General features: G+C 51.2%; 5 protein-coding genes across 15 annotated transcripts; 2 read left to right on the top strand and 3 right to left on the bottom strand.

Annotated features, from left to right (window-relative positions):
- The first annotated feature begins 2407 nt into the window (after nucleotides 1-2407).
- Nucleotides 2408-29976, top strand: NFAT5 (nuclear factor of activated T cells 5). 6 transcript variants are annotated; one of them, XM_032221178.1, is made up of 14 exons: nucleotides 2408-2565; nucleotides 5984-6031; nucleotides 10892-11028; nucleotides 15549-15741; nucleotides 16688-16878; nucleotides 18802-18974; nucleotides 19419-19553; nucleotides 19688-19740; nucleotides 20699-20831; nucleotides 21126-21206; nucleotides 21732-21877; nucleotides 22480-24895; nucleotides 25176-25416; nucleotides 26859-29976. In XM_032221178.1, the coding sequence occupies exons 2-13, from the start codon at nucleotides 6002-6004 to the stop codon at nucleotides 25406-25408; spliced, it is 3921 nt and encodes a 1306-aa protein (XP_032077069.1). In that variant the 5' UTR covers nucleotides 2408-2565; nucleotides 5984-6001; the 3' UTR covers nucleotides 25409-25416; nucleotides 26859-29976. The 6 variants fall into 6 exon arrangements, with proteins under 6 accessions (XP_032077069.1, XP_032077060.1, XP_032077096.1 ...); XM_032221169.1 differs by having other exon boundaries at nucleotides 2409-2565; nucleotides 25173-25416; XM_032221205.1 differs by lacking the exon at nucleotides 5984-6031 and adding an exon at nucleotides 10384-10446 and having other exon boundaries at nucleotides 2409-2565; nucleotides 25173-25416.
- A 4298-nt stretch (nucleotides 29977-34274) lies between these two features.
- NQO1 (NAD(P)H quinone dehydrogenase 1) lies at nucleotides 34275-37118 on the bottom strand. 2 transcript variants are annotated; one of them, XM_032210139.1, is made up of 6 exons: nucleotides 36739-37118; nucleotides 36381-36548; nucleotides 36171-36301; nucleotides 35826-35939; nucleotides 35441-35542; nucleotides 34275-34979 (listed from the first exon to the last, which is right to left on the bottom strand). In XM_032210139.1, the coding sequence occupies exons 1-6, from the start codon at nucleotides 36743-36745 to the stop codon at nucleotides 34644-34646; spliced, it is 858 nt and encodes a 285-aa protein (XP_032066030.1). In that variant the 5' UTR covers nucleotides 36746-37118; the 3' UTR covers nucleotides 34275-34643. The 2 variants fall into 2 exon arrangements, with proteins under 2 accessions (XP_032066030.1, XP_032066038.1); XM_032210147.1 differs by having other exon boundaries at nucleotides 34606-34979; nucleotides 36381-36545; nucleotides 36739-37115.
- Nucleotides 37119-38087: 969 nt separating this feature from the next.
- Nucleotides 38088-40823, bottom strand: NOB1 (NIN1 (RPN12) binding protein 1 homolog). The gene is made up of 9 exons (XM_032210127.1): nucleotides 40628-40823; nucleotides 40391-40523; nucleotides 40171-40304; nucleotides 39975-40046; nucleotides 39553-39690; nucleotides 39253-39441; nucleotides 39061-39158; nucleotides 38832-38976; nucleotides 38088-38566 (listed from the first exon to the last, which is right to left on the bottom strand). Exons 1-9 carry the CDS (start codon nucleotides 40802-40804, stop codon nucleotides 38297-38299), a joined length of 1356 nt encoding a protein of 451 aa, XP_032066018.1. The 5' UTR covers nucleotides 40805-40823; the 3' UTR covers nucleotides 38088-38296.
- A 38-nt stretch (nucleotides 40824-40861) lies between these two features.
- On the top strand, nucleotides 40862-57327 carry WWP2 (WW domain containing E3 ubiquitin protein ligase 2). 5 transcript variants are annotated; one of them, XM_032210108.1, is made up of 24 exons: nucleotides 40862-40946; nucleotides 41312-41374; nucleotides 42471-42618; nucleotides 42932-43053; nucleotides 45714-45854; nucleotides 46219-46315; nucleotides 47360-47484; nucleotides 47679-47850; nucleotides 48905-48994; nucleotides 49211-49385; nucleotides 50497-50551; nucleotides 51720-51801; nucleotides 51975-52103; nucleotides 52239-52317; nucleotides 52406-52477; nucleotides 52564-52652; nucleotides 53030-53189; nucleotides 54253-54386; nucleotides 54676-54816; nucleotides 54977-55097; nucleotides 55699-55803; nucleotides 55893-55989; nucleotides 56108-56180; nucleotides 56270-57327. In XM_032210108.1, the coding sequence occupies exons 2-24, from the start codon at nucleotides 41326-41328 to the stop codon at nucleotides 56367-56369; spliced, it is 2556 nt and encodes an 851-aa protein (XP_032065999.1). In that variant the 5' UTR covers nucleotides 40862-40946; nucleotides 41312-41325; the 3' UTR covers nucleotides 56370-57327. The 5 variants fall into 5 exon arrangements, with proteins under 5 accessions (XP_032065999.1, XP_032066008.1, XP_032065970.1 ...); XM_032210079.1 differs by lacking the exon at nucleotides 40862-40946 and having other exon boundaries at nucleotides 40953-41374; XM_032210088.1 differs by lacking the exon at nucleotides 40862-40946 and having other exon boundaries at nucleotides 40953-41374; nucleotides 49241-49385.
- A 2254-nt stretch (nucleotides 57328-59581) lies between these two features.
- Nucleotides 59582-61499, bottom strand: PSMD7 (proteasome 26S subunit, non-ATPase 7). Its single transcript, XM_032225177.1, has 7 exons — nucleotides 61337-61499; nucleotides 61136-61227; nucleotides 60968-61060; nucleotides 60767-60864; nucleotides 60612-60692; nucleotides 60277-60368; nucleotides 59582-60070 (listed from the first exon to the last, which is right to left on the bottom strand). The coding sequence occupies exons 1-7, from the start codon at nucleotides 61408-61410 to the stop codon at nucleotides 59638-59640; spliced, it is 963 nt and encodes a 320-aa protein (XP_032081068.1). The 5' UTR covers nucleotides 61411-61499; the 3' UTR covers nucleotides 59582-59637.
- Between the last annotated feature and the right edge of the window lie 76375 nt (nucleotides 61500-137874).

The following is a 137874-nucleotide window of genomic DNA, read 5'->3' on the forward strand; positions in this document are numbered from 1 at the left end:
GGTAATAATAGAACTTCTGTGGTTTTGTTTTGAAACTTTGGTATTCTTATAATAAGGCCCGGCCTTTTTGAAGTTCTCTGTACAGAATATCACAAGTTGCCCTGTTTTAATTCCACTACCTGGAAGTAAATGAGCTTAATTCATCAAGGAACAGTAGAAAAAGATGCTAGGTTACATGTAGAATGTCCCCCCCTCCCATATTCCTGGCTGCTGCAATCCTTTCGAAGGTTAATGTACAACCAGTATCTTTTCCTGCAATTTTGCCAAACATGGCGAGATCTTCACTTGAAGCACCATAATAGAAAAAAGAATATTGATTTGCTAAATGGCAGCAACAGTTGACCGAATAAATATTATCTAATAATTGCTTCTGAGCTCAATTAAGTCAGCAAGTTGTGGGAAGGAATAGTTACTGTCTAGCAGAAGCTTATAAATATTGGCTTGGCTCACTAATGGCATTCTTTGTGATTGTCGCCTATCCTCTTTTCGCTTGTATCCTCAATCATGCAGTGTGGACTTTGGAAAAGGCAGGGTCATCTTTCATTTATGCGGGGCTTTAAGAAGATAATGTTTAAAGGCAGCCCTCCTGCCGTTTGTTTCTTGCTTGGAAATCAAAATGGAAACAGAACATAAAAACATTGAATTGAATACACTCATCCCGAGGAGCTGGTGAACGCATTTGTGAATCCTTGTGCTCAACCTGTGGTTTATGATCCATCTAGTGATCAGAGTAGAATAAAGATTTACCACAAATATCTCTGTATATTCCTTAAAAGAATGTACTATAATGGTATAAACTGGACCTAGGACAAAACGCTGAAGCGTGAAACATTTTTTATGTGGGATTTGTAACATTCATATTTAGTTCAAACTTTTTCTGAGAGTTATGATACTAATCTGATCCATCAAGTGGAAAAATGAATTTTATGAGAAATGTTGCATTCTTCCCTTCAGTTTTATTTTCCAAATGGTATAACGTTTTAATTTGGGTAGCCAAGCTACCCAAAGTGAAAAATAGGTTGAACATTTCTACACCTGGTGTGGTTGTGTCATGGAACTGTGATACTGAAGGAAACAAGGAAAACGTTTCCACCAGGAAAAAATATTTTGGGTGCTGTGGTGGTGATTGTTTCATTTCTCTCTCTAAAGAGTAATCTTTCATCTTGTGCAGAGTAGGTGAGGTGGGGAGGATCCCCCCTGCAGCCATTGCTGTTCAGCGGCTGAGCTTAATTATCTGTCCTTGGTCAGCATGCAGGGCACCAGTCCACATTTTGCTTCCATACACTGAAGTCTTGTACAAGGGTTTATTTAATAATATTGCACGGAGAAAGTAAGTAAAGCTAAACTGAATGCTCCTTGTTCCTGTTGATTTGAACCACAAACTAACTCGAGGCTTTGCTTCTGAGTCAGACGCAAAGAACTACTGGCATTTCTACCGTACTTGGAAGGGGACCTAGAAAGTACTCCATGCATGTGGAAATTGCACATGGAGACTGTAGGAACACAATAACAACAGTGATAGTTGTTATATTAAATTATTGGTAAATTTTTTACAATTGAGAATAGGACAGATTGATGCAATAAACCAAAATAGGCCTGTATGATCATGCTAATGATCTAATTCAATAAAGCTCATTAAAATAGGCAGAACATTATACTGTATACATAAATGTTAAAAAATGTCCTAAATAATTGCTTGCTTAGATAGCATTAGCAATAATACTTAGACTTATATACCCCTTCACAGTGCTTTACATCCTCTCTAAACAGTTTACAGAGTCAGCATATTGCCCTCAACAATCTGGGTCCTCATTTTACCCAACTTGGAAGGATGGAAGGCTGAGTCAATCTTAAGCCTGGTGAGATTCAAACTGCCAAACTGCTGGCAGCCGGGGATCAGCAGAAGTAGCCTGCAGTACTGCACTCTAACCACTGCGCCACCGCAGTGCATGTGGCATGGGATCAAAATAATCACATTTCCAGACTCAGATTTTTTTGTGTGTGTGCAACAGGAAACTAGTTGTAGATTAATACACATATTGAGGGAACACTTCATGAGAATCGGATTGTAGAAAACAGAATATGATAGAAAGTAGAACATGATTCTGTTCCACCAACTTTTATTTTTCTGGCACAAAGCATAATTAGCTCTCTGATATTGAGGAGTAAATCTATAAATATATGAAATATTGGATCAAAGGTATTTGGTAATGCTTTTAATTGTCAGACAGCAATTTTTGCTTTTATTTATGATGCAAAAATATGTATCTTTGTTCTTCTATAGGCTTAAAATATGCATGTTTCTTAACAGTTCTAGTTTTACAAATGGGAGACTAGTGACCACTGCCTTTATTTCCCTTATTTATGTTTTGTTATTAACTAGCATTTAATTACAAACATTTGATTTGGATCATAAATGCCTCTATTTCTCGTTGGCAGAATCAGTCTATGATCTCCTCCCTAAGGAGCTCCAGCTGCCACCTTCCAGAGAACTCTCAGTAGCATCCATGAGTCAAACCAGTGGGGGCGAAGTGGGTTCGCCCCCTCCGGGCGTAGTTGCTGCTGGTAAGTACTTCCTTTGGCTTAGATTAAGATTTTAATACGTATGAATATTATTGAACACATGAGCAGTGCTGGAAAAGTTTTCATATATGTGTGTGTGTGTATGTATATATATATATGTATATATCTATATGTGTATGTATGTATATGTATATACACATACATACATTCATACATACATACATACATACATACATACATACATACATATATAGGAGCAACACTGGTTATGTTATTGCCCACTTCATCGTCTTCTCCAATGGTCCTTGCATGCCTTTTTAAAATGTGGTAATTACTAAATTATAAATGTGATGGAGTTTTAAATGTACCTCCAACACATTATTTTTGTTAGAGAAGAATTAAAGGGAATCAAAGTACTAGCTTTAATTAAATCATATTTCTTATAATTTGAACCGAGGTGGCGCAGTGGTTAGAGTGCAGTACTGCAGGCCACTTCAGCTGACTGCTAACTGCAGTTCAGCTGTTCAAATCTCACCGGCTCAAGGTTGACTCAGCCTTCCATCCTTCCGAGGTGGGTGAAATGAGGGCCCGGATTGTTGTTGGGGGCGATATGCTGACTCTGTAAACCGCTTAGAGAGGGCTGAAAGCCCTATGAAGCGGTATATAAGTCAAACTGCTATTGCTATTGCTATGAACATTTAGTTACTTAGGAGTTATATAAAGTGACATCAGCTAAATAGAATTTAAAATTACCATAAATTAAAATAAACTGAGAAATAATTTGAAAGAGTCTCCTACTTAATGTAGGCTTTAAAATCTTTTCTCCTATTTTTTGTTTTTATTTTATATTAGAGACTTCTGGAGGGAGTTGCCTGGTGTAAGCTGTCTTGGACAGTTTTTATCTTGGAATCATATATTTGGAATAGACTTTTTCATAGTTATATTCCAGATTCTCTCCACAAAGCTGTTGCCAGAATTTTGCAACCTTCTGCTTGATTTTTGAAAGTATAACTTGAGTGAAGGGTAAATACTTTGCAGCACTGCTCACTGTTAATGTATTTGATTTTTTTTTCCTCATGCAATCTGTGGATTTAAGAGTAGATTAGGAAGACTAGTCATTAAATTCAAAGATTTCAGTAAAAAAAGTTCTGAAGCATATTTTCATTTGACATGTAAAGCTAATTAGTTAAAGAGAAAAACAGCTGCAAGAACTTTGGAAATGCTAGCATTTTAAACCCACAGATCTTTAATGTTTTTCATGTTTGAGCTTATTTTGAAGCATTTGAAAAAATGGCTTAGGAGAACTAGTTGTCTGTTACTTGTCAGCTTTGTTTGTCTGAGTCAGTCCAATTGCTTTTAAAAACAATGTGTGAGTTCTTTCTAAAGAAATCGAGTATGCAGTAGTAGATTCTTCTTTGTTACTCCACACATTGAGCAACAAATTGTTTCCAACTACATGTAATGTAGTTGTAGAGTAGAACATAGTTGTGTATGTAACAGAAGATTTTTCAGTACTACTTTCCAGATATTTGGCAGATTTATTATAATATTGGTTAAATTACTTGACCAAGTGGAAGCTTTTATTTAATGCCTTTATTATACTCCCTAAAATATGGGCTTTAGTAGTAATAATCTTGGTCTGCTTTTAAAAAAAGATAATATATTTATATAGCAGAGCTAAACATAGGAAGTAGAAAATTAACTTACTATAGGCTGGCTTAAAAATTGCAACTTTGCCATGCAAAGAAGAATGAGCACAGATGATAAAGGATGAAAACTGGAGAACAAGAGAAATCTCCTATGAGGTATACTAATATATATATTTTTAAAAGTGGGGAGAGTTACAGCCATTTAAAAACAAAGAATAAACTGTACATTGTGTGTGATAGAGCAGGACCAAAAAGGCATATTTTTAAATGTTCAACTAACATTTGAATACTGTCAACTGTGCACTAATGACGTCTTAATGACAGTCATCTTCACATTTCATTTTGGTTACATTCAGAATCGTCCATCCTGAATCAGTTTTACTGGTGTCATTGACCCATTAAACAATGAGGACTGATGAGAACTATTTTCCATATTTAAGACTTAGCTTCTTTTGTTTTCTGCTTCCATAGCCATAAAGTGAGCCAATATCTGGTTGCAAGTCTGGTAGCCCCAGGTCTCTTTCATTGCTTTAATCAGGGATTCTGGAACACATCACAAGTTACATAAAATCTGCATCAGTAAACTTCCGATTTCTTGAGGAACACGATTGGCTGAGCTCAAGCAAGAGGTTCTGCAAGAACAGACTGCTAGTTTGCTACTATTGATTGGCTTTTAATTTGCAAATCCATCTAAACCAGTTTAAAGCCAAGACATGGAAATTAATCTGTCAAGAGCACATTTAATTGTTTTAGCATGAGAGGAATGCTTCATGTTCATCATTCCAGATGTAAAGGGCTCTTTTATCAATGATCAACTATCAGTTTGACAGCTGTTTTTACATGTTAAGCTCTGAAGAGATGCCTATGTCTCAAAGCCATAAAGGAGCATACATTGATACACTGTCTCGCCTTAAGGGCTGCTCTGGCCGGTAGAACATCATGTAGATCATGCTTGCTTCAGTCCCAGGGATTTTATCACTTAAATTTCTAAACGAGCCTCACCAGGAACCAGTAGGTAGTGATTCTTCTTAGCATAGGCCAGCGTGGCACGTCTGTGACGAGACGTATGCGGCATAATTGTAATTTTTAAAAAACCTCTCCCCAAAGTTGCTGGGGCTGTGCATTTATTTAATAATAAATATTGAATTGAAGTATATTCTTCAAATTGATGCCAAGTAATATCCCAAATGAGTCCTGCAAAGCTTTGCACTCTAATGGTGTTTCAAAAATTGGGAAAGCTTTGAAAGAGGAGAAAGCAGCGGCCTCCAAGTGGTTTAATTTGTCTTGGAAATAAGAGCTCATGATGGACAAAGAGATGCAGGACCTGATATTCTCCCCAGTGCCTGCCAAGTAAAATAAGTTGCCCAGGGCTCAGGACACGCAGGGGTCTTACCGGAGAGGTTTAGAGAAGGGGTTTCTCTCCGTCAGGCGTGATTTCCTGAGCTGATATTTGGATGGAGACGTCAGCTATCAGGCTGCGCTGGAATGAGTAGCGGTTGTTTTACCAACGCCTCCCATGTATGCTAAGGAAAAAGCTGCCCTTACAACCATCAGAAAAGGGATGGGGGGGGAGTACATGTTTCCATCCCTGAGGTATAAGTCAGTAAACTAAGGATAGCACCTGGGTGGGAGGGGGGGAGACTGGGGGAGGGAGGGGCCAGGGCTGCACTCTCGTCAAGGGACGCTGCTGCTGTTGGCATCCCATCAGCTGGGCCTAATGGCGGCAGCCTACCGGGGCTCCGGCTCCACGAGGGCTGAGGAGGGCTAGTCCTGCTGCTTGGCTGCCTCTAATTATCATTTCTGATTGTCAGACTTCCTAGTCTGAACTGATGAACATGAACATCCGGTTAAAGTTGCAGGTAAGAAAGAAGAACTTGTGCATCTGTCAGTACAAGCATTCAGTTATTCTCCGTGTGTCAAAGCAGAAGGAATCCTGGTCTGATTTCTTAAGCGCCGTTGTGGCATGTAAAACGTAATGGGGAGTTTTAAAACGGTTTGGGTAAAGTGGCCCAATCGATTCCGGATCTGCATTGAATGTTTAAGTAAAGGAGGGGGTTGGTTTTGATGTTGCCGGGATGCTAGTTGTTTTCTCTATTAATACCCTTGACTTGCATTCTAGCTTCGCCATTCAGAGACAGGCGTCGTGTGGTGGGTTGTGTGCTATCAATAGTGAAGACAGATAGTGCCAGAGACCCTTAACCCATCCAATCTCACCCAGGGTGTAGGTCGGTCTCCTTTCAGACTTCTTCACCAGCCTCTCTCCCTTCCTCCCTTCCATTTCCTTTTATAAAGAGTGACTTAAGTTGACCTCTGATAAAGCTTCTGACATTGTCTCAATCAATGAAGCTGGAGAAGATTAGGAAGCCAAAGTTGGCACGAAGGTATTGAAGCAGATTTGCAGCCACTTTGCCTGAGACTTTGACAGTACAAGGTCTGGTGTCCCCCTGTCTTTCTTCTTCACTGACTCTGGGAAGTCCCCTCGCCCAGTAATTGGGAGGAATGGTAGCCACCCAAAAGAAAGAAACCGAGATCCCTAGAGGTTGCTTGTCTGGGGCATTGCCTTTGGAATGGACCTGCCCTGACCCCTGTTTTAGGGGATGCATTTCCTCTTTGGTCTCCTGAACAGTGAAGATACGTGGCAAATGCCTGCCATGCTTCCTCCATTGGCTGCTTGTGCACATATTGTTTTGCATGGAAATGCTCAGAAGGACACCCAGGGCGCCAGGCCCTGCCATCCCTACGTGCTGGGGAAAAGCAGCTGCAGTATCTTCTTATGGCTAGGCTTATGCTTAGCACATTTTAAAATCTGGTGCCTTTGAAGGCCTCCCTCTCAGAGTGCCCTGAATTCTCCCAGAGAATGAAATGCTCATGCAGTAAACAAATGCTTTAAGCTTTGCCTAAAGATAGCAATTTTCCCTGTGCCTCCAAAGGGCCTATGAAAGGCAGATGGTTTTTTTAAAAATAAATGTAAGCCTTCCAAGAGGGAAGAAGACTATTACAGTTTATCTAGCAACCTGACCAGCTTCTCTGCTCCTGATTCCTGAGCTCTAAGATCTCAATCTCATTGCTATAAAAATGCACTGGGAGTCTAGATTATACACCTGGTCTCTGGAAAGCAGTGAAGGCATCTGTGAACAAGGCTCAGTAATGTTTGGAAGCCACTCTGGTTCCATAGTTGTAATACGGAACAGGTGCTTTTTGTATTCGACTCTGCTGTTTTGTTTTGCTGTCTGCTTGCCTAGAGCCAGAGTAATAACCTGAACAATGCTACTAAAATTGCTACCGTGCCCTTTTAAATTACACCGTTTGTTTCAGTTGCAGACGGATAGTATGAGAGCACCAAGATCTTTGGAGGATTTAATGATAAATAATTAACCATTTTATTGCCACAGTACTCATAAAAATATTTGGCACATGATTATAATCGTAAAAAAGGATTTGGTGGCACTTAGCTATGTTGGTATGTAATCCCGCATTTCACAGAATGCATAACACTAACCCACCCAGCTTCAGTTTTATTAATAATGCAGTTTTGATCCTAGAAATTAACTTATGCCCTAGAAATAATATTAAACATTGGACTGCCCTGTATGCACCTGTATTTTAACAGTGGGAGATGGAGGTTTCCGATAACTCTTTTCCCAGATCCAGCCAATTTTTGGACATAATTCTTCACGAATATCAGGTTTGAAGAGACATTTTGACTCTCCTGCTTTGGGATTAATTTGTTTTTGAAGCTGCTTTAGCATCAACTGATCAGTCAAGGTTGTGCTCTGGCATAGTAAAGATGAATTCACGTAACGCCCAATAGTTCTGCCATATGAAAAGTGAGCACTCATTCTCTGCTGAGGTGTATTCAGTCCCTTAAAATGAAGTCTCCTCGCAAACTTCAAATACAGCAGGAGGATATCACTCTCTTTTCTGCTTAATCCCCGTACAGGTAGTCCTCGATTTACAACCACAGTTGGGACTGGAACATATCTGTTGTTAAGCAGCATAGTCATTAGGTGACTAATCATCCTGATTTTGCAACCTTTTTGCATTGTGAATCATGTCATTAAGTGAATCTGGCTGCCCCAATGGAATTTGCTTGTTGGAAGTCCCCTTGAAAGATTTTTAAGTGGCGATATTCTGGTCCCGGTGAATACCTGCCAATTGCCAAGCAGCCAAAATTTTGATCATGCGACCGCAGAGATGTTTCAGTAGTCATAAATCACTTCTTCTGAGCTTTTCTAACTTCAAGTGGTCGTTAAACAAATGGTTATAAATTGAGGAATACTTGCATATTATAATTACTGTGCTTAATTGAAGTAACTAAACTTGCTCATTTTTTTAAGCTTTGAAAGCCTTTAATTTATATCTTGACATAGTTTATTATAAAATCAAGCAAGCAGTTTGTTTTATTTGCCCTAACCTGGGACACAAGGCTAACAAAATTTTACAAAAACAAAGCTGGATCTCTTGATTTCCTTTGTGTATAAGCAAAGTCATTTTTTTTCCCGTTTCAAATATCATGTAAAATAATATTTTGGAGAAGTTACTATTTATTTGTAATATGCTTCTCACTTTGTGTTAATATTGTTTAATAAACTTTAATAATCATTGTGTTTCTTGGAAAGATTTTTATTTTCATGTGAATTCCCTCTGTAGGGAATTAATCTGGCATAATGGTACTAATATGGATTTGGGTGTTTGTGCTAATTCCCCCTTTTAAGGAAGGAAACGGGTTGTCCTTTTCCAAAGGTGACAGTCTGTATCTCACTTAACCCGCAAATAAAAATGGATGCTAGGCTAACAGACTGGTCAAAACACCCCAGTCAGCATTTTGAACAGTTTACATCAGAGATGAGTTAATCGCCCTTCTTGCTCTTCTCTTACGTAGAAATTACAAGATTGTTCACATTTTGCATGGGTTTTCCAACTTGTAGAAAGTATTGTTTATGCCAATGCAAGTTTACGGCATTCTTTCTGCATGTATTTCATAATTCACACAGATTACCTAATCAAAGTAAGCTGAATAGCTGAGTGAGTGAACACTTAAAATATACATTTGCTCCGTTTAATAAAGATCACTTTAGAAATGTCAACTTATTCTAACTCAAAAGTGGCTGCAAATCAGCAATTATAGTCACTGAAACAGTTTTTAATTTTTCTAAGGAAAGCACTGCATTAATGCATGATATAAAAGATTTTTTTTATAATTAAAATGCAGTTTTGAATGACTGAATTTTCCAATTTCAACCACTGCATTTGTTGAGGCACAAGCTGGAAAATGGAACTGGTATCAATCCGCGCTCTAGATTTTTTAGCAATTATCTGGCAATGGAATGAGGGATCCGGAGGTTCCCTCACAGATAAGGTTCCTCTGAATTAAAGCTAAAGTAGAAGATTGATATGATTTAATCTGTATTTCTTCCATTTTTGATGATGTATTAGTATTTTCACTCAAAGTGACCCCAAAGTTAGATAGCCAAGATAATCATTTATTTATTTTTGGAATAATTGTTTTTAAAAGATTGTAATACTTTTAAATAATCAGACTAAAAGCTGAGTATACACACTGCACTAATTGCATTTGAGGCCAGTAGCTCATAAAAAGTATTCTTTGCTTTAAGAAAAATATTGCTCATTTGTTTTCCTTCTAGAGAGGGCCCTGCTCTCAATTCAACGCTTCTGCAATTTAACTGATTTGTAAGACAAGTTCACGTCCCAAGTTAAGCTTTGTTTTAGTTCTGGATTTCAGAGCATTTCTGGGCATCTCCAGAGGTGTTTTAGAGCCCATTGAACACTTGAGCAGTTATCTTGTTATCCAAGAAGATTTTGGGGCCTGTGGAGTTCCTGCATAATCCTTTCATTTGCAGGAACCTGTCTTGCCCCTTCCCTTGACAGGGGCTGCTCAGGCTGAGTTCCTCATTCTTTCTTCCAGCTTGAAGAATGTGGAGCTGCTTTTGGCTGAGGAAGGGATCTCTGCCTGACCCCCCCACCCCCCTCCAAGGGCATTGATTCTTTCAGGACCAGGGCAGTCCTCCAGGTTAAAACCTTAGCCGATGCTTTTTTTTTTCTTTTTTGGAAAATTCCTAAAAGACAGTTGGTACCAGTTCCATTTGTTGCTCTTCAGTTATTTTACATTTCATTTCTCATTTGATAATTGATATCTGGAATAATCAGCAGCTCTCTTCTTCTCATTTATTTTCTCATATTTTTATTCCAGGATTTTGCCTCTGAAGCAGGGAGTGTCTGCATTAAAAATGACCTGCAGTTCTCTGCTTCATAGGTTAGAAACTTATTTAATACTTCGTGGCTAAGCACAGTCCCAGGTTTTTTGAACATTTCAGGTGCTGAGCAATTGGCAATAATGTGGCCTAAAGTGCACATTCCTGGGGGTTTCTATCATTTTCGATAAAGTGGCTTAAATTCGTAGTCCGGATGAGGCAATGAAAGCACCTTTGTTTGCTTGCAACCATTTTGTGACTTACAGATTTTCTGAAAAGTCTGATTGCACTAAAATAAGAAATACGATTTGGATATCTTCCGAACACATCTATGTTGCTTAAGCCTTATATTACTTGAAACTCTTAAATTTCAAAACCAGCCAAATTCCAAAACGTTAATTTGGGGAAAGAATCGGTTCACCAAATCACGCTGCTTCACAGGGACTGCTCTAGCCAGCAGAGTTGGGATCAGGGACCCTGTATTGACTTGTGGATTATACACCACAGATGCTTCTTCAGCTCCCTCTTCCTCCGTGGGCGGTGCTTGCAGCTCCTTTACCACCTCTTCCGGCCCCACCATTTACTCTACCTCAGTCACTGACAGCAAAGCTATGCAAGTGGAGGGCTGCTCCTCAGCCATGGGGGTAAGTAACCGTGGGGTAAGTGACAAGCGTTAACCAATCACAAGCCAGCAGCAGCAGCAGCAGCAGCCCACAGTCCACCCCGAAGAGGCACACAGTCCTGTACATCTCGCCACCACCAGAGGATTTGCTGGACAACAGCCAGATGTCCTGCCAGGATGAGGGGTGCGGATTGGAGTCTGAGCAAAGCTGCAGTATGTGGATGGAGGACTCCCCCTCTAACTTCAGTAACATGAGTACCAGTTCCTACAATGATAACACTGAGGTGCCACGTAAATCTCGTAAGCGAAATCCAAAGCAGAGGCCAGGGATCAAATCCAGAGATGGTGAAGAATCGACCATGGATATCTTTGATGCTGACAGTGCCAAAGCGCCTCATTATGTCCTTTCTCAACTCGGCACGGAGAGCAAAAGCAACTTGAAAGCAGGAAATGGGTTGGTATCTGCCTTTATGTTCTCTCAACATATGTTAAAGCAGACAAACAAACTAAAAACATAACTTTGATTTTTCCCTAGAGTTCATACTTTCACTGAGAGAGATGGGAGAGCTGATATTAAATAGTTTCTTAAGTTTAGCAGTCATTGAACAGGAACGGTTGTCAGCTTTTCCTTGTGGAACGTGATTAGCGTGTGGGAAGTTTTTCGGTAAGAAGCAGGTTTGAAACAGTGCTTAAAATTGGAATCGGCTCCTACCTACTTTCCTCAACAGAGATGATTGTGGGGACTTAAGTCCACACTTCACCTGCTTCTGTTTCACCCTCTGCATCAGTTAAAGGCAGCTGGTTTTGACCTTTCATATTCTTTCTAAAGTGTTAAGATGAACAAAATTTGTGTTTGTGTCATCTCAGTTCTGTAACTGATCTTTCAGAAATAAATCTCTCTCCTGTTTTGCTTTGTGCTTCTCAGTTGTCTGTACGTGTATGCGGAAAAGTTACCTGTAGCCTGCTTGGGTGGTGGTTTCTCATCCCTTTGTTTAATTGCATCTTGATTTAGGAACTCTGGTTTGCATCCCACTTCATGAGTGGAAAGTGCACGTGTGTATTATTGTTCTCCCCAATGGCAGTTCCTCTCTTCCTTTGGAATCCAGAGGATCACAAGATCCTCATTGTTGGCCGTGGGCAGTACGAGGTGCATTTGCCTGAGAAATCGGCGACCCTCCACCCTGCTGCAGCCTATTTGCATTGCCTAGAGAAACCTAGTGACACTTGTAAGGAATTCTAATTTTCCCGGGAACAGGAACACCTTGGGGCGGCCATTTTGTTTGATGCCTCATGTTGGCCAACAAACGTGGGAAGCTCAGATTATAATTTATGTGTGATCCAGGCATCCGGCCTGCTCAGTTCTTTGCAAGCCAGTGTTACACGCTTAGGTCCAATATGGCTTCTTTCTCTGAATTTTAACAAGGCGGACAAGCATAGATTTGCATTTAAGAAGAGGCAAGCCACTGGCTGGTATGGTCAGGGCTTGTTCCCTGGTGTGGGGGGTGGCAATAGGAGCAGTCGGGCCGTGGTGTGGTAGATTGTTCCTCAACAAGTCAGAATTTTTACCACTCTGACTTACTGCATGCGAATGTGGACATAAAGTCATGCAGTGAAATCTTTCGAGTTTCTTGCCTCCTTCTTTGAATCTCTTGATTCTTACAGAAAGTCTATTTCATGTTATCCTTGAATCAGAAAATATTGAATTACAGGGAAAAAAGATTTGCCCTCTAAAGGAAAAGTCATCCTGCTTTGCCTTCTCTTAGAGGAGGAAGGTCATAAGGGACTCCAGAGTGAGGCTTGCAGCTAAACAACTTTCCAGGCTGTGACTGGAGAGGCCTCATACAATGTGGCCCATAGTCTGGTATGACTGTTCTCCTCCTCACCACAATTTATAAAAGCCCTACAAAGACAACGTTTAAAATGAAAACTGCTGGTTCTGCAGATATCTACATTGTCAAAGTCGTCTTCAGAACTATATAAAAGAGGACTATTAGAAGAGATGGTTCTTCAAGAAATTAAGTTCATAATCTGAAAATGAACACTGTAGTCCTATGAATGTTGACGTAGAAATCAGCCCATGAATTAATGCTGTTGACTATTTTTGTAGAATAAATACAAGGACTCAGTGTTGTTTAATTTTTTTCCAGAACTGAATGCACTTAAGCTGCTAAGTAACTACTAGAATATATAGTACTGGGCTTAATTAAAACAAAATGCCCTCCTATCATAGATATTCAGAGGCTGCTTTATACGGGGTCAAGTTGTGCATCACTTCTGTATTTGAAAGGGGAAATGTGGTTGGGCATGCACTAATTGCTTCAAATGTGCCTTTCCCCAAGACTGCATCCAATCACGGGTGTCACTTGGATTCCAAGTATTGCACAGCCCTAGCATTTTCCAAGAGCCCCTTGAGGAGGGGAATTAGGAATCGATGTTTTTTTTCAAGGATTATCTAGTGAGTTTTGTGGTCAAGTACTAGAATGAATCCTGGTATCAAGAATCGGTAGTGCAGATGGAATCTTGTGGTAAATGAAACCTAATTGGGATGTGTGTGATCCTTGTTGATTGCAGAGATAGGGATAACTATTCATAATCATGATCAATTTATCAAGTAAATCATCTCAGAAGGCAAAAATTGTGCAACCCATATATTGTATAAAGCAGATGCCCTATTTTGGCTGCTGGGGCTCTGAAGTTGAGCTCCAAAATAATGCTCCCTTTCATGCATTTGGGCTTCTATTGTATGTCAGAGTTCCTACTTCAGATGACAGGTCCCTGAACCCTGGCTGGTAGGCATCGAGGGGTTGCGGCAGCTTTTGAATAATGCATAGTTATTGTGTTCTAAAGAAGGATAGCGGGAATTTATTTGTTACCCACTTCTGAAGCAATAAAAGCCAATGGAAAATGTGGTGCCCATATCCTCTAGGTGCTCTTATATATTTGCAGATATTCTCATAAATGGGAACGTTTGTTGTTTTCAAGATGCAATTATTTTCTAAACTTCTTTTAGAAATTAGAATTCTGTGCAATTGCTATTATGTAGCCTGCAGTAAACATTGAATATATTTGTTGAGCATTCTTAATGGAGACAATGTGAGTTTTATTCATAAGTGCCCAAACAAAATGACGGCAGAATTTCAAGTTTAACAATATTGCATGCAGTACTTGAAGCCTGGAAGTTGACTTGCAAAATATAATTTACTTCATATTACACATTGTTCATGAAAGACCTAACTAGGAGTGCTTAACACATTGCACACAGTTTTGTGACGTATCTCACCCAGTACTGTTCTCTCTGGAACAGAAATAGATTCACCAACTTATGTATTTTGGATGCCTGATAGACCAAAGGTCTCAGGAAGAAAAGAAAAACAAAATGAGGTGTGCTAGGATCCTACTCCAATTTAATGAAACCTGCACAGAAAGCTAGCTTAGTTTTTCAGGGCTGTAGGATGCTTAGAGGAAAAAAAGGCAGGGGACCAAAAGATATAAAAACAAAGTCAAGCTGAAGACTTATTTTCCTCTGGGGTTTATTCAAACAGGTTTTACTTATGTGTGTACCTTTAGCTAGATCATTTGCATGTATTGCTTCCCAGAGGCTCTAAAGCAAATAGACCACTTGGCTTCCTTGCCGTATTGCCTCTGCAAAGGAACAAGTGAAGGATCAGGAGCAAAGCAGGCCTGATAGATCAGATAGAAATGCAGCATTTCCCTTTGAATGCACGGTGTTACCAATGGGAACTAATTGCTATTTTGCTTCATTTACTTCTGAAAAGTCTTCTTTGTGGTGCCAGTAGAAAAATATGCATGTGGTCCGTCTTTAAACAGTTCAGGAGAAACTGCATCAAATATATCAGCCTGGTGGCATGAATTCTTTCCATTAATATATTTGTTATCAAGGAAAGAAAGAAATAATTGCAACCCAGCTTACTTTAATGCACAATTTCAGTTCTCTCATTTTAAAATGCATAGAATGGGTCGACCTGATATATTAAAAGAAAATTAGCAGCCATTTTTTACAGGATGTAGTCTAAATGTCTACAGCCTAGATAGCTGTGTCACAGTTAGTGCACATATTTTAATGTGCTGAAATTAAATATAGTTTAATCTAACAGTATTGATTGAAAATGTATTTGAGCATATACTTGCCGGAAGTATATAGCAATAGGGCCTAGGAGGCCTTTGGTCTCAAAATGGTCAGGATTTATTTTAACCAGGTGACATTTGTGAAGATGTGCTAGGTTAACTGTTCCAGGAACTGGCATTTCATGCAAGCTGGTGAACTAAGGCAGGTTGTTTAAACTGTTTATAGTTAAAATATAACTATAAATTTTGTCCTCTAATTACTAGTTAAAAATATAGGTTTTTTAGGTTTCTGGCTATGTTCTTTTAATGAAATGACACAGTTTTTGTGAAAGGGAAGTAGAGAAATGGTGCAGCTTTGCATATATGTCTCTCTGTCTCCTGGTTTCCCCAGCCGCTTCCTTTGCTTGGAAGGAAAGCCTTTGCTAACCTGCTTATTAATCTTCTCTAATATCTCAGAACCTCAGAAGTCCCCAAGGTGGCTGGAGGGAAGAAGAGCCCTCTGTTGTGTGGTCAGTACCTGAGCAAAAGTGAAGGCAAAGAGCTGAAGATCCTGGTACAGCCGGAGACTCAACACAGAGCTCGCTACCTCACTGAGGGCAGCCGAGGCTCAGTGAAAGACAGAACCCAGCAAGGATTCCCCACCGTCAAGGTAGGCCAGAAGGGCCGAGAGCTCTCCTTCCCCCCCCCCCCCCCGGCTCTCTTCTGAGAGTGGGTTAGTCAGGTTTCTCAGGACGGACGTTGTCACTAGGACAGCGTTCCAGTCCTCAGGCGTGTGGTTACGTTGTTGTTCCCGGCAAAGGACTGGATGTTTTTTGGTTTAAGACAGGGAAGCCTTTCTAGCTGGATGGAAGGAGTGTAAATATAGAGCAGGGGCTACTCTTGGCTCTCTGTGTTAAATAAATGCACAGAGCACCATCTGTGCAGCCTCTCCTGAATGAAAGAGGGTTGCTGTCACTGGTTTTTCACTTCCGTCTCCTAGAGAATATTGCAAATATGGTTGAAAACAATATGTTGAAAAAATTACCCTTGTTCTGTGTGTATTAATTGGTTCCAAATATTCATTAACTTTGCACAAACAACAGAGCAGAAAGTGCAGTGGACCTCTGGGGTAATTGACCGAAAAGTAGACATTTAAACAAGTTAGGTTTTTTTTTTCCTCTGAAAAATGAAAATGTGCTTCATTTAATTGCACACTAATATTTAGATCCCCTGGATATATATGCACAGTTTCTAAAGAATAGCATTAAATTCTTCAGTGGTTTCTTGCTTCATCATAAGCATTTTTCTGCAAGAAAGTGTAATATATAAAAAGTTGACCCTGTCCAAAACGGACTTTTGAAAATGCTCCTTTTCAGAAAGAACATCTATATATAAGCTCAAAATATGAATACAATAAAATCAACTTGAGAGTTTGATAGAATATAGCCAAAAATATCAAAATATTTAAAATCCAAAGAATCCATCTGTTTTGCTCTACAGGAGCAAGGACTATTGATAGCAGTCAGTGTTTGGCGTTCAAAAAACGTTTGTGCTTGCGTTGTTGGCATATTAATAGTGCTTCATGTGGTCCATTAACTCTTGATTTGTGATTCCAGCTGGAAGGTCACAACGATCCTGTGACGTTACAGATATTTGTGGGCAATGACTCTGGCCGGGTGAAGCCCCACGGATTCTATCAGGCCTGCAGGGTGACAGGGCGGAACACCACGCCCTGCAAAGAGGTGGACGTCGAGGGCACGACTGTCATCGAAGTAGGCCTGGAGCCCAGCAACAGCATGACGCTGGCGTGAGTCCCTTTTCATTGCCCCGCTCCTGCCTTTGTCAGTCCGGATAGACTTCCATCCTGCCTCGCTCGTCTCTGAGAACAGCGTCGGGGTTAAGAATGTCTTCAGAAGAGTAAATCTGGCATTGGCATTCTCACTTATTTATTAATAAGGTTTATAACCCCCTCCCCCCCTCCCAACATAAACTGTAACACTCTGGGTGGTGTTAGGCCCATTTCTGGCTAAAACTACATTTATTTGAGGTAAAGAAGTATGGAGGTTCTTTGGGAGGATCTCTCCTCTCAAGCTGCGATGTGAACCAGAAGGAAAGCTGGTGGACTCTCGTCATCAACCTGTAGCAGCTTCCTTGGTGTTCCGGTTATGACTCACAGCTTTCCACTTCTTTATCAGCAAGAGTGAACAATTCCACATTCCCATGCATAGCCGCTGTCACCTAGATTACCGCAAGTCTCTCTTTGGAAGTTGGTCCCGTTTGACATCTTCTACTGCGTCACATGCTTTGTTTTCCCTGGGATGATGGATTTGGGTGAAGGGGCTTTAAGCTGAGCCCTAAATTCTCTTTCATTTGGGAAACGTAAAATTTGTTTGAGGAAAACCTGTTTTCCAATGCTGCAGTGTATTTATTTTTTATTTATAAATTGTTCATTCTCACAAGAGGGAGAAGCAAAGTAATTTCATAATGGTGATTGGTTGGTCCATTGATGAGCAATCAGCCACTTGACGTAATTCCCCCCAGTAAAGTCAGATCTGAACCCTGAAGTGAATCAATAGTGCCATTTCTGTTTCTTTGTTTTGGAATATTGTTTATTTCTATGTTTAAATATATCTGCAGAGAGAGGATTAATCTTAGTGTTTCTTGAAAAGGTGGGAGGGAGTCTGTTGGATTCCGGATGGAAACAGAATACAGAATAACAGAGTTGTAAGAGATCTTGGAGGTCTTCTAGTTCAACCCCCTGCTTAGGCAGGAAACACTATACCATTTCAGACCAATCGTTGTCCAATATCTTCTTAAAAATGTCCGGAGTTGGAGCATTCACAGCTTTTAGAGGAAAGTTGTTCCATTGATTAATTCTTCTAACTGTCAGTGATGGACTAACATGTTTCTTTATTGTGGGGACGGACCCCTCCAAGGCGAAGACTGACAGCCAGGTACAAGGCCTGAGATATTATGTATAATTGCATATTGTGTGGCAAGTTAAAGCTCCCAGGATCTTTTGTTTTTAACAAAGAAATCAAATTGTACACAACATTTTAGAAGCCTGGGAGCTGGGTGGCGTATAAATTACACAAATTATTTTTATTGCAATGTTTTTTGGGTATTTAAAAACTGTCATTGTTAGGTGATTCCAATACTTCTACAAAAACTGCCCCCTTTTGAATAAACTGCTTTGGTTGTTTAGCAGTCCTTTATGTCCATTGCATGCAATGATGTATTTTAATCTCTTAAACCACGGATCCTAACTCCTGGTCCATGGATCGGTATCAGGCTGCGGCATGCTAGCAACTGGGCTGCAGAAACAAGTGAAGCCCCATCCGTGAGATGCAGGCAGCACGCAGAACCACTTCCCCTCCGGTCTGCGAAAATACCTTTATCCGAGGAATCTGCTGCCCAAAAGGTTGGGAGTTGCTGTCCTAAAGCATCTGCTCTATTGTCACCTTTTGTTGGTGGGAAAAGGAATCATCCAACAATATCCAGTGAAGGCCCATGTAACAGAGTATTATCCTCTTTTCCAAAGTGAAGTTGAATGCTTGATCCTCTGGGCAGCTCAGCTTTCTTACCACCACAGCTACAGGGCATTGAAATGTGATGATTTGGCGGTTGCTTCTGTTGTCACTGCAGATCTGCTGCATCTCTTGAAAAGCTTGCCACTTCCCATGTATTGGCAGGATTAAAAATAACGCAAACATTAATCCTATGTTGCTAGGGTGGACTGTGTTGGGATTCTGAAGTTGAGGAATGCAGATGTCGAAGCCCGAATAGGCATTGCTGGTTCTAAGAAAAAAAGCACTCGAGCCAGACTGGTTTTCCGTGTCAACATCCCGCGGAAAGATGGTTCTGTTCTAACGCTACAGACTCCGTCCTCGCCTATCCTGTGCAGTAAGTGGCAAAGTCGAACTGTGAGGCAGGGCCCCTAATGACCAAAAGCCCCCTTACTTGTTGAGCTATCCTGCTCAACAGAGGGTTAAACTTTACAAAAACAAAACCATAAGCTATTTTTAGTATTTACTGAAACAGAACTTAAGAGAATCTGCATAAAATGATCTATTTTAGTGACATGAAGAATAAAACATGGACAAACAGAATTTGGATATTATATTAGGACCTCAGCTCTTAAGTGTGTTCCATTCCGAAAATGGCAACGGCTGGCCATGAGTTCCCAGGGGAAGGAACTGTGCCGTCTCTTCCCCTGTAAAAGGAGGAGTCTTACTTTTGCTTAAGCTTTTCATAGCATTTGTCCTTTCCACCTAGAGGCTCTTAGAGGCCTTGGGGTTGTGGCTGATTGTGGGGGGGGGGGGGGGGGGTCTTTTCTTCTTGGCGCAGCTCAACCTGCAGGCGTGCCGGAGATCCTCAAGAAAAGCCTGCACAGCTGTTCAGTGAAAGGAGGAGAGGAGGTCTTTTTGATCGGGAAGAATTTCCTGAAGGGAACCAAAGTGATCTTCCAAGAGAACATCTCTGGTGGGTGTCAAGGTCTCTGTGCCGAGGTTGGGCAAAGAAAGCTGGAGGGGGAGGGACGGGGGCGGCCAGCGTGGCCTCGTCCGCCGCTGACCGCTGCCTTTGCATAACCCCTTTCCTGCCTTGCTTTCAAACAGATGAAAGCTCCTGGAAAGCCGAGGCAGAAATTGACATGGAGCTGTTTCACCAGGTACTTGCTGTCTCAGGGATGTAACCATCCATGTCATCTTGAGAATAATAATTTAGGCGTTACTATTAAAAGAATCCCATTTTATGGTACGTTTTGAAAGTGAGGTTCAGATAGGCATGCAGATGCATTTTATTCCCGTACTTAATGGGAAGGATAAATTTTCTGAAATCTCTGGAAGTTTTATGGCTGAATGTAAATTAAGAGAGCACACATCTGAGTTCAAATCTTTAAAGCAAACAGAATTAGAGGAAAAAGTGGGATCAGACCAGGGTGCTTTTTTCGTTTTGTTGAGTTGCTTATAGGTTAGTTATTTTCTGCTGCAGCCTTTTGCGTATTTTCTCTCTCTCTCCCAGTCTTTCCCTAAAGTGCAAAATTGCCATGCGTTTCATTTCTTTAAATTCTCTTGTGCGGAAGCCATTCCAACTTTTTTTAATTTGGCCATTTGGGAGCCCTAATTCCAGCTGTGATAAGATGTCAGTCTCAAAATGGTAATTTCCTGTAAGGTGGTCAGTTTTGTTACCTTTAAACAAACCTTGCAGTAAATCTGTGTTCAAATGAAGAATCTAAGATCCAAATGTAAAATTATTTTATAGCCTTTGTTTTCTGCCTCAGGAAGGCAGCGATTTCTCTAGCAATAGCCCTTAGACTTATATGCGCATCACAGTGCTTTCCAGCCCTCTTAAGCAGTTTGCAGTTTACAGCATATTGCTCCCAACAATCTGGGTCCTCGTTTACTCGCCTGGGAAGGATGGAAGGCTGTCAACCTTGTGCCGGTCAGAATCAAACTCCTGCCGGTGGGCAGGGGCAGCCTGCAGTACTGCATTCTCACCACTGAGCCACCGCAGCTCTTCAAAGCTACTCTAGGGAGTAACACAGCTGTAAAGCTATATGTCTGATAAACATCTAGATTCTCTTATGTCAAATATCACAGACCTGCCACTTCTTTTTTCCCTTTCAGAATCATCTAATTGTGAAGGTGCCACCTTACCATGACCAGCAAATAACTACACCCGTTTCTGTTGGGATTTTTGTCACGACCAATGCTGGGAGATCACATGACATACAACAATTTGCATACACTCCAGATACATGTATGTAAAAGGCACTGAATTTGCAAGGTGTGGGGTCTTGGTCAAAGTTTGCACTGCCTGGCCAGGGAACGAGAAACATTGGCTTGAGGAAATCCTGGGCAGTGCTTGTAGTTTGAGAAAGGGACCGTGTGCAATTACCAGAGATTTGCGGGAGCTGTGCTGAATGTTTCCTTCGTTGGCTTTTGGTTCTTGAAATGTGTACACTTATTGCTTATTGTTGATCTGAAAAAGTGGGACGCTTGACGTATAATTTCCTTGCTTACATCTTTCCTGAATGATCTGTTTCTTCATCAGCAGCTGAGACTCTGAATGTGAATGTGAAGCAGGAAATATCCAGCTCAACCCAGCCCTGCTCTTTTGATGATGTAGCCAAAGGTAATTCTCAACCGCAGCCTTTCTTATTACCTTAGGCGAAGACTTCGTAAAACTGCTGAGTTCATCCCATTGAGTGACTTATTTGGGAACTTTAGGGCTACAGATATTTTCTGTTAATGTGTGTCCTTTCTCCTTCGGTCTGTTTCTCGGCCGACTTCCAAAAATGCACTACAAAATCTTGTAGCCCTTTTAACATGCTTAACTCTGAGAATGATTTTTTACTGGGGTGAGATATAAACGTAATAAACAAGCAAGCCAGAGATTACTTGGCCTAACAAGCAGACTAAGGTCTTTGTGCTGGTAAGGTGAACCATGAGAGGTGTGTCAGTCCTCAGGGTGACCTGGGTGTTTGCGTGTGTAGCATCCATTTGGGGTGACATTGGCCTTCAGGGGTGCCTTTTACTGCAGAGACAGGCTAGTGCCGGGAAAGATCATCAATCAGCCCTTTTCTGTCTTAGATGCTGCAATGTTGAGTTTCATCCTCCTGGGGCTGACCTAGTGAATTCTGTTCTTTGTCTCCTGCAGTAAACTCCAGTGGTTGCAAGTTGGACCAAGTAAACCTTCTCCCCAGTGCCTTGGTAACTCCTCTCAGGCCAAACAGTATCGTTAAGAATGAAGAGGCTGCTCCAATGGAACTTTTGGCTGAGAAAATGTCTCTTCCTGCCTTTAATGTAAGCAGCGATTGAAAAATGATTCTGGGCATATATGTCTTTTCTAAAAAAAGAAGAAAACTATAAAAGCTATAAATTCAGGACATTTGATGGCATCAAATGTAGTTTGATATCTAATGTGATAGCTTTGGTAGGACTACAAATATTTCTTTCCCTTTTTCCAATTGTTAGAAGGAGTTTAACTAAAATGAAAATACTTTTTTCCCTTGCTTGTAAATAAGCAAGGGAAAGAGGTGATAAAACGATAATATATTACTCTTTTAAAATTGAAGTGGCATCAAAGAAACTCACGTATTAACAGTTTTGCCCACCAGAAGAACTGTCCCCATTCTAGCAAAATGGGGAAAAAGGCTTTATGTCTTCTGACTGTAGTTTTAACACATTATTATATAGCGATAGAACAATGTAGCTTTCTTCTTCATGGTGATGTTCATAAAAATGCAAATTAATGGTGTAAGGAATGGATATCTAAAAATTGGGGGGAGGGGTTTCAGTTGAAAGTATATAATGTGGAATTCAGGATAGTTTATTTCTCTCCCTGAATGACGGTTAGGCAGTGAACATTCTAAATCTTACTGCTGTGTGTGCATGTTTCTCTTCAGACAACCAGCGCCATCGGGCAGTCTCAAACAACTTTGGAAACCACCATATCCAGCCTCTTGGGGAGTGGCCCATTCTCCTCTTCTGCTTCTCATTTAGCTCCAGAGAGCGAAAAACAGCCCCCGCAACCACAGTACCCTCCTGACCCCAGGCCTGCCCTTCAGGCTCCGGACCTGGTGCAGTCCGGCAGCTTTGCAGCCGCCTCTGCTCCGAGCCAGCTGCAGAACAGTGACAGCCTCCTGCAGCAGGCCTCCCAGTTCCCCTTGAGGGAAGCTTCCTCCAGAGAGGCTTTGCAGTCGGACAGCACAGCCATGGCTTTGTCCCAGCTGACGGAGGCTCCCCAACAGCCGCCTCCCCTTCAGGAGTCCAGCCAGGCACTGCAGCAGCAGCAGCAGCAGCAGATCTCCTCCAGCATGTTCTCCTCGGCCGGCGGGGTGAGCCAGCTCCAGAGCACAATCCAGCAGCTGCAGGCGGGGAGCTTTCAGTCCAGCCCCGGGGACGGCGGAGGTGGCAGCAGCAGAAACATTGACCTGGTTCAGCAAGTGCTGGAAGCTCAGCAGCAGCTGTCCTCCGTCCTCTTCTCAGGCTCCGAGGGCGAGGATGTGCAAGAGCAGCTCAACGCAGAGATCTTCCAGCAGGTCAGCCAGATCCAAAATGGAGTCAACCAGGGCATGTTTCCTTCCGCGGACACCGTCCACTCGAGGGCAGAAGACCTCCTCCCCAGCCGAAGCGAGATCATGCGCCCACAGCCGGAGGCTTCGTTGGCTGGGCAGCAGCAGGCGCAGCAGCAGGCGCAAGCGATGGAGACGTCTGCTGCGATGGTGATTGACATGCAGCAAGGCCTTTGCCAGGCCCCCAGCCGCATGCCGTCCGACCTGTTCGCCTCCTCTTCCTCCTCCTCCTCCTCCTCTTCCTCCTCGGGAAATGGGAGCATCCAGCAGTCCCCAGTTTACACGCCAACTTCCCATTTGATAGGCGGGCTGTCAGCAAGCGAAGACATGCAAATGCAGTGTGAGCTGTTCTCCCCCAACAGCGTCCCCAACAGCGACGCGGCCACCCCAGGGCAGGAGCAGGTGCCCGCCGGCGGCCCTGCCCTCTTCCCTGCTTCAGGCTGCTCTGCGGAAGGCAAAGAAGCCTCCGGACAAGCCAAGCAGATGCAGAGCACCGTCTTTCAGGCCATGGTCCAAATGCAGCACAGTGGGGAAGGCCAGGCCCAGGTGGCCCTTTTCCCTTCCTCGGAGGAGATGCTGGCTGCCGTTCAAGGCCCCGGAGCCCAGCAGCAGCAGAGCGGGGGGCTCTTCCAGCAGAGTGGGGAGCAGATGCTCTCTCTCCAGGCGGGCAGCTTCTTGTCCCCGGCTGCCCACTCCCAGCCTCAGCTGTTCCACTCTCAGAGCCCCATCGGGGACGCCCAGAGCATCTCTCAGGAGGCCCCCGGTTCTCTTTTCCACAGCCAGAACGCTGCCTCCTCTTCTGAACAGCTGCAGCAGCCCATGTTCCACTCCCAGGGGAGCCTCGGGGTGGTTCCGGACCAGCAGGGAGGCAGCCTGTTTCTCTCCCAGAATGCGCAGGAGGAGCAGATGCCGTTCTTCGCCACACAAAGCTCTCTCTCTCCCTTGCCAGGCCCGGCCAGGGCTGAGCAGCAGCCCTCCTTCCAGCAGCCCCACCTCCAAGGGCCTCTGCTCGCCCAGGAGCAGCACCAGCCGACACATCAGGGCCTCTTCCAGGCCCAAGTAACTCTGGCCCCCCTCCCTCCCTCTGGGGTGCCTCCCAACCAGCAGGGGGGCATTTTCCAAGCCCAGCATTCACTTGTGGCTCTTCAAAACAGTGCCTCCGCCCAGGAGCAGCAGAAGCAGCAGCAGCAAAGCCTGCGGTTCAGCAGCCAGAACCCCATGAGCTCCGTGGCCTCCCAGAAGCCAACGCTGCTCTTCAGCTCCAGCCCCAGCACGATGGCCAGTCAGGAGCAGCAGCAGCAGAGCCAGCCTCTCTTCCACCCGCAGAGGGCCCAAGAGCAGCAGCAGCAGCAGCAGCCCATGCAGTTCCAGAGCCAGGGTTCAGGCTCCACCCAAGCTGAGCCACCACAACCGCCGCCAGGTTTATTCCATGGCTCCCCCCAGATGCAGCTGGGATCCCCCAGTGCTCAGGAGCAGCCAGTCACCCTCTTCCTATCATCGGCTTCCATGTCTGCCTTGCAGAGCAACATGGGCCAACAGGAGTTGCAGCAACCCCCTCTGTATCCCTCCCAGAGCAGCCTGCCAAACATGCAGGACTCTTCGTCGCCCCCCCAGCAGCAGCAGCAGCAGCAGCAGGCAGCCTCTTTGTTTCACAATGCATCTGCGGGAAGCTCCCTCAGCCAGCTGCAGAACTCCTCCGCTTCATCCCCCCAGACCTCCGGGATGTTCCTCTTTGGCATCCAAGACAGTAAGTTTAAAGACCACTAGGTTCCCCTTGCTAGTCTGCCTCTAATGTTGGCCTTTTACATACTTAAGCTATGAAAACACAAACACAGAATTAATTCCCATCCCAAAATGCTTTTACGGGCATTGTAAGTGCTTGAGTTGAAATTGGCTTTCAGAGCCACGATTCTGCTTAGTTCTCCCTGCTCAGCAAGTTTCCACTTGGCCCTGAGCGATGCTTGCAAGACCATGTTGGTTGTCAACCTGGATCTGGATGTGTTGTTGGAACCTTGTTTCTTCAGCAGGTTGTGGCCAGCTGTTAACGTCTGGACCGGGTTCCGTGTCGGAGCAGATGATGACCCTCAGCCAAGCACAGAACGAGGTACAGCCGTCTGTCACGGCTCTCCTGTCCCAGCAAATGTCAGAGAGTCCTCAGATTTCTTCTGCAATGACCACCAATCAGAATATGAAGAAGATTGATGACCTGCTTGTATCCCTCCAAAATCAGGGGAACAATGCCATGGCCGGCTCCTTCTAACAAGCGAGGTAAGCCGGGAGCTTTTCTTGAGCTGACGTTGGAGAGCAGGTAGCATTCTCTGTGCTGCTGTGGTTTGCCTGGAAAGGAGATGGGATTAGTCCTCCTCTTGTGAGCTGATAGAGTGCAGGCCTAATTCTTGAACCGGGCCCTTGTTTTTAGGAGGGAAAGGCGGCTCTGTGTCCAAAGGTTACCACTGAAGTGATTTTGCTTAGAAAACCCTGTGGATGGAGTAATACATCTTCTTAATCATTACTTCTAGACACCTGTTCCTTTAAAACTTGCGGCAGAGTTGAAATTCTGAATGCAGTTATCAAAAAGGCACTCTAGCACTGCCATGTTAACTTCAGCACTTATTTATTGGATTGATTGAATGTTACGGGGCCCCCCGTCCAGAGTGAAAGGGATCCCGATGAACTGCGTCCTCTTCTGTCATCGATTCTGTTTCCTCCGTCCTTTACAGCCCTTCCTTCCTGGAGGGGCACGAGGCTGCCTCTTCCAAAGCCACAGCATAATCTCCTCCTCCAGGGAAGCAATGACTGCTGCTTGAATTTAGGCTCATCCCAGTGGGGTTGGCCCGCCCCACCTGTGGCTGCAGAGGAGGCCTGGTTGGGCCCATCGGCCAGAGCGTTCTGGCTCTTGGAGTCCAGGAGAAGAGCCTTCTCTGCCATAGTGCTTGCCCTTTGGAACATCTTGCCCCCCAAAGCGAGGTTGGCACCAACCCACCTGACTTTTCGACAAGAGCCTAAAGATCTGGCTCTGCCAGCTGGCTTGGGGTTCCAAAGGAGGGGGCTTCAGTGTTGAGGTGGTTAATAGATGAGCAAGAGCTCCCACCCCCTTCTTGTCCCTCCCCATCTTAGAGCACGGTTGATTATCCAGATGGTTTATAGTATTGTATTTATATCATTAGGTTTTGTATAGTTTTATCTGTTCGTATCGTGAGCTGCTCAGAGTGGCCTTGTGGTCAGATGGGCGGCTAATCAATTTTACCAATAAAGCAATGAACCCAGCCTGCTTGGTAGCCTGAAGAGCCAGGAGGATCACGGCTCTAAGCTACAGGTAGCAGATCTCACCGCTTTGCTCTACAAGCTCCAAAGAATCCCAGATTGAATCCCTGACTACAGTCTCACTCATCACAGGGTGGCAGGCTGTGCCCAGCTGGCACCAGAGACAGAGCTGATAGAAGCAACTATTGTGAGGCTACTGGTGTTCTCTCCTGTTTACCTTCTCATGGACTTTCCAGGCAGGAGCCTAGAGAAGAATGGAGGGCTGCCATCACAGGGCTCCAACATGAGCCCATAAGAGCGCTGGGTTGTTCCATCCGATGACAGCCTTTCACTGAGTCCCTTTTCATGGAGAAAACCCTGTTACTGAAGGCTGCTGAACACGAGGGAGGGAGGGCGAGTCTTTGTATTATGTATAAACGTCATTTTGTTTTCCTTTTTTCATTCAGAAATCCTGCACTGGACAGGCTGCATCTCTGGCCATTCTGGAGTTTAGCAAAGTAGCATTCACTCTTCTCTGTTGAAAGATGGCCGAAAGCAACATCTTCATCCTTGCTTTGGAAGAATCCCACTCTGGAAGTTCTGCTGAAGTGGGGGGCAAAGCTGGGTTTTGTCTTATCCAGGCATGGGTTGGACTGTTATCCCCATCCCCAGTTCTCAGAGGGATGTGGAGCATGGCTGTCACATGTCAGCACAAGGCAAGAACAATGGGCTCCCTCTCCCTCCCTCTCCCGTTCCTTTTCTGGTTTCCACGATCCTTTGGGCACATTTCCTGTGTCCTCAATCTTTTGACGGTTCCCCATGATTGGTGGCCACGTATGGAAATGGCTTCCATTGAAAACTGTGGCTGGAGAGGCATGGCACAAGTCTTCTGCGTATGCTAAGAATCCCACCCAGGATCACGTCTTGATGCTGCACCTGTTCGGGTGGTGACTGTGCATGTCTGGATTGGGCTCTGAAGCAGCAGCGGCTCCCGTCAGAGAGAGAGGGGGAGGAGCCCCTGGGGTGGGGGCACAAGGAGGGCCCTGCAGGGCAGGCACCCTCGGATCGGGGCTGTAGCTTGCTGAGAGCCGGGCGCAAGGGACCTCAGTGCTCGGCTGTTCCCCCTTGGCAGTTGCTGGTCTAAGGAACTCGTTTCGGAGTCTGCTTTGTCTCCCTGGAGTTTCCACCCTCCTATTTAAATATTCTGTCATATACAGAATTAACTTTCCGGCGGACTAGAAAAGCAGAAAACAAATATTTGTGGTGAATACATGGCAGGATTTAAGGAAGAAAGAGTAGAGTTTAGGTTGTTTTCGACACAGTTGCCGGGAGATGGAGGCTCCATGCTGGGAACATGGAGCTCCATTTTGAGCTCCAGGGCAGGGGAGCAGCCTCGCTCCTGTCAGAGGCCTTTGCGAAAAGGCCAGTGCGCAGGCTCTCCTGGGCTCCACCGCCTGCAGCCGCCTCCAGGCCTCTTGCGCGGGGCGTCTGCCACTCCAGAGTGGCCCTGGGCGGCTCCCGCTGACCTCTCGGCTGTTTGTCTTCTGGGCTGAGAAGAAGGCCGCTTGTCTCCCTCGTGCGCCTGTTCTTTCTCATGCTGTGCCAGTCCGTCTCTTCTGTTAGTGGTCCGTGTGTTCAGTCCCAAGAGGTTTGGGTATCGTTTTCAGTAGTACAGGCTCTTTTGCCAATATGAAGGGAACTTTTCAGAAAGAGGCCTCCTCGAGGTCATTTAATTTTGAATACAGTTTTCAGTCGTTCAAGTTTTGGATGGTTTATATCTAATGTGTGTTTCATTTTTTGGAAAGCTCTATTTTGTATTTAGTAAATGATAAACTATTTTGCTATTTGTACTAGATGAGTACATTGGCACACACACACACACACACACACATATATATATATAATATAATATATATATTATACACACATACATTCACACACATATATTCTTCTTGCCACAGATTTTTTGTGGCAAATGTGTGAGTTTATAGTCTCTTCTCCCACCACATGGCATCTGGTTATGGGGGAAAGGGGACAGGTTTGTTTAATCTTCATGGAGTATTTCTGTAACTTTTGTGTCAGGTGTTCCTTCTTTGTCTGGCCATTCCATCAGTGCTGGCTGGCCATGAAGGCAGCTTCACCCCCAAGGGATGGCCCTCCTGCTGTGGGGGGCTCAGCAGGGGAGTCCCTTGGGGTGACTTCTTAAAAGCTGGGATTTGATTCCACTTTTATTCTCTGTTAATGTCTAACATTTTTGCTGGCTTTTTAATTTATAACACTAATGCTCTCTGCTTTCCCTCTTTTGTAAATCCTATAGATTCCTTGAACCTAACTCTGATGCTGAGAAAGAGAGATGCACACATGCGGAGGGAATTATGGGGAGGTGGAAAGGAGAGTGCAAAAGTCCCCAAGCCAGTTTACTTGTTTTGTGTGTGTGTGGGGAGGAAACGTATCACAGTCTGAGGTCAGCTCCTTGTTAAGAGGTCTCCCGTCCTCTCTGAAGCGGGGGGGGGGGGATGAGGAGGGGCCGTCTGGTGAGCCGCTTGGGGCCAATGCTGAGATACCTGGGACCAATCCTTCATTGAACTGAGGTTCTGCCCAGATCCCCAGGGAGCTGCTGATCCTCCTTGCCACTTCTTGTGACATCAGCATCTGCTGCTCGTTCAAAATGGTGAAACTGATAATTTTGTTGGTTGGTTTTTACTTTTCCTTGGTCCAGTTTAGGTCAATATTTAAATGTGCAACATTTTGAATATGTGATTTGGTTACCAAATGTATCTTTTTGGATCAAAGGGGCTGCTCAGTAGCTGGCAGAGGCTGGTCCTACATCTTTGCTCCTGCTTTCTGTGGGCAAAGGGGGCGGAGTAAGGAGAGCTTCCCTTGGCAACCCCTCCTGCACCTGGCTGCTTCAGCAACCCTGCAAAGGCTGCATTCCCCACCTGGCTGTTTTCAGGGCACAAGGAATGTGAGAGACCCTGAAGAAGGCCATCGTAGGAGAAGGACCCATCTCTTCCTGTGGGAGAGGGTCCCTGCCTTTTATGCTAAAGCAGAGATTATGGGATTCGTTTGTAGAATCAAGTCAAGGTCCATGGATACAAGCCCCAGGAAGAAGATTACAGTTTAAAAGAAAGTCTTTTCAAATACAGCGTCAGGGTTCTGGCGGCCCAGTGTAAAAGATGGCTTCCAGGTCTGACACATCCCCTTTATTAAAGTTTATATTAAGAATTTTCCCATACAGGTAGTCCTTGATTTACATCCTTTCTTTTAGTGACCAAAGTTACAACAACACTGAAAAAAGTGATTTACAACGGATCCTCACACTTACCGTGGTCACGTGATCAAAATCCCAGCACTGGCAACTGGCGTGTGGAGCTGCTGGTTCCAGTATCCCGGGGTGGAGGGACGGCCGTTCGAGATCTGACAAGCAGCGTCAGTGCGGGAAGACAGGTTCAGTTAACAACTGTGTGATTGGCTCCACAACCACGGCAGAAACGTTGGTAAAATTGGGTGTGATTCACTTAACAGTTGCCATTCTTGGCAATGAAAATTCTAGCCTCAGTTGTGGTCGTAAATTGAGGACTACCTGTAGAATAAAGAAAAAGGAAAGTGCAAGAAATGAAAAAAAGAAAAGAATTTAATGAATTTTCTTTTCAACAGATAGTTGCTTTAATAATCCCTCCTTAGATATATCGTAAAATGTATATTGCCAATTACCTCCCACAGACCGATTAGATCCCACAGACTAGGCCTCCTCCGGATTCCATCAGCTGGTCAATGTCGGCTGGCGACCCCCCGGGGGAGGGCCTTCTCTGTGGCTGCTCTGCCCCTCTGGAACGATCTCCCCATTGAGATCCAGACCCTTACTACCCTTCCGGCCTTCCGCAAAGCGACTAAGACCTGGCTGTTCCGGCAGGCCTGGGGGCTGTTGAATTATCCAGCCCCACTTCAGGTTTGTGAATGTTGTGTAATTTTAAACTGTTGTTTTATTTTATTTTTTTATATCCCCCCTCCCTTTTATTGTAAGCCGCCCTGAGTCTTTTTGAGAGTGGGCGGCATACAAAATAAATAAATAGATAAATAAATGAATAATCCCTCAGTCCCTTATTTAGTCCACGCGTGGCTTAATCCTCAAACCCATAAACCATAGTTTCATTTCTTCTTTCAGCAAAAAGTCCATGAGGTTTCCAGTCATTCAAAAAAAGGTTTTTTTTAATGATTAAATACTGTAGGTCAGTTTTACCATTTCTGCAAATCCTGACATATTCACAATCCATTCCTCCACTGTGGGGATTTCATTAACCTTCCATTGCAAAGTTGTGCTTATGATAATCTTGCTGCAATTACCATCTATGAGATCCGTCTGCCGTGAGTTTTTTTCTGATTCATTTTCCATACGACTGAATAAAGAGCATTCTAGTTTCTTTGAAGTAGTAATGTTTTAAGATTCTTTGCATCATTGTGTGAATTTGTATGCAAAGTTTTATTGGCTTTCTCACAAGTCCATCATGCATGATAAAATATCCTCTCATGTTTTTAACATTTCTAACACTACTTTGAAATACTTTTATATTTTTTGATAACTTTCCTGGTGTCATATATCAATAATCATTTTATTTTTAAAAAATTTAAATTTTTTTTTTATCCCCATTAGCTGTACAGATCCAAACCATTGGAAGTTTTATCCCTCTGAGATCAGTTGTTAGCCATTTCTTCATATACCATATTTTTCAGAGTATAAGATGCACCGGAGTATAAGAGGCAGCAAGGTTCTGAAGAGGCAAATTAAAAAAAAAAGTTTTTGCACTCTGCAAACCTCCCAAAAATGGGCCCGGATTTTTTTTCAAGAAAAGGGCATGAATAGCCTTTAGGAGGCTTATGAAGTGCTCCTGGGGGCTGGGGGCAAAATTAAGCAAATTTCTCCCCAGCTCCCAGGAGCACTCTGCAAACCTGAAGGCTATGCATGGCCATTTTGATGAAAAGGGGGGGGGGGGTTCAGGAGGCAAAAAATGCTGCATTCAGTGTATAAGACGCACCCAGATTTTCAGCCTCTTTTGAAGGAAAAAGGTGTGTCTTATACTCCGAAAAATATGGTATGCTGCTGGTCTTCTGTAGAATACTTCTTTGCTAAAAGTCAATAAAGGTATCTTCGGGCACAACCAGTGTTCATATTTATTTCATATTCTTCTCAATGCATTATTTTTCACATAATTAAAATTCACATTAATATTATGCTACGATAAAAGCCGACAGCAAAACAAACCTCAGATTATGACCCTCCATTTCAACGTTCTTTTTTTTTCTCAGAAAGACCCATCATTTCATCGAAATTAAACGAGTGCAAAGTATAAAGTCAAGCAATCCTAATGGTCCCTGTCTTTTGCATCTTGCAGAATTTTGAATTTAACCCTTGATTTCTTGCCATGCCACACAAATCTTGATAAAATTATTTGCTGCTGTTTAAAAAAAGCATTTTTCAAAACCAGGATCGTTTGAAATAAAAACATTATTCTAGTTAATGTATTTGTTGTTCTCACAGAAATTCTTGCAACTTCTCCTTTCTTAGTGAAATTTTCCTTAATTTCATTTCATAACTTGATTATGTTATTACCTTGAAATAACACAATTGGTATTAGACATAGTAATATCTAACTAGAAAGCCATTTGCTGTAGTGATTAAGATTTCTGGCTAGAAATTGGAGATTGTGAGTTCTAGTTCCAGGTTAAAAAGCCAGCTAGATGACTTTGGGCTAATCACTCTCATTCAGACCTCGGGAGAAGGCAGAGACAAACCACAAATGAAATATTGCTAAGAAAACTGCAGGAATTTGTCTAAGCACTTGCCAGGAGTCAAGGCTGACTCAAAGACACACACACACACACACACACACACACACACACAGACCTTTTTTTCTCAGTCTGAAAAAGTCACTCGCAGGTGGGTCCCCAATCATTGTAGGCAGCTTCTGATTTAGTCATAGTAAGCAGGCAGTTTCCCAAAGCCCCACGTTCTTTTTCAGCTGGATTTCTGCATGTCCTGAAGCAATAAGCAAAGCTCTGGTCCTCCCTTCCCCTCTGCCATATATGCAGCAGACTGTTTAGGCTGTTGTATTTGGGCTGTCGGCTTGTGGGGGTCAGGCTCCCTCCATGGGAATGGAGTCTCCTTGGAGGCAAAAGCTTTGGGAATGCTGAAGAGGCTCTCCCTCCGTCTCTCTGTCCCAGCTTCTCCAGTGTGTGGGCCACCTTGCAAGGGGAGCTGCGTGGCTCATGGGAAACAGGGAGGGCCCAGGCTTTGCCTTCTCCCGGAGTCCCCCTGCTTTCCTTCCCCTTGTTTCCTGCGTTCCTGCTTGGCTTTGGGTAGAGATCAAGCAGCCATTGAGCAGCCCCTTCCGGATCCTGCAATGTGAATGTAGCCTAATTTGGCCCATTGTGCGTTTGTGTCTCCCTGGCTTGTGTCGGTGGGTTTCTCAGAGCACTGATAACCAATTTTCAATTTGTTCTATTGAAGGGGCTGGGGGGGGGGACTTCATTTGCATTTGTTTTTTTAGCTCTTCTGTGATAACCTGTTGGATATTAAAGAGATATTTTGCTTCAATTGGGACATTTGTATACTTGCAACTATATTTCTGTACACAGCTGCAGTCCAGAATAAAACTTTGAAAGTTTTCATTTCACAGTGTGTAACTCTTGTGCTGTTCTTTCCAACGTCTCCTGTTTAACAGCATTCATTCCCCGAGTTTTGCAAAGGGCCTTCCAAAGAACAGAGGCTGCAGGAAGAGGCTCAGCGCATGGACATCTCACCCATTCCAGAGCCTCGTTTTTCGGTTGCACTCAGTTTCTCCAGCTGACTGCCACTTGGGGCTGCATACTTGATGTTCCTCAACAAATTTCGAGTTGGTCTGGAAGTTCTTATCCCGGGAAGAGCATTGGGGGAAGTGCAGATTTCTGTCTTGGCAAAGTGGGGTGGGGGAGGGAGAGCTTTATGCGGGAGTGAAGTCTAGGCTTCGTGATCTTCTGAACTTGGCCTGCATTTGCCTTTCAACTTGGCAGCTGCCAGCAGAGCTGGAACTTTTTGCTCTGTTCTATGGGGAGCAGACTGAGAAATGGTCGTGATGACCCATAATAGGAATGGGAATGCCCCAAGATGCACTTTGGGCACAGAGGTTTTAGTTGTGATCACAGTGGCCACACAAAGTGTAATCTCACCACTGCATTCGTGTCCTCTTATTAATTCTGCACTCTGATACCTGAGTCAGTCGACCTGATGTGTCTCCCACAACTAAAGGGGCTTTTCTGTGCTTCTTGAGCTGTGTGTGTCTCTTCGGCAAGGCTGACGGCCATTTCTAAAGCAACCTACGACTACAGACGTGAATGAAAGAGAATCCGGTTGCCTCGATTTGCCTCAATGTAAGCTGCTTATTTGGAAAACGGCACTACAGGTAGTCCTCGAGTTACAACCACAATTGAGCCCATCATTTACATTGCTAAGTGAAACATTCGTTAAATGGGTTTGCTCCATTTCACGACTCTTCTTGCCACAGTTATTAAGTGAATCATTGCATTTGTTAAATTAGCAACATGGTTATCAAGTGGATCTGGATTCCCCATTGACTTTGCTTATCGGAGCGGTGAGAAAGGTGATCACATGATCCCGGGATACTGTGACCGTCATAAATACGAACCAATGGCCAAGTATCTGAGTTTTGATCACGTGACCACGGGGACGCTGCAACGGTCCTGTGAAAAACGGTCATGTTGCTTTTTTCAGTGCCGTTGTAACTTTGAACAGTCACTAAATGGACTGTCGTAACTCAAGGACTACCTGTAGCTATTGTGGAGTGCCTAACCGTGTTTCAGTCTGGCAAATTAACCACAGAAGATTGGCGTAAGGTCCACATTCAGGGCTTTTATTTCACAAAGAACACTTACAGAGGGAGGAGGAGGAGGGGCAATGATCACTTCGGACCCAACTTCTGACAGATTAAAAGCAGGCACCGACAGCCCCCTAAATACGTGAAAAGGCCCCCGGGGTTTAGGCACACAAGTGCTGAAGCAAGGCTAGCAGACCCCTCTGACCCCGTGGCCAGCAGCCCTTCAAGGCAATGGAAGCCCCCAATTACACCACCAAGAGAAAGAGCCTGAAAGACCCCCCCCCCCATTGTCTTAACTAGGCCCTGTTGCGGAGGGGCCCCTTTCCCTGCACCGGCTGATTTCTAGGGGAGGGGGAGAAGTGGGCTCATGGCCACACTGCAACCCTACACAGCTTCCCAACGGGACAGTCGCTTCTCCTGGGCCTTGACTTGGCTGTCTGGTGGGAATGGCTTCCCCAGGTGCTGGCCCACAGTCAGCCCGTAGGGCTCCTTTCCCTGCTCTTCCCTGACATCTTCCTTCAGCACAAAGCCCTGAGCCGGATTCAGCTCAAAAAGGCAGTTTGGGGCAAAGCGGAGGGGTGTCTCTTCCCAGATGGTTGCCAGTCTCTTCTTCCAGTCCTCCAGGATTTGGGAACGGACGTCCTCCGGAGTGCGCTGGCCGATGCTGAAAGCAATCTGGGGAGCCAAGACTTGGAAGCCGCAGAAATGAAGGGTGCCACTCTGCATGGGTGAGAACAGGAGGGGCCATAAAGCTCGCCGGGAGCCAGGCAAATGCACCGTCTTGGCATTTGGCCTTGGAGGAAGCATCTGTACCTGAACGCCTTGCCAGGTCCACAGGACCAAGGCCAGCACAAGGCCCTTCTGCTGTTCTATTACTTCGGAGTAGTTTATTTACAAACAAATCTTGCCAGAGATTAAATCAACAGAATTACCAGATAATACCTTGTGAAATGCTGGAGCCTGCCCTGCGTGCATGTCCATTTTGGCCCTCTTCCTGCATATCAGAATTTCTCTTTGCCCTTGGGAGCCCTCCCTCCTGGGACTTCGGACTGCGCACAAACCTTAGAAACGCAGGAGACTCTCCAGAGGTGAGTCTCCAACAGGGCTCTAGGCAGCATCCCCATCCTCAGTGCAGGAAGTGAGCTGTTGCCAAGATTGGGCCTCTGGTCTTCTTCCCTCACCTGTATCGGCCAGAGCATGATGTTAATGTCTCCATTGATGCCCGCTGGGGTGTACATGGAGCCCATCCCGGCAGTGGTGAAGGACAGCAGGGCCTTCTTCTTCTGCAGGCAAGCAAAGCACAGTCAGGCCAAGGAGAGGGGCCAGCAGGGGCCTGTCACCACCACTGCTGCCTCTGTGTGTGTGTGGGGGGGGGGCTTTTGCCATGCTCCCCCCAGCAACAGAGGGCAAGGGGGGGGGCTCAGGGCCAGCATGAGGGGCCCTTTGCGATGGCCAGAAAGCAACGGGGGGGGGGGGGGCAGCAAGATGCCAGTTGGGTTTGTGTGGCCTGCTGACCCCCATTTCGGTCTAGGGTGGGGAGTGGAGCTGCTCCCCGCAGCCGCCTACCTGGAAAGGCCCCTGGTCGTACATAGCGCCGTAGGAGTAGGCAAAGCCCTGGATGAGGATGCGGTCGAACCAGCCTTTCAGGATAGCCGGGAGGCCGAACCAATGCAGAGGGAACTGGAAGGCAAGCACAGCCGGGCTCACCACCAGGGCGCCGCCGAGATCCGCTGAGGGCCCCGGGCGGCATCCGGCCTGGCCTGGCTCCGACCTCTCCCACCCCGAAAGAAGGCGGCTCGACCAAGCGCTCCGCCCGGGGGCATCGGCTAGAACGGCGCCGGAGCGCCAGCCGGGAGACGCGCCAGCCGCGCGGGGCAGAGACCGGACTTTGGGCGGACGGCCGGCGCCCACCTGGAAGATGACGAGGTCAGCGGCCTCCAGCTTCTCCACCTCGCCCAGGATGTCGCTGCTAAGGCGGCCTTCCTCCCAGGCCAGCCCGGCCTCCTTCGCGTAGTTGAGGTTGCGCGGGTCGTCGGGGTCGCCTGCGGGGCGAGCGGAGGTTAGGAGGCGGCGGAGAGAGCGGGGCCGGGCGGGGGGGGGGCGGCCGGGCGGGGCGCTTACCGGCGAAGTCCGCGCGCGACAGGACCGGCTGGAAGTGCTGCGCGTAGAGGTCGGAGACGGCCACGCTCCAGCCGCCGCTCTCCAGCGCCTCGACGGCCGCCCGCTGCAAGGCGTGGTTGAAGGAGCCCGGTTCCTGGTGGGCCAGCACGATCAGCGCCCGCCTCGCTGCCGGGAGAGGAGGAGGAGGAGGAGGAGGAGGAGGAGGAAGGCGCCGCCTGGCTCGGCTCCCCCCGAGAGAGGAGCGGCGCCCCGGGCAGAGCAGCAGCCCGCCGGCCCAGACCCTCCCGACCAGACCCGAGCCGGCGCTACCTGCGCGGCGGAGCTCCGGAGGGGCGGCGGCCGGGCGAGGGAGACTTACCGGCCATGGGTGGGGATCGGCGGCACCGCGGCGGCAGGACGAGCGAGCGGACGAGCCGCTGCCGGCGACGGAGAGAAGCAGCGCGTCGGGGTCCAACGGGCGACAGTGGTCCAGCAGGCCCCGCCTCGGCCTCGACCGCCGGCCTTTGGGGGCGGCGCTGCCCACCGCGCCTCGGGGACTGGACGGCCCCTTCCTCAGCTCCGGCCCTCCGCTCTCAGGCTGGACCGGCACCTGGAACGCCGCTGCCAATCGGTCTCAATCGCCGGCTCCCAGCTGCGACCCCACCGTCCGTCTCTCCTTCGACCAGGGGCACCTGCTGCGGGCGCATTAAAAGGAGGATGGCAGGCCCCGTGGCAACCTTGCTGGTATCCACAACAGGAGGAGCCCCAGAGGAGCCTTGTCCACCACAAACAGGTGGCTTCCTGCCAGCTAAAGGCTGGCCCTGCTCTGGCTGCCCCACCCACCTGCCCCCACAGCCTTCCACCCACTGAAACATCCCTGCTGCCTGGTTTCCATACAGGTTATTCCATACAGGTGTCCGTATATTCCTCACTGTAGACCCAGAGCAGGAGGCAGGAGACCCTGCTAGGCTTGCCTGGTGATGGGGTGGGGTCCTTGGAAAGGAGCCAAAGCAGTGCGGAGCCCCCCAGGAGAATGGAGTGGCCCCCCACAAAGCCCTACCAGTTTTGCTGCCAATGCTGGTGGGCTCTGTGGCCTGGGCTCATATTATGAGACCCCAGTCAGAAGAAAAGCAACGTGCAGAGTTTTGGTTTTGGGGCTGAAGGGGTTGCGGAGTTCAAAGGCCAGCATGCCAGCTCAGGCAACTGGGCATTAGCGCGTTCCAAAAAGCACACTGGCTCTTCCAGGTTCTGTGCATTTAACCACCTGCAGCTGCTGAAATACAGCAAGCTTGCGAAAGATTCTCTTTCACAGGAAACCCTGCTGGAAGAAGAAATTTTAATTCCTTTCTTCAGTTTGCAATGATCCCTCAAGGGAGAAAATCAAACAGTGTAGGACAAACAAATGTGTCCTCCCAGAAGAATTGTTTCATCATATGCCTGCTTAGAGCCAGAACCCCAAAGGGAGGCTGCTGGCATCAGGTGTTAGGAAAGCCAAGATGCCCATTTGACAGATGAAGCGCACTTTAGTCTTGAACAGCTACGCTGAAGCATCTTGGAAGAAAAGTAGCACAAAACCGGCCCATCTCCAGCCTTCCAAATCCATTCTGGGTTCCTGATGAACAAAAGGAAGGAAAAAGTAGGACCCCTCGGCTGCTTGGACTGTCCAACCACAGGGGGAACTAGAGAAGGGTCTCTATAGGGAAAAGGTTTATATCAGCTACACCAAGCATCACTTGAAAGAAGCCAAATTTATTTTCTCAACATCTAAGAAACAGCCATAATTGAAGGAAAGCCAAGGTTTATTCCAAATGCTGCTGCTCTGCTTCTCGAGAGTCCAAGACAACTTTTTCAAAAAGACACTTTTCCTGCAGCCCTTCCTGGATTGCCTCACAATGGCCCTTTCGCCCACAGCCGAAGAGCTGAATCTGCCCTCTCCCTCACTTGTTTTTCATAAACTTCTTGCGACTCATGTTCGGGTTCAGGCGCCTCCTGCCCGCACCCAGTGCTGTATCCCGGATCTGCAGATTGGCTGCCCGGCTGTGAATGTCGTGTTCAGCAAAGGGAGAAACTCCAGCCACATAATCCGGGTCAAAGGCATTGGTCTTCTGCCTGGCCTTGCGGGAGAGCCGCTGCTGGGGGAAGCGCTGGTCCTCTGTCAGGTGGGGGTTACTGGCATGCTTGCCTCCTTGTGGAGCTGGCAGGGAGTGCTGTGGAGACAAGCCCGGCAGACCGTTACCCTCATGGAGGCAATGACCTTCCCTGGGCTGCAGAGGCCCTGGGCACCCTTGACCGGCCCAACCGGTTCTCTGGCGTGCGGCTGGCGAGCAGGGAACGGCTGCCTAAGGTAGCTCGGCTGCTCCCCCCCCCCCAGCACTTGGGGGGGGCAGTAGAGGAGAGGCAGATTAGAGCATCGGCAGCCCCTGCTACAGGGGAAAGGGCAGGGGAAGCAGACCACCAGTACGGAGCACTCACCCGGAGACCCCGTGGGTTCAGGACTTTGGGGTTCTGGGAAAAATGCAAGTGGAAGCTGCCATCGTCTTTCACCGTCACGGCCACTTTCTTCAGTGTCTTGTTCCCACAGTGGGGGCAGAAAAGCCGGGTCATTTTTGACGTCGTCCTAGAGAGCAGCACATCAGCCCCGTGGATGCCCCATGGCTTCCCAGCCAGGAGTCAGCCAGTTGTGCGCTTGCAAACCACCTACCTGAAGCAACCGTGGCAACGCAGGATGTAGCTGCGGGCATGCTGGATCAGCAGGCCGTTGAACGCCAGCACATGTAGCCCCATCTGCATCAGAACGTTCTGGGGGAGGGAGGGAAAAGGCAAGTCAGGGGGGGCATCGGAGCACGGCGAGGCCCAACGGGGTGAACGGGGCTGCCTGGTCTCGTCCGCTTGCCTGCATAGCAAAGTCGGTGGTGATGCAGCCGACCTGCACCTCGGCAGGCTCGCTCCCCCAGCAAGTGCTCTTCTGGATCTGCTCAATGTTCCTTGGCGTGATCCAGCCGTCCTCCGTGCCACTCTCCTCCTCCTCACTACTCTCCTGGCCTTCAAGGTCCCCCGTCTCCAACAGAAGAGGGTCTGCTTTCTGCGAAGGACGGACCAATTGGGCAGGGTCTCTGTCAAGCCCCCTGAGTCAAGGAATCCCCCGGTGTCCAGTCACGCAGCCACGAGGGAAGGGAGGCAGGGGATCTCTTACCAACAGGCCCTCCAAGTCCTCCTCTATGTTAGGCAGAGGGCTCCTCCAGAACAGAAAAGAAGAAAACTCGGTCTCTGTAGGATCTGCTGGATCTGTTTCTGCTTCCAAAGGGATCCTCTCATTCCCTGGGCATTTTGTCTGGGGGTTGAAAGTGAGAAACACAATGAATCTCAGTCGATGCTGGGCCTGTGCAGCAGCCTCCCTGGGACGCCTGTCAGTCAAGGCAGCTGCTGTCCCAGGAACTGGCCAAAGCAGCAGCCCTATCTCTGCATCCTCCAGCCGCCTGTCTTTGGGAAGGCTTAGGGGGAAGAAGGAGGCTCCCAGCCAGTTGGGGCCAGCGCTGCTCCTTCCCACAGCCATCAGCAGAAGGGAAGCTGCTTCCGGGCCCTTCTGCCCCCAATTGTGCTGCTTCCCACAACTACCTTGAGGGGGACATGGAAGCCAGGAACGTCCACCGGGGCTTCGGGGTGACGGCTTGTTAAGCTGAGCTGCACCTGCAGAGTCCGGGGCAGGGAGAGAGGGCACCGGGGACAGGCCTTGAGCGGAGCTGGCTCAGCCTCCCCTTCCCCACCGAGCCCCCTCCTCCCACCAGCACCTCACACTCGGCGCCTGAGGTACCTGGGGCCCCGGCTCCGTCCGCAGGGGGCGGCCGCCGCCATGCTCGGCCTCCAGCTGCAGCGTCAGGGCCAGGACCTGGATGTCGGCGGCGGAGAGGCTGCGGAAGTCCCCCGTCTGCTTGGAGAACTCGCTCACTGCGGACACAAGACGGGGACGCGCTTTCCAGGGGGCCGGCGGGGGGGGGGAGGGTTGGGCGCAGGCGGGGGGGGGTGTCACTCACCTAGCCGCACATGCTCGGGGAAGGGATCCCGGAGGAGCAGCTCGAAGGGCAGCCCCGCCAGCCGCCGCCGCGCCGCCCGGTCCCGGATCTCCGCCAGCACCTCCCGGGTGGTGTAGACGCGCCTGCCAATCTCCTGCGGGGACAGCGGGTGAGACGGGCCCCTCCCCCGCGCTCCCCCCCCCACCGCAGGAAGGTCCCCCCCCCCGCTCCCTCTGCCCCCCCCCCCGCCCGGGCTACCTGGAGCGGCGCCGCCCGCAGGAAGGCGCTGGCGTCGGCCACGAGATGCTCCACGGGCGCCATACTGAGCCCGGCCAGAGAGCAGCGACGCGCTAGAGCGGCACTGGCGCCGGAGGAAGTGCCGCGGTTTCCGGGTGCCCCCCCCCCACGACTCATGCGGCCGCTCTGCTCCTCCATGCTCCGCTCGCTGATCCGGCCGTGCCCGGGTGACCCGCCGTCACGTGACAGGCTCCAGAGGCGGAAGCGTCCCGGAGCCGCGCCGGGAATCCCCGTCCAGAAGCCCCCCGGGGCCCCGGAGGTCGCGGCGGCCGCTCCGCAGGTGGGCGGGCGGGCGGATGCGTGCAGGGCGCCTCTCCCCCGGGAGGAGAGCCCCTACTCCGCGGCCGGCTCCCCGCCGCCTTGACCGCGCCGGGCCGCTCCTCCCCGGACTTCGCCCCGGCAGAGCCAGGCGGGGCCCCTTCCGCCCCCTCGGAACCTCCGGGCTCCCGAGCCGCCAACCCCGCCGGGCCAAGCGGAGCCCCCGTGGCCGCCTCCGCCTCTTGCCGGCCGCCCCGGGACCTCGCCGCCCCCTCTGGGCTCCCCTTTCCCCGCGTTGCGGCTCCGGTGCCCGCCGGTCTCTTGGCGGCGGGGAGGCTCTGCGTCCGTCCCTGCCTGGAGCTGAAGCGCCCCGCTGTCGCCTTGCAGGTGCTGAGGATGCGATGGCCTCCGAGGGGCTCCCTGGGGAGAAATCTCCGCTGACGGTGAAAGGTGGGTCCCGCTTTGCTCTTCCGGCTCTTGGCTGGAAGGCTCGTCTCCTGCCCGGCCAGGGGTCATCGCCAGCAACGGCTCTGGTCCTCCTCCGGCTGTAAAGGGAAGGGGAAACGCTGCCGTCTCTTCTGCTGGAGGCAGCCCAGGGTCTCCCCTGGCGGCTTTCCGAAGGGCAGGTGCGGTTCCTGAACTGCTCTTGAAGGGCTCTAGCGGGACGCAGCCGCGGTAAACGGTAATAGGGTTGGAAGGGACCTTAGAGGCCATCTAGTCCAACCCCCTGCTCACGCAGGAGACCCGTACCAGGGATTCGAACCGCCCAAGTGCCAACCTTTCTTATTGACCAACCCAGTGTCTTAGCCACTGAGCCACCTAGTCATCCGTAATGGCTTCGGTGTGCAGGGAGACATTTCACTGCAGCTCAGATTGCCCAGCCCAGCCTAGGCCTTCCCGGGGTCTGTCCCACCCCTCCCCTGAACCCCGTTATTTAAAGCTCCCCTAATCTGTCTGCAAAGCTCCCTGCACTTTGAACAAGCGCCTGTGGTGTCTATTCTTCCTGCTTAGTGACCTTGAAAACCTCGCTCACTCCTCGCTCTCCTTTAACTCCGTGTCCTTTGGGACCAGGGTCACATCCTGGTGCAGAGGCAGCATAGTTGGGGGAGCCCCTTCCGCACCCCCTTCAGGCTGGCCAGCTGCTTGCCATGCCCCTTGAGCGCCACTAGGGGGCTCCCAAAGTCCAGTGGCTCCTCCCAGAGTCTGGCCAGGCCCTGGTGCTGATGCCCTCCCTCCTCCTCCTCCTCCTCCTCCTCCTCCTCCTTTGGAGGTTTCCAGGGAGCTTTGGCCTAGAGGGCTCTCCCTCAGTTGGGCGTTGTGGCCCTTCGAGGCAGTAGTTACTCTGCACCTGTGGGACCTGCTTTGTCTAAACCCTTTCAGTTAATTGAAGGAGAAGCTGGGGGGCCTCCTTGCCCTGGGATCCTGCCAGGCATGTAAAGGGTGGGTCCGGCTGTGTTCAGGGTGGCCTATTTGATGGGCGGGGGGGGGGGGCAGGGCAGAGGCCAGGATGAATGAGGACAGTCACGTCCGTCCCTTCCCCCCACAGTTGTTTCAGCAAAGCCCAAGGCCCAGGGCCGCCACTCTCGCATCACCTCCTTTGTGGAGGTAGTGGCAGACGGACTCGCCAACGAGGCCAAGAGAACAGGGAAGCAGACCGGGAGCTCCGAGCTGCTCTGGAATGAGAGCCTGGTGCTGTAAGGACCGGGGGGACCCTGAGGCCTTGGGGTGGGGTGGGGGGAGAGCATTGCTCCGTCGGCCGTACATCCCTGCCCGAGCCGGGCTGCCCGCCATAGAAGCAGCCCCTTGCTGGCCAAGGCCTGGGGGCTTGCCAGGCAGATCCGCCGGAGGACCGGGTGGGGATTCCTCTGCCACAGCTGCCTCTTAAGGGCAGAATGCTGGGTGCCCCTGCCTGCTCCGCTTGGGCCCCGCTTAGGTTTCCCCCCGTTTCTAATGCTTTGCCTGTCAGCCAGTCGCAGGGGCTGAACACGCCGTCCTTCTCTCTCCCAGGAATGTCACTTCTCAGAGCCACCTGGATCTGAAGCTCTGGAGCTGCCACACCCTGCGCAATGAGCTGCTGGGAGTGGCGTCCGTCAGCCTCCCCAGCGTGCCGAAGCAGAGCAAGGGGCAAGGTATCTCTCTGCCCTCCTGGCCTGGCAGCAGGAACACCCAGCCAGGAAAGGAACAAGGCCACCTTGTGAGCAGCTGGGCGGCCTCCTAGGCCCGCAGTGAGGCGATGGCGGCAGCAGCAGCTGCTGAGACGGAGGCCGTCCCTCCTCTGGCTGCTGGCCATCTGCTGCCCCCCTTGGCAGTTCCTGGGGTGGCCCTGGCAGCTGCGGTGCATAAAGGTCTCCATTCAGGGGCAGCACAGGGCTCCGTCTGTTCGGCCCAACTCCCCCCCTCCCCCCTGGCTCCCGTGCAGAGGAAGCCGCCTCCTGAGTGGGGCGGGGCTGAAAGGAAGCAGGGAGAGCAGGGAGTGGAGGCTCCCGTCGTCCTGCCTGGCGCTGCTGGTCCTGCTGCCTTGGAGGTCTTTGCCGCTTGGGGCAGCCGCGTCGGACGGAGCCCGGGGTGCCCTTGCAAGCACTGGGCCTTTGGGGGCCACCCTTCCTGAGGCGCCCTTGGTGGCTGGGGCCAGAGGGCAGCACTGGGGCGAGCCTCCCCTTTTGCCAGCTGCTTGCTCACCTGAGCCGCCCGTCCTTCTCTGGGGCTGCAATGCTCCTTTCGTCAGGCGGAAGGCAATTTGGGGGAGCAAAGGGAAGCGATTGCGCTAGACGCAGGAGGAGGATGGGATTTGCCTGACTTCAGCTGCAGGGAAAGGCTTGGAAGGCTGCCGCTGGGCCCCCGGGGCTCTGGCCTTACACTTCCCCAGCGGTTGTAACCCAGACTGGGGGAGATGCTGGGCGATGGGGAGGCCCGGAGGAGACCTGGCAACTCCATGGCCTGCATGCCCAAGGGAAACGGGGAGGCTTCTCCTGTCCCACCCCAGGAACGGGGCAGCCAATGGACTTCCTATCCCAGCGAGGGAGAGTGAGGAGGGGGAGGCCAATGGATCCTCTCTGAAAGAGCGGCTGGCTCTTCCTCCGTCCCCTCCTGCCAGGCTCTGCCCAAGAAATGCCCCTTGATGGGAACAACGGACTGACCACTGCTGAATCTCCTGCTTGGCCTTCTTCAAGCAAGGACCGGACTGGCCAAACTCTGTGGCAACAGAGCCCCCCAGGAGCTCCCTTTGACCCTGCTGGGAAGGGACTTTCCTGGGCTCCAGCTGAGCCCTGCCAACCCCCCCTCCCCCTCCTACAGCAGCTCCCCCAGGGTCTGAGGCTGCCGGTTGGCCCCTTCTGGGCTGGAGAGGGGAGGAGAGGCGGGCAGCCCTCTGCAGCCTGAGCAGGGGAAGGGATCTGAAGACACCCAGGCCCCTCCAGGCCCTCCTTGCAGGGGCCTCTTGGCTCTCTCGCCCGAAAGGGGAGGGGTCTCCCTCTCCTGCGGGGCCTAAGGAGCCTCTCATGGATGGGCAGGGAGGAGGCCCTGCCCACGGATGGGGGGCAGGGCAGCAGTTGATTTCCTGATGGTGGGGGCACCTGGAGCAGGGCGGGTGTGTATTGGGAGGGGGGTGGAAGGAAAAGCAGTCCGCTCTGGGGGAATCAGTGGAGGTGAGACAGAGTCCGCCTTGTCCTGCTCCTCATTCTCAGGGTGTATTGAGGGGCATTTGGGGAGCTCCCTCCCCCCCCCCCCGTGTGGGAGTGATGGCATGCAAGGGGGGGGGGGCTACTGAGCAGAAGCTGCCTTGCCTCTGGCCAGGGAGGGCAGCCCCTCCAGCAGGACTCCTGGAAAACTGGGCATTGGGGACCCTCCCTGCCCCCCCCCAGCTTTTTCCATGGAGCCTCTCTGGATTTCCAGATCTTAAAAGACAGAATCAACCCTGAAAAGAGTTTTCCAGAAGGTAATTGGGCCCCGGTTAAAAAAAAAAGGGGAGTCCCGTGTTTTGTAACTCAGAAATTATGGTTCTAATTCCTTTTTTTCCTTTCTTGAAATTTTTATGTTCTACTTTGAGATTAGTTGCAGTTCTGAGGCGCTTTTATATACACTTTTCAAACACTGAACCTCTTTTCCCCAGCCCCAAATTCAGAGTCTTTCCATTTCTCTCCAGACCAAATCCCCTTTCTGTAAGGGGCAGCCCCCACCCCCAAGTCCAGCTCCTCTTTTCTGGCGTCTGTTCCTCTCCCCACCCGCACCTCCTCGGTCCGTGGGGGCCCTTTTTCAGGAGGAGACTGGCATTCCCCCCCCCCCCAAATGGGAGTCCCAGCCAAGGGAAGCCAATCCAAGGCCCAGGCTGCCTCTGGGGAAGCCCCTCTGGGGAAGCCCCCTGGGACAACTGGAGGGCTCTGGCCTTGATGGGGCCCACAGGTGGGGCTTTCCTTAGGACGCGCTGAGTCCTCCGCTTGGAGAGGGGGGCTCTCATCATCCTCGTGGAGGGCAAAGAGGATCGAGGGGGCAGCAGTGGGGAGGGGGGCTGCCGGGGGGGGGGGCAGAGCAGAAGTCAAAGGTCTTTATGGGGCATAAAAGGAGGCGTCTCCAGGGCTGAGCTCCCTCTGAGTGGGGGGGGGGGAGTTGGAGTTTGGCCTCGGGTAGCAGTGGGGCTCCTGCTGGCCCCAGAGGGGGGTGCAGGGAGCCTTCGGAGGCGATGGGGAGGCTCTTGGGGGGGGGGATGGAGAACCAGCTGCCCGATGAGAAGCCCTGGGGTGAAGCTGGCTCGGGCCTTGTGGGTGCTGATGGGCAACGGCTTTCGCCCCCACAGTGGAGAACAAGCCGATGACCTTGAACCTGCAGGCGGAGAGCAGAGGCGGCCTCCTCTCGGGCGGGGAGCTGACGGTCTTCCTGGCTGGGCCTGGCATTGAGGTGGACGGCCTGCCTAACAGCCCTGGCACAGCAGCTGAAGGTGAGCGAGCAGGAGCTGCCCTGCACGGGTGCCCCCCCCATCCCTGCCCGCCTCTGCAGGACCCGGGTGGGGTGGGGGGCTGCAGGCACCTCGTGCCCCCCCAGCTGAGCCCTCTGGGGAGGGGGAGCAGCCTCTGGTCGGAGGGTGAGGGGGGCAGATGCTCCAGGGCAAGCAGGCCGGGGACGGTCCGAGGCCTGCCAGAAAGCACCTGGGCAAAACCCTTCGGCCCCATGGGGAAGCCTTCGGGGGGCCTCAGAGAACCCACAAGCTTTTCTCCAGGCCTGCCTCCTATTGCAGGCCCCCAGTCCGGGGGGGGGGGGGACGGGACAGGCTGGCTGCGTTCCCCAGCTTCCTGCTTTTTCAGGGCCCCAGGGAGCCAGGAGGGAGTCTGGGGGCCCAGCCGCCTCCCCGGAGAACAGGCCCCAGGCCTCCAACACAAGCGGCCTTGGTGGCTGGTCCAGGTAAGGTTCTGGAGGGGATGCCCCCCAAGGATGGAGAAGTTGCCCGGAGGCTCCTGGGCTGCAGGGGGAGGAGAGCCAGCCCTACTGCTCCCCCCAAGGCTTTCCCTTCTTCTGGCTGAGGGGGTCCTTTCAGAGCCCCCCCCCAGGTTCCCTGGGGGTCACTTGGCTGCTGCAAAGGCTCTGGAGGGGGGGTCATGAGCTCCTCCCCAAACGGGGCCCTCCCTTCTGTGTGTGGGGTGGAGGCTTTCCTGGGAGGGGAGCTGCAGACGCCCCCCTGCTCCTCCGGCTTCCCTGCTGTGCTGCTTCCTGGGCCTCTGGGCCACCTGAGAGCCCTGGGAGGAGGGGGCCTGGCTTGCTCTCCCGGCCTGTGGTTGCCCCCCCCCCCCAGCCTTTCCCCAGCCACGCCCATGTCCTTTCCCTGGTCCTATTTTAAGCTCCGTAAGCTTTGCCATGTGACTGCCTTGGGTCACTTCCATGGGCTATTAAAGAACGGCCCCACATTTGGGGGCCCTGGGAAGGCAGCATTCAGCCCTCTGGCAGCCAGTCCCCCTTCGGAAGCAGCCGGGGTGGGGGTGGTTCTGGAACCAAGGGGGGCATTTGGGGTGCGTGGGATCATACCTCCCCATCGGGTGAGTCGGTGAGGTGATTGTATTAACTGATCTTTGTCGTCAATCTTATAAGACGGTTCTGTCAGCCCCTTAGCAAAGGGGGCAGCCCGTTTTCCTGGAGCCTACAGGGCTGAGGATTCTGGGAATTGGAGTTCCCAGAGAGGCCTCCCTAGTTCCGCCCGGGAGCATTGAGCGGCCATTGCAAGTGAGGCTGCCCAGCAGGAGAATGGTGACCTCTGCGCCAAGCGTCTCATGGGGCTGCTAACGTTTGAGCCCCCCCAAAGGAGCCCCCTCAGGCCCCCAGGAGGCCTCTGGGGCCCTCTGCTGGGCTCCCCTCTTGCCCAGGAGCCCGGGGGACCAAAGCCAGGCGAGGGGGGCCGCAAGCCCGGAGGGGGAGGGGCTGTGAGTGGTGATCTCCGGTTTCTCTCCTTCCCAGAGCCCCCAGGTCAGAAGCAGAAGCCCCCAGGCAGAACGTGGGCGCCCTGGAGCACAGCCCGAGCCTGAAGATCCAGCCTCCGCAGCAGCTGGGCAGAGGCCAGGAGGGCAGCCAGAGCAGGGCAGGTTGGCCTGGGCACAGGGGAGACGCCTGTTCAGCATGCCCTGACAGTTGCATTGGGGGGGGGGGGCTCCAGATGCTGTGCTCTGGCTGGGGCTGTTGGGAATTGTGGTTCAGCAGCCGCCAGGGGCACCTGGGGCACCTGGGCCACTGTGGGGAAGGCCTGGAGGAGGGCACTGTGGAGCCTCTGTCTTTGCAGTGAACGGAGAGTCCGGGAACCCCGCAGTCGAGGCTGAGGAGCAGCCGGCTGGGCCCCCGGAGGCCTCCCCCCAGCCCAGCGTGGCTCAGCCCCCCCCAGAGGCCGAGGAGCCTGGCCCAGACGTCCCGGCCTCCCAGGTGGCCGTCCAGGCACTGGAGACTCTGCCAGCCGGGTAAGAGGCCAGAAGGGGCCAGAAGGGAGGGAGCGGCCGGGGGGCTTTGGGGAGACCTGGCCTGGAAGGGGAGGCCGGTGGTCTTGTGCAGGGGTCTGGCTTCCTTCCACAGGGGGCTCCTGTACACCCCCCCCCCCCAGCACAGAGGCCTCCCTCGTTTTCCAACGGAAGGGCTCTTCGTACAGCGCCTCATGGGTGGGTGTGTCACCGCCAGTCCTCAGTGCGTCCTTGTGTAGTTGTGTGAGCCCTGTTGTGTTTGGCTCAGCGGCTGCTGGAAAAATCCCAGCCTCTCAGAAGCTCTTTCATGCCCAGGGCTCGGCTGTGGTGAGGGAGGGTCCCTGTGGTCGGGGGGGGGGGGGGCAAGGCTCCCATGCACAGTCCCTGCATCCCCTCTCCCCCCACCCCAACTAGTGCTTGCCCTCAGTTCTCCTCCAGTGGCCCAGAGCTCTGCGTTGCCACATTGGCCTGGAGGAGGGCTTGCGAGTGCAGAGGAGACCCCATCCAGAAGGCCCCTCCCCAGTGGATGCGACTGCCTGCCCCCCCCCTTCCTGCCCTCCAGCCCAGCATCTGGTTCCTATCAGCAGTGCGTCTGCCTCACTGACCCAGGGCCTCACCCGCTCACCATTCCCCTCTAGTGCACACAAAGGCGCATTATGCTGCCTGCCACAAGCACGGCACGGGCTGCGCTTCCTTGCGCAAGGCCGGGCCTCTCGCTCGGGTGGCCAGAGGGGCTCGGCCATTCCGCTCCCAGCAAAGCCTTGGCTGCTTCGCTTGGCCAGTGGCTGTTTACAGGGGCCCCGTGCGGAGCTCCTGGACTGCGGCCGGAGGGGAGGAGGGGCAGCGTCTCTCTTTCAGGGCTGCCCTTCAGAGCTTTGACGAGGGCCTGCCCTCTGCCCTCCCTGGGAGGGGACCCCCTTTGGGGCAGCAGAGATGGCCTTCAGGCTTGGCTCTCCAAGAGATCCCGAAACACCCGGGGGAGGAGGAGGAGGAGGAGGGAAGCCGGGGGTCTCTGGGAACGGCCCCCGCGGTCCCCTCACTTCCTCCTTGCCCACAGGTGGGAGCAGCGGGAGCTCCCTAACGGGAGGGTCTACTACGTGGACCACAACACCAAGAGCACCACCTGGGAGCGCCCCCTTCCGCCAGGGTAGGTACTGCAAGGGGCGGGGCTCACCCCAGGGGATGCCCCTGCGGCACCCAAAGCCCCCGGGGAGTCTGGTTCCAGGCAAGCTGGGCCCCCCAGGCGTCCCCTCCAGCCCCTCCCCGGGACCCTGGCCAGCAACCTGGAGGTGCCGAGCGCCCAGCCCACGGGGGCCCTGAGGGAAGCCGCGTTAACCTAGCGGGGGATTCCTCTTATGCGCAGCTGGGAGAAACGTGTGGACCCCCGTGGCAGGTATTACTTCGTGGACCACAACACACGCACCACCACGTGGCAGCGCCCCACCGCTGAGTATGTGCGCACCTATGAGCAGTGGCAGAGCCAGCGCAACCAGCTCCAAGGCGCCATGCAGCAGTTCAGCCAGAGGTTCCTCTACCAGGTAGGGGCCTTCGGACACACACACACGCACACACGGGCTCCCCCCCCCCATCTCTCTCTCGGAGGCAAAAGACCCGCTGGCAATCGAGAGCCGTCCCAAGGAAGGCTGGCTGGTGCCCCCATTAGGCAGACCCCCTTGGGAGCCTCCTCCAGCAGTCTTGGGCTTGGTGGATCCTGGGATCTTTCTGGCTGCACTGAATCTGCCTCAGGTGGCGGCCACTCAGGCTGGTAGGCAGGCAGGTAGGAAGGGAAGGGAGAGGGGAAAGGGGGGGAGGGCTTGAGAGGGGTGCTGGGGGAAGGTTGCTCTGGGGCTCCTCTTGTTCCCTTCATTGGCAGCACAGTCCTGAGGCTGGGGGGGGGGAGGGGGGGCAGGATCAGGCCCCAGGCGTTTGAGTAGAAAAGCCCCAAAGAAGCTGCTGTGTGTAACTCCGCAGTGGACGCTGGGACTCCCCCTCCCTCCCTTGACTGGGTGGGAATCCGCCCTGCGCACCTTTGGGGCACAATAGCTGCTTTTTCCACCTCCTGCTCTGCCTCCTCTGGCCGTCCTGCCCCCTCCAGAGCCCCTGCTGAGAGCCAGGGAGGGGGGGGGGCTGTGTAAACAACCGGCCGGGGCTGCTGCTGCTGGCAGCCGTGTCGCACCTCCCGCCCGGCCCCTCTGCCCGGAGTTGCATAAAGGTGCTTTGTACCGACCTGGGCGGAGGGGGCTGTTTGGGGAGACGCCTGTCTGGGTGGCATAAATGTGCCCTCTCAGGCCGAGCCCGTCTCGCGTCCAGGCGCTGGTTTCGCACCCCCGTGCGAGGAGGGGGAGGAGGGGGAGGCGGTGGGCGGCCGGCCCAGCCAGGAAGCTCTGGGCGTGGCCGGCTTGTGGGAATGATTTCATTGGAAAGGCCTGCCACATTTCCCCTCTCGCCTGTGGCTGGAGGAGGCTGGCCGTGGGGCTGCGGTGGGCTCCTTGCCTCAGCCAGCACGCGGCCAGAGGCGCTCCCACGGCTGCCCCGAGCAGCCACACGCCAGATGCCGCTCGGCTCCGCTCTCGGGCCCCGGGCAAAGGGGGCACGGCGGGCGGCTGCCTGTAAGCCTGACCAGCCTGGCCCTGGCTTTGCTCCCTCCAGTCCTCCGGCACGGCTGCTGACAACGATCCCCTGGGCCCGCTTCCCTCCGGCTGGGGTAAGTACCTCAAGCTCCAGGGCAGCCCCCCTGGGCTCTGAGTGCAAATCCTGCCTTCCCTGTGAGCCTGCCCTCTGCCCTGGGGGAGTCCCTCGCTTCCCCCTTTTCCTTTCCTCCTGGGGGGTTGGGAGGGGGGGGGACTCTGATTCTGATGAGCCCGGCTTGCCTGGGAGAGCCCTGAGGGCGGGGCAGCTGGGGAGGCTGCTGAGATGGAGCCCGAGGGAGCCCCAAAGTCTGACAGGAATCTTGGGGGGGGGTGAAACTGCCCTGTGGCAGCTGTGTGGCCCTTGCAGTGCAGCACCAGCTAGGGGGCCAGGAGCCGGCCTGCTCAGGAGTCCAGGAAGCTTCCGGGGCGAATCCTCCCTTGGGCAGCCATTCTCTTTCAGCCCAGCCCACCTCCCGGGGTGATGGGGAGTGGCAGCCTTCGGTAGGCTGCCCGGAGTTGTGCAAAATGAAGCTGGGTTATCAGTGATGCTTCTCTCCCAGCCTTTCAAGGCTTGAGAGCCCCACCTGAGGGCCAAAGAGCCAAACGGCTTTTCTGGGGGGGCTGTGAGCAGGGCAGGGGGGGGGGGCTGGGCTGGGGGCCAAGCAGACTGGCAGGCTCTGCAGAGCTGGAGGAAAGGAGCAGGGAGGGGAGGGGGCTGCCACAAGAGCCCCTCAGCAAGACTCCCTCCCTGGCCCCTTGGACCCCGAGGCTCTGGTGGCGAGAGAGCCCCAAGAGGCCCAGACCATGTGCAGAGCGCCAAGCAGCAGCTGCGGGGACACGAGCACCAGCCCTTGCTCCTCTGGCACCCTGAGCCCTCTGGGAAGAGCCTGGGGCCTTCCAGGGGCCCCCTCTCTCTGCTTGACCTTAGCCAGCTCCCTCCCGCCACCCAGCCTTCCCCTGGGCCTTCTCAGAAGTGGGGCAGAGAAGGAAGCGCTTGGGGGCCCGTCTTCTGTAGGTTCAGGCAAGGGGGTCCGCACCAGCCTTCAGCAGCCTCCCCCCCCCCCCAGGCCAAAGGGTGCGCAGAGCAGCACCGGGAGCCCTTTGGTGCCAGCAGAGGCAATCGGCAGGCACCCGGCTTCCCTCCTGCTCAGGCTGTGGGGGGGTCAGCTGTGCCGAGCTCTCCGGGGGGGCTCCCTGGGGCCCCTTGGCCAGAAGTGCCTCCCACCCGTCCTTCCCTTGCAGAGAAGCGGCAGGACAACGGGCGAGTCTACTACGTCAACCACAACACCCGCACGACCCAATGGGAAGACCCTCGCACACAGGGGTGAGTAGCAGCCCCGCACGCTCCAGCCGCCTTCCAGGGCTGGCCGGACGCAGCCCCGGAGCCCCTCCTGCCCTCCGGCTGAAGGGCCAGGCTCGGCTGCTCCTGCAGGGCCTGGAGATGGGACGGGGAGGCAGGCAAATGAGCAGCTGGGCTTCCTTCCCTCCCGCGGCCAGGATGATCCAGGAGCCGGCCCTGCCCCCCGGATGGGAGATGAAGTACACCAGCGAGCGGGTGCGGTACTTTGTGGACCACAGCACCCGCACCACCACCTTCAAAGACCCCCGCCCTGGATTCGAATCTGGGTATGTCCCCCCTGCCTTCCGGACTCTGCCCCCGGGGGCCCCCGGGGGCCAGCGAAGGAAGGGGCCTCCCTGGAGCCGGCTCTGGGCTTCGCCAGCTGGGCCTCCAGGAGCCTTCATCTCCCTCCTCCCTCCTAGGAGCAAGCAGGGGGGCTCCCCAGGCGCTTACGACCGGAGCTTCCGCTGGAAGTTTCACCAGTTCCGCTTCCTTTGCCACGTGAGTCCTTGGGGGGGGGTGTCTCAGCTGAGGAGGGGGGGCCGGCAGGGCAGCCGGCAGGACCCTCACAGCCCCTTCTCCCCCACAGTCCAACGCCCTCCCCAGCCACGTCAAGATCAGCGTCTCGCGGCAGACGCTCTTTGAGGACTCCTTCCAGCAGGTGAGGCTCGGCCTTTGGGGGGGGGGGAGCCCCCTGTCCACTTCCCACCCACCCCCCCTCGTCCTCTTGGCGGCTTCTCCTTCCAGATCATGAACATGAAGCCCTACGACCTGCGGCGCCGATTGTACATCATCATGCGAGGGGAGGAGGGTCTGGACTACGGGGGCATCGCCCGGTGAGTTGGCAGGGCACGTTGGGGGCTGGGCGGAGCTTCTATTCCACCCCCCCCCACCCCCGAAGACTTCATCCAGTCAGGCTGGAAGGTGCGGAAGGCACACGCGGAAGGGAGCAGGGCAGCCCGGACTCCCGCCTGCCGCAATGCCCCCTGCGTGCCCAGCCCTCCCTGCTAGGGCCCCTGACGCGTCTCTCGGTGTCCCGCCAGTGGTTTTACCCTATGGTAGGTGACCTGGCGCTGTTCTACCACAGGGTAGAACCACGGACGGGATGCCGGGGCTCTGCACCGAGCGAGGCAGCGGAGGCCGGGGGAGAGGGAGCGCAGGGGGAGGCGGGGGGGCAAGGAGCTTCACCAGCCGCTGCTCCCTCTCTCCCCAGCGAGTGGTTCTTCCTCCTGTCCCACGAGGTGCTGAACCCCATGTACTGCCTCTTCGAGTACGCGGCCAAGAACAACTACTGCCTGCAGATCAACCCGGCCTCCTCCATCAACCCCGACCACCTCACCTACTTCCGCTTCATTGGCCGCTTCATCGCCATGGTGAGCCGGTCCCTCCCTTCTGGCCCCCGGGAGGTTAGGTGGGACTGAGGCTAGCCCCCCCCTCTGCCCCCCAAAAATGTAGCCCTGCTTGCTGGGATTAAAGTCCAGGCTTCTGCCTGTCTTCAGTGCTTTGGGCAAGGGGGGCCGGTGGGGACGGGCAGCAGCCTCCAGAAGCAACTTTTTCACATGGGGGAGGGCTCTTTCAGTGGAGGCGAAGCCCCCCACCACCACCTTGGTCACTAACACCGGAGGGGGAGCCGTAGTGCAGAGCAGCCAGTGAGGCAGAAACTGCTGGCACCAATCTGGTAAAAATCAGATGCTCTTGTGGGCTCAACGGATGCCTTTTAATGGCATTTGTTAGTCTGGAAGGGTGGCACCAGACGCTGCCCTCCTGTGCCCAGGGTCCCTCGTGGATCCATCTTGGGAGGCCGCCTTCCTTTCCTTTGGGGGGGAGCAGGGGCTTAGGAGAGGAAGGAGAGGAAGAAACATCTGGAGAAGAACACGGGGCCTTCTGTAGGAAGGAAAACATTTCCTAAAAAAAAAATTCCGATTCCCTCTCGCCTTAAGGCAGCTTTGTTTCTCTTACAAATCGGGCATAACGGCGGCTGACCTAATGCCTGGCGCGAAGGGGCACCTACAGGCGGCCTTTGTGCTCCCTCTCCAAATGCAGCATCACCGTTTCTTGGTGGGGGGGAGGGGCAGTGCCCACTTCACCCGCCTCCTCGCTTGTGGCTCTGGAGAGGGTGGCAAAGTCAGACTGCCCAGCCCTGAGGCTGGCTGGAGCTTTGGCTCTGCCCCCCCTCACACCCTGGGCGTAGCTGGAGAAACCCCTGGAGCGCTCCGGAGCTTCCGGCACCCCTTGCCTTGGGCTGGATTACATTAGTGGGGCTGGGGAGCGGGGGGGGGGCACTGCAGGGTGCCCCGTCCCTTGCTGGGTTGGCGAGGGCACTGGGCTCGATCCCAAGGATCCCGTCTCATGCCAAGGTAGATGAGCCGGCTGTTGCTCAGAGTCCAAGAGAGGCTGGGCTGCCGATCAGGGTCTCAGGGCCTCCTGTTTTCCCAGGCGCTCTACCATGGCAAGTTCATCGACACGGGCTTCACGCTGCCCTTCTACAAGCGGATGCTGAATAAGCGCCCCACCCTCAAGGATCTGGAGTCCATCGATCCCGAATTCTACAACTCCATCATCTGGATCAAGTGAGTTCTCCCCAGGCCCCTCTGGAGGGCCGCTGCTACCTCGGGCCCTCCCCAGGGGGCGCCCTCCATGTGTGCAGGGAGGGGGACGAAGGGGGTGGCCTTCTAGCTACCAAACCCCTTCCTCTGGGGCTCCTTGGGGATCGGCTTTGGGTGTCAGGGGGGGCAGTTTAAAAGCCGAGATGGGGAGGGTCTTGGGAGGGTTGATGACAAGAGTTTGTGCCTTTGGAACCCCCCCTATCCAAGCCTCCCCCCCCCCCCCCGTCCAACAGCTCCTCTCTGGTGCTTGCAGGGAGAACAGTCTGGAGGAGTGTGCTCTGGAGCTCTACTTCATCCAGGACATGGAAATCCTGGGCAAGGTGACCACCCACGAGCTGAAGGAGGGCGGGGAGGACCTGCGAGTCACCGAGGAGAACAAGGAGGAGTACATCATGTGAGTGGAGCCTTCGGGCAGACGGGGAGTGCTGCCTGCTCCTTGGGGGTGCTGGGAGCCCCTTCCTCTGGGCCGAGGGTGCTTGGGACCCCCGCAGGGCAGAGCAGTTGGGCCAGAGAGTTTTGCCAAGGGGTGGCTGAGTGGCTGGCTCTCCTGGCAGGCTGCTGACCGACTGGCGGTTCACGCGGGGTGTGGAGGAGCAGACCAAGGCCTTCCTGGATGGGTTCAATGAAGTGGCCCCGCTGGAGTGGCTGCGCTACTTTGACGAGAAGGAGCTGGAGGTGAGCAGGCCGCCCCGTGGCAGCAGGGACCTCCGGCTCTTCCCTCCGGACGGCCGCCGGTCCCGGCCCCAGAGCCAGAAGCCCCACAGCCTCACCTGACCGAGGGAGGGAGGGAGGCTCCCGATGTGCGCTCGCGGTTGGCTGGAGTTTTGGGGCCCCTGGTTTTGATTCCCGGAAGCTTCTTGACAGGTCCCTGAGGTTTCCTCGGCGGGCTTTGCAGGAGAGGTTTGTCATTGCCTCCTGCTTGGGGCTGAGAGGAAGTGGCTGGCTTTCCCAGAGCTCACCCTCTGCCAGCGTCTAGCCTGCTGCTTTATACGCAGCACCAAACCGCCTATACAGCCGGTCAGCCAGATGAGCCGAATCTCCTCCGAATGAGAAGGGCGTTCCGGACGGAGGCGGCAGTGGCCTCCCAAACTCCCCTTGGAGGGCCATTCTCCCCCAAGGCCACTCTGGCCGCTCCCGTCCGAGGAGGCCTTGTTGGATTCCTCTGCAAATGCCTCGTGGGAGCCTCTTTCCTGCAGTCGGGGAGTGGTGGCCGTGGGCAGCCGAGCGGAGAGGCTCAGGCTGGGGCAGACGGGATCTGTTGCTGCTTCCTCCCCAGCTGATGCTGTGCGGCATGCAGGAGATTGACCTGAGCGACTGGCAGAAGAACACCATCTACAGGCATTACACCAAGAACAGCAAGCAGATCCAGTGGTTCTGGCAGGTGGGCAGCCAGAGGGGCCTTTGGGGGGGGAGGTGACCCCAGGACTGGTCAAGAGACCCACCCTCCCCTCTCTCACCTCCCGGCTGCAGGTGGTCAAGGAGATGGACAACGAGAAGAGAGTCCGGCTTCTGCAGTTTGTGACAGGGACCTGCCGCCTGCCAGTCGGGGGATTCACAGAGCTCATTGGTCAGTCCGTCCCCCGTGGAAGGTGGGGGGGGAAGCAGGGCCCATTTGGGGGGGGGGGTCAGGCACCCTGTTCTGCAGACGGCCCCGGTGCATTTCCTCCTCCGCTCCTCCCCATCAGGCAGCAACGGACCCCAGAAGTTCTGCATTGACAAAGTGGGCAAGGAGACCTGGCTGCCTCGGAGCCACACGTGGTGAGTCAGGGGGGCAGGACCTGGAAGATTCCCCCCCCCTCAAAAAAGGGGGCAGAGCTGCTCCTGCCAACCGGCGCTTCCTCTTTCAGCTTCAACCGCCTGGACCTGCCGCCCTACAAGAGCTTTGAGCAGCTGAAGGAGAAGCTTCTCTTCGCCATTGAGGAGACGGAGGGATTCGGGCAGGAGTGAGGCCCGAGGAGAGCCCCCCCCCCCCCGCCTGCCAGGCAGGGCAGAATCCTGGGGGCCACAGCGTGGAGTCATTGTCTCGGGGGCCCCTGGGGCCAGATCCTGTAGAGGAAGCCCCCCAGAGCCCCCCTCCTGCTGCCTCCTGAGTTGCATTTCTCTGGCATCTCAGCCCCCTTCTCATGGGCACTGTGGGTCTCCCCCAGGCCCACCCCTCCCCTCCCTCTGTCCGGCTCTCCGGCCAGGGCCTTTCCTCACCCACACAGCACTTCAGCAGCAGCTCCCCCCACCTCCCGCCAGCCTTAATATTACCACGAATGGCCGAGGTCTAGCCGAGCTTGGGCTGCTACAGACTGGCTGGCCCCGAGGCCTTCACTCTCAACAGTTCACCCTTCGGGGCAGCTTCCGCCGGCTGCTCTCCAGGCTGACACGGGAAGCTCTGTGGCTCCTTTGCAGACCAGCTTTTGCTGTCAAGGTGCAGCCGCTGGTCGCCGGAGAGCCCTAGCCGGGAGGAAGGCAGCCCTGGAGTTTGGCCACAGCAGGCCCTGGAAGCATCCTTGGAAACCCCCAGGCAGAATTGGCCCAAGGGCTTTCGTGTCCCCAAAGGCAGGCGGCATCAGGGACAGTTGAGGGACCTCCTCGTGGTTGAGCTGCGTGTGAATGTCCAAATTCTCCGACTGATTTCCCCCCCGGCTTGTTTGTGTCGGGGAAGCCGGAGGGGCAGGCAGCAGAGGCCACTCCAGGCCCAGGTGGGCTTGTGCATCATAACGCTCCAGGGGTCCTTTGGCCTCCACGGAGGGTGTATGAATGTGTATAAAAACATGTATGTGAATATATAAATGTGTATATAAAGGTCTCTGGACACCAAGAATTGCAATAGCTTTTGATGGGATCTTCACTAGTTTTGTACTGCACCATCTGCCTCAGTGATGCCATCTCTGTGCAATAAACTATCCGCAGCTGCTCATGCGTCTCTGTGTTGCGGGTGGGGAAAGGACCCCGTCGTCAGGTGCCTCGTTCCCAGGTGGAAAGGGGGGAGGGAAGCGGCTGCTGGGGAAGGGAGGCTATGCCCACGGGAGCTCCCTCTCTCTTGGCCTGACTCCAGCTGCATTGCCTGCCGGCATCCTGGTGGCCCATTCGTAGGGTGGGCAGCTGAATGGCGCCAAAGCTCAGTGGAGCAACGGAGCCTCTTGAGGCAAAACCGGTTTCCTCTGTCTGGGTTCTCCCTCACCCGACCAATGCTTCCGCAGGGGCCCTGGGCCAAGGGTGGCATCTGGGGAGAGTGCCGTGGGCCTTGTGGAGCCTGCTGGGCTGTGGGCGCTTAAATGCAGACAGGCACCAGGGAGACCAGGAGCCGTAGGAAGAGGGAGGCCCCCAGGCAGCTCTCGGCAGGACCCAGACCTCCGTGGATGAGCTCCGAGGTGGCTCTACTTCCGCCCTTGGCTCCAGGTGCCTGGCCAAGGAGCAGGTTTTGCTTGGCCTAAAGCCAAGGCAGGACCCTCCCCTTCCCTGGGGGATGGGAGGGAGGGAGGGAGGGAGGGCTGGTGAACATGTGAGTGGAGCTTTTGCTTCCCACCAACTTCAAACTGCCTGGGGTGGTGCTGCCATCTCCCCTGCCCCCCCCCCCCCGGGTGTCATGTCTTGCTGTGAAGCCAAGTGATTGGAGGAGCGTGTTTGGGCAATTGGGGACTCCTTCCACATCCCTCCCGTGGAAGAAACTTGGGGCAAGCCGGTCTGGCTGCTGCCCTTTCTCCAAAGGCCACGGAGCTCCCACCTTCCCAGCCTTGGCTCCTTGCAGTTCAGCAGGGAAGCCCCAGGAGCATCTGCCGCTCAATAGGACCCATGGAAGTGGGCTTCCATCTCAATAGGACCCAGGGATGTGGCCTTTTCGCCTGCCCCCAGGTTGAGGGGCTTGGCCTGAATTGCCAGCTCAGAGCTGGTTTGAGGCTCCAGAGCTTTGGATCCGTCCCTCTTAGTGAGTGGCGTCTTTTCTCCAGGGAGGAAACGAAGAGGCGGATCAGCAGTTTCAGGTTGTGCGTCCGTCCAAGTCAGGAGTGGCAAGACAGAGACCGACCGGGATCAGGACATGCCATGATCCAAATTGGGATACTCTTCTAAGGGGCTCACACGTTTTGAGTGTACTCGGATAGTGGGAGTGGCCACCCCAGCATTTACTGGTTTGTTCACATTACCCAAAATCTGAACTCTAGGACAAGCTAAGTTTACAAACTGCAGCAGTTCAAAACTAAAACCAACCAACTTTTGTATGGAACCAGGACACCGTCTTCAGGGCAAAATACGGCTCTTTGGGCCAAGCATTTTGCGAATGTGGCCACCGTGGTCCGTCAATCAACTTTTAGAGCTTAGAAAGTTATTTATTTGGGGCCTTCTCTTCCCCTGCCGAGCGTCCCTTGAGAGGAAGCGTCTTCGGCAGACACCAAGGAGATTTGCCTTCCTGGCAGCTTCAGTTCTGCTCGTTTCTGATCTAGCTAGGAGGAGGAAACGCAGAGAAAAGCACAGCTTTTAGGCTCTCTGCTCAGGAAAAATACCCACCTGGCAAGACCTTTCCGTGCTTCCCAAATAGGAAAGTGTAAACAGTGCCAAGGCTCCTGCTTCCCACAGCAAGTTGTGCAAGAGTTGCCACCTGGTGGAGGAAATCACAAGTGCAAAACTCTTTGAGTTCCAGCTTTTTCAGAATGAGCCTCTTGTGCTCCTCAGGACAGCAGAGGCCAGAAAGCGCCTTCCCTGCCCAAGGTTTGCCCCCAAAGGAAGCAGGCACCAAAGCAGCCCTGCTTAGCTGGCAGGATGGCGGCATCCAGGGAATGCTCCGCTTCCTAGCAGGAATGCAGAGGGGCCTCCTCCCCAACAGCAACCCACCCGCCTGCCTGGACAGCTGGAAGGATGTTCAGGTGTCTCTGCCAGTCAGGCAGGAAGATGTCAGCACCACAATGGAAGCTTGAATGGACCCTGGCTTAAAAACAAATCCACCCCAAACTGTCCCCCCCCCACCTGATCTGAAGCCCACCGTCTCCCAAGGATACCAGTGTGGCATCCGGACCCCAAAGGATCCAGGCTTCTCTTCCCCATAAGGCTGAATGAGGGCCCCTGAGTCACATTCTGGCCTCTCCAGCAGCCTCTGCAAGCCCGTTTCAGGCAGCCCTGAAGTCACCTGGCTCTCGGTCCCTCCTAAGCCACCGAAAAACCTTCCGCCAGAGCAGCCTGGTGCAATTTAATGCTTTTAATTTACAAATAGAAAACATGATTGCTATTGCTACTACTTCTTCTCCTTCTTCTCTTCTTTCTTAGCCTCGCTTTTTTCCTTCTCCTTCTCATCCTTCCTCTCCTTCTTACTCTCCTCCTTCTCCTGCCCCTCCTTCTTCTCGGCATCTCTGTTGGCAATCTTATTGTTGATGAGGTTGTGCAGCGCTACTACCGAACGGATCAGGGAGGCCAGGTAAACCACCACCATCTGGTCGTTGGTCTTCAGGTAAAAGGCCTTGACGAACTCTTGCAGGTTGACATCCGGCAGGAGGTTGAAGACATCCTGGAGCTGGTAGATGATCTGGTGGTTGATGGGGAGCTTGCCAACTGCCACTTTTTCTAAGTAGCTCCTGATATCCAAGAGCTTGGAATTCAGTCCCTTCAACCCATGGACCTGGTTGGTGATGCGCTGGGAAAGCGTGCCCACCGTGGTGTCCTTAATGTCACTGGAAGAGCCAGGGAGGAGAAATCAGGTCATGCCACTGTCATCCTCCAGGGGCCTCTTCAGGCCATCTGAGCCCAGAGGGCGGCCGGGGCCCAGGCTTCAGAAAGGAGAGGGGGGCCCAGCTGGCACTTGGTTTTTACCCCCCACCCCCACCCTCTGATCTGGCTGGATAAGTGAAGCACAAGCTACCACCTCCCAAATTTTTACCGCAGCAAGTGCTCCACACCGACTTCTTCCGCCTCCTCCGCTCCGATTTCACTGGTTACGTGCTCAAAAGTCTTGGATGTTGGGGTTCCGTCCTTTAGGGCAAAAGAGGAGACAAACGCCATGACGCTTCTGGGCAGGAAGAGGGTCTTGCCAAGCGGTGTGTTCAAAAACCAGGAACCGAACATCTGGATAACGACCAGAACCCAACCAGCAGGGTAGAGCCCCACGGCTGCCCCCACGCAAAGGGAAAAGCTTCGCCAGCCCCCCCCCCCCGGCATGAGGCACGGCCCCTGGGGGCTTTGGGGGAATCAGGCGAGTCCCGCTAGGAGACTCACATCGTGGACCTCTTCCACAGAGATGTAGCCTTCGGTGGGCAGACCCAGGTCTTTGGGCTTCACGTCGATGATCACCAGCACCTGTGTGGGAGACCCTCGTCAGGCGCCTCTCCTGCGGGGGCAGCTGAGCCCCCCTCCCACCCGCCCCCCCTTACCGAGTTGGAGCAGTAGCGCTTCATGAGTTCGTTGATGGCGATGTCGTTCTTGTGCAGCTTCGGGCCGGTGTGGTACCAGCCGACGATCCGCTCGCGAGCTGGGGCGGGGGGGGGGGGGGGGAGGAGGAGGGAGGTTATCCGGAGCCTCGGAAGGGCCCCTGGGGACCCCGGCCCGTCCGGGGGAGGCGGGGAGGGACTCACCGTTGACCTTCTTGAACATCCCGTACATGTTCTCCAGGTAGTCGTGGTCCAGGAACCAGACCGAGTCGTCCTTGTCGTCCTCGTCGAAGGGCACTGCGGGGGGAGAGGGGGGGTCAGCGGAGGGGGGGGGGAGGGGGCGCGGGGGGAGGGGGAGGGGCGCGCACTCACCTGCGAAGCTGTTGGAGACGTCCAGCACCTTCTTCTGCCACGAGCCCAGCAAGACGCCCACCACGCGCTTCTGGTTCCCCACCTTCCCGATCCTGCCGAGAGAGAGAGAGAGAGAGAGAAGCGGAGAGGCCGCGCCGTGACTCAGCGGGCAGGGCCGGGAAGGCGGCGGGCGGGCGGGCGGGGGAGGGAGGGGCTGCTCACCGGTTGAAGTGGTCCACCACGCTCAGCAGCACCAGCGGGTGCACCACCACGCGCTCCACGGCCAGCTCCGGCATCGCGGCGGCGGCGGCGGCGGCGTCTCCCGGTCGGGGCTCTCCGGCTCTGCGGATCCCGGCGTGCACCGCGGCCGAGTCACGGCGGCGTCCGGGGAGGGCTTCGTGGGAGCTTCCGGCGGGGGAAGGGCGAGGGACGGCTTCCGCAGCCCTTCCGCCCTTCCTCCTGGAGCAGAAGAGTCAGCCGGAAAGAGCGGCCCCGAACGGACGCCTGTGGTGCCGGATCCGGCCGGCCGGGGGCGCTTTGCCGGCTCCTGCAGAGCCGCTTCTGGAGCCGCCGGTCGCCGTTTGCGGAATAGCGTTGATTTTATTTTATATTATATGTCGCCCCTAATTTTATATTTCATTATTTTTTTTCATGGTTCTTTTGTTTCTCTTTTGGATGTTGGTGGTTTTTTCCCCCCTGGCAGCGTCTCTGCCGCTGTCCAGCAGGGGGAGCCGTTGGGCCTCCGAAGGGAGCTCCTTCCTCAACCTGCCTAGAAAACCCCCGGTTCAAATTAAGGCGCTCAATAAGTAATTTAGCGCATTGATTTCTCGGCATATCTTAAGTGCCATTACCAACTAAGGATGTTTTAAATGCTATTACCTAATAGAAGGCATGTTTCAAGCACCTTTTATTGATTTTATTACTGGTTTATTTTGCTGCCTTGGTTTAAAATCATTTTAACTACTCAGTAATCAAGAAGAAATATATTGTTGGTGAAATATAGTCAATTTCCTAAAAACCTTTGACATCATTAACTAAACAATTGCCACTGTTCAACCTACCATTGGGACAGCAGAAAAGCCCTTTCACACACACACACACACACAAACACACCCCTCTGAGGGCTCTTAGTATCCAGCAGGGATTCCCCCCCCCCCCCTACCACTTCATCAATTAATTGGCTAACAGTAGATTTAAAGGGAAGGGCAAATTGGGGAAACCGATGTTGCGGAAGGGCGCTTGGGGCTGGGCACTGAATGGCTATTTGCTCAAGGTGTTTCCGGACAAAAATCCATTTTGACATTAAACCACGTGGGAGACACTTAAGTGCCATGGATGGGAAACTTTAGTGGCCTGGGGGTTCCCAGAGAAAGTGCATTGGTGGATCACCTCAGCTGTGAGCTGAGGAGAGGAGATTGTGAAGGCTGCTCAATTTCCAGCCTTGCCAAATGAAGCTGTATTTGCTTGCAGTAATAGAGCTAATTCAACTAGCTTCCACCTCCCCCCCCCCCCCATAAATGTTCTATGGAAGAGGATAGACATGCAAGCTTTGGGCAGAGGCTGGGGATTTGTGGACGTTTGGGACACATTGTGAGCTGTCCACTGGCCCCAGACATGGCTGGGTGATCCAGAGCGAGCACTTAACTAACAGGCGATTCCAAGGGGGCATGAGAGCGTTGCCAGGGGGAGAGGGAGGGAAAACCCAGTGGGTTAACTGCATGATGTCTGGCCTGTAACAAGACCAATTCCCAAGGCGAAGGCTGGTGCTGAGGGGGAGGGGATGGATCCCACTGGACAAGCAAGAACGGCTGCTGTTCTTGGCTCTTTCCAAGTAGCTCTTTCCGGTCACAGCTGCCTCCGGTCACCTGAGCAGTAGCGGAGCAAAGACTTGAGAGCAGCTGGCCATGAACGCCTACAGGGCACAAACTGGCATCATCACACCCGAGAATATTGCAACCAAGTGCCAGAGATTTATACCTGGAAATCCATTTCCAAATGGAGGCTGCATTTGCCCAGTTGGAGCACAGGCCTTTAGATCCAAAATGCCCTTTTTCTGCCCACTGAGGGCTCTAGGAAAAGGCAGGTGTGGCTCTTACAGATCCAGAATGTGGATGGTCCCTTTAGGACGCCTGGCTTCATGGGTGATGTTGTCCTAGGCAGGGGGGATGATGCCAGGCTCTGCTGGTGAGGGGTTCACGCCTGTTTTCAGGAGCCACTTGGCTAACCACGTTGTTGGTTATTTAAGGGAGAAGCCTCAAGCTGTCTAGAGAGCAACAGAGGAAGAGTTTTCTGCTTCAGGTCCGGCGGCACAAGGTGAACACCTCGAATGGTCATCTGAACTCAGGTGAAGTGGACTGTTTATCTCATCTCCTTTTTTTAACATGCCACAGTTTCTGCAATTATAATAATTACGACCTTTAGTGAAAAAAAGGCTTCACCTGCAATTATTTTGCACACCTTGAGGACTAGTAGATTCTTTAATATGAAGCTTTATTTGTACCAAGCCAAACTTCAAAAGCTTTCTTATTAACTGTTGTCAGTCCTGTGATTTACAAGGCAATAACCATCTGGAGAGGGCACATTTATCATAAGAGTGCAGCACACCAGGAGCCATTGTCTGCAGCAGCAAAGCCAAGTGATAAAATGAATTCTTCTCTTCTCTAACCTTCCTAAGAAGTGTGCTGGTGGGGGGAGGGGGGGGCTTTTGTAGCTGTGTTCCTGCAGCTCCCTTCTGCCTGGGAAGATGGATGTCTGATTGAAGGTCTGGAGCAGCAGATGCCCTGAGTGAAAGAAGCACAATTCTTACTTTCTTTTAGTTATCAGGGTTATTTATTCCCCCACTCTTAATTTTTATTTTATTTATTTGGGTAGGAGAAACTCCTATCTTTCCTTCTTAGGAAAACTCAGATAATGCCGATTGAAGGTACATTTATACCAAAGGATCGTTCTTCCAGTTTGTAGTGCAATTCAGTTATTCTGGCATTCAATTCATTCGTTCGTTCTTGGATAGGCGATGCCTATCATTTGTAGCACACTTTTGCTTTGCCCCTTGGAGAATCGCACTCGAGGCACTTTCAATTAATTGATAGTTAAATTTGTGGAATTGTTAGTTAATTGTCTCATGGAACCAGTTTTCAAAATCTATGCGTACATTTTCTTTAAAACAATAAAATTGCTTACCTAATTATTAAGATAGAAAAAAATGTCAAAAATTATTCATCACAGTCTTCATATTTCTCATTAGAATACATCGCAATGAATGCCTGATTTTCCATGTGTTTTTAAACTATCCAACTGAAAGAAAATAGTTTGAAATGTGTATGCGTTGGCATGGCTTTCTCAAAGAAAGCAGCTAAAATGCTTTCTAAAAATCAAAGGGGCAAAAAGCAGATTGAATGGCATTCCCCAAATTCAACTGTACAGCCTTCATCTCCTAAATATCAAAACTGTGAGAAGGTGCCATGAACAAACAAACAACATTTTGCTTCTAATGAGGGGGTAACCCAGAAGACCAAGGAGCCAATTCTTGCCTTCCAACGCTCTCTCTGCAGGGGACGCTCTCGCCTGGGCCCCCAAGGGTGAAACCAGCCACGGGCTCCCCAGCAATCGACATATCACCCATCGCCTTCAGTGGCCAAAGCCAGGCTGACTACGTGGGTCGAGGGCTTCTGCACAGAGTAGCCCATGGAGAGAAGGAACATCTGCTTCCAATGAAGGGGACCCCTGGAGGACCACAGTGTGTCAGTGATGCTTTGGTCCTGCTGGTTGTAAGCCAACACTTCTGTGGAGCACCTGGTTGGGGAATGCTGGCCCAGGTGGAAGCAGTTACCACGGTAAACCTGGCCTGTCTCCTAGCCAGCCGAGTCCAATCTGGATTGTGTAAGCCCTGCCAATTGGTCCAGGGTAACATCCAAGGCAAGGAGAGTCTTCACCTCTTTGCTCTGATTTTACGAGGGTCCTTAAAAATGGAGCCAGGCGGAGTTTGGCCCCTCCGATATGGCTGCAAAGAGAATTGCGTGCTGTTTCTTATGCTTACCATCTTGTCTGATCTTTTGTCTCTGATATTTTAAGTTAAACGTTATGATTTCTTTGTACTCCAAGGCATATTTTAGATGCAGGTTTCTAAAGACCTAAAAATGGTGACTTTCTGCAGCAGTTTGGGGGTCACTTTTATTTTTAAAAAGTGTGTTTTTAAGTTGGTTCATCTGTTAACCAAACCCCTGTACAAATACACAGAATGGCGGTTGTGTTTCCTGTTAATCGTGTATGCGAAACTCCACTAAAGGAACCAACTGAACACTAAACAAGAATAAAAAAATACGTTTTCTTCCATCCTGTTTATCTCGCTTTCTTTTACAAGAATGAAAAATTATGAAGAGAACAGAAAATACCGTCAGGCCACTTGTGCTAACTGCTGCTGACGTCCACGGCAAACAGGCAAAGCAAGAAAAAGCATTTCTGATTATTTATTGCAGGCGGCAACTGAAAATTTGATTCTTTAGCTTGGAGGTATTGAGGTTTTTTTTACCAAAAAGGAAGAAAGGGTGATGAAGTGCCTGACTCAGAATGAAAGAAAATATGGAGCTTGAAACAGTTGCCTCCCAATCTGGGAAGGGCAATTTATTAGACAGCTGCACTGAGCCATGAATTCAGAGAAGAGAAGAAGGGGGTTACTCTGACTTTCTGCCACCTTTTCAAAAGTACTTTGCTGCCTCTACTACGTCTAAGAAGAGAAAGACGCAAAGTGTTTCTTCTCAGGGAAGTCACGCGTTGGGGTGCCTCCTCTTTGCACCCCAGGAAGCGTTTGCAGAGGCCACAGAGGCTCAGAGAAAGTCCAGGAATGCCGCTCCAGAGGCATTTCCCCAAAGAAAAGGGGCTGGGGAGAGGGGGGGGGGGGCTCACTTAAGGCAGCCGGCTCAAGAGCTCTGTCGCAAGGTCAGCCAAAATGCCCAGCTCCACTCAGCGCATGGCCAGTGGCTGGTTTCTCTCCTGTCGACCGAGGCAGTTGCTCTCGTTTCCACAGGAGAACTCAGACTGAAGGCAGGGCAGGGGGCACCAAAAAGCTTCAATGCCTGGAATGGAGCCTTCACCACACAACTGTGGGCATAAAAAGCCCTGATAATCTAAGCCCCCCCCCCCCACCAATCCCTCTGCAGTTGCCTAAAGGGCTGGGCCAGGATTTCTGGGGGGGGGGGGCTTGGGGCAGAGGGCCATCCCAGCCTGGAACCTCTTAACTTCCAATCCCACCTCTCTGCTTAGGGAGCTCCTTTCGTCCGTAGATATTTGGACAATATAATGTGGCTTTTTCTGAAGACCATTTCTCAGTTTGTGAGAAAATGCCATTCTTTTTGCATATTCTGGATGCTAGAAAAGGTTACTTGGTTCTCCTCGGAGCCTGGGGAAGAAGGCATGAAAGCTGGCTGGGCCAGCCACTCTCTCTTAGTCCAACCCACTTCACAGGGTTGTCGTTGTTGCGGGGAATGTAGGAGGAAGGAGTATTCGATGTATTCACTGTCTTGAGTTATTTATAAAAATAATAAAAGTGGGATGAAAAAAATCTAAAAAACAAAAAGCTTATAAACAGAGCAGGTAGTCGGTTCCTGGGGCTTTCCTCTGTCTACAGAAGTGTCGAGAGGTGCAGTGTTATTTTCAGGAATAAAACAGCACCTTTCTGAAAAAGAAAGAAATTTACTTAGAAAACAGCAGAGGCAACTTTTGCAAAAAAGAAAAAAAAACGCCTTTTGACGTGAGACATTCAGGTTTTAAATGCTAAGCCTTCAGTCAGATTCTGGGGGTTTCTTTGAAGGAAAACTGCAGTTTTGGAAATACGAAATATGAATTCTGGTTCTAGAATATCAACTGAAAAAAGCTAGTAGAAAACTCCCTTCGTCTGGTTTAAATTCAGATCTGGCAGTTTTAGTAGCATTTGTTTGTTTTATTGTCATTACAAAGAGGTTTAGCCTGGTCTGTAAAACATTAATATTTTTTAAACAAACTGGCCCTGAAGTAAAGTGGGAAACAAATTGTAATTATTAATAGGAAAAGTTAAATGTATGCGTGTGCAAGCCAATTTATGAGTTTAAATTAAATATTTTTGTTTATCCAGAAAAACGTGCGTAAACTTCTCCCTAGTGAGAAGCAAATTAAAGCATTCTTTACTGACATAACAAACAATATGTCATTATAAAATTACCAAATTACATGGACAATTAAATTGCTTAAGCAAGATATAATGTCAACTATGTTACAGTAATTCATACACATGTTTAGCTGGAACAAGCTCAGTGCGGCCAACTTGAATGGGGACACTTAGACGAGGGGTCATCTCAAGTGGAACCAGGGTCACCAGCTGAACCGGCACAGCCTCAAGTGTCTCCAGGGGGTGGATGGTCACCATGTCCAGGATCTTTCAAGGTTGCTCCTCCTCCTCCCAGTCAGGGAGGGGCCATTATTGGGGGGCAACGCTTCCTTTTTCCTTGGCCTGAGGGAGCCTGGCTGGAAGTCAAGAGGGGCCTTTTGACTGCCTGCCTGCCTGCCCTTGATGGGCGGGTGGGCTCAAGTTGGCAGGGTCTCTCCTAGGATCCTTGGAGAGGCTACTGACAGGGTCTGGGAGGGTCTTTCTGACTTCCAGTATGGACGATCTTCCACTCCCAGGCATGGAGTTTGTTGCACAGGCCCCCTGTGACCCCACCTCTCACCCAGAGGTGGCATTCAGCAGGTTCTGACCAATTCTGGAGAACCGGTAGTGGAGATTTTGAGTAGTTTGGAGAACCGGTAAATACCACCTGTGACTGGCCCCGCCCCCATCTCTTCTCTGCCTCCCGAGTCCCAGCTGATGGGGAGGGAATGGGGATTTTGCAGTATCCTTCCCCACCAAGCCACGCCCACCAAGCCACGCCCACAGAACCGATAATAAAAAAAACTGAATCCCACCACCACTGCCCTCCTCCCTTTTCTCTGATGAGGGGATTCTGGCTCCACAGAGGATTGTAAGCAGAGGGTGTAGAAGTCCTTTTAATTATGACGTCCTTGTAATTGTTTCCCCAAACATCACTGACATTTCTGGAAAGTGGATTTCAGTGTGTGAAAACATTTCCTCCTACAGGCAGAACCGTGGCTGTGAAGCGTTCAGCTCTTGAACTGCAAGGACACTCAGCCCCCCAACAGCCACAGGGCGGCCCCAGAGCAGAGGGAGGGAGAGGCTCCTGAGGAGGGGCTGGAGAGGAAGGGGCTCCGGTCTGAAAAGGGGAGAAAACCAATGAGAAATCCACTGGGGAAACGTGGTTTTGTCCAGTCCTTGGTCCTTTTTACTTGCAGAGTTTTAATTCTCAAACCTGGCTGCTTCTGCCGATGTTGGCTGTGTTGCTTTCATCTCTATGGTCAGATCATTCAGCATTCCTTCCTCTGAATAGATACATTTTAAAAACCATCAACGAGTAGAACAGATGTGAAGTAACCGCTGGATAAAGGGAGACGAGCAAGCATAAATCACTAGTCGCCAAGGGAAGTTTTCCTCTGGAGGCTTTTCCTTCAGCTCCCTCAATTCTCCCTAGTTTCAAATATTGCCTCCTTGTCTTATGCTTCTTAAATTTCTTTTGCTCAACACCTCTAAAGACCTAAAGTTTCTGCTTTTCTGGACTTTACCCAAAGCAAAGAATGAAATTTTTGTTTGGAGTGGGAATATTAAAAAAAAAAAAGTTAATGTAGTACCAGAGCAAAATGATGACCTGTGATAGCCCCCTCCCCACATTTAGCAGAGAACCAGCCCAAATCTCCTCCCCGGGGAGGGTTTTGGGTGGTTCTGGCCCAGGGCAGCCCTAAGCAGCCTCTCATTTTGTAGCTCCTTCAGTTGAACAAAGCTCTAGGCTGCCAGTTTAAGCCAAGCATTCTGGGGGTGCAGTGGGGTAGCTCCTCCAGGCCCTTTGGATCCTTCTTCCCTTCTCCTTGACAACAGCCCCCTGGCTGGGGGTGGAGGAAAGAGTCCATGTCCTCCCAACCCTCCCTGGGGTTTTACCTTCCAAACCAGGGGCTCCGGCAGGGAAGGCGCTCAAGTGAACCATTGGGCAGAGCAGCTGGTCAGGCCACCCTCCAGATGACTAATCTGCCACCTTTTTATTTTGATAAAGGTAACAGACCTAATACTCCTTTATCTTCCCCACAACAACAGTGAGAGAGAGAGAGAGAGAGTGGTTGGCCCAAAGTCACCCAGCCAACTTTTGTGCCTAAGGTGGGACTAGAACTCACCGTCTCCTGGTTTCTAGCCTGGTGTCTTCACCAGGAGACCAGACTGACTCTCTTTGAGGTGGCCAATATCCCAAGTAGCCCACAGATGTTCCCAGGTTTTCTCAACCTGGAAAACAGGCAAGTATTGTGGTTGAGTGTGTGTGTGTGAGAGAGAGAGAGAGAGAGAGAGAGAGAGGAGGAGGTTCCCCTGGACCCTGGCACCCAGTGGGGTGGGGTGGGGTGGGGGGCTTTCCTTGACATGAATAGGAAAGAACCCGAAACCGGAGGGGGAAAAAGTCTGCTCGGCCACCTCCAACTGCAGAGACCTTGTGCATTTCCAGGAGGCGTCTCAGGATAAGACTGGGGGCTCCCTCCTGCGTTCAAGAGGATAATGTGCACTGAAACATGAACCCACAGGGACGGAGTGTCTTCAGAAATCTCCCCCCTGCATTCAGCATAATCCAGTATTTCATAAACTCAGGAAAGCATTAAATAAAAATAAATTTCAAATGTCTGTGGCCTCATCGCAAATCACTCTGGAGAAGGGGGAAAAGGAAACCTCCTTTGGCCAGGAAACCCTCTTGTGTTAAACAGCACCAGAAAACAAAATTATTATTCTAGGAAAAGCAAATGTCAGCTGCACTTATTGCAGTGGCTGCGTTGCTTCCAATAACAATTTGGCATTTTATTTAGTCTGCAACGATCTACATTTTAAATTTAAAATAAAGATTTTTCCCCCCTCTGAGGTTGAGTGCCAAGCAAAGCAGAGCAGAGCATCTGTTCCTGATTAAGTCAGGCCCTGAATACAGAGCAAACATGGGTTTTATCCACAGTCAACAGCATTGACAAACGCGAAGGGAGGAGGAAGCTACTGCGTTTCTGAAGCTGCTTTGGGAGAAGAGAAGCAGGGGCACCACAGCAGATGGCGGCCATCTGCTCCACCTGGCAAAGGCTCCTGTTGAAGAAGATGGCCTTGGTACCCTGGCCAGCACATCTGGGCCACAATGGCATCCCGTCTCCATGTGTTTTCCGTTCAGGGGCCCACATGCTCAATGGGGAAAGCCCTGGAAGCCATGGGGGTTGAGGGGGAGACATGCCGCATACTTGGCTGAGCTGCTTCTTCCTTTGCTGAGCCCCCTTGGCCTCCAGAGGCCCACGGGTAGGGCAGATCCCCTCTCTGCAGATTCCCCAGAGTGCCATCCCAGGGAGTCCCTGCCACGGGCCTCCCAACTGACCCTCCACCCTTGTTTGCCCTCTGACTTTCAGCTGCTAGTGTTGGCCGTGAAGATCTTTTGGGCAGAGATGGGCCCACTTCGAGCTGGCTGACCTGTGGGAAGGTCTCCTGGGCAGGCCTTACAATACAACACAATAGCAGAGTTCGAAGGGACCTTGGAGGTCTTCTAGTCCAACCCCCTGCCTAGGCAGGAAACCCCATACCGTTTCAGATAGATTGCTATCCAACATCTTCTTAAAGACTTCCAATGTTGGGGCATTCACAACTTCTGGGGGTAACTTCTGTTCCACTGATTAATTGTTCTGTCAGGAAATTTCTCCTCACTTCTAAGTTGCTTCTCTCCTTGATTAGTTCCCACCCATTGCTTCCTGTTCTAGCCTCAGGTGCTTTGGAGAATAGCTTGACTCCCTCTTCTTTGGGGTAGCCCCTGAGATATTGGAAGACTGCTATCATGTCTCCCCTAGTCCTTCTTTTCAAGGAAATGGACATACCCAGTTCCTGCAGCCGTTCTTCATATGTTTTAGCCTCCAGTCCCCTAATCATCTCTGCTGCTCTTCTCTGCACCCTTTCCAGAGTCTCCACATCTTTTCTACATCGTGGCCACCAGGGAAGAGAAAGGCGGGTCCAGCAACAGGAGCAGTTCCTCTCATTAGCCCAAGGGCACTTTGGAATAGTCAGGGAGGGGCTGGGGGGGGGAGACTGCTAATCAGAGCCAGGGGAAGGGGAGGAAACAGCGGCAAGCAGGGCCCAGCAGAGTTGCGGGGGGGGGGGGGCACATCAGGATCAAGACTCCTTCCCCAGGAGCCCCCAGGAGGGAAAGGATGCAGGAGGCTGGCTAGCAGCATTTTTGGGATGAGCATCCTTGAAGAAGTAGAAGGGGGGGGGAAGCCATGCAGAGACCCCTGGCATTCCTGGGCTGCTCCAACATGGAGATTCTGATCTGCCGTTTTCTGGCGGTCAATTCTGGGTCTCTGATAATGCGCAGCTTGTGGGCTTTTTGCTATTCCTATTGGGAATATAATCCCCACATTAGTCCCATATTAGTGCCTTGTTTAGCAATGTTAAGAAGCGCCAGAAAAAGGTTAACTAGAGTCAAGTACGCATAAGAGAGCTGCAATGATTAGTGTTTGGGGAGCAATTTGGGCAACAACATTTCTGCTTGTACCAAAGAATTGATTGGTGTCTCTCCTTTCTGGCTGCATTTTACATTTGAATAAAAGAGCAGCAGCAGCAGAAGGCGCAATTGTTGGCTCTGGCCCCAATCCAGCAAGGCTGACGCCACCCTGGAAATCCCTGGCTCAGGCGGGTTCAGCCCCCACTGCCTCGCCCTGGGGCACCAGGGGGAGAGTGGCAGAAGTCCCCTCCGGCCTCCCCTGGCAACCCTTGACCAAAGAACCTGAGGTGAGATGCCCACAGGCCCAAGGGAGAGTTTTAGGAGGCCTCCCGTGCTGCCCCTGGGAAGCCCTGATTCACTGGGGGAGGGAGGGGGCTCTCTTCCTTGCAAACCAGAACCTCCCCCCCCCCCCCGGAGCCTGAGGAGAGAGCTGGTCCCTGTTCAAAGTCAGCATAAAAAAGAGGGTGGGGGGGGAATCATTTTTCACAGGATTTGGGATGTTGGCCACAAAATGCAGCGCTGGGAACTGATTGAGCTATTGAGAGGGAAATGTTCATGAAAACTGGTGATTTGAGTCCTTTAGGGAAAGAATATTAGGCCTCTGGGATTCCTCCCATTATTATCATGCCTGTTGCTCGGGGTTATGTTGAATGGGCAGCATGAGGTAAAACCAAATGATTGTTTTCTGCAATAAATTTGAAGATGACCTAATCAAGCCCTGGATATTTCTATTCACACATTATCCCTCCTTCATTGCTAGAAGTCATTTATTCCATCTTGGTAATGTGCCTCCTTTCTGGTCTAGCAATTTATCAGAAGTGTTAATCCAGCGGGCAGGAAGTGTTTGGGGAGGGGGGCAGAGGTGTAAGACAGAGAAAGCAGATTTAACATTAGCTTGGAAATATTGCACAACTCATTAAAAATGTAATCATGCGTAAAATGAGATCAATGGAAATTTATCTACAAGTGCAAGGAGAAGGCATTTTCTCATATGATCCAGGATTTAATAGACTGGATTTTAATTTAGTCAGTTTGCAACTAAAATCCCTCCAGGCTAAATAAAACAGCTTCCCCTCCCAGTTATTGTACAGACAGCTAATTTTCTGCACCCTTCCTTCTAATATTCAATCTTATCTCTTGCCAGATAGAGGTTTCAATATATTGCTACATTTGTTTTCTTCACATTTCCCATTACAGCTTTTCATTTGCATGATAAATGATCAGAGGTGGAAGAAGGAGAAAACCAAGCCCAGCTCTTCCATTCCTCTGGGCCGAAGAGAGGCGGCTGCCCCCCCCTTCCCCGGTTCAGGTTGAGCGATGGGAGACGACCCCCACAGCCGGCTGCCCAGCCAGGAGGCCTCTCTGGCTCAACAGGCAGCCTGGCTGCTGATGGGGGGGGGGGGTGTTTGCTGGCCAGGTTCCGCATCCACCCGGAGGAGGCAGTGCGGGGTCTCTGCACTGGAGTGGGGGGTCTCCACACACACACTCACAGCTGGCTTCCCAGCCAATGATATGAGGGGAGCCTCCAGATACGCAGCTTGAAGTGGGGGGGGGGCTACGTGGTTGCCTCGCTTGCTCCCTGGACGCGTGTGGGGAAGCTGGCAAAGGGGCTCCCAAAGACCCTCATTTGGGGCCAATCTGGACTCAGCACTTCCCAGTGTTGCTCTCTGGAAGTAGCTGAAGGGAAGCCCGCTCTGCTCTCAAGGCCCCCCCCCCCAAAAGCACTACGTCTGCCCCCCCCAATCCCAGCAGATCCCTCCCTGATCCCCTCAACCAAGAGAAATAAATGGGGAACCACGATGCTCCCTTTCCTGGCAGGGATGCCAATGAACAGCCCCCACTGGGGGTCTTGGTCTCACTGCCCCCCAAGGACGGCTTCAGGGGGGCCCTGCGGCCAAGAGCTTCCGGGCGTGGGATGGTTCTGCTGCAAACCTTGCTCGATGCTGGAGGTATAGGACTTTATATTGTTATAAAGGGTATTTTTATTGTGACAGTAAACACAATACATGGCTTATACTGACCATCGGTTTCATGTAATTTTAATTGCTGCTTAGTTTTTTTGTCTGTTGATTTTTATTGTGGTATCTGGAAGGGCCCAATATAAATGCTATTTTTCTTTTTTGATTGGTAGAGTTAATTCAATATTCATCCATTTAGTTACAGTGTCAGTGGAGACCCTATATTGTCACAGAGTTTATCAATGAAATATTCCCTGGTTTTTCTCCCTGACACTCAGCTTCAGCCACTGCCTAAAGACCATGAGAGCAGGGAGACCCCGTCCCCAAGTCGTGGGGTCCCCCGTGGACTGCTCCAGCCTTGAAGTGGATCTCGGCAGGGTAGAAGCTGGAGGCTGGGTGGTCTGGTGGCTGAGGGCGTGCGTGGCCCTTTAACTGGCCATGCTGGTCAAAGCAGATCAAACTGGCCTTTGCCCAAACTACTGTTGGTCAGAAAACCCCCAGAAAGTCCAGTTGCCTCTTGAAAAAGCATCTGTGGATCTCCAGACATTCAGCATGAAACAGCTGCGCTGCAGAGGCCCTTCGCTTTCGCCTTCTTTGCTTCAGCAAGAAAGTGGAGGCCCTGAAGGTCGCAGGTGGAGATGCTGCTATGGGGATCCATCCTCCAGAGACTATCCAGAGCTCCTGCCCCCAGTGGGAAGGGGCTTTGCCCCAAGGGAGAGTCTTGCCTCTCTTCCTGGACCGTCACCCACTCATCCCCCCCCCCCACGACTTCGTAGTTCAGGAGCATCTCTTTTGCAGGGGAGACCAGAGCCCCCCCCCCCCAACCTGCCTCTTATTTCCACGAGCACATCCTGGAATTCCCACAACTGTTGATGGGCTCACAGGACAGCCGTTTGTGCTTCCAGTGAAGCAACTCAAAATCTGTAACCTTTGTGCTAAGCAAGTAAACAAGCATGTTAGGATTTCGCTACCCTGTCAGAGAGCCCTTGTTTCTGCCACCATCAGCTAGCAGGGCACAATATCCACAGCATAAACCCTCCATGGGAGGCACCTGCTCGGCCCTTTTAAAGCAGCACTGATAGGAACAGCCCTTAACAATCCCTCAGCCTCGGGTTTCAGCAAATGCTCCTTGGTCTTCCTCAAGGCTCCCTTGACCGCAGAAGGCGGGTGGGCATTGGCAGCCTTCCTTCCCCCTGGCCAGTCTAGAGAAGAGGAGGGACCCCAGGATCTGGGGGGAGGGGGAGAGATGATCCCAAATGTCTGAAACTGCATTTCCTCTTTAGCTGCTCATGTAAATCAGCAATAAAATGGAGAATGCTTTTCTCCTGACGGGATAGAGTGATCTTTTTTAAAAATAGCTGTTTTGTTTACTTTTTAAAACTTATATTGCTGAGCCTTTATAACGTGCTAGAAAGCCCTGTTGTTATTGCGCATATATGAATTCATAACCAGGAAGAGGGCGGTGGGTCAGGCGGGGTCTTCTGGAGGGATCCAGGCTCACCCTCACTTACATTTTATTGTCATTCTCATCATTTATTTATCCCAGAATCCATCATAAATCTGATATCATTGTTTATGTTTCTTACACCATTATCTTTAAAAATTTATACTTGAATGTGCAAGCGAAGAGGAGAGGAAAGAGAGCCAGAGAGCAGCCCAGCAGCCGCCGGCCTTGAAAGAGAAGCGGGCCCAACTGGGGGGCTTTGGGGGGGGGCAGCAGAGAGGGGCCCTGCGGCCCTTTTCAGGAAGCGCCTGACCCAGAGCCTCGGGGGGGGGGGGGTTGTCCCTCGGGGAAGCCCCCAGCTCCGCTCCTGAAACTCCCGGGCGGAGCAGCCGAGGCTGGGGAGAAGCGCCGCCAATCCCTCCGCAGCTTTGCGCCCGATCCTTGCGCGCTTCTCTCCAACCTCGGGCCCACGGGAGGCGGCTGCGGATCCCCCGTCCCTCCCTTCCAGCCGGGAAGAGGCGGCTCCCTCCGTGCCGGGGGCGGCGGGGGGCAGCGCGGTCCTCTGCCCCTCCGGGCCTCACCGAGGAGGCAGCCGAGGCATCCAGGGGTCCCGCTCCCCCTGCCCGCCTGGCCTCCCCCGCAGCGCCCGGTCACCGAGCCGCAGCCCAAGGAAAACCGGCGGAGGCGGGAAGCGGACGGCCGCCTTCGGCACAAGGAAAGGAGGGACGGGAGGAAAGGCCTTTCGGAAGGGAAGCGCGGCCTGTGCCAGCCGGGAAACCCCCCCCCCCCATTTCCAGGCTGGAGGGGCGCTTGGAGAGGCCCCCGCGGTGGCTGGCCGGAGCGCAGAATCCGCAGCCCGACGGCAGGGGGCAGCCTTTCCCCATCGAAGGCGCCTGGGAGTGGGCTGCGAGCCCCGCGGGCAGGGACAGGGACAGGGACGGTGACGGCGGGCTGGGCAAGCGGGGCCGGGACGCCGCGGAGCCCCTCGACAACCGCGGGAAACGCCCTGCTCGCAAGGCCGGCTTCCCAAAGGGGCGGCTGGACTCTCTTCCCCGCAGCTCCTGCCCTCCAGAGCGGCCTTTGCTGCCAAGGCAGGTCCCGCCTCTTTCCGCGCTCAGGCGGCCGAGGGGCTTCGGGGGAGGAAAAAGCTTGTTCGGCCCCCGGCAGGTTTTCTAGAAGCCAAAGCGCCCCCCCCCCATCCCTCTTGAAAGAGACCTGCGCGACTTCCCCCCCCCCCCCCACAATCACGCCAATAACTGAGAGATGCGGCCCAATTTGGGGCTGGGGGTCATCGATGCTTTGCTGGGGGTGGGGAGGTTAAATGACGTAAGGCAGGACATAAAGCGAGATTTGGACATAAGAGTGAACTTGAAACGGGGTCAGACTATAAGATCTCCTGGGGGCCCCATCAATCCCTTCTTATCTTGTTATACATTTACTGAGTCTTGAAGAAGAACAGGAAGTTTGAACACAGGAAGTTTGAAATGTTAAACCTTGACACCTGCTGGAAATGGGCCAAGTCAGTCGGAGGCCTCGCTTGCCAGGCAGACATGGGGCTCAACCACAGAAGCCAGAATGAAACCAGTGTTTTCTGCGTGCTTCTCTGCCTAGCAATAAGGAACGAAACCAATTGAAATGCTTTAATATTTCCTTTTTTTAAAATGCTTTGAACGCACTATAAGAACGCATGTTTGGATTGGAACGCTGTCCAGATGTGTGAAATTGCTATCTCTATCCGAACTATTTGGCCAAATAAAGCTTTTTCGTGATCTCGCAGTCCGAATCTCCTGATTTTCTGCAACAAGCGGCCAGCACTCCAGCTCTTTTCTTGGCATTTTTCAGCCCTGACCTCCATTTTGTTTTGAAATTTTAATATCGTTTCAGCAATTCATCACACCTACCTGCAATGAGGGCTTAAAGATTCATGATTTGGGATAAAATTTAAAGTTTAGCAGCGGCTCAGAGGAAAAAGGCAGCGCGATGCTTTTGTTGCAGTTTTCAGGGCAAAGAGCAAGCGAGGAAGATGAGCTACGGTAGCTTCCTGCTCTGAAATAAAGCGCTAAACTTCCAGACATGTTCTCTGTATTTCTGATGCTTCTCAAGATTGAGCTAATACAGGAAAAATAGTCCGGTCTCCTCGTGCTTTGCTTTGGGCCTGGACAAACGGAGGAGCCTGGTCCTGCTCCAATTACCCTGGCGGGGTCATTAGAGGGAAATTAACCTGCTTCCATTATTAATGCCTCATTGGCAGATCGGTAACACAACACCTCCGCCGTTCCTTGGGAGGCTATGAAGTGGGCAACGCACTTGTGAACCTTCTGTTTAATAGCTACGTTGAGACAGTCGTGCCAAAGCTTTGTTTTAAAATGCAGTCGTATTTTTTCTAAATGTCCCTGAAATCAGGATTTGCACAACAAATACTTTAATCTCAAAACGTGAAAGCTGGTATTAATATAAACAGGGTTTTAGTTTGTTTTTGTTAAATAAAATAGGGGCCAGAGTTAATGAAAGGTTTGGTTATGGTTAATAAGTGTTTTTGTTATGAGTGTTAAAAAAATTGTAAATAGAAACCTTGTTATTTTTCACTCCTTGCCAATATTGCTGTTATTTCTTCCATTGTTCCTGTGAATAATATAACAAATGCTAATAGTTTAACAGCTGTGCAAGAATTCCAGCCGGCCCCTTCCTGAGAGTCAGCCCTTGGCTCTCTGAGACCCGTTTTCAGAATGAAGAGGCGTCTTCCTCTCGGCCTTTGGCTGAAATTCAGACCCACAAATGGCTGCTCAGCATTGCATGTCCAGCTGTGCCCCCCAAACCCCAACCCAATGCTGTAGAAAGTCTAAATCTTCTGCCCAGTTCAATTCAGCATTCCTTCTGCGTGGGGCTCGGAGTGGAGGGATACAGTTCTTAAAAACCTTCCTGCCTCCCTTTCCTTTTTCCTTTTTCCTTTCCTTTCCTTTCCTTTCCTTTCCTCTTTCCTGCATTTAACCACTGCGCCAAGGTGGCGCAGTGGTTAAATGCAGCACTGCAGGCTACTGCTAGATCAGCAGGTCAGCGGTTCAAATCTCACCGGCTCAGGGTTAATTCAGCCTTCCATCCTTCCGAGGTGGGTGAAATGAAGACCCGGATTGTTGTTGGGGGCAATATGCTGACTCTCTGTAAACCGCTTAGAGAGGCCTGAAAGGCCTATGAAGCGGTATATAAGTCTACTGCTATTGCTATTGCTATTGCTCTCCTTTCCTTTCCTTCCCTTCCCTTTCCTTTTCTTTCCTTTCCAGATTAGGGCAAATGTTGAAATGTATCAAAAACAAACCAACTGGAACAAAGTACATTTGCCACACTCTTGGACTCTTTATTTTAATGCCTACTTCTTTATGTCCCATTTTGTAGGAGGCTTCTCTGTCTCTTGATGTTTCTTATGCGCAAATCTCCAGTTTGATAGGATGTGAATATTTCCAAATGGCTAGAAAGCAGATTTGTGTAGAAAGCGCAGCCCCACAGGGTCTCCTGAGACAAATACAGGTTTCCTGGGCCTAAAACCCAAGAATGTTCTGAGTGCGAAGGATGCTTGTCTAACGCCCCAGCTGTGTCCCTAGATTGCTGCAACCAGAAGTGACCATGGCTGATGGCCAAATGACCAGCAGTGCCATCCAGGAGCCGGCTGTCCGAAGGCCCAGAAGTCCCTGCCAACCTCAGGGGGACTGGCTGGGGACAGCCCTGCTCCCTCCCTCCCACCCTAGGCTCAGCTGCCTTGGAGGATCCACCCAATGCTGGGCGAAGGGCCCTGGGTGTCCTCCGTTGGCTTCTCAGGGATGCCACCCAGAAGCCCTGCTGGCGGAAACTAGGAAGCTGCAACCTCCTTCTTTTACTCTCTTACTCTAAACGTTTTGCAGGTGGTCCTTGACTTACAACAGTTCATTTAGGGACCGTTCAAAAATACAGTGGCAGTGAAAAAAGTGACGTGAGCATTTTTCACGCTTGAAACCTTTGCAGCATCCCTAGATTATCCTGGGATCAAAATTCAGTTGCTTGGCAATTGGTTCGTGATTGGCAAGGTCGTAAACGGGGCAAAACCCGCTTAACAAATGTCTCACTTAACAACAAAAAATTTGGGCTCAGTTGTGGTGGGAAATTGAGGACGAGCTGTACTTGATTACAAACACCGCAGCCCCCCCCCCCCCGCTGCCTGCCTTCCCGCCCCTTTCAGTCTCTCCGGGAAGTTATTTTATTTTCCGCTCCTTCCCTGGAAATGAGGGGCAGTGGCTCAAGAGTTGCCCTTGGGGGTGGGGGGCTCTTCTGGGATTGGAAACGAGCTGTGCTTTCTGCAGGAATCCTCCGGCCTCAATCCCAAAATTATTTCCGGGCTGGCTGGGGAAAGCTTGACTGTGTGTGTGGGTGGGGGGGGAGGACACATTGGGGTTGCAGCATCTCTGCTGTGTTTCCTTTATTTCTCAGCTCAGACCCTAAAACAGCCGGTCTTGCGAAGCCCCTTTCTGAATAAGGCACCCCCCAGATGAGGGGGCTCGCTGCAGATCCAGGCTCCTGCCGGATGGAGCCCAAGGGACCGCAGCTGTGCTGGAAAGGGATTCCCAAGAGCTACTTGGGCTGCTCCGGATGCCTGGCTTCGTGCTGCCCTGTGGCAGAGCAAGAGTTAATTTCTACGCTGAGATATGGGTGTGGGGAGGCAGCCCCGAATTCATGCCGGCAGAGCCAGGGTTGACCGCTGTCAAGTCGTCATGTGCGGCTCAGCAGACCTTCATGCCATCATAAATAAAACAGACAAATTACATTTTTTTTCCTAGGGTGGGATAAGCGCGGGGGGGGGGGGCGAGGGGGAGGGAGGGGGGCGTGTGGCTGATGATTTGGAAGTGGAGTGAAGAATTAGGAAGGGGGGGGATGGTGGGAGCGATCTTCTTCGCAACTGCTCTATGAATCTCTGGATGGCAGCTGAGAACAATGGGGAAGCAAGCAATTACCTCCACTCCTTCCCCTCTCCCAGGCGCAGGAAATATATTCCTGCCTGAGACCCCCCTTTTATGCCTCTAATTCAATTCCTGGACGAAGCGAGGGAAGGCATCACAAAGGAGGGGGGCTGCTTAACAGTTGCTGCCCTCTGGGGACCACGGCAGTTGCAGTTCAGGCCCTGGTGGTTTTGGGGGGGGGGGCTGCCTTGCCAGCAATGGGGCTTCTGCTGCTCACCCTTAACGGTCCCCGTGTTCTATCCAGGCCCTAGAGTGGGGGTCCCTCCAAGCCTGAAGCAGAGTCTCTGCCCTCACAACCTCCTGCCAACGTCCTGGCGGCAAAATAAGCCCCCTCCCCCGCATGAGAATTGTCCTGCAGCCTTCTCAGTTCAGTTCGCCACGCATTCCCCATCCCTGGCCGGTGCATGCGTGTGAGACGCAGAGGAGCTGCTGTATCCAGCCATTTGGGGCGAGGAGGAGAAAGGAAGCAGCTTGGCCTGGGGAAGGGAATCCTCCCCCTCCTCCCCCTCTCAGGAAATGCCTTCCTGGTTCCCTTGTGAGAAGGATGCCCTGGGGCTCCCCTTGAGCCTCTTGTGGCGGCAGGCTTGCCAGGGTGCCCACTGCAGGTCTGCCCACAGTCCCATGCAGAGGGCAGCATCAGCAGCCCTGTGTGGCTGCAGCTGGGAGTGCAGCCAAGCCCGGCTTCTGGGCTGCCCGCTTGGAAGCCACCCTGGGGCTCCTGGTGCCAAGCAGCTTGGATCAAGGCACTCGGAGCCTGGCTCTGATTAAGAGGGAGGTGGAAGGAGAGGCTGCGTCCTGGAAAGCGGTGGGCTGGGGAGTGAGGGGCTTGTCACAGCAGGCTGGAATAAATCATGATACAGTAGCTCAGGCTACAGGTCGCAAATCTTCCTGAAGATAAAAGCGAGGCCCTTGACCAGGTCCCAAATGCTGCCTCCATGTGCTTTCTGTTAGCCAAGCAGGGCCTGGAAAATTTATCAAGAGGCACAGAGCACTTCAAGGTGCACCAGGGACGCTTTCCAGATGTCCCCAAGTAGCCTCTGTTCCCCCCATCCTGGTGCCTCCATCCGGCCTCCGTGGCCTACAGAGCCTCTCCAGGAACAGCCAGCCAGTCTGAGGAATTCAGCCGGGCTGAGAAAGGCGGAAGAAAAGGCCTGGACGTTCAGCCCTTGTGGCCCATGGAACACCGACTGGCCTTGTTTCCCCACCAAGACGTGGGAAGGTGTGGCCCAATCTTGAGTTGTCCTTGCCCCCTCCTCCGGCAGGGCAGGCGGGGGTCTCTGAGGAAAGACAGAGCAGAAAGGAAGACGGGCCTTCAGCAAAAGCACAAAGTCCTCCTGGCTCAGAGGGTCCCTTTGGGTTGCCCCACTCGGCTGCCCTGATCCAGGAGGCCTCCCGGTGGAGGGAGCCAGGCCAGCAGCCAGATAGCAAAGGTGTAGAACGCCCCACCCCCACTAAGGAGAGCCATATGCTCTTGCCCCCTCCTCATGCCCAGCGAAGAACAAGGACGACCAGCAACAGGGTGGATGGAGGGGAGGGCGCAAGAAATACTTGCAGGAGGGCTGGGTGGGAATCCAATCCCCCTGCAACAGCTCAGAAATCATCTGCAACCTTTTCAATCAGCATTGTAGATTCAGTGGATTTTGTCATAATTCTGCCAACCAGAACCAGATGTGCTTTTCTTTTGACAGAGTGGAATAAGGAAATCATATATGTTCAAACCACAAGGCAGGTAATAAATAACTAGAGATATGATGTTACAGCTTAGCATTCTTCAAAAGGAATGATGAATATTGCTGAAGAATTTAAGATATAAGGGCAGCGTTTGAAGAGAAAACCAGCTGAAGTCTTGATAACATTTCCTTTCCCGCTGGGCCAGAGCCAGGGTGGGGGCCAGAACAAAAGGGGGACGTCTCGTGCAGATGTGGCCAAGGGGCCAGTCCTGTCCGCAAGGACATTGGGGAAACTCTAGCATCCTTTGGGAAGACTCAAAGGCTCTTGGGCTCAAAGAGGAGCCACTGACGATGTGGGCGGGGGAGGCGCCTGCCCTCCGAATCGGGTGTCTGGTTAGAAACGTTTCATCTTGGCCTCTTCTGCCACGCTCCTCCTCCAGCAGCTCCAAAGAAGGCTGAGCAGGGCGGCTTTCTTTCGTCCATCAGCCTTGGCAGTTCTGGGGTCTGGGGGGAGGGTCTTCCTGATCCTGACCCTTCCCCAGCCCTGGCCAAGCCAAAATAGCTTCACCTCCAGCTTGGGTCAGATTTGCAGATAACGAACGTCTTGTTTGATGTAAAAGGCAAGCAGGGGAAGGGGAAAGGGAAGGGGAAGAAGACAGAAGGAAGGAAGGAAGGAAGGAAGGAAGGAAGGGAGGAAGAAAAGTTTTTCACAAAAGTCGCCACTGAACAAAGGTCCTTTCTTTGCACATGGGCACTGCACACAAGGCCATGGCCTGGGACGGGCTCTGCAGAAGGCAGTTTTCTTATGGCTCCTCTGTTGGTTACCCTCAAACGGGACCAGCTTAGGAACAGCAGGGGCGGCTGTGCCACTCAGGGAGCCCCAAGGGACAGCTGTGTGGCAACAGATCCTGGCAGCTGTATCCAGCCCTGCCTGATGAAAGAGCCCGATACATCTGTCTGATCCCAAGATCTGGATGACTAAAGCTGATGGCCACAATTAAAGGCACCCTGTTGAAAACCTGACCTGCTCTCAACTCCATGTAAACTTTTCAATATGCCTGTAATTTGGTATTAAATTACCGGTGCTTTATTGCTTTCCAGCACAACTCCTCTGTCCTGTTGATTTTTAAGGATATGAAGGTTAACATAAAAGAAAAATGGCACCATATCTGACTGTCATTATAGAATTGTTCTCCTGCACTTAGAAAGCCTTGCATAGTTTATGCCTCTTTGGAGAAATGATAATAATGGGGGGGGGGCCTCTGCCCCCCTTGCCATGCATAGCATCAGGAAGGGTCCTTGGGGGGGGGGGAAGGTTCCCTAAAAGGGCTCCTGAGTCTGATTCCTCCTCAGCCTCCACCCCCCCCCCAAGCAGCCTTCCCTTGTGCAAGAGGCCAAACTGTGCCCCAGACTCAGACCAGCCCCCTTTTGGCCAAACTGATCTCCCCCACCACCACAATTGAGCTCTGTGCGTAATCTCTCCTCAAACTGCTAAGCGCTGAAAGGATGGGACAGATATTTAGCCGCAATGCAAGAACAAAGGCGGTTGTTTGGTTGACAACCCTGGCTGGCCGTGACCCCCGCCCAGAGAGAGAAGGATTCCCCTTCTCAAGCCAGCCCCCCCACCACCTCTCTCCCTCCCCCCTCATTTCTGGAGGAGCTGCTGAGGGATCAGCCTCTTCCCTTTGTCTGTGGCTCATGGTGAGAAACACCCCGAGGGATGCCCTGGGATCTGTGTCAGTGGATGAAGGCTGAATCTTCTGCATGGGAAGAACCAGGGCAAGTAATGCCGCCACCGCTGTCACTCAAGGGAGCTGCTCTTCCTGGGCCTTGGCCAAAACCTGGCTAGCTTTCTTCTTGGTCCCGGAGATGCTCTTTCCGCAAGGCCAGCACCGAAGTCGCTGGTTTACAGCCCGTGTGTGCTTGGGGGCAGGGAGTCATCTGGGTGACAGAGGGATCCAGGGACGGGGCCGAGGAAGAGCCCTTGGACCAGCCGAGGCCTCCCTTGAGCCCAGGGGCCGAGCTCTTTCTCCCCGAGTGCTGCTCCAAGAGGTTTTGCAGGAGACCCTAAGGAGGAGGTTGGGCTGGCCCTCTCTATGACCTTATAAGGAGTAGAAAAGGCTTTCCTAAAAATGCTGCCATCTTCCGGGAATTAAAACCAGCAAAAGAAAAGGACCAAAACCAAGAAATGACCCCCCCCCCAACCAGGCCATGGTCATCAAAAGGTGGCATCAGAGCCATTGCCAGGACTGACTTTGAGTGGCAGGTAGCCTTAATACGGTAACTGGATTGAAGGCAAACAGGAAGGAGAGAGAAGAGCTGCTCGCAGGGTCTCCGGTTGGGGGCAGCAGGAGGAAGGGAAGCTTGGGACAAAGGATGGGATCCAAGCCACCCCCCTCCCTCCCTCCCCCCCTTTCGTGCTTTGGGTCATTCCTGGAGCAGTTCTGACTTTTGCCCCGGTTGCGGAGCAGCTGCTGTGGGGCCACGGAGGCTCTCAATTATCAAAGCATTTTATTTCCTATTGCGCTGCAGGTAAAGTGGGCCCTGGAGATGCGGCCATCGGGATTGCCTCTAACAGAGGAAGGGAAGTTTGGGAAGAACCCGGACCTGCTCGCCTGCTCAGACTTCAGCTCCTTCCTACTTAGGCAGAATAAAAACAGCCCTGCACCCAGAGCCGCTGGGTCTTCGCCCAGGAGCACAGAGACCTCCCCTCGGGGACCCTCTCTGACTCTTAGCCAGAGGGGGGGGGCTTCTGACAGAGGAAGGGGGCTGGGAAGGCCCATTGGTCCCCCCCTAAGAGGAACCCTTTGCCTGCCCTTTGACTGGCGAAGGAGGAGCGCAAGGGTCTCCAGAGGGAAAGCATCGGGAGGGGCAGGAGACGTGGTCAGGGCCAATCCTGGGGGTTTTGCAGGAGGCCCCGTCCCTCCCTCTCCCCCTCGGGTAAAGGCACAGCAGGTGCAGCAGCCGCTCCTCAGACTCTGCCACGGAAGAGAGCTGGAGCCTCCTTGGGTTCTCAGGTCTGGACCCCAAAGTCTAGGCAACCAGTCCATGGCGGCAGCGGCAAAGAGCTCTCCTCTGCTGCCTAGTGGTCGTCTGAAGTTCTGCACCCCACTTCTGCTAGTTATTTTTCCACCACCACCCTCCCCTCCTGACAATATTATGGACAGCAAAGGACGGGGACCCCTCCCTCCTGTAAGGCAGCAGCTGATGCCCCTTTTATCTTTGCCCGCTCCTGAGCAGAGCCCAGGGCCTAATGCCCCTGCTCTTGTTTGCATCAAGAGTCAGACTGCGTTGTGCTGTTTCCTTCCGAGGCAGCGGGTGGCGCTATTTCCACAGTTGTGCGGCAAAAGATTTACTTAACAGGAGATGATTCCCAAACGTCTCCTCTCAGGTTTTCTGCATCTTGCATGGAAACTGTTTTATGCAGGGAAAATTCTGGACTAATTCTTTTATTTTTTCAGATGTTGGGAACTGTCACGGAGGAGCCTCTGCCCAGAACTACAGCAGCTGACTGCCACCCCGAAGGGTGCCTTGGCTGGTGGGGACCTCGGGAGGTCCTCTCCCCCCACCCCCCCCAGGTGGGTGTCACAGAGGAGCTGAGCATCTTCTTGCAAGTTAGCCAATGGAAGCCTCTAATTCAGGGCTCGGCCGTGCCCTGAGCAGGAAGGAAGGGATTTCTTGGCAGTGCACCTCAGAGCCATCTGGGCCCTGGAAATGACCGTAGCTCTGGGGACCATTTGCTCCAGGTGATGTGTGATTCGATCTTTACCAGGAGCTCCCGCAACTGCCTCAGCCTTCTCCTTTTGCCAACAAGCTCAGCACCAGCCCAGCCTGTCTGCCAGCCACTCCACATGGAACGGGAGGCCTGGTGGTCTGAGGCCCAGAAAGTCGACCCTCGAAGACGGAGGGAGGCCCCCACCACTGCTGTTCTGCAATCAGCCAATGGGGCCAATTTTCCTGCTCGGCAGAAAATGGCCGTTATTTCTTGTTTTCAAATCACAAATCTGGCGGTGCGTCAATGTTTCTGACTCTCCCCCCCCCCCCCGGGTTTCCAGGGGGGAAAAGCTCCCATCATCCTAAATAGTCTTGTCTTCTAGAAGCAAAATCCAAGCACTCTTATTATGAAGGAGCTGACATTGTCAATAGGGGCAAAGATGAAAACCTTGAGGGGTATCACAATTACTGTTGGGATGACAGCAACGAAGGCAGCAGCGTGGTTCAAGCATAGCCCAAAATTAGCATAATTGGGATTTTATTCAGAAATTCTGCAAGTTGCTTTTATCAGACCCTGAGAGGGAGGAGATCATCCCCCTTGGCTTGCAACCTGCCACCGAGAGGCCGAGGGAGAGAAGGTGCCCTGCCATTCGGCTCTCCCTTTCCCCAGTGCCAGGGCAGGTGGGGCAGAAAGGCAGGCAGGCAATGAAGAGTTGAAGGAAGCCGAATTATCTCTGTTGCTGGCTCGGTTTGCCAGGGCAGAGAGCCGGTCCGTAAAATCCTCAGCCTCTGTTTCTCATGGCAAAAAGGTTTACCTCGTTTGGACTGGGGGGGGGGGGATTATGCTGAAGGCAGAGATGCTGGCAGCAGCTTCCCCTTCCTGGGCGGGATGATGTCCCTTTTCATAACCCATCAGCCGCCTGATCAGAAATTCATAGTAGAAGCCATCTCTGGCTGCCTGACTGAATTGAAGTAGGTAAATGGGGGCTGGGGACTATGGCAATCCCTCTCCATCTTTCCCAGTCGCCCACCCCTCAAAATGCCAGCCACCACCTTGTCATCCTTTCCGCAATTTCTTTTCCACCCACCACCATTTTACAGTTGGCTTGAACTAGCGTGATGTGAGGTTATCATGAAATGGAGGATGATGTGGGCGAAGGCAGGGAGGGGAGCAGGCACAGCGCACATGAGGAGGGAGGGGCAAGGAGGCGGCTGGCGGGCTCAGAGAATTGGAGGGCAGAAAATGGTAAATTGCTGCTGTCATACTCTCCCTGGGACAGTAAAATCTGTTTCTAAAGGCTCTCCCTGCCCCCTCTCAATTATTTTTCCTTCTCTGAGCCCCCTCCCTTAAAAGGAAATATTTCATGGTAAATATCCAGAGGGCAGCTGGAGTAAATCAACAGAACGACCAGCCAGGAAAAGCTCTTCGTGCCACGAGCAACAGCGTCCGTCTCTCCAGCGCTTCCTTCCGGGAGAGCACGGAGCTTCAATCTAGGGACGCACAAGCACAACCCTGGGATGCTGCCAGATGGGTGATGGAACCCCCCCCCCCAGCCACAAAAGGCGAGGCAGAAAGGGCCAGTCCTCTTCACGGGACCCTCCCGGCAACAGGGACACAACGACCTCTTGCCCACACGCCTTCTGCCAGAAAGTGGGAACAACCGCAGGGACCAAGTGGCCTTGGCTGGAAGGGCTTCCCCTCCTTCCAACCTCCCTCCGGGGCCTGGCCATGACTCTCCTCCGGGGCGCCCAGGCTCCAAGCTCCAGCTCTTGTGCTTGCCAGTCCCCCAGACAAACCAGGCACAGCTAGACGAGGGAAACCCACTGTTACATTCAGAGACTATTGAAAGTCTGACGGCAGAAACTTCTCAGTACCACTTTGAAGCGCTTGCTTGATCCATTCAGGCAGATCCTCCCTCGGTTTCTTCCCCCAACCATCCAGTCACTGGGGGCTCCTGCTCTCTTCTCGGATATGCGTCCCTAGGCTGCATCCCTCCCCACTCCCCTTTTCTCCTAGATTCTTCCACATTCCCTGGCTCCGAGGGTCAGGCGGCGGGCAGACAGGGCCAAACAGAATAAAACCATGTCGGGAGAAGATCTGCCAGCAACTGCTTCCCAGCAGCCGTCCGTCCCTCCGTCCGTCATGATGTCCCTTGGTAAAATAAAGGAGGAGGAACCTTTGCTTGCAACGTCCTGCTCGGGAACGGCACCGAGCAGCTGCTGTGCGAGGACGGTCAACAACCGGCCCCTGCGAGAAGGAAGCCTTCCTTTTGCCTGGCAGCCGCAGCGGGGAAAACAACAACTCCAAAATGAGTTTTGCCACAATGGGGGGAGGCCGGCATAATAACCTTCCCTTCGGATCATCTCTCATTTCCACTCACCAGGCCAAAGAAATGAGTCCGGGCTGTTCTGCATTAATAACAAGTGACCTCTCTGAATCATCCGAGACCAATTCTCCATAGGCTGGCTTCAATTTGGGGAGGGGGTTATTGCTAGCCCGCTTTGTTGCCCCACTGGCAGGGTTTCAGCTACCTATGGGGCTGGGGAACGGCTGACAGTATTTTTCCTGTGGCTAAGAAGTGTGGAGCAATTGGGAGCCGCCTAGAATTGGCTATAAGACAGGCGGACAGAGAGATGTTTTAAATAAATAAACAGCTTATCTGGAGAGATGACAAAGGCAGAATTAATTGGAGTCGGGGTCTGAGGCTATGTTTTTCAGTGAAAGAAGGGTTCCTCATCTGGGGGTCATCCTGGGGGTGCGGGGGCTCCTGCTGATGCGTCCAGTGGGGTTCCTGGGTCACCAAGGTCCTTGGCAGACTAAGCACCTCTGGGGGCCAAGAAATATAATGAAGGTATTGCACTCAGTCAGGCTAGGAGATTTGAGGAGTCCTCATCTGGGGGTCACCCTGGACTCAGTGGCCCAACTCCTCCACAGAGGGCAGAGAGGGCTTCGATTTATGGGTGTTCAGAGAAGCTACAACAGGAGCTCAGGGACTGATATCAACCTCCAGCCACGTCTGAGTAGTTCTACTCGGATCTTCCTTCATAGGAAACACCCCAGCTTCTGTGCAGGAAGTGAGCATAAGGAGTGTATCATAGTATAACAGAAATTAAATCCACAGTCCCCTTCTGAGCTTGCTAATGGCTGAAATCTAAGAGCCAATATTATTATTACAGTTAATGGCACGGCCAGTCAGGTGTTCAGATTTGGATTTGGCATTTTTGTCTACTATTGAGGTTTTCCCAAGGACCTGGGATAGGCAGATGTTGATGCCCGATGTTGCTAGAGGTCTCATCGCAGGATAGAAGCTGTTCCAACCAGACCTGACAGATGGTGAATTTGTCAGTGCTGCTGGCGCTCCAGATGTTTTGGAATTGCACCCAAGGTGTCTGTTATTGTTGGTCCTACCTTCGTTTTGTTTTGCCAGTCATTCTGTTTCTATTTACAGGTCTTTGTATGTTATTATCTTCTCCAGTTCTTTCTCTTCTATTCTGCTGTTTCCAAGAACTGCCATGTCACCATCATCATCATCATCATCATCATCATCGATTTAATCTTCAATTTGATTCACAGTTTGGGAATGGTAAAAACTCATGTCCTAACCAAGGCCCTAACAGCTAATGAAGTAAAGTGGTATTATTATTATTATTATTATTATTATTATTATTATTGCATGATTAATCTTTGGTGAGATTCACAGTCTTTGGGGCTGGTTGGTAGCTCAACAGCTCGAGTCCTAACCAAGGACCTAGGGACTCTTAAGGTAACGTCGGAGGATATAAGCTGTTCCAAGTAGGGTGGTTTTTTGTAGAGTCAGAATGTTCAAGTCTGATAAATTTATTATTATTATTATTATTATTATTATTATTGTTGTTGTTGTACAATTGTATCACAGCGGCCAGTTGTTTCGCCGGATTTGGCATTGGTTACTAGTCGGGCCCCACCCAGGGGCCTAGGACGTCGTAACGTATTTTCGTAATATGCGTGCAGATCCAAGCAGTGCGGCTTTTTGCATTTGACTGATGGTGATTTTGTCAATTTTTAACTGTTTTAAATGTAATTCCAGTGCTTTTGGAATAGCACCCAGTGTGCCAATTACCACTGGAATTACCACTGCTGGTTTGTGCCATAGTCGTTGAATTTCGATTTTTAAGTCCTGGTATCTTGCGATTTTTTCATGTTCCTTCTCGGCGACCCTGCTATCACCTGGTATTGCGATGTCTATGATTGTGACCTTATTTTTCTCAACCAGTGTGATGTCTGGTGTATTATGCGCCAGTATTTTGTCGGTTTGTATACGGAAATCCCACAAGATCTTGACCATCTGATTTTCGGTGACTTTTTCAGGCTGATGTTCCCACCAGTTTGTTGCTGTTTTAATATTATAATTTTTGCACAAATTCCAATGGATCATTTGTGCTACTGAATTGTGCCGCAATTTATAATCAGTCTGCGCAATTTTTTACAGCAGCTGAGTATGTGATCAACAGTTTCATCAGCTTCTTTGCAAAGTCTGCATTTAGCATCATCAGATTATTATTATTATTATACTATTATAATAATATAATAATAATAATAATAATTATATTATTATACTATTATTATTATTATACAATTGTATCACAGTGGCCAGTTGCTTCGCTGGATTGGTTACTAGTCGGGCCCCACCCAGGGGCCTAGGACGTTGTAACATATTTTCGTAATATGCGTGCAAATCCAAGCAGTGGCGGCTTTTTGCATTTGACTGATGGTGATTTTTGCCAATTTTTAACTGTTTTAAATGCAATTCCAGTGCTTTTGGAATAGCACCCAGTGTGCCAATTACCACTGGAATTACCACTGCTGGTTTGTGCCATAGTCGTTGAATTTCGATTTTTAAGTCCTGGTATTTTGATGATGATGATGATGATTACTACTACTACTACTACTACTACTACTACTATTACTCCTCACTCACCTTGCAGTTTGAAATGACTCTGGATGCTCTAAGATTCCTTCTTGAAGACCTTAGTTTCAAGAAGAAAGTTCAGGACTGTTTTATTGCAGCACCAAGTTTTTTCTTGTGCAGAATTGGCTGATTGTCTTAAACACCGAACTCCGCATTCTGTTCCGACCAGGTCAGGGTCTGGAAGGATTCACAGGAGCAGCTGCTGCTCCACCGTCAGTCTTGCTAGGAGCTGCTTGGGTGAGTGGGAGGCCTGTTTTGCCTGCATCTGCTTAGTGGCTGGGGCCGGCGGCGTGGCCGAGGTCTTCAAGCAGGACAGCAAGGGAGGGAAGAGCTGCAGGCCCAGCCGTAAGACTCCTCGTCCTCTCCTAGCAGAACGGAAAGCTTGAACCCAAGACACGCCTTCTCCTCAAAGAGCTTCAGGAGTAGAGCAGCAAAATACCTTGCAGTGTCTGGGGTGGGCGTTATGTGCTCTGCCTCTGCTCTCTCTCTCAAAAAAAGGGCCCAGGGCTCGGTGGCTGCAAGTTCATTACAGAAATTGAATTATTCAGGAAAGCTGGTTTGGGCAAATGCATCCCTTCTTCTTTCTAGTTTCCCCCTACTTGGTGGTATCAGCAATTCACACATTTGCCCGCAAAAAGTAGCTTCAGTGAAAACGTGTGCTTTGCTGCAGAACCGAAAACATTCTGCTGGCCACTTGGTTAATCAGGAGGCTGGAAACCCAGGCAAGGACCTCCTGCCCAGCTCCATCCCTTGGGGGTGGCCTCGGAGTCTGATGTGGCCTGCGGGGGGGGGGTTTCTAGGAGCACCCCAGAGGGGCTGGAATAGGCGGCACGAGGAGCGGGCCCCTCAGCAGCGCCCAGGGCCACAGGCAGGCCCCCCACAAGCAGCTGGGGCCAGGGCTTCCCAGGAGTCAGGAGGGTGTGGCCGGGGTCCTTTCCAGCATAACCCTCAGCCATGGAATGGGAAATGCCACGGAAAGGGGTCCCTGGCAGCCCCGCTTCCTCTTTGGCCCTTCCCCAAAAGATGGGGGGTGTGTGTGTGTGTGTGCGTGCAGGGGGCGCAGACGGGGCTCCTGACGGAGGGGCTGCGGGGGTCTCCAGCAGGGCCTCCAGCCTGGCTAGGCCTCCCTTTGGCCATCAGACACCTCCGCGTTTTCTTTCCTGGCTCCGGGAGGGGCTCGGCTGATGCCTGGACGGCGACTTCCGGCTCCTTCCCGCCCTGCAAAGTTACGACAGATGTAGATGGGGGGGGGCTCTCAGCTGATCCCGCAGGGCGGCCGGTCGCGGTTTCTTCGGCAAAAGCTGCGCCGTTGGGCTTCAGGCGACCCGGAGCCGCGGCGTGTAGAGCCGGCGTTCCTCCGCGGCCTCGGCCCCAGCCAGCCGGGAAGGCGTGCGCGCCTGGGGAAGGGCGAGGCGGAGGGGCGGAGGCTCCGCTTCCTTCCCCGCGGCTGCCCTCGAGGACGGCCGCTGCCGGCGTGCCTAGGAGCTGCGACCGCCGCGGGCCCCACCACAGCCGCTCCCGGGCCCGGAGGGTAGCCAAGGCCGGCAGAGCAGACGTGGCGACGGCCCGGAGGCGAAGAATCCGCCGACAGCGCCCGGCTCCCTCCGCCGAGCGAGGTAAGCGGGCCGTCTGCTGCTCCGCCGCGTCCCTGGCTGCGGGGCGGCGGCCTTGGGCGAGGCGGGGACCGGGCTGGCGGGGCTGCGCTGGGGTCGGTCGCGCCCCATCCCGCGCCCGCAGAGCTCAGCGGGGCCGGTGCTCCTGGCTGGCGCCAGCCCCTCGTCCGCCCCGGCAGCATCCGAGGGGAGCCGGCGTCCGGATCCTCGGCGGGCTGGGAAGAGGCCCGTGGCCGGTTGAGTCCAGGACCGCTCCTCCTCCGGCGATGCAGCAGCAAAGGCGCAGCAGAGGCAGAGAGGCCGGCCTGACCCGCGGAAAAACTCCCGGAACCCCGTCGGGCCTCTGCGCGGGGAGAAAGCTGTCCGCCAGTCGCGTGTTGGATCCAGGCGGCGCGGCGCAAAGGAAGCGCCGGGGCTGAGCACACGGACCGGAGGCCCCCAGCTCAGTCGGGGAAGCGGCGGGGGGCGTAGGAAGCGAGCTCCGGCAAGCAAGAGGGCCGCTTTCCGCTCGGGCGAGCCTTCCTCCGCCTGCCCCTCCGAGCTCTTGGGCTTGGCTGCGCAGCGCCCTCTGCTCCCGGCGGAGGGCTGAAGGCTCTCGGCGAGCAGCCCGGCCTTCATCTCGGACCTCAAGCGGAGAGCAGCCCGGCCATCGATGCGGGTGGGGGCGGCGGGCAGCCAGGGCAACCTCGGTAGCGCCGGAGTTGAAAGAGCCGAAGGGAAGAGTTTTCCGAGAAAAAATCCAGCTCTGTCATCCCGGCAAACGTGGCGAAGATTAAGGCGAACCCCCCGAGGAGAACCGAGCCTGTTTTTAGAAGCAGAGCAGACGTCAAGCGCCTCGCCCCCTTCTTATCTCCTGCAGGCTCCGGATCTATGGCTCTTCTGGCGGCTCTTAGCAAAAGCGCCCCCGTTTCTTTGGGAAGACCCTTCCAGTCGCTCCCTGGATTCAGGAGATGCGGGGACCGCTGTAGAGGCCTCTCTTTGCTCAAGCCACATTGGTTTAGACTAGAGCGTCAGTTTTGGCTGATCAATTCTCAAAAGTGGTAGAAGAGTGGTTTTATCCAGTTTCCGTACTTCAAAATGAAGCCAAATTGGGCAGAAATGCCATTTAAAGGTATCTCTGGGTTGCAGAAAAACAAACATGTCTGGTGTGGTTTTATGGGACTGTGGAAAGAAAAAACGGAGAGGCAGTCTTGATTTGGGAGGACCTGGTGTGTGGCACCCAGCCGTGATGCCCAGGCAGCCTTGGAAAAGCGTCTGTTTCTATGGAGCCTTTAATCGAAAGGAAGCTGTGGCCGACTTGTGCCCCTCACTTCTGTTGCAGTGACAGCATTTCTACCATTGGCCTAAAATGTGTTTTGCCCACAGGAGGATACAACTTGCAAGAAGAGCCAGATTTGTAAAACTGAAGCACCCAGAGAATTCTACTCTTCAGAGAAATCTGCTGCTTCTTTGGGTTAGAAAACATGTTACTAATTCCTGCCTTTTTTCCTGTTGGAGCAAGAGAAAGCAGAAATGCAGTCTGTGCTCTCTTGCTTCTCCTCTTTTAGCTTTTCCAATTCTAGGCAGAAATTCTTCTTTTCAAAGGCACCTCCTGCAGCTGGAAGATTGGAAGAAAAAAACACTCTCTTGTCAAAAATAGCTTGATTTTTCTGACAGATGGATGGGCTCAGGTAGTATTTTTAGAAAAGACTATTTTATATAGAAATATTTGTGACTTTTCTAATGCCAGAAAATAAATGTCTGTTGCTAATGCTTTTATGGTCAGAAAATGTCTATTTGGGGATATTTGAAAAATGTACAGTGCCTTAAATATAATAGATTAAAATTCAGCTCTAGGATCTATTTTCTTTAAGATCTTTGCTTTCATCAGATCTTCCTAAGAAATTAATGTTCTCCAAGCTCGGGTCAACTCAAATTTTCCTGCAGAAAGGCCACAGGCTGCCAGAAATCCTTTTTGATGCTTCTTTAAATATGATGGTTCTCCCTGTCAGCTTTGTTTGAGGGGAATTTCATAAGTGAAATTTCTGCATGAAACAAATGATTTGTTGTCAATAAGAAGGTGGGTGGGGGGGGCTTTAGATTAATGGTCAGCATCTTATGCCACAAATGTTCTGCAGAGAAGGCGCTAATATTCCTGACAAGATCTGGAGTAAGTCCTAATGCTGTGGAAGAGTTCATTCCGTCCTCCTCCTCCGTATGACAGGTACTGGGGAAGACCTCCTTGCTGGCTCATGCATTCCATTAAGGACTATTGAAGTCTCTGTCTGTCTGAAGCGGCAGATTCAAATATCTCTCCCTTCCTTTTGCCTGCTTTAAAATAACAATAACACAACGTCCTACAGCTTTTGGTAAATCCATTGTTGGAGGAGATGTTTCCAGAAACACATTTTCCCCATCTCCATTTTAAAATCCTTATTAAAATCCTTGTGTGATAATTTCAAGACTGACCATTAAAATGGCCTGAAAGGAAAAGCTTGTTGCAACAATGCTCTCCTGAAGAGAGGCTCCATCTGGCTGAAGGGCTGCTTCCATTGGCTGGGCTGGGCTGTGTGCAGAGAAAGCCCCCCCCCTCTCTGTCCAGAGGAAGAGGGCCTGGCAGACATCCCCCCCCCCCCAATCATCTCCTGCAAAGTTACTTCTTTCTGAGGGGGAGAGGAGAAGGCAATTATTTGAAAAGGAAGGTTCATTTTTCTGGGTGCCTATTTTTAAGCCATTTCCTTCTACATTTTGCTAATGTTTCAGCTTTTTTCTTTCTCCTGCGAGACAAACTGACCTGAGCTGAGGGAATTAAGGGCTGGCAAAGTGGAAGGGATGTGAACTGGGTACTAATGGCAGATAACAGATATACTTATATCTGTTACCTAATTTTTGCTTGATGAAATAAATAAATAAAAATAAATCACATTAAACCAAAGGTAATGTTAGCCAAATGGGAGAATTCAAATGAAAGGCTTTTTAACCTTCCTTAAGAGCCATTTTTTCCCTTCACAACTCTGATAAAATACAATATCAGTTATGGGGTGCTTTCCATGGGTGTTCATTCTTAAAACTCTCCTTTTTTCAATAGAAAGAAGATAAAGCATCACCAACTGCTCAGAGGGCATTAAGAGAAAACAAAAAGCAGCCGATGAAAGATCTGCACAGAACTGCCCCATGCCCCACGGGGCAAGAGAGGCAGGCATATCTGCCAAGGAGAAGCCCCTTCCCTGGTAGGATTGGCTGGAGTTGGAGGCACGGATGGCCCTTAAAGAGGAGGGACTGTCTACTGTTTGCCCCCCTCTCTTTGATTTCATACAGGTGCCAAAGCCTCTCAGAGGGGGAAAAATCACATTGACAGCTTTTAATGCTCCCTTTTTTGTCTTCAGAAATTATAAACACCTGAAAGAAATGAAAGGGGGAGGGAATCTCTCCATCCCCAGATGCTTCCCAGATTTGCATCCATCCTCAGACATTCTGTTCCTTATTACAGTTGAAAGGCAGGTATCTGGGTGGGTGGGTGGGATGGCTCAAATTGTTGGAGGTGATGAAGTCTGTTGGCGCTGGCATCCCCTCCCTTTGCAGCAGAGAGCTTCCTTCTGGAGCTCAGCCTTTCTTGGAGGAAAGGTCCAGTGGGGCAAGAGCAGCCTCTAGGGCAGCCATGAGCTTTAACTCTTCACCCCTTTGTCTCCTGGATTGGTGGCCAAGAAGCTGGCCTGGGGGGGGGGAGGGGAGGGCCAAGGAGATCAGAGGTGGGGAAGGGCAGATCTTCCAGCTCTGTTCTGGCCTAGCAGGTCATCCTTCCCCGTCAACCTGGGAGGAGACACTTTGTCCGTGGCTGGCATTGATGGTGCCCCAAGGAATTTGTTGCCGACATGCTTTGCCTCCAGGATCCATATGGACTACTACATCAACTTGGTGCCGGGGCCTCCTGTAGAATGAAGGGTGGCCATTCACACCCCAGCCTGGCTTTGTTTCTGGCTTGTTGGAGTTGGCAGAGAAGGTGGGTGGTATCACGGTGCTTCCCTCGTGGCCCCACCTGCCATTTCCCACAGGTCTGAAGCCCACAAGAGGGGCAGGCCCAGAGGGAGGGAGAGGGAGAGGGAGACAAGGACACAGCCAGCTGAAGCGCTGGGGGCCACGACTGGGCCTCTTGAGCTCTTGTCCAGTTGCAAGGCCTTGGGGCTCCAGAGCTGGCTGACTTCCCCCACTTCCTCCTTGCCACCCCCCCCCCCCTCTGCCGGGTCTTCTCCTGCCTCAAGAGGCTTCTTTGCTTCCCTGGAACCCCCCTCAACAGGGAATTGGCCTCTGGCCCATTCCCATCTTTGGGCCCTCCACCCCACCCCTTCGGAAAAATCTCTGCAGGCAGCCCACTCCCTTAGGCACAAACGGGGTGGCGGTGGGGGACCTCCGGGAACAGCAGCGCTTGGGAGCCCGGAAGGTGGGAGAGATGCGGAAGGCAGGCACTAGAGGAGCCTCTGCTCGGGGCCGAAGCGGGACAGGTCCAGGCCAGCCGAGTCTCGAGCCAAGAAGCCCCAACTCGTACCCGCGGCTGGCCCGGGAGGTGGCGCTGCCGTCCAACGGCTCGGGGAGTCGCGGATTACGCGGGCTGAGGCGCAGCCGTTTCCCCCGCTCCCTCCGGAGACCGAGAGCCTTGAGGAATCGCCGGTCCCCGCTCCGGCGACTCGGCACCAGCGGCACCTTGGCACGTCCGGCCCAAATTCCTCCTGGAACCGAGGGGCGCCAGGCGGGCCTCCGCCTGGCCGCCTTTCCTGCCGCGAGTCCAGAAGCACGAGGCCGCCAAAGGCCACGGCGCGCAAGAGTTTAAACGGGGGCAAGTCCCGGGACGCTCCTTCGGACGCCGCCAACCTCTCCCCGCAGCAGGTTCCATCCTGGAGGGACAAAGCCGGCAGGATTGAAACCCGGGTCTGGAATAGGCGGCAGAATTCAAGCACAAGAGAAACCGACGGGATATCGGGCCAAATGCACGCTGGATCCCAATCGGAAAACAGCACGTGTTGCTTTCTGGCTCCGAGTTGGTGCGCGCGCCCTTTCTGGCGGCATGGATGCTGTCGCGCGTGGTTGAGCTCCCGGCACAAAGAATCCGCCCAAAGCCCCGAGGGCTCAAAAGGAGTTTGGGAAAGGCAGGTGAGAGGGAGCCTCTCCTTTCTTCAATGACGCCGCCCCCCCCGCGCCCCCCGCCATGACCCTTCCTCTGAGCCGCCCCGGGACAAGAGGAGGCTGCTCGGTCCCCGGTGGAGCTTCTCTGCCCGTTGTAAAAGTGCCGCCCGCTTTGGGCACAAGGGCTGCCATTTATAGTCGGCTTTTGACGGTTGTATAAATATTAAAGGATATTACAACCCCCCCCCCCCAGTTGATTATATTCCTCCCAACATTTTGCAAGAAATCTCACCTTTTTATGATGAGGGAGGGGCTCTTAGGCTTAAATATTTTATGATGTTTGGAGATATTCTTGAAACAGCCTGGATTTATTATTAATGGTTTAAACATTTATGACAGCCTAAAAAATTCTGAGGCATGGTTCATGCCACAGTCATAGACCAAGGTTATTTTTTCAGTGCGGAGGGAGTTCTGCTGAGGGAGACAATGCTCCCCCCCCTTCTCCATGGAAGGATCCTTCTCACTAGCCAGGAGGGCTGAAGGGCTGAGGGCCACCACATCAAAATCTCCCTCTGGCTGCTCCCGGGGATCCCTCATCCTGGCTAAGGGTTGCAGCGGATGGTGTGTGGGAGACTCTGGGTGAGGGCAGCAGGGCCTGGGGGGGCTACCAATATATTGTGTGCATGTGCACTTAAATGATTTGACTCTTCCGTGTTGACTTGGACAATGTCATGAATATGTGATATCAACAACAGCCAGAAAACAGAGGACGCACCTTTCTTGCCACCCCCACCCCCACCCCGCCTTATTCATTGGTGTCTAAGGAACAAAAGGCCATCAGGCATGTGTGTGTCTGTGTGTGTGTGTGTGTGTGTCTCCAACAAAAGGAGCCTGGTCAGAACGGGAGCTTTGTCATTCCAGAGTGATGTGGGTTAAGGTTTTTGTAACACCTCCCTGCCTTGACAGGAGCCGCCTTGGACTGTGAGACGTAATTGGTTGACTTGATCCTCAGAACTCAGTTGGGGGTTAAATTGGAATCCAGACTTCAAAGAATTCCCCCCCCCCCAGCAGCAGAACCAAATTTTATCCATTTCCCCAGTTCTCTTAATTTAGCAAATTTCACCTGACAATATAATTTCCTGACCTTCGAAAGCTTTCCCAAACCCACAACAGCAGCCCAGACGCACAGAGGGAACAGTTGTCTACCCAAGGTGTCTCTTTCTGCTTTCCTTGGTGCGTTGCTGTGCTTTTCCACAAATGCAACACAGGGCACGTTTACGGCTGTGCTGCTTTTTACTTGCTCTCCAGTTCTCCATCATCGTTCTGCCATAACAGGCCCTTCTCACCAAAAATCAGGGCTCCAAAGCTGGTGGATAGAGAGGTGGGTGGTGGGTGGGAAAGTGGGCTGCTGTTTGCCTTTCACCCCCTCCCTCCCTCCCTCCCTCGCCCCACCCCAACCTTATCAGATCCTTTTTGCAGCATGGATCTAAGGATATAAATCTGGTTTAAAATAAGAAGACAAATCCTGTTTCCTTGCTTGTTCTCTTTCTTTTGCTTGGTGAGAGCCTGGCTCAAGCGTGGTTTCCCCCTTCATTTGGCCTGCGTTGGTTTCAAATTGCATTTAGATGAAGCAATTGAAGAAAGGAAAAAGCACCGCCTACTTTTTTGTTGCTGGGACCCTTTGTAGGAGGGGAAGGAAGGGACAATTGCAGTGGGGCAGCAGCAGCAGCATTTGTGAATGCAGAACAGGGGACGCCCCTTTTGCAAGAGCCAAGGTGGCGCAGTGGTTAAATGCAGCACTGCAGGCTACTGCTAGATCAGCAGGTCAGCGGTTCAAATCTCACCGGCTCAGGGTTGACTCAGCCTTCCATCCTTCCGAGGTGGGTAAAATGAGGACCCAGATTGTTGGGGGCAATATGCTGACTCTCTGTAAACCGCTTAGAGAGGCCTGAAAGGCCTATGAAGCGGTATATAAGTCTACTGCTATTGCTATTGCTATTGCAAGCAGGGAAGGAGGTAAAATTACACAGATAATGAAGTTCACTTCTGCACAATGACATTATCTGGGGTTCTAGCTACCTTTTGGAAAAGAGTATTGGTTCTAACACTGAAGCTGCTGATGCCAGGCAGATTGAGGGGGGGGAGAAGGACTAATGCATCACAGCCCCCCCCCCCCAAAGCAGCCAAGCAACTGACCATCGTTCTCCCTTTGGAAACCTGCCTCTGGAAAGGGATAACCAGCTGCAGCGGCCAAGAAATGGTTTTGCAGTCAGGCAGGCAGTGTATGCAGCAGGCAGCCTTGTCAATGCCTATTTCTGGCACAACTCTATGGCATTATTGTTATTATGGTTATTATTCCACTCCCACCCCCCACTTAAGAGCTGCCTCCCCTCCCCAAGCAAATTCCCTCTGCCTATTTGTCTACTGGTCCTGGAGCCAGGCGTATAAAATGCTTTCAACCTCCATGTGCTGTTGAAGGGAGGCCAAGCGGGAGCAGGCGGGCCCTGTGGCCCAGCAAGAGCCTTGGCTGCATCCCCCCCCCCCCCCAAAGAAGCTGCATCTGAAGACTCCGGAGCTCATTCAGGGAGGTCAACATCGTCTCTTGCTTCTGGGCAGTTATTAACAACGGTGCGGTTTGCGGAGGAGTCCCAGCTGCGGCCTTAGCAAAAAATGTCTTGCTTATTAGTGCCCCATGGCCAAAAAAAAAAGAAGCAGCTGAGAACAGGAATCCCCCCCCTCCCCCCCAAGGAGAGAAGATGTAGGGCTGGGGAGGAACATAGGGGGGGAAGCACGTCCAGGGAAGGGAAGGGCTGTGAGGAAAGCTCTTTGTTGTCGGAGGAAATGCTGGATTTTGGTGATTGAAGAGAAAGCGGCTAATCTCTGGAACTCTTGCAAATGGAGGTGGATTGACTGCGCTTCCGAAAGCCCCCGGAGGGAATTGGGGAGCCCTGCGGCCTTTCGGGCAATGCCCCGGCCGCCCCTTTCTATGCCGCTCCTGCTCTTTTTCTGTTGTCCTTAATATTCCACGACTGTTCCTCCTCCGAGCAGGGCCCGGCCTCCTTAGCTGGGGGGTGGGGTGGGGGGGGGCTCTGCTTTCTCCAAGGTGGGTTCTCCAACCCTTTCTCCAAGGTGCGACTTGGAGAAAGGGTTGGGGCCAGCTGGGCCCCCCCAAAGCCTCAGGGACAGAGGGGAGGTTCGAGGGAGGGGCTGCCTACAGTGAGGGTGGGGGAGGAGAAGGTCTGGGAGAAAGGCCCCAACCTGGACTTCCAAGTTTAAAGGACTTCCACCCCCCCCTCCTCCTCCTCCTCCTCCTCCTCCTCCTCCGGGGATGCGCAGGGGAGCTCTGGCGGGGCGCAGGAGAAGCGGGGCGGAGCAGCCTCTGGATCCTCTCTTGCCTGCTGTCCTCAGGGCGCTTCTCTGCTTCAGCGTTAGGGCTGAGGGGAAATGTTTCCAGGAGGCCCCCCCAGAGAAGAGCCCCTGGGGGGCCGAGGGAAGAAGCTCCTTGGGGGGGCGGCAGGAGCCCCGTCCGCTTCCCCCGTCCTTCGGGTGGTGGTTCCTGAGGCAGCAGAAAGCGCCTTCCCTTTGCCCCCTTTCTCCACAATGCCCAACTGCCTCAGTGCTGGCGGAGGTATTTCAGGTAATTAAAACAGATGGTTTCCTTTTTAAAAAGCCATTCGTTCCAGCCTTCAGACGTTGGATAATTCCTGGGAAGCTGCTGGAGAGGCTCTCTCGGCCCAGGCGCTCTGGGCAGCCCTGCCAGAGGGAGCCGGGTGGGCCTGGGTCTCTAGGCCAGGCGGGCTCTCCTGCCCGTCAGAAGAAGGCGGCCTTGGTGCCCGGACGCTGCTGCCCAGCCCGGGGGGGGGGGGGCTTTTCAGCCAGTGGGACCCAGAGTTCAAAGGAGCTGAAGCAGAGGGAGGGAGGGGCGCAGGGGGGAGAGCCCTCCCTGCACAGGATTCTCCCCTCGTTTTGTTGGGCCCAACCCCATTCCCAGAACGGGGGCTTCTTATTTCCTCAGCTTCCTCACGCGGCCCATAACAACTTCCTGGGAAGAAAGCGGAGGAGGGTGGGAGATGAGTTGGTCAGGAAGCCGCCTTCCCTCTGCTTTGCATTTTTAATCCTTCGCCTCTACTTGCAAAGGTTTGTAGGAGGTTAGCGCTGACCTGTCTCCTAGAAGAATGAAACATCCTAGGAAATATTTAAGAGGCAGAATGTTACATATTTCCCTGGGTGAGGAATGGAGGAAGATCTTTTTTTGAGGCAGGAAGCAGACTCCTTAATAGCTCCACCCTCCTCAATAGCCCACAGCAGATGTCAGCGCTTAAGAGAGAGAGAGAGATAGGTCTATTCATAAGCAAATGCCCTCGCCCAGGATCCAAGGAAGGTGGGATCTGTGGCAGGGTTCAAAACTTTTCCCTACCCGGTTCAGTGGGCATAACTAGGGGGTGGGGGGATGTGACTGAGTGGGCCAACTTGACATCACCCACCCCCCACTTGGTCACATGCCTGAGTGGGCGTGGCTAGGCACCTGGACCCACCCACAGGAAAAGGTAGGAAAATGTTTAGGATTCTTCCCTATCTACCCCCGCCCTCCCTTCGCTAGTCGCCCCCGTTTCCCCTCTTCCTCCCCCACCACTGCCTCTTTGGTTGCTCACCTTCCACGGTGGCTGGTCCAGTCCGGAAGGCAAGCTGACCGGAGTTTTCGGCAGCCCCCAGCCAGCCACTGCTGCTGGGAAGCGGCTGGCAGGCAAAGATGCCCCCCAACAACCGCCTCCTTGCACACTGGTTCTCAAAGAGGCCAGCGTCTGGTCGCAGAAAAGTCCTCCAGTCGCCAAAGAAGCGGCTGCCGTCGCCGCCATCTTCTTTGCGCATGTGCATCCCATTGCCTTGGAGGTCCAAGTGGACTTGCAAAGCACGCGCACGGCGAACCAGTGCCAACCGGTAGAGGAACCCCTGCAGAGAACGTGGTATGTTTGCCTGAGTGACCCCCCCCCCACTCATACGGTTAACTGATGCAGATTTTTTTCTCTAGGATGCAGAAAAGGAACCGCAATGTTGCTTCTTTCTCTGGCCTGGAAACCTCAGTCAAGCCTTTCTAAAATGGGACCAAGATGCTGCTCTGCATCCACAGTCACTTGCAGAGCGGTTGGTGAGTAAAAGTTCCCACATCGGTAGGAACAGAGAGATTGCTGTGGCTCGGTAGGCCTTTCCGGACCCCAGGCAGCTCTAGAGCTACAGCGGCAGCCAAAGGGGCCCCTCTAGAACAATTAACCAGTGGAACAGAAGTTGCCTCCAGAAGTTGTGAATTCCCCAACACTGGGAGTCTTTAAGAAGATGCTGGATAGCCATTTGTCTGGAACGGTATAGGGTTTCCTGCCTAGGCCCCAGGGGGTTGGACTAGAAGACCTCCAAGGTCCCTTCCAACTCTGCTATTGTATTGTATCTTCAAAACTCACCGGGAGAAGGGGACATGTCGGCAGGCAATTCCCGAAGCAAACTGATTATGCAGCTAGAGAAGTACAGCATCAGTACAGTGGAAGGAAAGGAGTAGAAATTGTCCTTCTGGAATAAGTGCTGGGTGTGGTTTGCTCTGGGCACCACAATTGCTTCCCTGCCCCATTGCTGATGTGCTGTTCCGTCTGACACCGTGGTGGCTGTTTTGGGAGCAACAAAGAGCCTCGTGATGAGGAAGAGGAAGAAGGAATCAAAGCCTTCCCAAGGAGGTTCTTTGCTTGTTGTTTAGTGGACTCTTCTGATACCAGCTAGAAATCCTTGCAGCTTGGGGATAAATACACCTTGGAGGCATCCTGGGCCTAGACCCGTCTCCCTTCCTTCGGGATGTATCAAGTCCTTGAAAACAAGTGGAGGGGCCTGGGATGATGGTGGGCACGAGGAAGCTTTTGCTCCTGTCTGCATCACAAATCCAGGGAGGACCTTGGCTTAGTTTTCAGACTCTCCATCCAGGAGGAAGAACTTGTGGACGGTTCACATCCTTTGCTTGATTGTTTGAAGGCCCTTGAAGTTGTGGTGGTATGAACGATGGGCACGCGTGGCTCTCACAAGGACCTCAGCACCTCCTTCCGTCACCTCATCCTAATGGGGGCTCCTCTAGCGAATCCATCCCTACCAGCCTTCCTGATGCCTCCGTTTGTTGCTGTTCCTCTCCAGGTAAAGGCCCACCGTTCCCTCTTCTAAGATTATGATGGCTGCTCTTTGTTCCCCCCTTGCATTCTTTGGCCTGAGAGTCTCCTGTTTGGTATTTGTGGTGCTCCTGGGAAGGAGGAGCTGCCTTCTGGCTTTTGACTCCGGTTCTTTTCTGCATCCAGAAAGATGGGGAACACTGGATGGGGCCTCTTTCCTTCCTGCCTAGCAGCCTCTTGTTTCTGTGAACAGGAAACCGTGGGGGAAATTGGCAGGGAGGGCACCCGTTTTGGAAACCAACTCTTCCCCCTCCCTGTCCCAAGAGGGCCCGATGGTTACTCCAAAGTGGGTTTTTCCTGTCACTTACCTTTCCTCACACACCTGCAGTTGCCTGGAGTTGCCTTCTGCCGGTCTCCTGGCCCAGTGCCAGCCCACGGAGGTCTTCTGGGTTTGTCCTCTCTGTAGAAGGTTGCGTGAGCAAAGCATTTTCAAATGCATCTCTCCGCCATGGGGACTAGTCGCTTCTTAAAAAACAGCCCGAGGGAACAGTTGAAGCAGGAGCCAGCTTGGGTTGGGTGCCCATTTCAGGCCTCTCTTACATCAGCCCAGGGTCAACCTCTGCCGAAACCGAGTGGTTGCAGAAGGTTGAAATAGGAGAACAAGAGCAGAGCAGAGGCCAACTCTGTTTTTTCTGCCCCCTCGCTTTGGTTCTGCCCCCACCTCCAGGGAGGGGCACACCCGAGTCTCTCTCTCTCAGACAACAGGGGTCTGGTGGGCATCATCTCTGGCTCCCTAGAAGTGGCGACATCTGGTTCGGTCTTTGTTCACAAGGTTTATGGGGGCATTCAATCGTCAAGGGCCAAGTGACAGGCCATATTTCCATATTCTGTTACACCAGTAGCTGATATCAAGAGGTTAAGTGAAAAAGTAAAGTGGGGAGAGTTAACTCTTCATCTCCCAGGAGTTTTCCCTGATCTGTTTTTGTCCGTTTGCATCTGTACTGCGGATTAGTCATCGTTCAAGGCCTTTTTGGTAACCTTTGCTGTTCTGATGCCAGAATGGAAGAAACGGCTCTCCAGTTGCTTTTGCAATGGAGAACTTCCCTCTTTCTTTCTAGCTTCGGCTGCCTCCGTCTCGCCTTTTCACCTTCGGGGGGGTCTTTATGTAATTGGTACAGCTCATCCCGCATGTGATCTGGGATCCAGTTTCCCAAAGCAGCCTGTGGTAAATCTATAGAAATCCACAGCAGATTCTTCAAATTTAGGAATTAAATATGTTGCTCGGGTGAAAACTGCAAGGATAAATTTCATACCTGAGCAAAGTTTCATGGATGAGCGATAAACCCCCAAATAGGTGCTCAAATGAAGAAACCGCGGCACCCGTTTTGATGGGACTTGGAATGCAGTGGGGTTTTTTTTTTTTGCTTTTGTTCCTTCAACTCTGAACGTTTTTATCCCTTATTTTGAACTGTATTTTGTAATCAATTCATAGTCGATGTGTTTCTGAGGGCTTTAGTGTCCACTGAAGTGTCTTTCCCTGAGGGTGAGAGAAAGATGGGAGAAGAGGAATCCTTTTCCACGGTCTTCCTAGAAGGAAAAAAAAGGGAAAGGGAAAGGGGGGGAGGAGAAAGCGCATTCTATTATTGCCCAGTTATTTTGAACTACTGTAACTTAGAAACAGGACGTGGGGGTTTGCTGAGTTGGGTCGGCTGCCTCTCTGGGCAGACAGTTAAGGGCTCCGTCCGTCCTTGCAGTGCCAAAGGAGGCCGGGGGGGGGGGGATCCGTGATTATCTCACACGGCAGGTTCTCCACCCCCCACCCTGATCTTTTCAGACTTATTTTGCCCTGACCTTTGATTTTGCTACGTGGGAATTATTTGGTCTTTCGGGAGTGAGAAACAGTCCGTGTTTGTGAGGATCTCAAAAGATCTGTGTGTCTGGATGTCATTTTCAATTCCTGATGCTTATTTTGAGGTGTTCGTGTCTGAAGGCAGTTGAAAATGGAACAAAATCCACAACGCTCATCAGGAGACTCCGAGTGCTTTCTTTCTCACATACCCCGGTTTTCGAACACGGCTCTGCACGAAAAAGATCCTGCCATTTCTGCTCCGGCCTTCCGTCCAGGATTCCCAGGGAGAGGCCACGGGCCTTCTCTTTAAAGGCCCCGTGCAAAGGGAACCCTGGAAGGAAAGCAGGCCCTGGGGACGCTTTCTTTGAACTCCCCTTGCAGAGGCTTCCTACCCTTGTAGAGTTGCTGTGGTGGTTGTGGGGAGGGAGGGGGGCTTGGTTTGAAGCTCCGTTTTGAGGGATGGATTTGCCCCCCCCCCCCCCGATTAGCCTGAGAAACAGAGGGGCAGGTAATGGGAGAGGGCTGCTTGGGAGACCCCTCTGCTCAGGGGATTCTGCCTCTCTGCCTGGCGTTAGGGTCCCTCTTGGGCCAAGGGAAGCGCCTTTTCCCTCTTCCGTGAGCTGCCAGAGGCTTCAGACAGGAACATCGCAAGGGCTGGGAAAGGAAGGGGATGACCTTTATTTGCAATCCTGGCTGAGATTTACAGTTTATTACTGATGGCTTTTATAAAGAGCCATTCAGTTCAGAGGTGAGAGGTTTGTCATCTGGAAATGCAATTAACTTTAGCCACATCCCAATCCCCTGGTCTTACAGGGAGAGCGGGCGTCCCAGCGCGGTCGTGGTTTTCTTTTTAATGTAATTTCCCCTCCATTTTAGGCCCAACGCATCCTTGGAATTTAAAATAGCTACAAGGTTTTCTTACTATTGATGAAGAAAGGAGAAATTGAAAGGGACCCAAGTTGACCCAGGTTTACCTTATTTCTTCTTTCCTCTCCTGAAAAACACTCCTGGAGAGAGGAATACTCAAAGCACAATAACCTTAGGAAAAGACTATGTGGATGAAAAGAAAGCAAGTAACAAGAATAAGAGCCTCAGCAATAGCAATAAGACTTACATTCCACTTCACAGCGCTAGACGGTCCTCTCTAAGCGGTTGACAGAGTCAGCCTGCTTTGCCCCCAACGATCTGGGCCCTCATTTTGCCCACTTCCAAAGGCTGGAAGGTTGAGCCAACCTTAAGCCTGGTGAGATTCGATCTGCCAAACTGCCGGCAGCCGGTGACCGGCAGAAGTGGCCTGCAGGACTGCACTCTAACCACTGCGCCAGCTCTGGCTTTTAGAGGGCTGAATGTTCCCACCAGGTAAAGCTGTGACGGCAGAACTGGGCGCGTCCTTTTGGGCAGGAGGAGGCTGAGTCTTTCCCAGGATCTGATTGGAAAAGACCCCATGGGAGAAGAGGAAGACCCTTCTGACGGGGGGGGGTCACCTGGCTTGTTCTCCTTACTGGCTGAAAGACCCCCTCCCCTGACACACATGGCTCCCCATTGCAGCACAGAGGAAGCCAAGCGGCCCACGTCCTCTGGGGAGAAGAGAGGCTGCCGTGGGGAAGGATGGCTTTTCTCTCAACCTACCTTCAGCGGTGGAACAATGGCTGGAAGTTCCCCTCCAGTGGCTTCTGCTGACTTTGTGGAGAAGATGCGAGTCTTCTTGGTGGCCTTGGTACCAAAGGCGTCAACCAGGGCTGCCTCCAGAGATGCTTTTCCAGATATGAAAGTTGTGATATTTATCTCCTGGGGGTTTCCCACAAAACATGACTAAGCTCAAAGGTTGGCCAGGGGCTGCCAGTTGCTGACTAACCAGAAGAGGGATTATAAGTTCTTTTGCTGTTGACTCAGGAAGTAGAATTTCAGCATCAAACTCAGAAGCAGGGACAGAGCGTGTGAGGCAGGTCCATGGAGATGGTTGATGTCTGATGAAGTTAAGCCAAAGGATTGGACAAGGAAAGCTTTTGGGAGCCAATATGGTTAGGCTGTAATCTGCCTTGGCCACAGAAGCCCCCTTGGTTGCTTTTGGCTGGTCAGCCTCAGCCCATCGTACTACAGAGGGTTTCTGTGAGAGAAAAGTGAAGGAAAGTGTGCAATGCATTCAGTGAGTGGGTGACTTATAACTTCATTGTGCTTGAAAAGTCCACTTAATACTTCGGCTCTTAATCTTCAAGCTTTGCAATTCCTTTAATTTCAAAGGAGTTGTTTACATGGTCTTCTCAGCTGACTTCCGGAGTTTTTCTTACTCCTCTTGGGCACATTTATTTTTCTCAACTACATGCAACCTACAGATCTTTAGTGATTATAACCCTGTTTCTTGCAGGTGCAACTGTAGGTCTTACATTATGTGTCTACGGAGATGCTGCATCATCCTGGCCATGGGGGCCCCAAAGGCGCTTTGCAAAAGGCAACTGGACTTTCTTGGTTATTCCTTTGAAAACCTTTCGCTTCTCATCCAAGAAGTTTCTTTCGAACGTGGATGAGAAGCAAAACATCCCCCCCCAAAAAACCTCCCCCAAGAAAGTCCAGGTGCCTTTTGAAAAAAACATATTAGTATTTATATTAGTATTTTTCCAGATATTGCCTCCATCCTCTTGGAGACCCTTCAAAGCCGTCCTCTCATGAAGATTTCTCAAGGTAAATCAGCCAGTCCTTGCCCAAGATGACATTCGGGGCAGGCGGAAGCCAGAGTTTCTGGGGAAGGAAAGAAGTTTAGTCTCTCAGAGAAATGCTGCTCCCAAAAAAGCTTCCATGCTGAAAAACCACAGGCTTTCTATAAGCACTGATTGATTGATTGATTGATTGATTGATTGATTGATTATGTTCCTTGAAGACATTTTTGACTCCTGGTGATCACATAAATGGGCTTTCTTAATGACAATCTATCCCCAACCCCTTCTTTCAAGGCCCTCAAGGGTGAACTCATCAGCGCTATATCGGAGCCCTTCCACCTTCATCTTCTCTTCCGTCTTTCCAAGCATTGGGAGTCTTTCCCAGAGAGTTGGGTCTTGGCGTGATGTAGCCAAAGTAGGATCCTTTGAGCTGGTCATCTGTGTCTCCAGGGGGAACTCTGCTTAGATTTGCTCAGTGATCCAGCTGTTTGTTCTCAGGAGTTTTCTCCAATACCAAAGTCCAAAGGTGCCCAACGCTCTTGGAATGCCCTCCTGGCTTGCTTGGTTCTGATATTCATTACGGCATCTGAATGCATTTTTCAAGGCGTTCAGAGTGCTGGTTTATTTCTATCCTGCTTGTTCCGTTACTGCTGAAGGGTGAACCTGAAAGGCGGAAATCGTCTACTATGTGTAGTTCTCAACTCACAAGCATTTGTTTAATGATGGTTCAAAGTTACAGCCGCCTCCTCAGGAAAACGTATTTCAAACCCCTCCTCAAAGTTGCCACTGTCACACCATCCCTATGGCCACAGTTGAGGCAACTGGCCTCACACTTACAATGATTGTGGTGGCTTGCAGTCACACGGTCATGATTTGGTACCTTCCCAGCTGGCTTCCAATAAGCAAATTGGGGAAGCCAGATTCACTTAATGACTTTGTGATTCACTTAATGATGTTTACAAGGATTCCTTCCTCTTTAGTCTATCCTTCCCTTAATTTGCAATTGCCATCCCAACTCACATCTCACTAAGCTCTTTGGGAAAGACTGAGCAAATGCGAGGAGGAGGAGGAGGAGGAGGAGGAGGAGGAGGAAGAGTGTGCTGGTACTTTGACTTGCAAAACATCTGTCAGGAAATGCCCCTGAGCAAATGTGGGTGTTGAGAGATAAGAGGGAAAGCGGTGCTTGAACTGATTACTATTAAAAGCTGGCCATGTTTCTGTATGTGTGAAAGTGAAGAATAAGCTGGCTTTTGAATAAGCTGCAGGTTTGGCAGTGGGGACCTTCTCATGCTCTTCGTTGGGAATAAAACAGTTTGGTTCTTCTGGTGTCAGGATTAAGCAGTGAAGGTTCCTAATGATGACAAAGGTTTTAGAGTTACCACAACAAAAACTGACAGTTGTTGCTAAAGAGGTAGGAAGACTGAAGCCGTTTGAGGAAAAGGGGAAAGAATGCGTACTCCGGCTGGGCTTCAGCTTCCTGTGCTGGATCAGGAAAGGAAACTGCTTTTTTCAGGTGAGACATTTGAATAAAAAAAGTCCATCTAATTGGCAGCAATAGTGAAAGAAATTTATATTGTGCTTCATTAAAGTAATCAAAAATTAAACTGATAGGATCATACTGCCTTTTCACAAATCCATGACAATGTATAGAATATTTCAATAAAGTTGATCATCATATTTCAGAAAGAATAAGAGAGCTGGAAAAGAGGCAGGAAGGACAAAAGCCATAGGAGCCACAGGAGAAAATTCCAACTTGCGATGTTTGAACTATGGTGAAGAAAAGAGGCAGGGCTGGGGGGTCTTTAAAAGTATGGATAGCATGAAAAAAGCAAATTCAGAGACGGTTTTATTTCCCTCCCCAAATACTGGAAGCTGACTCATCTGGTGGAGCCAAACGTCGAAAGATTCCAGCTAGGTAAGCAAACAGGAGCATCTCTTCATTCAGAAGTAGGTCCTATGCGTATCGGTATCGGAGGCAGTAAGGTTTCAAGGCCGATGCCAAAGAAGAGGAGGGGAAGAATGTGATTCCACTCACATTCAGTTTGTGGGATTTCCAGGAGCTTCATGAACTATTGTGAAACAAGTGCTGAATATCTTTGGCTCTTATTTAATATTGGCTAAAATAATTGTTCTGCTCTGAATTGAACAGATTCACTGCAAGGACACACTTTCACTTTCAAATAAAGAAATATGCTTTATAGCTTAAGAATGAAATAGCCCAGTTTTACCGCCAAATAAAACTCTTTTCCTGGCATTATTAGAAATGTGAGAAATAGATTCTGCTAATCATGGAAATTTATTATAGAGAGCATTGGAAGGGCACCCAACATATTTCAAATACCAGATGGCAGACCTGCCTTGACCCCAGGGTCACGATAGACAGAAGCCGACCTCAAATTACCCAATTAGAGTTCTCATCAGAAGCTTTATCTGGTTGGAAAGATATTGGGAAAGAATAAGAGATTGGTTTCAAAACTGTTGAAGGCGACGGAGAAAGTGGATCCCCAAGAAAAAGCTGCCAATTTTTGTGTGCAACACAGACTCCACGGGTGACCGCACTCCTGATGTGAGCCCCTTTTTGAACCTATTCACGGATGGCCATTGTAAGGCCTTTGTGAGAAAGCAGCGCTGGGAACTACAAGGGGAGTTCAAAACTCGCCAGCTCTTCTACCTGGGGCTGTCCTCGGAGCTTCCGAGGTCATGGATCAAAACTCACCTCAAAGAGCCTCCTGATGCCTAAATAACTTTGGAGTACTGCCTCATTCTTCCTTCAACAACTAAGAGATGGGAAGAGCCTTAGATATTGCGCAGTTTTTGAATGGCTGCCACTGAGCCGAGGGATTTGCTTAGTGGGTGCCCATGAACTGAGCCAGCGGTGAAGCGTCCTGATTGAACCATGCTTTTGTTTTCTTCCGAAGGTGGTGGGAGAGGGGCCTTAAGAGGAAGGGGGCTCTGAAGACCGTCTGCAGTATGAATAAGAAGGCTGTGCTGCTCAGACCCTGGAAAGAGCCAGGATCAGAAAGCATGCTGCGTGTAGGAGAGGGAGCCCACGGAAGCCCCCCGGGCCTGTTTTGGGGGTTTGGGCACCAGCCTGTCTTTTCCTTCCTTCCCAGGGAGAGCAGATCAGGGCTGAATTCCACAGGCCAGTCAGAATGGAAGTTGGCAGAGGCTGACTTCAGTTGACGTCTGTTAAAGGGTAATAAGAGACCAATTTTCACAGTTTTGCCAAGAGAGTAAATGCTTGCTATACGTGAATTGGCAGCATTAAGCGATGCCAGTTTTGAATCTATTTGCACCCCAGTGATGCCCTGCACTTTCTTTGATTTGTGAGCACTTTGCACTTAGAACAGCTGTGGCAAAATGGCTTTGATAATGAGCACAAATTAAAAACTACTTTTGTATGTCACAAAGTATCATGGTGTCGTGATGTTATGCCCTTTGGGTTAACAGATGCAACAGGGGCCTTCTAAAGATTAATGCATAGTGGCTTATAGGGATTAAATTGCCAGAGCTAAATTATCTGCATAGGGCGATGTCAGAAGAAAGTGAAAATGTAAAGCAAGAAATGCCTGGTGAGATGAAATCTGAGAAAGTGCGCACTGGGTAAGATTGGGCATTGAACAATCTGGTACACCAACTAGGGGACCCGGAAGTCTCCCTTCGAACACGCCTCCGTTTCTCCTTTTTCTTTGGCTAGTTAGCGGGTGAGGAATTTTGAGGGTAGGTCCAGAGATCCAGAGATTCCTACAGCTGAAGTGGACCATCTAAAGCTGCCCAGATGAAAGCTTACAGAGAACTGTCTGGACTGTGCCTGGAGATACCCAGTGAAGGGCCTCACACCTGCTTCAGTAATTGGTTGCATTGCTGAATTGCTCTACCATAAAATGTTTTCCTGACATTTTAAGTGGAATCTGTTGTGCTGCAACTTAAGAAAATTATTCTGTGTCCGGCACTTGAAACACTAGAGAAGATACGTCAACCTTCCTCTGCGTGGCATCCTTTTATATGGTTAAAAAGTGCTATCATCCCACTCAGATATCTTTTTTTCAAAGCAAAGCACATCTTTTGCTTTCTCCCTACAGAGTTCTGTGGATGCTCTCCTTGCTCCTCTGTGCATCGCTTCCAATTTATCTCAATGTATCCCAAAACATGATGCCCAGAACCAGAAACGTATCCAATAAAGATCTGACCAGTGCAGAATAATGAAACTGTTGCATTTCAGCATCTGGAAATGCCACTTCTGTGAAGGTGCCTAAAATTACAGTCGTCCATGCTGCTGACTCAATCATGAGAGAGGAGGCAGTTCTAAGAACTTCTTGTTTACAAATAGTGATAGGATTGCCAAGGATTCCTGATTCTAGCCTGTGCATTTTGTTTCTTTCTTCTATGTCAAGGATTTATTACTCTATGATCCTGTTATTTTTAGCCCATCTAAGTGCTCAAGACCGCTTTGAGGTTTGAGTCTTTTTTAATGCAAAAGGACTCAAGTTTTGTGCTGCTCGGATCCCTTAAAATAATTACTGAATTTGCACGACCAATCAGTTTGTCCTCAGAAGGGGTTCCCATTCTGCTCAGATGAACAGTTTATTGATTTATTTATTAGATTTATGGGCCACCCAACTCACCTAAGGCGTGGCTCTAGCTGGGTTGTTCAGGCACCCCCAGGGCTGGATTGTGGTCAGGAATTGCTCCTGAGGCCGGCCCTTTTATTCAACAGACCTAGCAGTTTTCGTCTGGGCTTCATCTTGCTTTTGCCTGCCGATCACGGCAACATAGCTAGGCCAGGTCCTCCCACCCGCTCATCCCAGGGCAATTGTCCCTGAAGCATCACTCTGGTCCCAGCGCTCCAAGCAGCTCAAATGCTGGGGCCTCCTCCTATCAAGAGCATCGCTCTCTTGTAGGAAGAAGAGCCGTGGGGCTCAGGCTGCCTGAAGGGTCTGGTGGGCCCACTGGCACCCCCAGGGCAGGGATTACTGGTTCACCAGAGAAGAGGAGGGGAGGGGAGAGGTCTGCAGCCATTAGCATCCAGGGGCCTCATTGGGAACCCTGGGTGAGGTTAGCACTAGCACTGTGATGCTTGGGCACACCTGGGAATGGGTCAGGCTGTCCTCTCTAAAAGCAACCGGCCCTTCTTCCAGGGGGGGAAACCACTTTTGGATGCCCCTGAGAAGCACATTCAGAGGCGGGGATCTTTCCCGGAAGGAGCCCAAGCAAGGAGCACCTTTTACCCGCTGAGGCTGGCTTGCCGGTTGCATCTGCTTCTGGGCAGGAAGGACCTGTGGTCTTCCAGGTGTAACTGACTGGCTTTGCTGCCGTCCCTCTTTTACTTATTAATATGGCATAAATAATTATTATTGCCTTACAGTGGTTCTTTCTGAAGATGTAATAAGTACCATTTTAACATTGAGATATGAAATGTGGATGGTTGGGGGTTTGGGGATTTTTTGGGGTCTGGTGTGAAGAAGCCTGGCTCCTGTTCCCCTGCGGAGGAAGGAAGGCCCCAGGGGCTGTGTGACGGAGTGCCAGGCTCCCCCAAGGGTCCCTTCCCTGCCTGGCCGGTCACGTTCACGCCAAGGTTCCTCGTGTGCAGAAGCCTCAGAAAATGCCTGGATTGGTTAAGAATGAGCTGGTTGATTAAAAGAGATGACTCGGTGTATGTTTTGTTCCCATCACAATAACACTTTGCAGGTGATTATTAAATTAGAGATTTTCTTTGTCTTTCTCACAAAAAGAGCCCCTTTTCATGTCAGCACCAATTATGAGCGGTAATTTTTCTCATTTTACAAAAGAAATTTCTGTCCTACCTCCCCCCTCCCCTCCCTCACAAATAAAACGGGGCTTTGACATTCAGTGACAAGGAAGGTATTTTTTCTTTTTTGCACACACTGTGCTTTTGAGTTTTCTTTAAAAATTCTGTTGACTCCATTGAAATGTGACAGGGCAATATTTAACCTGAATGGAGGCAAGTTGACTTCCCTTATTAAAACTGACAGCTAAGGACATTTTGCTCTTCATTCCTTCTGATACATGCAGACAAGTCTTTGCTGCTAACTAGTATACAAAATAAAAAATACTAAGGAGATGAGCACCTTATAAACAATATATGAATGACAATTGCAAGTTTAATCTAGCAAAGAAACCTTTTTTTATCCTTTATTAAAATTAAAGCCCTTTCAGATTAGCTTGATATGTGAAGACAGCCTGACACGGTTAATTTCCAAGGGTGGATTCTTTTTCTTCCTGAACTCCACATAATATTCTGGGTGGGTCAAGTGGGGGGGGGGGAACCACCTTTGGATGCGCACAGGTGGGCTGTTGCCGTTTTCAAGAAGCAGGGATTCTGCCCGGGGGGCCGAGAGGGGCCCTGGCTTCAGGAAGGTTTTCTGCGAGAGGCAAACCTTTCCATTGCGATCCAGTGGCTGGGGGCCCCGGAGCAAGCAGGCCCTCGGCCAGGAGAGCAAGGAGAGTCCCTGGGAGCAAAGGCTAGAAGGAGCCTCTGGGGTGGCAAAGAGGACCTTGCTGCTCCCACAGCAATGGAATCCTACAGCGGATGGAAAGGCCTTCTTGTCCCCTCCGCTCTCCTGTCCTTATGCACCAGAGCTGACGTTGCTGGCTTACTTGAGGGCATTGGGAATGTTTATTCCTCACCATTGGCCTTCGGAGGGTCTATGGCATGTGGGCCAAGGGAAAGCCTGTTAGACAAAACAATAGGATGCCCAAATAAAGAAAATTTGGGTGGGACGTTTTTCAAGCACAACAAACTCCCTTTAACTACCAGCACTTTTTTATACCAGCCACTGTAAACCGCAAGAACACATGTGCTCTGTATGCACAGCTGTTAGCAGGCGAGTGTATACTGTGTCGGAACATATGTAGGAATTAAGTGGAATGCAATACTGGCCAAATCTAGGAAGCAGAAGCTCCCCGCCTGCCCCACCCCTGTGCTTGCAGCTGCTGGCAGCGGTCGCCGGAGGCTCCCCAGGGAGGCCCCCGGGTGCTCTGGAGCTACCTTGGGCCCAGGGCCCTTGGCATGGGTGCAGGTGGCAGGAGGAACACCCTGGCCCCCATGGGGCAGGGCATGGTTGGCAAGAGACACCCACCGGGGGGGGGGTACAGTGTGAAGAAGCAGCTCATGCCTTTCAAGAAGTGGGGGGAGCCATGGGGGGGGGAGCCATGGGGAAGGCCATTTATGAGTGTAGAAGGTTTATCCTAAATATGAATGATTGTTTTTAATTGTGCAAATCGTTTGTATGCAACATTAGGCAGCTTCTTTCAAACCAGCTGTCTCCATCGTTGCTCCTGAGGGCAGAAAGTGTCTCCCACTCCAAAGCTGTGGAGACCGAGGGGTGTTGCTGCCCTGGGATTTCATCCCCATTATGAGTAGTTTGAAAGGTGCTTTCCTTGGCCAAGTCCCTTGGCAGCACCACCTTCGTGCCTGGTGTTTGTGTAATGACACAGTCAGACCTTACACCACAAAGAAGAAAAATAGACAATACATTCAAACAACCCGCTTCATGTATTGGAAACTTGGAGACGTTTGTCCACTTCTTAAATGCCTGGAAGAACATGGCAACCTGTCCCTGGTGGCTGTTGGTGCATCCTCCTTTCGGTTTCTGTTTGTGACCGCAATGCTTGCTGGATTTTCCACTAGGGAGGCACTGGGATGTGGAAAGCAGCGCATGCAGGGCCTTCCCAAGTACATTTTGCTTTCACTCAATTGCTTCTGCTTTTTCCTCTTCTGCCGGCCTTAGACATAGAAGCTATTCCCACCCGAAAGAAGGGACGTGGCCTTCTGCCTCCTATAATGAACTGGGTAAGATTCCCCCCTATAAGCAACTATACCTTCCCTTTCAACCTCGGACCTTTCCTTAGGAAGGGAGAGAGACTCCCGCCAGCCTCTCCTCCCCTTATAGGAGCCCAGAGCACTGAGGCCGGGGCCCTTGGCTTCCTTGGGCCACATTTCTTTCCTTCTCTTGTCACAGCCTTCTTGATGAACGGAAGGCTTGGGCTTCCCCTCCAACCAGGCTGAGGTGGGAATGGAGGGGGGAGAGGGGATCCTTCTCCTTCGGGACCCCCACCCTTTGGCCTGCCTCCTTCCAAGGGCGCAGAGCAGCAGGGGGTCTCCAGAGCTCCCTACAAAAACAAAGAAGCCAACCGTCTACAGCTTCTGGCTGTGGTTGGAGGCCAAGGGCTGACTGAGGGCTTCTGTGGGTGGCCTTTGGGAAAGCTCCCTTCGTGCGGGGAAGGAGACCCTGCTCACGAAGGGCCCCGGATCCAGAGGGCCAGCGCTTGCCTTGACCCTTTCATGCTGCTGCAGAAGGGGGATTCCAGGCGCAGGCAAGAGGAAAGGCCACACAGGAGCCCTTCTGGCATGGAGCAGCCGGGAGTCCCACGGCAGGAGGGGAAGGAGAGGGCCTTGGAGCACAGATGCCTGGGAATGAAAACGGTTTTTGTCCTGCTTAAAAAGCGAGTTTCTTTTCCCAAGTCTTCCTGAATTCGATCACTAACCATAAGCAGGGAGTGGAAATTGCCCAGTGGGAGAGCGGTGCCCTCTGCTAATCTCTGCGGAGGCTGGGTGGTCTGCATTCAAAAGAGGCCTGAAAGGTGGATGCCATCCCACAGAGCAAGGAGTTCCCCTTCCCACAATGGAGAGAAGAAAGAAGAGGCCAGGGAGAGGTGGGAATGAAAGGAAGGAAGTAAATGCCAGCAGAAAGAGTGCCGATGGAATACTTGAATGTCCCTTCCTCCACCTGTTTCAGAACATCCCTCCTTCTTTATTTTATTTCTTATTTTTTATCAGAGAAATGTACGTGGCTGCCCAGCACACTTCAAGGGGACTCCGGGTGGCTTAGGGCATTGGAGGAGGAGCAGCTAGTAAAATGTGAAGTGGTTTTCATGGTGTACCTGCAATCTTTCCTCTGGAGGGGCACTGAGAGAAGAGCCCCTGGAGGGGCCTTGTTCAGAGGAGCAGGCCAAGATCAGGAGAAATGGTGACTGCCAGGCCTCCTTCCACGCATTGGGGCTGAATGTGGAAGGATGAGAAAGCATCCTTCTAGAAGCACGCGGCTGATCAGCAGGTTCCTCCCTAGAGGAAGAGGAGGGCAGGCTGTCTGGCCCAAGAGGTGCCCCAGGCCAGGAGGGCATCGTGGGCAGTAGCCGTTGCCGCCACCCTTCCGAAGACGGAAGGAAAGCCTTCGCAAGCAGGCTGTGAATTGGTTTCCACGTGTGCATTGACAGATTGGGAAAGCAGTTTGTTCTACCAAATTTAACAATGATATATCATTATCACAACTTTGGGAGAAATCTATACAATCAATAAGTTTGTAGCCTGAACAGGATTTCTATCGCTCGCTTGCTGTGCTGGTGTCAGGCACGGGCATATGGATTGAGTCACAGCCGGAGATCAATGGAATTTGTGGACAGTGAGCTCAATAACAAGCCCATCGGAGGAGACAGAGATGTAAAAGGCAAATTTACTAGAGTATAGAAAGGAAGCGGATTTCCCCCCCCCCCCCCCCCGTGCCTGGCTGCCAAGTGAGACGCAGCTGCGGCTGTTTGGGAGACTTCGAGGTTCAGTCGGATGGGGAGGGGGGGCACGCATTCCTGAGTTAACACGGGGGGGGGATCTGGCAAAGTCGGGACTGGGCAACTGGCCAATAATGATGGGGTGGCAAAAGGGGAGTGGGGAGTGGAGACGGGGGGCTCCCTTGTCAGGGCATAAAGACTGGAAGCGACCAGGGGGTCTTCTGGGGAAAGACCATCCCACGGTTTATTGACTGCATGCTGGCTAATGGTCCAAAATAACACGGCGTAATTAAACAGTTTAATGAATTCACAACTCTTTTGTTTGAAGGAGGCTCCGGATGCCCATTTCGGGAGGCCTCACAAAGAACCCTGCTGGCCATGAGTTAAAAGTGGGAAATGGAGCCTTTGAAGACATTTGGGGACTTCATTATCCCAGCATGTAAAACGATGCTCTGGAACAGCGGGGCTTTCTCCCTCATCTCCCCCCAAACAAAAGAGACCCTCAGAGTGGCTGGGACAGGATTCTCCTTGGTGTCTGAGGCCAGCGGAGCGCTTCCCGGCAGGCTGGTGGGTCTGTGTGGCCACCAAACAGCTGCTCTGGAGGGCGGGTGGGGGTGGACCTGGGCTGGTACTCGGCTCTGGCAAGGCTCCATGCGCTTCCGGTGAGGCTGGGACCGGGAATGAAGAGGGGCTGAAATTTGGTTCCCTGGCCACCCTTCCGGTCCTTGGGGGTGACAGGCCACGGACTGCATCCCCAAAGGTTCCAGTCCACTCACCTGGTGCTCCTGCCTGGAGGGGGGGAAGGAATGCAGCCCCAGACCTCTGTGATGTTGCTCCGCTGGCCCCTCTTAAGGAAACGTCCTTGGCCCCAAAACTCAGGTGAGAGAGCCACGTTGTACACCAGAATGGAGCTGTTAAAAGTGGGGGATGAACGTTGGCATGACTTCCTCAGCCAGTGCCATGTTCTGATAGTTGTGGGCCAGAGGGGGCTTTTCTCAAGGGGCTTTGCATGCTGCCCCTGAGCCTTAGCAATCTTAGTGAGGGGGCCAGAGAGCCCACGGGAGACCCTCTAATGGAGCAGGAGGCCTCCTCTGGGCAGCATAGAGGAGGCCTTGGGAAGGCCAGGCAGAGCCGGAGGTCTCTCTCTCTCTTGGACCCCTATTGCCAGTGGGAAGAAGCGTGGGGAGAGGTAGATCGCTTCTCCTTCTCCAGGAGGGCAGAGAAGGTGGCAGCCTCGGTCGCAGAATTACCTGCCTTTTCCTGGGCTCTGGCCTGGGACTGGGCTCCCTTCGGCCAAAGCCTGCTGAAATCTCGGCCCTCCCTTTCCAGCTGTGAAAGGCTGCGGGATTAAGGAGCAGCCTCAGGAGCAGAATCCCACTTTTAGAGGAGGGGGAGTTCTGGAGGGAGGTGGCCGAGATCTTGCTGTCCATGGAGGGGCGGGGGGAGGAGAACAGCTTGCTTCCAAAAATATCTCTGGTGCAAAGAGGGCAGCAAATGGCATTTGGCTGGAGAGGGGCCATTATCAGGGCCACACAGTAGCTGTGGTGCAAAAGATTTCTCCCTCCTACCAGGGGTGCCTTTCCTTGGCTCTTAGAGCCCAGACCTCTGGCAAAGGGGGGCTTCAGAAAGGGCCAAGAACTTGGTTGCTTTCATGACCTTCAAGAGACCACGTATGTATGTATGTATGTATGTATGTATGTATGTATGTATGTATGCATGCATAAGAGTATATGCCTATATGTTTGAATACAGGCCCTAGAATTAGTTTTGCAAATACTGGACCCAGGAAAGGCCTCTTCTGGCTGTTGCCCCTTCCCATGTCTCTCTCCCCTTTCTGATCAGACCGATTGGGGGTTTGCCCTTTCCGTGGGCTCTCTGGCCTGCCAGGGCCCCTGGGGCGCCTCTTCCAGCAATGCCTGGGGGCTCCTGCAGGGCTCCTTCCGGCAGAACAGAAATGGGGGCCCTGTCCGGGAAAGCCAGTCGAGTTGCTTGATTAGCTGTTCTAATTTCTACTTCTAATGTACTTGAACTATTTCCTTACAAGTAGAGTAAGATAAAATGCTGACACTCTGGTCGTGATGATGCTTCATGTGACCCTGTTTCAAGACCAGACGATCATAGAATTTCCCTGCTCTTTGTGCATTTTCTTATTTTTGATTTATGACCCATACCTGTCCACAAAGCCCTGGGAAGGCAACTATCTTAATAAGTACCGAACATGACACTGCAAACCATAAATATTCAAATGCGCCCCATAAAAATGTAGCCTATTGTATAGAATTAAAGGTAAAATATGTCTATCACCCAGCATTATTACTAAAGGAAACTGCTGAGATAAAAGTGTAGAAGTTATTGCCTGCTGCTATGTACTTGCTCAAATGTTCTGGTAACTTTGCAAACTCTATTTTATCTAGCCAGAAATAAACCCCATTAAATTTAATGGGACATAATTAGGTTAGTTAACTTATAGACAGCTGCTTATGTCATTTTCAGCAATCAGGGCGATTTAAAGTGGTCCTTTTTCCAATCTACCCCCCCCCCCATCTATCTATCTATCTATCTATCTATCTATCTATCTATCTATCTATCTATCTATCTATCTATCTATCTATCTATCTATCTATCTATCTATCTATACACATACATACATGAAGGCTCTGCAGGTGTGGTTTTCAGCCCCTCTCTGGAGGGGCTGCAGAGGAGAGCAGCCAGGTGGGCCGGAATATCTTTGCTGGGGGGGCTTGCTTTGCAAGGGGTGCATTTAAGGCGAAGGGGCAGCGCATGGGCAGAAGCAGCCTGTGCCCTTTATGGAGCCCCCCTTGCCAACCTCTACCAAAGAGCTATGCAATGGGACTTATCCCAGTGATGAGAAGACGTCGACAGGAGTGGCAGCTTTGTTGAATGGTGACGAGAAAGAATCCTCTGGGAAGATTTTCGGTCCCTGCAGAGCTCACTGCCATTGAAACAGCCGCCCCCCCAATCTGGCACCCTGAAAGGGGGTCCCGTAGGACTGAACTCCAGAGGGGGCCAAGGGCATGTCTCTTCTGCTGCCCCACCCTTGGCGTGGACTGGGCCAAAGTGGCCCCTGCCTCTTGCGACCTCTAAACCTTGCTAGTTCTGTCTCTGTCCCAGGAGGGGCCAAAGGAGCCTCTGCTGTTGGTGAACCAGATCCCCCCCACCCACCCATCGCCTCTTCCCATCGCCTGTTCCTGCCTCCCATCCTTCTAAAGCCATGGAGGCCACAGTTGTGTTCTTAAATTATACCTCTTGCTTAACAGAGGACGGGTCCTTTTAATGAGGGCTTCAATGTTAGCACTGGCTGCCTCTGCCGAGGGAGCCTCTTTTGTTCCCAATGAGCAGCCCCGCATTTGCACCACCCCTAGATTTATGGAGGGACAGAAAAGCCTCCCAATTTATGACCTCTGAAACAAACGGCTCCCACCGCAGAGCCAAAGGGGCACCAGACACTGGTCTCTGTGGTGGCTTTCCATTCCGCGCAACGGCAGAGCGCTGGCGCAACTAGGGGAGTCTGAACTCAGAGGAGTTGTCCTGGCCCATAACGACCATGGGAGCCTTGGCTCCACCCGGCTGGGCCTGGGGCTTCTGCCACCACGCGGGGTGCTCTGGGCCCCTGGACAATCCTCCCTTGTTTCTAAAGGATCCCATCGGTAGGGAGACTCGGACTCCTTCTGCCATTCCTTTTTGTGCTGTTCCTTGAAACGTTTCCCTTTGCAAACTCCATCATGGGAATGGCGAGATCAGGGGTCCCTCTGGAGTCAACAGGGAAGCCGGGTTGCATGAGAGCCACTCCCGTCCCTGCTGCTCCAGGCAGGGCATTTCACTCCAGGCCCCCCCCCCCCCCCCAGTGTCACTTCGACAGGTCTGTTCACTGTGGGTTACACGGAAGCCCAATGCTGGAGCCCTTTGTCTGGTTTTGAACCATTTGTTTCTCTCTCCACTGAACCTGCGGGAGAGAAAGTGCCGGAGGGGCAGACCTGCAGCCTGGTCTCTTAGGGGAAAGAAAGAGGCTTCAAACCCTTGGCCCTTTTTCTCCACTCTGGTGTCAGGCGGTTTAGGGGGCAACTTCAGAAAGCAGCTTGGCACAGAAGTGCCCTTGGCTCGCTTCATTTTTGATACATTTCCCAAATCTTATTTTGGGGTACTTCAAACACTCCAGAAGGGTCCTGTTAGTTTCCCCTGCAGTGTGGGAACTGACTTCCTTAGAAGAGCAGCCCTCTAATAAATGTCTCCAAAAGGTAAATAAATCATAGCCGTCCATCCATCCCCTTCAAATTATGACCCCCCTTCCCTTATTAGTCTCCTGGACCCGAGACTTCTGCCTAAGGTAATTAATGTCCAGAGGGTGTTGGTCGTCTTCCAGATTACCCAGCCATCTGGCACTGGAGCAGGGGGTGGGTCGGGCAAGCAGGAGCAGACCAGGAATGTCGCTCCGGAGTGTCTTCATTTCAAAGAAATGAATCTACCGGAATTTAAAGTGGTCTGAGAATTCATCAGGTAGAAAAGGACATTTAATTGCATGTTGTTGCAGAATACTTATTTTTAGTCTGTGATTGCTTGACTAAGAAGTAATAAGAATTTATCTTTGCATTTTACATAGATACACACGCACAGCCACTACAAAACTCTGTGATTTCAAAGTGTGGTCCAGTTACTGTTTGTATATTTGTTCAGGACGCTCTTAAAAGAGCCAGAAGGGTTGCTGATCTTCCCCTGTTTATACGTGACGTTTGGCTTGGATGCTGTCTCAGTTTGGGTTGAAAGATTTGTCAAGCACCGGCTACAGAGATGTAAGGCCGATGGAGGGAAGGGTTTGGATCCCCCTTTTTCCATGCTCCTTTGGTGCTTCTGGATAAGTAAACAAGGAAAATCTCTCCACGTGGATGAAATGATGGAAGAAGGAAGAGCAAATGGGCCTCCATCTAAAGGTTGGGGAGACCTTTGAGGTCTTGTGTCCTGGTGCTTTTGTGCATGGAGGCTTCACAGGTGGAGTAGAAAAGCTGGAGAGCTTTGGATGCCCTGTGTGGATGGGCAGGAGAGCAGGTGGAACAAATAAGTGTAGCTGCCGTTGAAAAAGACTTCGCCTTGTGGCCATGGCAGTTGCAGGGGAGGTGGGTGTGGGAAGGGCGGCTGAAGAGTGGCAAGTGGTTATGGGAAGATCTAAGGGGACCCCAGGGGGACATCCCCATTTGCTAAATAGGTGAGAGACAGGCAGAAGGAGCAGCGGTCTAAAAACTGCATAAATTATTTCTATAGATTTCACCTCCAAGTAAGACATCAGCTTTATTTTCTCTTTATAAAACATAAAAAAACTTTAGTTTTTAGTTTCAGTATCTGCAACTATGTTGTTTTTCTTCTTTGGAAGATAATTTATAGGTATAATAATTGGGAGATGACAAGATTCAGGATTGGATCTCTGCATTTCTGACTTCCAGAAATTACACCAGAGGTCATTCTTTAGAATTGTGTAGGTAGGTAAAAGTCCCAAGAAGGATCAGAAGGAAAGGCGCCCGAAATTAAAGTACAATTTGTGTGTAAGATTTATCTCAGTGACAAATCTGATCTTGCCAAAAATGTGAAAGAGGAACTGGTTAGATTCTCAGAGCAAATTGCAACCAGCATCTTGCTGCTCAGATGGATTTTATTTGGGGGGCATCATAGGGGAATTAAATGCAGACTGAAATAGGGGCATCACAGCCAGAAGAGGCATGAAATGCAACTTGGTTCATTTACTAGCAAAGGGCCATCAGGATGATGGCAGATGCTTAAGAACCAGGAAGGGGGCATTTAAATCAGGTTCGTAAATAGAATTTAATAAACAGGAGGCAAAATATTAGACATGAGAATTATGAGTGATTCAGAACAGATGGAGCTAAATTAAAATATTTGCTGACTTGGATCTGTCCACAGAGTTCTGCTTTTTCCTCACTAATTTATTTGGCTTTTAAGAAGAACCATTTTAAAGATACTTGAGTTATGTTTTATTAGTTGCTCTGTTTCAAATTAATTTATGCTTTTCATTTGAAGGACATATGCATTTTAAAATAGATGACTTCATTTTTATGTTTCGTTCAAGCCTAAAATGTAGCTTAGAAACGTCATCAGAAGTAACATTATGCCAGCCACCAGAAAGGCCCCTTTGGAAAGAGGACCATTCAACTCCAAAGTCCCACGCAGGGCAGGAACAGGGTGCATGAGGAGAGGAGGGGAAGGCCTGCCTTGTGTCGATGTCCCTCGCTTGGCCTGGATGTCCCAGGCAGCACTGAAAACGTTCCACCCATCACCTGGTCACACCAGGGCTTCTTTTCCCCAAATCTCTGGGTTGCCCCTAGCCAGGCTGACTAGTCCCCAGCCACAAACATGGTCCCCCTGGGTGGAAGCCAGGAGCCTCCCTGCTTGATCTCTGGGAGGGAATGAGGTTCCCCAGGCATTCGGAGGCTTCACAGGGCGGCAGTGCTGAAAGAGGAATGGGAACCTTGGATGCCTTCTACAGTTTAAGGAGAGAGGCTGGTCTTTCCACAGGCCTTGGGGGGGGGGGGAGTTCACTCAACTGGAGGAGCTTGTCATTATTAGAGGCAGAAGGTCAGTATTTTTGCAATAGTGCCACGTCCTTCATGAGCCTTTATTAGGGGGGAGGGAGGGGGTTGTGCTGGTGGAAGAACACTGTGGACAGACTGATCCAGCCAGGCTTGGTTCTGGGAAAACCCAGCAGCCTCATGCAGAGATCAGGAGGAGCCTTTTGTGTACTATACGCAACCAAGAGGTTCCTTTGAGCTTGGGGAATCCCCAGAGAGGCCGTAGTTTTCAGTGCAAAGATAGCAGCTAAGCTAACCTGATGCAAAGTTTCATGAGGCTCAGCAGATTTGCTTGCTGGGGAACCCAAAATGCTGTTGTTCACATCTATTTATAGCCAATCTACAAATGGTTTGTCTTTTGAAATACTGTTTTAACAAATTGATTATTGCTAAGCCATAACAGTCTCCATAAATAGCTCTGTTCTGTTTTGATGCAAAATTAAAAACTATATGGCAACTATGGGTGTGTCACTTGGAACTCTGACTCTATAGTGAAATTATGATTTAATATACCAGCTGGGAGGAGAAGTCCATTATTTTCAATTGTCGGTTAAATCATACATCTCACAGAACTGACACCCATTGCAACATTTACACGATTTACAAAATGATGACCAAGTGCAAATATTGTAATGAAGTAAATATGGCAGGAATACTGTACTTTCCCTGTTGGATGGGCGCTTTTGAGCGAAGGAAATGCTAGGATACGTGAATTTTATCTTCCATTCGCAAGGGATACTTTGATGTTTTAGCATAGGAAGATATTGGGAAATGCCCAGCCAGGCAAGGGGGACTCAAACAGGGGATTAGCCTTGAATCATTGTGCAGCTGTGACTGAGTTCCCCTGAGCTCCTCCATGGAACCTTATCTCCCTGTCCCCAAGGGAAGGCAAGCAGGCAGGAGAGATTCCTTAATACAGGCAGAACACAATAGAGTAGCTAACTGGAACTCTACACCAGGTGTGGACCTGGTTTCTTGCACAGAAGGTAATTCAGTTTTACTGAACCTTTGTTTTGTTATTCTTGAGGCTGGTCTCCAGTAGATACATCTGTTGATAGAGCACCCTTTCATCCTTTTCCTCAATCACAGTGGTGATGGTGAAAAGCAATTAATTATGTTCTCTGAAAACCAAGTCTTACTTGCAATTGTGACATTATTTCCTCATAATCATTTTTCAAAGTTGCTTTATTAGTGAATTCCCATTTGAGGGATGAGATAAGACGCTAGAATCCTGGCTTCTGCAATGGCAGCTTTCTTATATTTAGTGGCAGTAACATTCCTTGTAAGGCTGGTCACTTGGCTGTCTTAGAGCAGCTGCCCACTCCTGCATTGTACTCTTCAACCCTCCCCAAGTGGGGGGAGCCAGGTGGTCTCTCTTCCACATCCAGAACTTCTGGGCTGCTCTTGGAGCCTGCATCGCTTTCTTTGCAGTCCCCATCTGTGCTGTGGCTGACCCGTGGGAACCTCGCTAAAGACCCTCTCAGCCCGTGGGGTCTCTGAGGAGCAGGAGGGCCTGGAATGGGGGCCATGAGTGGTGGGGTTTTGATGGAGGGGTCTGTGGCTTTTTGCCTTGAATGAGAAGCAAAGGGCTGTTTTGTTTTCGACCTCTTCTCGAATTCTCAGAGGAAGGCAGACCTTTCCCCGTCTTTTACAGCAATCAGATTTATCTGGCATCTCTCAGCCTCTTGAATTACCTATGCTACAGTTGGTCAGCCCAGGAAGGTTTTGGTGGATTTATTTATTTATTGTTCTGAAGTGAGGGCTTTTGACATGAGGTCTCCTCTTCTTCCTCGGGGAGTTGAGGAGGAAAACGGAAAGTATGGAAAGGTTCTTGGGTTGTGGGGTGGGTTTTTTTTTTAAATAAATGCAAAAGGTGCCCCAGTTTAGACACAGAGCACCCAAGTCCAGGACTTTCCCATGTGCCAAGATCCTTCCCAACCTTTCCATCTTTTTCTAGAAAGCTGTCTATGAAAAACATCTTGCCATTTAATTCAGGGAAACACTAGCAACTTGAAAGAAGCAGCAGATCTTGGCATTAAGGCTCAGAGTGGCTTTTAAATGCAAAGTGAAACAGTTGACTTGGATGGGAAACCAATGGTGGCGCCAAAGCTGGAATTGGAGCTTTGCGGTGGCTCTCAAAGACCCTGCTGGGAATTCAAAACATGCTTATGGGAGAAGCAGGACAATGTGCCCTTTCTAGGTGAACCAATCGCAGCTTTGGGCTTGATTGAGTCTCTGATTTTGGCTTTTATCTTTCGTCAGACACCAAAATCTCCTGAGCAAAATCTCCAAGAGCTTCTCCAAAATACGTCACCTTCCTTACGGGAAGTTCCATGATGCCAGTTTGCTTCAGAGTTTTAAGGAAGGTCTTCTCCATTCGTGCTCCAGGCAGGAAGAGGGAGGGTTGACTGGCCAGTATCCTGCATTAATGAATGTGAGAAGAGGAAGAGACAAGGGAGCAGTCTAGACATGGGTGTTTAGGGGACCCGGGAGGGATTTGCTGTTCCATGAAATTCTGGGGATAATCCAGAGCGTCAACCAGCAGAAGGTTTCATCTGTCTGTCTTTCCAGATGCAAATGCAGCAGCACTTTATTATGTGGAGAGACGTTCAGTCAATCAAATCGTTGTCACTAAGATGCTAATTACTTTCAATAAATGTACATCACCCGTTTAATGCAATGAGAGTTTAGAAAATGATACACCTTTGATAATTACAGCAACCAAGATGTGCCCATCAATCTAATGTTTTAGGTTTCTGATTCATTTGCATTCCTTTATTTTTATTAAATGAGCTTTCAGTTATTTTGATTGATTCACTCAGTCTTCGGGGGGAAAAATAGGATATAAAGATTTCATGTAAAATAGTGTGCGTATAGCTTGTCTCATATAGAAATGATGTGCTAAGATAGCTTTTTCCATTAAGAAAGTAAGGCAGAAGTACCATGGAGTGGGGGAGATCTCCTCACACTGGCTTTACAGAATGGGGGGTGGGATCCAGCTCTCGGCAGGACCCTGGCAGCATCTGTTGTGGATCCAAGACTGGAAGGAGAGTCTGCATCAGTCAGGGCTTGAGCTGTGTGCTAGAGGGTCAAGGAACAGGCCACAGGACGTGCCCACCTGTGGTGTGGATGAGACTCTTCTGCTGCCACATGTGTTTCCCTCCTTGGGCTAAAGCCCCTCCCCAGCCCGTCTCTTCCTCAGGTGAACCAATAGAAGGCAGGGAGGGACTCCTGGAGGTTCATAGGAAGGGACTCTCTCTCAGTTTGTCTGTCTTAGGAGGTCTAAACACTTTGTGTTCCTGGCTGCCTAACGGAATTATCTGTTCTTCAGAGCATCGAATTGTTCACTTTTACTTGCAGTGATGCCCAGGCAACAGAAGCCGGGTGAGAGCAAAGATCTGAACTATTCACAAGTTCATCACTGGTCCTTACTGGCTGCCTCTTTCCAGCCTCTATTCTCTTGTGGGCTCAGTCCTCCTCTTTGCAACTGGATTACACCATCATGTGTTTTTGGGATGCCTTACTAATTAGTGCATTAGGAATGCTGCAGTCCAGAGACCCCAAGTGAGGAGGAGGTTATGTCCTACAGGTCCTTTATTTTGTAAAAGTTTTTATTTTTAAACAAACAAAGACAAACATAAAACATAAAACCTTCATCAATTACATATAGCGTGCTTTTGTGCATTCTTTCCATAATCGCCACTTTCAGTTGTATATAAAATCACAAATTATCAATCAAATATACATAGATATATTATTATCATTGTACATCATGTACAAAGAAGCTTCTTGGATGAGGAGCAAAATGTTTTCCAGGAGAAAAACCAGGAAAGTCCAGCTGCCTTTTGAAAAGCGCCTGGATGGGTGTAGCATCTCTGGACACTTAGGCGGGGATCCTTCCTCAGCTGAGGGGCTCCCAGGAGGAGCTGGTCCCTCTGTGTAGCAGGGCAGTCTCTTCATTGCTGGGTGCAGCCTTTCCACATCCCAGTCATCAGTTTTAGCATGCTAAATACAAATACAAAAGACAAACCTGTGTAAGAATGTAACAAGAAAAACATTAGAAGTCTTGTGCGTTTTGTACGCTGTTTCAAATGTCCATACCCTTCAAGCCGCTTAGAGTCACCAAAAGTGAATGGGAGGCCACATACATTCTCTAATTAATAGCACCAACAAATAAATGGTGAGAGAGAGGGGGCTGCAGAAATTATTTTAATGTCTCCTTAATTTCCTTATCAACTGTGGCCCATTTCTCAGTGTGCACTTTGAAAGGATAAAGCATTAGGATAGGGATAGTCATGGTTAAAACTCCCTCCTTGGAAAAGGGCTGGTTTTATGAATTTCATCTTTTTTCTTAAAGGGGAACTTCATTTTTTTCCTTCCTAGCTAAAGGGAAAAAAGCAAATAGCTTCCGGTTTCACACAGCAGAAAGAGGAAAACGAGGCAGTTAACTAATTCCCTCCAGTGTTATATAATACAGTTGCATCCGTTTATCCAGCTTTGAATGCGGGGCCGTCTGTTTGCGTACTTTGCAAATCTTAGGTCTGGTCATAAAAACAGGGCACATCTTCTGTTTGTTAAGAGGTTGTGAAGGATTTGTTGGTTTTATTTATCAAACATTTCATTAATCACAGATTAAAAATGTGGATCAGAAGGAAAGTTTTTTTCTGAACACCTTCATGTTCACAAACACGTGAAGCTGTGTCCTAGGCGTGCATTATTATTATTATCAGCTTTTGTTGCCCTTTTGCTAACTGCTCTGCCCCCTTAGGCCCTTCGTATATCTTGATTTGCCTTTCTGGAGTGGTTTGCATTTTTGCTGAATTTCAACAAATTGGTAATCAAGGGAACAAAGGTCTGATTTTTCTCAGCTGCTTCTTTTTCAAAGTCATTCCCCATTTGAATTAAACCTTTGCAAAATAAGCAGGGAAGGTATTGCCAAGGGCTGCGTCCAACACCCCCCTCCCTCCCCCCCCCAGTTGGGTCAGTGAGCAAGTGGTACCACCAGGGCTGCGGATCCCAGAAAGGCAGAAGCAGAGCCCTTTCCTCTACATCTCTCCCCCCCCACCCCCCCCACCCCACCGACGGAGGGATAGCTGGAGAAAAAAGGTGCAGGAACCCAGAGCCTCTGCCGTCCTTTGTCTGCAAGGAACAAGACAAAGCTGGGGTGGGGGGGGGGGGGGAAGCGATGCAGAAGGCGAGCAATAGAAGCGACCTTCGCTCAGCTGAGCTCCAACGGAGGATGTTTGCAGAGGGAGACCTTTGAATCTGACCTTCTGCTAAATTGGATCAAGCTTTCCTCCAGGAGCATCACCCCCCCTCCTTTTGAAGAAGCCACCCCCCCCCCCCCAGAACTCAGCAGCTGCATTCGGGAACAGATTACACACCAGCCGCTGATTTCATTTCAATCTGTCAATTTTGTATAAAAGAATGATCTGGTTTTCCTATCAATTCATCCAGTTGAGTCCACTCTTTTCCTTGTTGCCTGGGAGAAGGGCCTTCTTTTCTCCCCCCCTCCCCCCCCTTTGAGTTTAGGACACCCGCAGTAAAAGGGTGATTTATAGTTCCTAAAGCCTCAGTTGCAGGGTAGGATAAAAAATGCAACAGCTGAAGGAAAGCAATGTTTTTTCTGGGATGAACACCATAATTTCCCTCTCTTCCCTCCATCTCAATTACTTCCTAGAGTATTATTATTACCATTACTGTTACTATGTGGTAGTAGTGGTGGTAGTAATAGCATTAGTGGGAGGCGGCATGCAATAATTGATAAAGGTAGCTATGCATTTCCTAGGCCCATGCAGCAGTGAGACATTGGTGAAGATAAGCTTAAAGGAATCACGTTAATACAGAAAAATGTCAACACTTTGTCCTGGATTTACTCCTTGTTGGATGGATGCAATGAAGCACCATCTGAGCAGCATCTTTAGCAAGAAGGATGTGGGGTGGGAGCATTGAAATTCAGCTGCCTTTAAGCAATAGAAGCATCACATGGAGCGGTTTGTATATGGCAAATGATGGAGCCAGGTTGCCTTAGGCTCCCCAGGGATCTTGCCCCCCCCCCCAAAGCAGAGGCCGTTGTTCTCATCCCTCAGCCTCCCCGCAGGGGGATCCTTTCAATGGTTTTGAAACTAGTTATGTTGATGTTCCCCAAAAACCAAGCCAAAATCTTGGTCCTTTTTCAGCTTCAAGGACAGTGTAATATAAATATAAACCTTTAGGAAATATGTTTTTTTATTAGAAGTGACAAATTTACTTCTGTGCCAGTTTCTTTTTCTGGAATTTTACGACCCCCCCCCTCAGGTGTCTCACAGGAGCTCTTCTTCAGGGGGCTTTGCAGGCAGCCCCTCCCAGGGAGAAGGGGCCCTCTTGGGTGGTTCCGCCTTTGGTGCAGTTGCCCCCAGACCCCCCCTCTCAAGGGAGCAGGTCCTAGCAGGGCAGGCTTGAGATGGAGACCACCAGACATGTGCCAGATTCCAGCTGCCCCAGCCAGGGTTTTTCTGCCAGGGGGCTGCAGGATAGGGAGAGAGATTGGCCGGGAGAAACTGCCTGCAGTTGGCGGAAGGGCTGATCCCTTCATGTCCTCACATCAAGGTTGGGTGTTTCACATGACAATGGTGAGCAAAGAGCAGCTTCTCTGCGAGGAGGAGGAGGAGGAGGAGGAGGAGGAGGAGGAGGGCTACCTGCTTCACCACCTTTGACCATTTGTGGATGTAGAGTTACAGGCACTTTGCCCATTCGCAGAGCTATTAGACAATTGTGTCCACTTGTGTTGTTTGTCTGTTGGCTAAGAAGGGGAGTTCAATGCTTCCCCTTGCCCTAAATTCTCTCTTATTTTCTCTTAACTCTGCCTGTTTCTCAAATTCCCCTGGACACAGGAGTCAATTGCTCAGTGACACCGCAGCTGCATTCCCAGACAGGCCGTTCCTTATGGCTAATACAGCACTGTCCCCACCTTTCATCCCGCAAGAGAAGAGAAGGGCTTTTGTTCAGAGGAGGGGTCTGGCTCCCCCCCCCCCCTTACTGTGCAGAAGGTGGGAGCTGAAGATCAATCGAGTGGGGGCGGAAACGGATTCTCCTCCTCCTCCTTTTGCAGGTGAAGCTCCCAAGAGAGTCTCTGGGCATCCACTAAAGGGTAAGTGAGGGTTGGGCTGACCTTTCTCTCTACATCACAGCTTAGAAAGGGATTTAGTAGGACGCAGGAGCCCTCGAACAAGGTTTTCTTACTCTCCCAGCTTCCCACCCACAGTAGCCAAAGCTCCCTGGGCACTTGGAACAATCTCTTGCCAAAGATAATACAGAGGCATCATCCCTTTTGTCCTTCTGGCATCTGGACTTTGCCAAGTTATTCGATGTTTCCCAAAGGTCAAGCCAAACATTGGATCCTTTTCTTCTTATTTTTCCTGACAGAGTAATAGGAATTTATTTGCATCCACTGAGATCAGGGACGTACGGATATAAAACTGCCATTTGACTGCATGGTGATTTGAACTAATGATTAATGTTGGTGGAACCTCCTAATATATTTTTCTCGTGCGCGCGCAGACACACACACACCACACACACACACACACACACACTGTGCTCTTGGGAATCTCCCACGTTACTGACACGTATCTGCCAAAACTGTGGCTGATGCCAAGCCAGCCCCGTCCCAGGATGCCCTTGTCTGCTCTCCTTCGCCTGGGATCAATGTCCAGCTCTAAGGCCAACTCACATGAGAAGTAGAAAGGCAACGTTAACACAAAATTTCCATCAAGTAAATATGCTGGATAAGGAAATGGATCCGTTGACCTCTTTGATGTTTAAAATGTTGTAAAAGCTGAAGCTAATCCTTTCCGATGAGCTTTCATTTTGTGCTGACAATGAAGAGACTGGCATGGCAACAGCCAACCTTAGCAGACACAAAACCCACCAAGTCTTTCCAGCCCAAAAGATTCTCAACAAACGTATGCGTGTGTGTGGTGTTCAGGGATGGGTGACACATCTGCTGTAAGGGCATGTCGTGTTCTTTTGGGGCAGCTCGTCCACCTTTGGTCCCCCACCTGTCACTAGCTCTCACCTGTGGCTCCTAGTAGCTATAGCATGCACAGCGGTTCACACCCCAGGCAACGGCTTGGACAGGCTGGTCAAAGGAGGCTGAGAGTAGCCGTTGGGTCCATTGACCTTTGGTCTATCCCGAGGATATGAAGACAGATTCCGACGGGTTGAGTGGATTGAAAACCTACCAGAATAGGACAACGGTCATGAAGGCGGCCTCTGCAAGCGATGTGGCATGCTAAGAGCACGGCAAGACACCGAAAGACGCCCTGATGAACCCTGCGCCCAGCCCCATCTCCAGCGGCCTCGACTCTTGTCCTGCTAATGGAGCAAGGATGGCATCTGGGAAGGGAGAGGGAGGCGCACTCTGCGCACCTCCCCCCTCACTCTAATCCAATTCATGCACAAGCCTCAACGTCCCCTCAATTAGACGTCAAGGTCCTATTCGAATACGATGGATGGACTATCATCAAACACAGGAGGCGTCCCTTGATATTCAGGAGCCTCCCTTAAAACCATCATGAAATTGCTGGTGTGGCTGGCCTGCAACACACAAACTTTGTGGGAAGGAAGAACGTTGCTTGTGAAGGTTTGCTTGAAGTTTCATTTGCAAGAATGTGGTGCAGTCAACAGTGACTGATATTTGGGACAAATATCAGAGAGGCAGAAGAAATTGGACTTATTTCATGGCCTTGAAACCCTCCGGTTTCAGGGGAATTAGCTCGAGGAAGAACCCCCATGGGAAATGGTCCTTCCCCAGCCCACTCAAGGATTGGAGGCCACACTGTGGGTTAACACCGTTCTTCCGGCCTTCCCCAGGTCCACGGAAGCGTTTTTTGCCTTCCTCCTCCATGCAGGGGAGGCTCTGTGAGGGGAGAAAAGCTGATGAGGAAGAGAGGCCCTTTTAGCGCATCTTGTCAGGCAGCGGAAAGAGAAGTCTCTTTAAAGCCTTCACGGAACCTTCTGGGTGGAATAAAGGGCGGGTGGAGCTGGGACCGAAGGATCAGGGCCACCGGGGGCTTTTTAAACTTTGGCTGCATCATGAAAAGAACCTTTTCCCACCCTCTTCTCCTTGAGTGAGGAACGGATTAGGAGGGGGGGTCTCAGCTGCCTTATTCCTCCTTGGTGTATCTGTGTCTGTGTGCCAATTACTGTGATTGCCTTTTAGTCTCTCAAACCTCCCCTTTCCTTATCCCTCCCCCCTCCCCACTTTTTCCTGGTGTGAGTTACCCTGGTGTTGAAGAGCAGATAGAGGCCTTCAGATCAATAGGCAACATCCACCTGGGGGGGGGGAGGGGGGAGAGCTATGAGACCAACCAAAGGTTCAGACGTCTCTTAAAGATGAGCTGTGCAGCTTTTTGAATAATAGATGCTTGAGAAGCTGGACTGTGAATGGGAAGTGTGTGCACGGCCTTCTAAGCCCTTTTCTGAAGCAGCCTTGGAGTTTGGATTTGGTTGCTGCCCCTTTTTCACCTGGGCCAATTCACCAGAACCAGCACCGGACAGGAGCAGGGAGGGGAAAGGCAGCAGTGGAGGAAACGCATCGGCCCTTCCCAGGAATGCTCCAGGACGGGGCAGCACATGCGTTCTCCCCCCTGTACCCGTGGCCACGCAGGCCGCTCTTTCTGCCAGCCGTGCAGATCAGGGAGAGAGGTGGCCTGGGTGGGCTCTGCCTCCTGCCAGCCTGTGGCTTCGTGCGCTGGCGCTATTCTGCCCCCTGAAGATGCAGAGGGTCTTATTCAAGAGCCCCCCACACCTTCCTCCAGCCACCCAGGAAGCTAGAGACTGGGCGGGCGAGGAGAGGTGGCTTTTCCGCCTTCCTCTTTTGCCCATCCTGGCTCCATTTGGGCCCCTTTGGAAAAGCCTCTCCCCCACATAATAGATGGGGCTCCTTTGCTGAAGGAGACAAAGCCAGTGTCTTTTTCCCCTTCTGCTTCTCTTCCGCCGTGCAGCCCAGGGCGGCAGTTGGGATTCACCCCACAGGCACAAATCTGGGGCTGCTGATCATAGAGAGGCTGGAGTTACGCAGCTGCCCTGTCCTGGCGTCCAGAGTAGGAAAGGACACTCCTAGAAACGGTCTCTGTCCAAACCAGTGAGGTGGCTCTGGCTCTTCTCCTTCCCAGCTGCTTTGAAGCCTCCCTCCATCTCCTGGGGCCCAGGAAGGCGGCTGGGATTCCGGCAGAAGACCCCGCATCAGTTGGCGGGACGTTTAGAGCCCCACATCTGCTCACAGCCTTGTTTTTGCAAGCGTCGGGAGGCTTGATTGACAGGGAGCTTCTGCTGTAAAAGAAGAGAATTAAGTTCTTCATAAAGGGACGAGGACCCCGCTTGCCCCCGTCTTACGAAGAGGAAGTGAAGCTGGGGGCACCAGGCGCTGCTTTTTATCTGCTTCAGATGGCCAGGCGGCAGAAGAAATGGACCAGACCTTGAGCATCCTCTCCCCCCCCCCCCATTTCTGGCCTTTGGTCCCTCCAGATGGAGGAATTGATTCCAAATGCTGACTCTGTCCTGCGAACAGGCTGGGCCTGCTGGGGGTACCCGGGCACGGAAGCCGCTTTGCTCCGGGCACCCAGGGGTGACCTAAAAGAGGGACTTGGTGGCCACAGGGTGCGCAGCTTCCTCCTCCTCCTCCTCCAAGGCCCTGAGTGGCTGGCAGAGGTTGGCCATGCCGGCTCCCAGAGCTTCAGCTCAGCCTGTGCTGATGCCCCCAAAGCGAAAGTGCCGCGTTGTGGCAGGCGGAGTGTCTGAGACGTCTCTCCTCTTAGGGCTCTGAACGGAGAAAACGGCCGAGAGAATCCGCAGTGTGTAAGGAGCACATTGAAGGTGGAAAAGGCACAAAGTGAACTAGAACTCAGGGCAGCCTCTTCAGGCGCCCTCGGCAGCTGCCTTTGCCCGACTGCTGGCTGGAAATGCCTGTTCGCTGCGCCTTAGATTGATGGCCGCAAAGGGTCTCCTTGGGAAGCGGCTGAGATGCGCCCGGGGGCAGAGGTCTGTTCCCTCTGAGTCGAAGGCAAGGAGCGGTTCATGTTTAAGCTAACCAGGGCTTCACCAACCCCACTCGGCAGCCGTCCCTCGCTTCCTCCCTGGGCCCCCAGGACCAGAGCTGGCATTATGCAGGTTCACCCTGGTTCGGGCGCGAACCAGTAATGGCGGCGGGAAGCTCCGCCCACCCGCCTAGACATCGTCACGGAGGCTCTGCGCTTGCTCCCGGTTCCGAACCGGTATCGAAGGTAAGAGGATTTCATGCCTGCCCAGAACATCTGGCGGGACTGTCTGGGGTGCAGAGGAAGACGGATGGAGCTCAGCCACGGGGCAAGACGTGAGCCAAGGAAAGTGGGGGCATCCTTTGGAAGGGATAGAGCAATCTGCTTCCTTAATAGGTGCCATGTGGGGAAGTACGTTTTGTAAAAAAGCCCCCCATTTTCATGAAAATCTGCTTTGGAGTCTTCCAAAGGAACCAGAAAAGAAAAATAAATAGTTCTTCTACATCTACATCCCTATAATTTATACTTTTGGATTCTAGTGGAGCATTTTTTTCTTATTTTGCCAATGCAGTCAAACTAGATTGGACAATAACATGGCCTTATGTGCCCATTTGCTTTGGACTGCAAAGTTCTGGACAGCCACTAGAAGGTAGCAAAGGGTTTTCGGACTTCTGTGCTGCCATTTAGTGGTCATCCAGATGTTGCAGTACTGATGCAAGTCCATTCTCATCCTTTTTAAAGAACAATAATTGTGGTGCCGTACCGCGAGTCTGCATGTCAGTGAGGCTGTTCTGTAAAAGAGATGAGTTGTGAAGCCCATTTGTAACGATGTGCGCAGCTGAACACACAGAAATAATGGCATTACCAAAGTGAGATAAGCAGAAAGTTTTAAGCATCCCAGTTTGCTTCCCAGATGACAAATGGAGATACCCATTAAAGTTTCTGTGCAATTTGCTTGTTTTTTAACCAATCCTAATTTCGTTCTCATTCTTTACCCAAATAAGGTCTGGAAACTATTTTTCCACTTCTTTCCATATCTGATACTTAACATTTGTTTTTTTAAATCACTCTGAAGATAAAGGGATATACATTTATAATTATTCAAAATTGTCATTAAAATTTAAGATGACAATTGTTTCTTAATAGTTGCCTTTGCAAATGCCACTTTTCAAGGTTTAGTCTAAATAGCATCAAAAGAGGTTTTAAAGAAATCAAAAATTAAGCCGTTAACATTTATTTTCAGATAATACTCATTAAACTAGAAATAATTGCTGTTCTTAAAAATTAACTTCACTCATTACTTCCACATTATATTATGCTATATAGAATGTGTCTCCGTACATTTCTTTTGAGAAGACCGAAACCCATTTACAGTTGAACTCAGAAGGGAAGGTGAGCCAATCTATATTTATTTGGAATTTCCATAATTAAAAACTGTTAAATTCCATTCTGTTTTCTTTCCTTTTCAGGAAAAAGCCTGCATAAAATAGAGCATGGTTCTGCATGGTATTGTTTTTGATCGTATTAAAATATCTTAATGGCTTGCAAGTTGTTCTTCCATTTAAAAAACCCAGCTTATATATGCAACAAATCATTGAAACTACAAAAGGTAGTTTTAATCAATTTACATTTCCCCATTAATTAAAAATGCACTTGTCTGAAATATCAGAATGGATTTAACCAATCCAACAGCTTAAAACAATGTTTAGATCTGAGTTTTATCATATTTAATAAATTTTAAATGACTTTAAGTAGAGTGGCTAACAAAGCAAATCACTTAATGGCTCATCCCAAATAAGGGTTTGCATTTGGAATTTATGGGGTTTCTGATAGGAGGGATATAATTTTCTATCTCTTTTAAAACCTTATTTAATGGTTTTCCTTTAGGGAAGCAACTTTCCAACACAAGGGAAGCATGTTCCTTGTTGAAGTGATATAAAGTTTGAAAATAAAAGGACATTAGAAAAACGCTTCAGCTTTGCTCATCAGTAGCCACCCCCTCCTCTACTTTCACAAAATGCCTCTTGTGTCTTCTCTTGGGGGGGGGGGAAAGAAAGAGGATTGTAACTCAGGCCATGTTGAACTTGGAACAGAAGGCCACCCAAGAAAGAGCAGGGCCCATGGCAGAAGCCGGTGAGCTGGACCCGAGGTCCGGGTAGCCGCCCCCCCCCCCCCCCCGTGTGATGAGGAAAGGCAGAGGCCTCCTTGCAAAGCCAGGCCAGCTGGGGCCACAGTGGGCCACAGGGTCCTTCCTGCCTGATCCAAACCCCAGAGCAGCCGTCTTTGCAACTGTGTTCCCAGGCATTTCCACAGCTAGTGATTGTTCTTGTTAAGCATGTCGATTAAGGGTAATGAAGGGAGCCCGTGAGGAATGGGGGAGGAGGACCAATTGTCTGCATCCCCTCCCCTCCCTTCCCCCGCTCTGCTCCAGCGTAAGGTTGCTCTTCCATCCTTGAACCCTCTAAGGTGATGTTTGCTGGCCAGGTTTCTTGGCCACCTAATTTCAGAATCTATAATGTATGATTTCAAAACCAATTTGTTGTTGTTACAAAATAATTCAGAGGGCGCTTGAGAAGTGAGTGTTAAATTATGGATGGGTTGCTGCAGAGTCTATTTTGACCTCCTCATGCAGGGAATCTCCTAGTGGCCTTGGGGGTGGGTGGGTGGGTGGGGGGAGAGCTTGGAACAAGATCCAAGTGGGACGGAATTTCTGCCATTCCAAATAATAACAACTCTGTGTGAAGCCTCCAATCATTGGGGTTTCATTGTAGAATTGCGGAGTTGGAAGCGACCTCAGAGGTCATCTAATCAACTCGGCCTTTGTGCAGAACCTGCTAAGTGTGGTTGGGAGGGGGGCAGGGGGGGCTCTGCTTGAAGACCTCCAGGGAAGAAAAAATGTACCCCTTTCATGGGAAGCCTATTACACATCAACTGGGATGACTAAATGGGTCATCCTAGGTAGGAGCAGTCTATCTGAATGCTGAGG

Source organism: Thamnophis elegans, chromosome 1, assembly GCF_009769535.1.
Source record: "Thamnophis elegans isolate rThaEle1 chromosome 1, rThaEle1.pri, whole genome shotgun sequence".
Taxonomy (NCBI): Eukaryota; Metazoa; Chordata; class Lepidosauria; order Squamata; family Colubridae; genus Thamnophis; species Thamnophis elegans.

Coding starts and splice junctions, on each gene's coding strand:
- PSMD7 (XM_032225177.1), bottom strand. CDS start 61,410: ATGCCGGAGCTGGCCGTGGAGCGCGTGGTGGTGCACCCGCTGGTGCTG. Junction 61,228..61,336: donor GTGGTGGACCACTTCAACCG/GTGAGCAGCCCC, acceptor CTCTCTCGGCAG/GATCGGGAAGGTGGGGAACC. Junction 60,693..60,766: donor AGCGCTACTGCTCCAACTCG/GTAAGGGGGGGC, acceptor TCTCCCACACAG/GTGCTGGTGATCATCGACGT.
- WWP2 (XM_032210079.1), top strand. CDS start 40,963: ATGCGTGCAGGGCGCCTCTCCCCCGGGAGGAGAGCCCCTACTCCGCGG. Junction 52,653..53,029: donor GACTACGGGGGCATCGCCCG/GTGAGTTGGCAG, acceptor CTCTCTCCCCAG/CGAGTGGTTCTTCCTCCTGT. Junction 55,990..56,107: donor GGGATTCACAGAGCTCATTG/GTCAGTCCGTCC, acceptor CCTCCCCATCAG/GCAGCAACGGACCCCAGAAG.
- NQO1 (XM_032210139.1), bottom strand. Junction 35,940..36,170: donor CTGACCTCGTCATCTTCCAG/GTGGGCGCCGGC, acceptor CTTGCCTTCCAG/TTCCCTCTGCATTGGTTCGG. Junction 34,980..35,440: donor TCATGCTCTGGCCGATACAG/GTGAGGGAAGAA, acceptor TCACCCATGCAG/AGTGGCACCCTTCATTTCTG.
- NOB1 (XM_032210127.1), bottom strand. CDS start 40,804: ATGGAGGAGCAGAGCGGCCGCATGAGTCGTGGGGGGGGGGCACCCGGA. Junction 40,524..40,627: donor TGCGGGCGGCGCCGCTCCAG/GTAGCCCGGGCG, acceptor CTGTCCCCGCAG/GAGATTGGCAGGCGCGTCTA. Junction 38,977..39,060: donor CGTTGCCACGGTTGCTTCAG/GTAGGTGGTTTG, acceptor GCTGCTCTCTAG/GACGACGTCAAAAATGACCC.
- NFAT5 (XM_032221163.1), top strand. CDS start 11,171: ATGTCCTGCCAGGATGAGGGGTGCGGATTGGAGTCTGAGCAAAGCTGC. Junction 21,207..21,731: donor TTTTGATGATGTAGCCAAAG/GTAATTCTCAAC, acceptor TGTCTCCTGCAG/TAAACTCCAGTGGTTGCAAG. Junction 21,878..22,479: donor TGTCTCTTCCTGCCTTTAAT/GTAAGCAGCGAT, acceptor GTTTCTCTTCAG/ACAACCAGCGCCATCGGGCA.